Genomic DNA, 143,488 nt, shown 5'->3' with positions numbered 1-143,488 from the left:
GGCCGAATTTTTGAGTTTCGATATCTCAGCTCTGGAAGGGGCTAAAACCTCCATTTTTGCACTCAGGTCTAAGTCTCATGGCCCTCTATCAGAATCCAGAGTTTTGGGAAGATTGGAGAAACTTAATTTTTCGCCCAAAAAAAAAAAAAACGTAAGGGGTACCACTATCGTTTTTTTTTCGGGCCGAATTTTTGAATTTCGATGTCTCAGCTCTGGAAGGGGCTAGAACCTCCATTTTTGCACTCAGGTCTAATTCTCATGGCCCTCTATCAGAATCCAGAGTTTTGGGAAGATTGGAGAAACTTAATTTTTCGCCCAAAAAAAAAAAACCGTAAGGGGTACCACTGTCGTTTTTTTTTTTCGGGCCGAATTTTTGAGTTTCGATATCTCAGCTCTGGAAGGGGCTAGAGTCTCCATTTTTGCACTCAGGTTAAAGTCTCATGGCCCTCTATCAGAATCCAGAGTTTTGGGAAGATTGGAGAAACTTATTTTTTCGCCCAAAAAAAAAAAACGTAAGGGGTACCACTGTCGTTTTTTTTTCGGGTCGAATTTTTGAGTTTCGATATCTCAGCTCTGGAAGGGGCTAGAGTCTCCATTTTTGCACTCAGGTTAAAGTCTCATGGCCCTCTATCAGAATCCAGAGTTTTGGGAAGATTGGAGAAACTTATTTTTTCGCCCCAAAAAAAAAACGTAAGGGGTACCACTGTCGTTTTTTTTTCGGGCCGAATTTTTGAGTTTCGATATCTTAGCTCTGGAAGGGGCTAGAGTCTCCATTTTTGCACTCAGGTTAAAGTCTCATGGCCCTCTATCAGAATCCAGAGTTTTGAGAAGATTGGAGAAACTTAATTTTTCGCCCCAAAAAAAAAAACGTAAGGGGTACCACTGTCGTTTTTTTTTCGGGCCGAATTTTTGAGTTTCGATATCTCAGCTCTGGAAGGGGCTAGAACCTCCATTTTTGCACTCAGGCCTAAGTCTCATGGCCCTCTATCAGAATCCAGAGTTTTGGGAAGATTGGAGAAACGTAATTTTTCGCCCAAAAAAAAAAAACGTAAGGGGTACCACTGTCGTTTTTTTTTTCGGGCCGAATTTTTGAGTTTCTATATCTCAGCTCTGGAAGGGGCTAGAGTCTCCATTTTTGCACTCAGGTTAAAGTCTCATGGCCCTCTATCAGAATCCAGAGTTTTGAGAAGATTGGAGAAACTTAATTTTTCGCCCAAAAAAAAAAATGTAAGGGGTACCACTGTCGTTTTTTTTTCGGGCCGAATTTTTGAGTTTCGATATCTCAACTCTGGAAGGGGCTAGAACCTCCATTTTTGCACTCAGGTCTAAGTCTCATGGCCCTCTATCAGAATCCAGAGTTTTGAGAAGATTGGAGAAACTTAATTTTTCGCCCAAAAAAAAAACGTAAGGGGTACCACTGTCGTTTTTTTTTTCGGGCCGAATTTTTGAGTTTCGATATCTCAACTCTGGAAGGGGCTAGAACCTCCATTTTTGCACTCAGGTCTAAGTCTCATGGCCCTCTATCAGAATCCAGAGTTTTGGGAAGATTGGAGAAACTTAATTTTTCGCCCAAAAAAAAAAAACGTAAGGGGTACCACTGTCGTTTTTTTTTCGGGCCGAATTTTTGAGTTTCTATATCTCAGCTCTGGAAGGGGCTAGAGTCTCCATTTTTGCACTCAGGTTAAAGTCTCATGGCCCTCTATCAGAATCCAGAGTTTTGAGAAGATTGGAGAAACTTAATTTTTCGCCCAAAAAAAAAAACGTAAGGGGTACCACTGTCGTTTTTTTTTCGGGCCGAATTTTTGAGTTTCGATATCTCAACTCTGGAAGGGGCTAGAACCTCCATTTTTGCACTCAGGTCTAAGTCTCATGGCCCTCTATCAGAATCCAGAGTTTTGGGAAGATTGGAGAAACTTAATTTTTCGCCCAAAAAAAAAAAACGTAAGGGGTACCACTGTCGTTTTTTTTTCGGGCCGAATTTTTGAGTTTCGATATCTCAGCTCTGGAAGGGGCTAGAGTCTCCATTTTTGCACTCATGTTAAAGTCTCATTGCCCTCTATCAGAATCCAGAGTTTTGAGAAGATTGGAGAAACTTAATTTTTCGCCCAAAAAAAAAAAACGTAAGGGGTACCACTGTCGTTTTTTTTTCGGGCCGAATTTTTGAGTTTCGATATCTCAGCTCTGGAAGGGGCTAAAACCTCCATTTTTGCACTCAGGTCTAAGTCTCATGGCCCTCTATCAGAATCCAGAGTTTTGGGAAGATTGGAGAAACTTAATTTTTCACCCAAAAAAAAAAAAAAAACGTAAGGGGTACCACTATCGTTTTTTTTTCGGGCCGGATTTTTGAATTTCGATGTCTCAGCTCTGGAAGGGGCTAGAACCTCCATTTTTGCACTCAGGTCTAATTCTCATGGCCCTCTATCAGAATCCAGAGTTTTGGGAAGATTGGAGAAACTTAATTTTTCGCCCCAAAAAAAAAAAAACGTAAGGGGTACCACTGTCGTTTTTTTTTTTCGGGCCGAATTTTTGAGTTTCGATATCTCAGCTCTGGAAGGGGCTAGAGTCTCCATTTTTGCACTCAGGTTAAAGTCTCATGGCCCTCTATCAGAATCCAGAGTTTTGGGAAGATTGGAGAAACTTATTTTTTCGCCCAAAAAAAAAAACGTAAGGGGTACCACTGTCGTTTTTTTTTTCGGGCCGAATTTTTGAGTTTCGATATCTTAGCTCTGGAAGGGGCTAGAACCTCCATTTTTGCACTCAGGTCTAAGTCTCATGGCCCTCTATCAGAATCCAGAGTTTTGGGAAGATTGGAGAAACTTAATTTTTCGCCCAAAAAAAAAAAACGTAAGGGGTACCACTGTCGTTTTTTTTTTCGGGCCGAATTTTTGAGTTTCTATATCTCAGCTCTGGAAGGGGCTAGAGTCTCCATTTTTGCACTCAGGTTAAAGTCTCATGGCCCTCTATCAGAATCCAGAGTTTTGGGAAGATTGGAGAAACTTATTTTTTCGCCCAAAAAAAAAAAACGTAAGGGGTACCACTGTCGTTTTTTTTCGGGCCGAATTTTTGAGTTTCGATATCTCAGCTCTGGAAGGGGCTAGAGTCTCCATTTTTGCACTCAGGTTAAAGTCTCATGGCCCTCTATCAGAATCCAGAGTTTTGGGAAGATTGGAGAAACTTATTTTTTCGCCCAAAAAAAAAAACGTAAGGGGTACCACTGTCGTTTTTTTTTCGGGCCGAATTTTTGAGTTTCGATATCTTAGCTCTGGAAGGGGCTAGAACCTCCATTTTTGCACTCAGGTCTAAGTCTCATGGCCCTCTATCAGAATCCAGAGTTTTGGGAAGATTGGAGAAACTTAATTTTTCGCCCCAAAAAAAAAAAACGTAAGGGGTACCACTGTCGTTTTTTTTTCGGGCCGAATTTTTGAGTTTCTATATCTCAGCTCTGGAAGGGGCTAGAGTCTCCATTTTTGCACTCAGATTAAAGTCTCATGGCCCTCTATCAGAATCCAGAGTTTTGAGAAGATTGGAGAAACTTAATTTTTCGCCCAAAAAAAAAAACGTAAGGGGTACCACTGTCGTTTTTTTTTCGGGCCGAATTTTTGAGTTTCGATATCTCAACTCTGGAAGGGGCTAGAACCTCCATTTTTGCACTCAGGTGTAAGTCTCATGGCCCTCTATCAGAATCGTCTCGGTTACGTATGTAACCCTCGTTCCCTGAGTAGGGAACGGAGACGTTACGTCAGAAGTGACGGAGATTGGGGGTTTCGCATAGAAAGCCAATCCTCTTCGAGTATTAAAACACGAGCCAATGGCATGCAATGCCTTGGGGCTGCGGAAATTTGCATAGCGTACTCCGCCCTACTCCGTGAGTATAAAAGGAGGAAGTGAACGCAACCGCAGTATGTCTTCGCTGAGGAGCCAAGACTGAACTCGGCCTCTACCCAGCGATACAGCAGAAGTGGCAGGGAGACGTAACGTCTCCGTTCCCTACTCAGGGAACGAGGGTTACATACGTAACCGAGACGTTCCCTATCGTAGTCACTTCGAGTTACGTCAGAAGTGACGGAGATTGGGGGTCTGTGCCATCACGCCATCTTCAAGCTGTCTTCCAGTGCCCTGCGAAAGACTGAACCCCGGAGCCTTACCTCTTTTTTTTTTTTTTTTTTTTTGGGGATCCGACTTTGACACAGGATTACCAAGGTACACTGGGAAACATATCCCGAAGGGGACATGCTACCAGCTGCCTACCGAAGGGAGGACTTAAGGATACACATATGGCCACATAGGAACGCATATGGAACACTGGAGTACCAACCGCAGGTGGCTACTGATTTAAACTCCAGGGGTGGCAGATGGCTTGCCAAGGGAAGACACATGCTCAGAGAGGCTTACAGTGGATAATACACATGAGACGGTTACCATGGGGAACCGTGCGCATGGAGGCACCTAGCTAGCATCCAGAGCAACGCAGTGGTGCCCGCATCGTCGGTGCTGGAGGACTCAAGACTTCAATGGAAGAACTGAGGAAATATCGCACTTATCCAGTCCGGGGAGTGGAGTGGCGAGCAAGCGAAGACACCTGAGCGGATCCAGAACTGGCCGAAACGAGTACGTGAGAGGATACCGGCTCAATTCGCAGATTATAGAATCTGGCGAAGGTGTTGGGTGTCGCCCAGCCTGCAGCTCTGCAGATGTCTGTTAGCGAGGCGCCGTGCGCTAAGCCCAAGAGGAGGCTACACTCCGAGTGGAATGGGCCGTCACACCAAGGGGGCACGGAAGGCCTTGCTGCTGGTAAGACAAAGCAATGGCATCCACTATCCAGTGGGACAGCCGTTGCTTTGAGAGAGCCCTTCCCTTCTGGCTCCCCCCATGACAGACAAAGAGCTGGTCTGAGGTCCTGAAACACTGCGTTCTGTCGACATAGGTGCGGAGAGCACGTACCGGACAGAGCAGTGCCAAGGCTGGGTCTGCCTCCTCCAGGGGCAGCGCTTGCAGGTTCACCACCAGGTCCCGGAGGGGAGTGGTAGGAACCTTGGGCATATATCCAGGCCGGGGTCTCAGGAATACGTGAGAGTAAGCCGGCCCGAACTCCAGGCACACTTCGTCAACAGAGAGTGCGTGCAGGTCCCTTACTCTCCTGATGGATACCAATGCAATCAGGAGTGCTGTCACATAGGACAGGGCAAAAACTCTACCGACTGCAAAGGCTCCAGGGGAGGCCTCTGCAGAGCACCCAGGTCTACTGAGAGGTCCCCAGAGGGCAGGAGGGGAGGGAGGCGGATTTAGCCCCCTCACTCCCCTCAGGAACCTGATGACCAGGTCATGCTTCCCATAGACTTACCTTTCACTGCATCATGAGACGCGGCAATGGCCGCGACATAATCCAAAGGGTGGAGGGCGAAGCCTGCGCTCCAACCCCTCTTGCAGGAAGGAAGCATGACTCCGATCGAACATCTCCGGGGGTCTTCTCAGCGAGAAGAACACCAATTGACGAAGAGGTTTCACTTCAACGCATAAAGGTGTCACGTGGACGACGCTCTTGCGGAAGTGATGGTTGCCGCCACCGCAGGTGGCAGCGAACTCAAACCTGCCTCGTCCCGTCCTGGAGCCACACGTGCAGCCTCCAAGATCGGGACGAGGGTGCCACAGAGTGCCCCGTCTCTGAGAGAGTAGGTCCGGTCTCAGAGGAATAGGCCAAGGAGGTGCTGTCGCGAGGAGCAAGAGTTCGGAGAACCACGTCTTGGTGGGCCAGTAGGGGGCTACCAGCAAGACCTGCTCCTCGTCCTCCTTGATCTTGCACAACACCCGTGCAAGGAGGCTCACTGGGGGAACGCACACTTGCGTGGGCCCCGTGGCCAGCTGTGCGCCAGCGCATCCGAGCCGAGAGAGCCGCGGGTCAGAGAATAACTGGGCGCAGTGGGACGAGTCCCGAGAGGCGGACAGGTCTAACTGTGCCTCCCCGAACTGGTCCCAAATCAGCTGGACCGACTGGGGATGGAGTCGCCATTCGCCGGAGATGGGACGGGCCCGGGACAGCTCGCGGCTGCCCGGTTCCGGTCTCCAGGAATGTAACTGCACGAAGGGACCTCAGGTGCTTCTGACTCCATATCAAGAGGTGGCGGGCGAGCTGCGACAACCGGCGCGAGCGTAGACCCCCCCTGGTGGTTGATGTACGCTACTGCCGTAGTGTTGTCTGAGCGGACAAGCACATGCTGGCCCTAGAGCACGCTCGGAAGCGGTGCCGGGCGAGCCGTACTGCCAACAGCTCGAGGCAATTGATGTGCATGAGGCGCTGGGCTCCTGTCCAGGAACCGGCGGCTGCATGCCCCTTGCACATGGCACCCCAACCCGTGGTAGACGCATCCGTGGAGACAACGAGATGCCTGGAAACTCGCTGAATAGGGACCCTGTCCGTAAAAAGCTGAGGTTCGACCACGGGAAGAAGGATCGGCGGCACGTCGGAGTCACTGGAACTCGGAGCGAGCCGCGATGCCATGCCCACCTCGGGACTCGATCGCGAAGCCACAGCTGAAGCGGTCTCATATGAAGCAAACCGAGCGGCGTTGCCGCGGCCGCGGATGCCATATGCCCCAGGAGCCTCTGAAATAGTTTCAGTGGAACCGCACTCTTGCCCTCGAACTGTCGAAGACAAGCCAGCAGTGAGTGCGCGCGCTCGTTCGTGAGCTGCGCGGACATGGCGACCGAGTCTATCTCCATGCCGAGAAAAGAGATCCTCTGCACGGGGCAAAGTTTGCTCTTTTCCCGGTTGACCCGAAGGCCCAGACGGGCTAGGTGCCGTAGCACCAGGTCTCTGTGTTCGCAAACCTGAGCTCGAGAGTGTGCTAGTAACAGCCAGTCGTCGAGATAGTTCAGGATGCGAACCCCGTGTTCGCGAAGGGGAACAAGGGCTGCCTCGACGATCTTCGTGAAGACGCGAGGGGACAGAGCTAACCCGAATGGGAGAACGGCGTACTGGTATGCCTGGCCCTCGAAGGCAAACCGAGAAACGGTCTGTGTCGAGGGAGAATGGAGCCATGGAAGTACGCGTCCTTCAGGTCGATCGCTGCAAACCAATCCTGATACCGAACACATTCGAAAATGCGTTTGGCCGTGAGCATTTTGAACGGTAGTCGATGGAGAGAACGGTTCAAAATGCGCAGGTCCAGGATCGGTCGCAACCCACCGGTCTTTCTTGGGGACAATGAAGTAGGGGCTGTAAAGCCCGGACCTCACCTCGGCTGGAGGGACCGTCTCGATTGCACCCTTCGCCAGCAGGGTCGCAATCTCCGCTCTCAAGACTGGGGCATTGCCACCAACCATCGTGGAGCGAACTCCCCTGAAGCGGGGAAGAGACCGTGCGAACTGAATCGCGTAGCCGAATCCGATCGTTCTGATGACCCAGCGGGAACCCCGGGAAGCGCTAGCCAGGCTTCCAGGAAGTGAGCCAACGGGGTCATGCGAACCACAGACGTCCCCCCGGAGGGGCAGCGAGGCGGGTCGACCGGCATGCGTGCAGGAGTTACCCCGTCCGGATGCACCGTCGAAACCCGCTCCCCGACAGAAGAGACCAGGGAAGGCAGAGCGTTCCACGGGGGTCTGTTCTGCCGGGGGTCTGGCGACAGAGGGGGAAGGGATTGGCGTAGCCCGGGGACGACACACGCACCCTTCCGCGCCCTCCGAGACAGAGAGGAATGAACGGGGCGACGCACTGGACGTCGTGCGCGCTCATTCCAGTCTGTGTGCTCAATGACAGTGTCAGCTTTTCCTCAACCAGCTCAGGGAGCTAGCCAGAACAAAAGATTCTCCACCGGCCCTCCACCGGGGAAGGAGGGGCCCTGCCACCGCCTCCTGAGAAAAACCATGACACTATCACTGAGCGGCCCGCCTCAGGAACATCGCTTCGCCTGGCATCTAGCGGGGCACGCGGCCTGAGGGGGGCTCTTTTCTTGGGACGCTTACCTGTGGCCTCCTCCGCGACGCGAACCGGCTGAAGGCTGCTGCTGGGGCCGCGTGGGAGGGAAGGGAGCCGCAGGGGGGGCGTCCTCGGCGGCGAGCTGGCGGAGGCGTCCGAGCCGACGGCTGGTTGGAGGCAGCAGCTGGCCGTCGGGGCAGAGAACCCGCCTTCGTCTGCTCCTAGGCGGTCGAGAAGTGCTGGGCAAAGTCCTGGACCGCACCGCCGAACATTATGATGCTCCTGGACCACAGCGGTGGGCATCACCTGACCAAGGGAGCGAGCGACCGCCTCCGTGACCCGTTTAAGGACAAGGTAGGCGACAGGCTCGCAGCTCGCTTGGTCCGTCACCTCCTCGTGCACATTCCTGAGCAGCTAGCTTTGTAGGTGCTCATCATATGCAGGGCGGAGGCTGCCTGTCCCGCCGCTCTACAGAATCGCGCCGCCATAGACGACGAGAACCCATAGGCTTTGGAGGGGCATCTGAGAGCAACCGCCGGTTGACCGGGGGAGCCCCAGCGTACCCACAGACAGCCGCATCGCCGAGGGGAGGAAGGGCGGGGAACTAAGCACGCTTTTTTTTTTTTTATTTTATTTATTTATTTTTTTTTTTATAGTGCGTGTCAGTTCCGCATGCAACTCGGGGAAAAAAGGAAATTGGGGTTGGCCGTGGCCGTAAGGCGGCAGCGTTACCCAAAAACCGATTATTCAGCCGCGAGAGATCGGGGAGGGGCGGAGTTCCACCCCCACCCGATGCTCACGGACGCCCGAGATAGCACGGCCATCATCGCGGGATCAGACACGGCGGCGCTGACGCTCCCGAGGGAGGCAACGCGGCCGCATCCTCACTTCCCGAGGAGTCAAGCCCGCCTAGTGATGCTGTGATCGACATCGCATCATCATCTGGAGCGCTGCCCGAAGCAGCCGGTGCCACCGAAGAAGCAACCGACTGAATCGAACTAACGCTCGCTGGCTCTCGCACTGAGGCGGGAGGTGTGGCCCGAGAAATCGTCGGGGCTTATCCACACCATCACCGTAAATCACCAGGTCCCCGGGTCGACGGGCCCCCTATGGAGGAAACCGATCGAGCGGGGGGGACCGGGACTCTCACTCAAGTGAGATCATTGAGTCTCGACCTCAGTGTAGAGATGGTCATGTTCCCACAGAAGGAAAATGAGTCATCCACGAACGCTGCTGCTGCATGCTGAAATGCCCAGGCATACAAAGCAGCGATCGTGACCATCAGATGACGACAGAAATCAATCACACCCAGAAGAGCACGGGCGAACCGTCTTTAAAAAGACGTGCGCGTGCAGCTCTTTCAATGAGAGGAGGAAATTCACTCTTTCAGCGCTGAAGCGACCAGGGAGAAGCGCAAAGTCTGGCAGACCACTGCTCAGATCGCAGGCGATGCAGATTCTCGCTGGGTACCGCCGTCACACCAACACTGAAGAGGACGCTCGTCTCGAAGACTCTTGAACAGTGCTTTCAGGAGTGAAGAGGTTCTCTTGGCTCCGAAGCGAAAACATACTGCGGTTGCGTTCACTTCCTCCTTTTATACTCACGGAGTAGGGCGGAGTACGCTATGCAAATTTCCGCAGCCCCAAGGCATTGCATGCCATTGGCTCGTGTTTTAATACTCGAAGAGGATTGGCTTTCTATGCGAAACCCCCAATCTCCGTCACTTCTGACGTAACTCGAAGTGACTACGATAGGGAACCAGAGTTTTGAGAAGATTGGAGAAACTTAATTTTTCGCCCAAAAAAAAAAAACGTAAGGGGTACCACTGTCGTTTTTTTTTCGGGCCGAATTTTTGAGTTTCGATATCTCAACTCTGGAAGGGGCTAGAACCTCCATTTTTGCACTCAGGTCTAAGTCTCATGGCCCTCTATCAGAATCCAGAGTTTTGGGAAGATTGGAGAAACTTAATTTTTCGCCCAAAAAAAAAAAACGTAAGGGGTACCACTGTCGTTTTATTTTCGGGCCGAATTTTTGAGTTTCTATATCTCAGCTCTGGAAGGGGCTAGAGTCTCCATTTTTGCACTCAGGTTAAAGTCTCATGGCCCTCTATCAGAATCCAGAGATTTGAGAAGATTGGAGAAACTTAATTTTTCGCCCAAAAAAAAAAACGTAAGGGGTACCACTGTCGTTTTTTTTTCGGGCCGAATTTTTGAGTTTCGATATCTCAACTCTGGAAGGGGCTAGAACCTCCATTTTTGCACTCAGGTCTAAGTCTCATGGCCCTCTATCAGAATCCAGAGTTTTGGGAAGATTGGAGAAACTTAATTTTTCGCCCAAAAAAAAAAAACGTAAGGGGTACCACTGTCGTTTTTTTTTTCGGGCCGAATTTTTGAGTTTCGATATCTTAGCTCTGGAAGGGGCTAGAGCCTTCATTTTTGCACTCAGGTCTAAGTCTCATGGCCCTCTATCAGAATCCAGAGTTTTGGGAAGATTGGAGAAACTTAATTTTTCGCCCAAAAAAAAAACGTAAGGGGTACCACTGTCGTTTTTTTTTCGGGCCGAATTTTTGAGTTTCGATATCTCAGCTCTGGAAGGGGCTAGAGCCTCCATTTTTGCACTCAGGTTAAAGTCTCATGGCCCTCTATCAGAATCCAGAGTTTTGGGAAGATTGGAGAAACTTATTTTTTCGCCCAAAAAAAAAAAACGTAAGGGGTACCACTGTCGTTTTTTTTTCGGGCCGAATTTTTGAGTTTCGATATCTTAGCTCTGGAAGGGGCTAGAGCCTCCATTTTTGCACTCAGGTCTAAGTCTCATGGCCCTCTATCAGAATCCAGAGTTTTGGGAAGATTGGAGAAACTTAATTTTTCGCCCAAAAAAAACAAAACGTAAGGGATACCACTGTCGTTTTTTTTTTCGGGCCGAATTTTTGAGTTTCGATGTCTCAGCTCTGGAAGGGGCTAGAACCTCCATTTTTGCACTCAGGTCTAAGTCTCATGGCCCTCTATCAGAATCCAGAGTTTTGGGAAGATTGGAGAAACTTAATTTTTCGCCCAAAAAAAAAAACGTAAGGGGCACCACTGTCGTTTTTTTTTCGGGCCGAATTTTTGAGTTTCGATATCTCAGCTCTGGAAGGGGCTAGAGTCTCCATTTTTGCACTCATGTTAAAGTCTCATTGCCCTCTATCAGAATCCAGAGTTTTGAGAAGATTGGAGAAACTTATTTTTTCGCCCAAAAAAAAAAAACGTAAGGGGTACCACTGTCGTTTTTTTTTCGGGCCGAATTTTTGAGTTTCGATATCTCAGCTCTGGAAGGGGCTAAAACCTCCATTTTTGCACTCAGGTCTAAGTCTCATGGCCCTCTATCAGAATCCAGAGTTTTGGGAAGATTGGAGAAACTTAATTTTTCGCCCAAAAAAAAAAAAACGTAAGGGGTACCACTATCGTTTTTTTTTCGGGCCGAATTTTTGAATTTCGATGTCTCAGCTCTGGAAGGGGCTAGAACCTCCATTTTTGCACTCAGGTCTAATTCTCATGGCCCTCTATCAGAATCCAGAGTTTTGGGAAGATTGGAGAAACTTAATTTTTCGCCCAAAAAAAAAAAACCGTAAGGGGTACCACTGTCGTTTTTTTTTTTCGGGCCGAATTTTTGAGTTTCGATATCTCAGCTCTGGAAGGGGCTAGAGTCTCCATTTTTGCACTCAGGTTAAAGTCTCATGGCCCTCTATCAGAATCCAGAGTTTTGGGAAGATTGGAGAAACTTATTTTTTCGCCCAAAAAAAAAAAACGTAAGGGGTACCACTGTCGTTTTTTTTTCGGGCCGAATTTTTGAGTTTCGATATCTCAGCTCTGGAAGGGGCTAGAGTCTCCATTTTTGCACTCAGGTTAAAGTCTCATGGCCCTCTATCAGAATCCAGAGTTTTGGGAAGATTGGAGAAACTTATTTTTTCGCCCAAAAAAAAAAACGTAAGGGGTACCACTGTCGTTTTTTTTTCGGGCCGAATTTTTGAGTTTCGATATCTTAGCTCTGGAAGGGGCTAGAGTCTCCATTTTTGCACTCAGGTTAAAGTCTCATGGCCCTCTATCAGAATCCAGAGTTTTGAGAAGATTGGAGAAACTTAATTTTTCGCCCCAAAAAAAAAAACGTAAGGGGTACCACTGTCGTTTTTTTTTCGGGCCGAATTTTTGAGTTTCGATATCTCAGCTCTGGAAGGGGCTAGAACCTCCATTTTTGCACTCAGGCCTAAGTCTCATGGCCCTCTATCAGAATCCAGAGTTTTGGGAAGATTGGAGAAACGTAATTTTTCGCCCAAAAAAAAAAAACGTAAGGGGTACCACTGTCGTTTTTTTTTTCGGGCCGAATTTTTGAGTTTCTATATCTCAGCTCTGGAAGGGGCTAGAGTCTCCATTTTTGCACTCAGGTTAAAGTCTCATGGCCCTCTATCAGAATCCAGAGTTTTGAGAAGATTGGAGAAACTTAATTTTTCGCCCAAAAAAAAAAACGTAAGGGGTACCACTGTCGTTTTTTTTTCGGGCCGAATTTTTGAGTTTCGATATCTCAACTCTGGAAGGGGCTAGAACCTCCATTTTTGCACTCAGGTCTAAGTCTCATGGCCCTCTATCAGAATCCAGAGTTTTGAGAAGATTGGAGAAACTTAATTTTTCGCCCAAAAAAAAAACGTAAGGGGTACCACTGTCGTTTTTTTTTTCGGGCCGAATTTTTGAGTTTCGATATCTCAACTCTGGAAGGGGCTAGAACCTCCATTTTTGCACTCAGGTCTAAGTCTCATGGCCCTCTATCAGAATCCAGAGTTTTGGGAAGATTGGAGAAACTTAATTTTTCGCCCAAAAAAAAAAAACGTAAGGGGTACCACTGTCGTTTTTTTTTCGGGCCGAATTTTTGAGTTTCTATATCTCAGCTCTGGAAGGGGCTAGAGTCTCCATTTTTGCACTCAGGTTAAAGTCTCATGGCCCTCTATCAGAATCCAGAGTTTTGAGAAGATTGGAGAAACTTAATTTTTCGCCCAAAAAAAAAAACGTAAGGGGTACCACTGTCGTTTTTTTTTCGGGCCGAATTTTTGAGTTTCGATATCTCAACTCTGGAAGGGGCTAGAACCTCCATTTTTGCACTCAGGTCTAAGTCTCATGGCCCTCTATCAGAATCCAGAGTTTTGGGAAGATTGGAGAAACTTAATTTTTCGCCCAAAAAAAAAAAAACGTAAGGGGTACCACTGTCGTTTTTTTTTCGGGCCGAATTTTTGAGTTTCGATATCTCAGCTCTGGAAGGGGCTAGAGTCTCCATTTTTGCACTCATGTTAAAGTCTCATTGCCCTCTATCAGAATCCAGAGTTTTGAGAAGATTGGAGAAACTTAATTTTTCGCCCAAAAAAAAAAAACGTAAGGGGTACCACTGTCGTTTTTTTTTCGGGCCGAATTTTTGAGTTTCGATATCTCAGCTCTGGAAGGGGCTAAAACCTCCATTTTTGCACTCAGGTCTAAGTCTCATGGCCCTCTATCAGAATCCAGAGTTTTGGGAAGATTGGAGAAACTTAATTTTTCACCCAAAAAAAAAAAAAAAAACGTAAGGGGTACCACTATCGTTTTTTTTTCGGGCCGGATTTTTGAATTTCGATGTCTCAGCTCTGGAAGGGGCTAGAACCTCCATTTTTGCACTCAGGTCTAATTCTCATGGCCCTCTATCAGAATCCAGAGTTTTGGGAAGATTGGAGAAACTTAATTTTTCGCCCCAAAAAAAAAAAACGTAAGGGGTACCACTGTCGTTTTTTTTTTTCGGGCCGAATTTTTGAGTTTCGATATCTCAGCTCTGGAAGGGGCTAGAGTCTCCATTTTTGCACTCAGGTTAAAGTCTCATGGCCCTCTATCAGAATCCAGAGTTTTGGGAAGATTGGAGAAACTTATTTTTTCGCCCAAAAAAAAAAACGTAAGGGGTACCACTGTCGTTTTTTTTTTCGGGCCGAATTTTTGAGTTTCGATATCTTAGCTCTGGAAGGGGCTAGAACCTCCATTTTTGCACTCAGGTCTAAGTCTCATGGCCCTCTATCAGAATCCAGAGTTTTGGGAAGATTGGAGAAACTTAATTTTTCGCCCCAAAAAAAAAAAAACGTAAGGGGTACCACTGTCGTTTTTTTTTTCGGGCCGAATTTTTGAGTTTCTATATCTCAGCTCTGGAAGGGGCTAGAGTCTCCATTTTTGCACTCAGGTTAAAGTCTCATGGCCCTCTATCAGAATCCAGAGTTTTGGGAAGATTGGAGAAACTTATTTTTTCGCCCAAAAAAAAAAAACGTAAGGGGTACCACTGTCGTTTTTTTTCGGGCCGAATTTTTGAGTTTCGATATCTCAGCTCTGGAAGGGGCTAGAGTCTCCATTTTTGCACTCAGGTTAAAGTCTCATGGCCCTCTATCAGAATCCAGAGTTTTGGGAAGATTGGAGAAACTTATTTTTTCGCCCAAAAAAAAAAACGTAAGGGGTACCACTGTCGTTTTTTTTTTCGGGCCGAATTTTTGAGTTTCGATATCTTAGCTCTGGAAGGGGCTAGAACCTCCATTTTTGCACTCAGGTCTAAGTCTCATGGCCCTCTATCAGAATCCAGAGTTTTGGGAAGATTGGAGAAACTTAATTTTTCGCCCCAAAAAAAAAAAACGTAAGGGGTACCACTGTCGTTTTTTTTTTCGGGCCGAATTTTTGAGTTTCTATATCTCAGCTCTGGAAGGGGCTAGAGTCTCCATTTTTGCACTCAGGTTAAAGTCTCATGGCCCTCTATCAGAATCCAGAGTTTTGAGAAGATTGGAGAAACTTAATTTTTCGCCCAAAAAAAAAAAACGTAAGGGGTACCACTGTCGTTTTTTTTTCGGGCCGAATTTTTGAGTTTCGATATCTCAACTCTGGAAGGGGCTAGAACCTCCATTTTTGCACTCAGGTCTAAGTCTCATGGCCCTCTATCAGAATCCAGAGTTTTGGGAAGATTGGAGAAACTTAATTTTTCGCCCAAAAAAAAAAAACGTAAGGGGTACCACTGTCGTTTTTTTTTCGGGCCGAATTTTTGAGTTTCTATATCTCAGCTCTGGAAGGGGCTAGAGTCTCCATTTTTGCACTCAGATTAAAGTCTCATGGCCCTCTATCAGAATCCAGAGATTTGAGAAGATTGGAGAAACTTAATTTTTCGCCCAAAAAAAAAAACGTAAGGGGTACCACTGTCGTTTTTTTTTTCGGGCCGAATTTTTGAGTTTCGATATCTCAACTCTGGAAGGGGCTAGAACCTCCATTTTTGCACTCAGGTCTAAGTCTCATGGCCCTCTATCAGAATCCAGAGTTTTGGGAAGATTGGAGAAACTTAATTTTTCGCCCAAAAAAAAAAAACGTAAGGGGTACCACTGTCGTTTTTTTTTTCGGGCCGAATTTTTGAGTTTCGATATCTTAGCTCTGGAAGGGGCTAGAGCCTTCATTTTTGCACTCAGGTCTAAGTCTCATGGCCCTCTATCAGAATCCAGAGTTTTGGGAAGATTGGAGAAACTTAATTTTTCGCCCAAAAAAAAAAACGTAAGGGGTACCACTGTCGTTTTTTTTTCGGGCCGAATTTTTGAGTTTCGATATCTCAACTCTGGAAGGGGCTAGAACCTCCATTTTTGCACTCAGGTCTAAGTCTCATGGCCCTCTATCAGAATCCAGAGTTTTGGGAAGATTGGAGAAACTTAATTTTTCGCCCAAAAAAAAAAAAACGTAAGGGGTACCACTGTCGTTTTTTTTTCGGGCCGAATTTTTGAGTTTCGATATCTCAGCTCTGGAAGGGGCTAGAGTCTCCATTTTTGCACTCATGTTAAAGTCTCATTGCCCTCTATCAGAATCCAGAGTTTTGAGAAGATTGGAGAAACTTAATTTTTCGCCCAAAAAAAAAAAACGTAAGGGGTACCACTGTCGTTTTTTTTTCGGGCCGAATTTTTGAGTTTCGATATCTCAGCTCTGGAAGGGGCTAAAACCTCCATTTTTGCACTCAGGTCTAAGTCTCATGGCCCTCTATCAGAATCCAGAGTTTTGGGAAGATTGGAGAAACTTAATTTTTCACCCAAAAAAAAAAAAAAAAACGTAAGGGGTACCACTATCGTTTTTTTTTCGGGCCGGATTTTTGAATTTCGATGTCTCAGCTCTGGAAGGGGCTAGAACCTCCATTTTTGCACTCAGGTCTAATTCTCATGGCCCTCTATCAGAATCCAGAGTTTTGGGAAGATTGGAGAAACTTAATTTTTCGCCCCCCAAAAAAAAAAAACGTAAGGGGTACCACTGTCGTTTTTTTTTTTCGGGCCGAATTTTTGAGTTTCGATATCTCAGCTCTGGAAGGGGCTAGAGTCTCCATTTTTGCACTCAGGTTAAAGTCTCATGGCCCTCTATCAGAATCCAGAGTTTTGGGAAGATTGGAGAAACTTATTTTTTCGCCCAAAAAAAAAAACGTAAGGGGTACCACTGTCGTTTTTTTTTTCGGGCCGAATTTTTGAGTTTCGATATCTTAGCTCTGGAAGGGGCTAGAACCTCCATTTTTGCACTCAGGTCTAAGTCTCATGGCCCTCTATCAGAATCCAGAGTTTTGGGAAGATTGGAGAAACTTAATTTTTCGCCCAAAAAAAAAAAAACGTAAGGGGTACCACTGTCGTTTTTTTTTTCGGGCCGAATTTTTGAGTTTCTATATCTCAGCTCTGGAAGGGGCTAGAGTCTCCATTTTTGCACTCAGGTTAAAGTCTCATGGCCCTCTATCAGAATCCAGAGTTTTGGGAAGATTGGAGAAACTTATTTTTTCGCCCAAAAAAAAAAAACGTAAGGGGTACCACTGTCGTTTTTTTTCGGGCCGAATTTTTGAGTTTCGATATCTCAGCTCTGGAAGGGGCTAGAGTCTCCATTTTTGCACTCAGGTTAAAGTCTCATGGCCCTCTATCAGAATCCAGAGTTTTGGGAAGATTGGAGAAACTTATTTTTTCGCCCAAAAAAAAAAACGTAAGGGGTACCACTGTCGTTTTTTTTTCGGGCCGAATTTTTGAGTTTCGATATCTTAGCTCTGGAAGGGGCTAGAACCTCCATTTTTGCACTCAGGTCTAAGTCTCATGGCCCTCTATCAGAATCCAGAGTTTTGGGAAGATTGGAGAAACTTAATTTTTCGCCCCAAAAAAAAAAAACGTAAGGGGTACCACTGTCGTTTTTTTTTTCGGGCCGAATTTTTGAGTTTCTATATCTCAGCTCTGGAAGGGGCTAGAGTCTCCATTTTTGCACTCAGGTTAAAGTCTCATGGCCCTCTATCAGAATCCAGAGTTTTGAGAAGATTGGAGAAACTTAATTTTTCGCCCAAAAAAAAAAAACGTAAGGGGTACCACTGTCGTTTTTTTTTCGGGCCGAATTTTTGAGTTTCGATATCTCAACTCTGGAAGGGGCTAGAACCTCCATTTTTGCACTCAGGTCTAAGTCTCATGGCCCTCTATCAGAATCCAGAGTTTTGGGAAGATTGGAGAAACTTAATTTTTCGCCCCAAAAAAAAAAACGTAAGGGGTACCACTGTCGTTTTTTTTTCGGGCCGAATTTTTGAGTTTCTATATCTCAGCTCTGGAAGGGGCTAGAGTCTCCATTTTTGCACTCAGATTAAAGTCTCATGGCCCTCTATCAGAATCCAGAGTTTTGAGAAGATTGGAGAAACTTAATTTTTCGCCCAAAAAAAAAAACGTAAGGGGTACCACTGTCGTTTTTTTTTCGGGCCGAATTTTTGAGTTTCGATATCTCAACTCTGGAAGGGGCTAGAACCTCCATTTTTGCACTCAGGTGTAAGTCTCATGGCCCTCTATCAGAATCCAGAGTTTTGAGAAGATTGGAGAAACTTAATTTTTCGCCCAAAAAAAAAAAACGTAAGGGGTACCACTGTCGTTTTTTTTTCGGGCCGAATTTTTGAGTTTCGATATCTCAACTCTGGAAGGGGCTAGAACCTCCATTTTTGCACTCAGGTCTAAGTCTCATGGCCCTCTATCAGAATCCAGAGTTTTGGGAAGATTGGAGAAACTTAATTTTTCGCCCAAAAAAAAAAAACGTAAGGGGTACCACTGTCGTTTTATTTTCGGGCCGAATTTTTGAGTTTCTATATCTCAGCTCTGGAAGGGGCTAGAGTCTCCATTTTTGCACTCAGGTTAAAGTCTCATGGCCCTCTATCAGAATCCAGAGATTTGAGAAGATTGGAGAAACTTAATTTTTCGCCCAAAAAAAAAAACGTAAGGGGTACCACTGTCGTTTTTTTTTCGGGCCGAATTTTTGAGTTTCGATATCTCAACTCTGGAAGGGGCTAGAACCTCCATTTTTGCACTCAGGTCTAAGTCTCATGGCCCTCTATCAGAATCCAGAGTTTTGGGAAGATTGGAGAAACTTAATTTTTCGCCCAAAAAAAAAAAACGTAAGGGGTACCACTGTCGTTTTTTTTTTCGGGCCGAATTTTTGAGTTTCGATATCTTAGCTCTGGAAGGGGCTAGAGCCTTCATTTTTGCACTCAGGTCTAAGTCTCATGGCCCTCTATCAGAATCCAGAGTTTTGGGAAGATTGGAGAAACTTAATTTTTCGCCCAAAAAAAAAAACGTAAGGGGTACCACTGTCGTTTTTTTTTCGGGCCGAATTTTTGAGTTTCGATATCTCAACTCTGGAAGGGGCTAGAACCTCCATTTTTGCACTCAGGTCTAAGTCTCATGGCCCTCTATCAGAATCCAGAGTTTTGGGAAGATTGGAGAAACTTAATTTTTCGCCCAAAAAAAAAAAAACGTAAGGGGTACCACTGTCGTTTTTTTTTTCGGGCCGAATTTTTGAGTTTCGATATCTCAGCTCTGGAAGGGGCTAGAGTCTCCATTTTTGCACTCATGTTAAAGTCTCATTGCCCTCTATCAGAATCCAGAGTTTTGAGAAGATTGGAGAAACTTAATTTTTCGCCCAAAAAAAAAAAAACGTAAGGGGTACCACTGTCGTTTTTTTTTCGGGCCGAATTTTTGAGTTTCGATATCTCAGCTCTGGAAGGGGCTAAAACCTCCATTTTTGCACTCAGGTCTAAGTCTCATGGCCCTCTATCAGAATCCAGAGTTTTGGGAAGATTGGAGAAACTTAATTTTTCACCCAAAAAAAAAAAAAACAACGTAAGGGGTACCACTATCGTTTTTTTTTCGGGCCGGATTTTTGAATTTCGATGTCTCAGCTCTGGAAGGGGCTAGAACCTCCATTTTTGCACTCAGGTCTAATTCTCATGGCCCTCTATCAGAATCCAGAGTTTTGGGAAGATTGGAGAAACTTAATTTTTCGCCCCAAAAAAAAAAAAACGTAAGGGGTACCACTGTCGTTTTTTTTTTTCGGGCCGAATTTTTGAGTTTCGATATCTCAGCTCTGGAAGGGGCTAGAGTCTCCATTTTTGCACTCAGGTTAAAGTCTCATGGCCCTCTATCAGAATCCAGAGTTTTGGGAAGATTGGAGAAACTTATTTTTTCGCCCAAAAAAAAAAACGTAAGGGGTACCACTGTCGTTTTTTTTTTCGGGCCGAATTTTTGAGTTTCTATATCTCAGCTCTGGAAGGGGCTAGAGTCTCCATTTTTGCACTCAGGTTAAAGTCTCATGGCCCTCTATCAGAATCCAGAGTTTTGGGAAGATTGGAGAAACTTATTTTTTCGCCCAAAAAAAAAAAACGTAAGGGGTACCACTGTCGTTTTTTTTCAGGCCGAATTTTTGAGTTTCGATATCTCAGCTCTGGAAGGGGCTAGAGTCTCCATTTTTGCACTCAGGTTAAAGTCTCATGGCCCTCTATCAGAATCCAGAGTTTTGGGAAGATTGGAGAAACTTATTTTTTCGCCCAAAAAAAAAAACGTAAGGGGTACCACTGTCGTTTTTTTTTCGGGCCGAATTTTTGAGTTTCGATATCTTAGCTCTGGAAGGGGCTAGAACCTCCATTTTTGCACTCAGGTCTAAGTCTCATGGCCCTCTATCAGAATCCAGAGTTTTGGGAAGATTGGAGAAACTTAATTTTTCGCCCCAAAAAAAAAAAACGTAAGGGGTACCACTGTCGTTTTTTTTCAGGCCGAATTTTTGAGTTTCGATATCTCAGCTCTGGAAGGGGCTAGAGTCTCCATTTTTGCACTCAGGTTAAAGTCTCATGGCCCTCTATCAGAATCCAGAGTTTTGGGAAGATTGGAGAAACTTATTTTTTCGCCCAAAAAAAAAAACGTAAGGGGTACCACTGTCGTTTTTTTTTCGGGCCGAATTTTTGAGTTTCGATATCTTAGCTCTGGAAGGGGCTAGAACCTCCATTTTTGCACTCAGGTCTAAGTCTCATGGCCCTCTATCAGAATCCAGAGTTTTGGGAAGATTGGAGAAACTTAATTTTTCGCCCCAAAAAAAAAAAACGTAAGGGGTACCACTGTCGTTTTTTTTTCGGGCCGAATTTTTGAGTTTCTATATCTCAGCTCTGGAAGGGGCTAGAGTCTCCATTTTTGCACTCAGGTTAAAGTCTCATGGCCCTCTATCAGAATCCAGAGTTTTGAGAAGATTGGAGAAACTTAATTTTTCGCCCAAAAAAAAAAACGTAAGGGGTACCACTGTCGTTTTTTTTTCGGGCCGAATTTTTGAGTTTCGATATCTCAACTCTGGAAGGGGCTAGAACCTCCATTTTTGCACTCAGGTGTAAGTCTCATGGCCCTCTATCAGAATCCAGAGTTTTGAGAAGATTGGAGAAACTTAATTTTTCGCCCAAAAAAAAAAAACGTAAGGGGTACCACTGTCGTTTTTTTTTCGGGCCGAATTTTTGAGTTTCGATATCTCAACTCTGGAAGGGGCTAGAACCTCCATTTTTGCACTCAGGTCTAAGTCTCATGGCCCTCTATCAGAATCCAGAGTTTTGGGAAGATTGGAGAAACTTAATTTTTCGCCCAAAAAAAAAAAACGTAAGGGGTACCACTGTCGTTTTATTTTCGGGCCGAATTTTTGAGTTTCTATATCTCAGCTCTGGAAGGGGCTAGAGTCTCCATTTTTGCACTCAGGTTAAAGTCTCATGGCCCTCTATCAGAATCCAGAGTTTTGAGAAGATTGGAGAAACTTAATTTTTCGCCCAAAAAAAAAAACGTAAGGGGTACCACTGTCGTTTTTTTTTCGGGCCGAATTTTTGAGTTTCGATATCTCAACTCTGGAAGGGGCTAGAACCTCCATTTTTGCACTCAGGTCTAAGTCTCATGGCCCTCTATCAGAATCCAGAGTTTTGGGAAGATTGGAGAAACTTAATTTTTCGCCCAAAAAAAAAAAACGTAAGGGGTACCACTGTCGTTTTTTTTTCGGGCCGAATTTTTGAGTTTCTATATCTCAGCTCTGGAAGGGGCTAGAGTCTCTATTTTTGCACTCAGGTTAAAGTCTCATGGCCCTCTATCAGAATCCAGAGTTTTGGGAAGATTGGAGAAACTTAATTTTTCGCCCAAAAAAAAAAAACGTAAGGGGTACCACTGTCGTTTTTTTTTCGGGCCGAATTTTTGAGTTTCTATATCTCAGCTCTGGAAGGGGCTAGAGTCTCCATTTTTGCACTCAGGTTAAAGTCTCATGGCCCTCTATCAGAATCCAGAGTTTTGAGAAGATTGGAGAAACTTAATTTTTCGCCCAAAAAAAAAAACGTAAGGGGTACCACTGTCGTTTTTTTTTTCGGGCCGAATTTTTGAGTTTCGATATCTCAACTCTGGAAGGGGCTAGAACCTCCATTTTTGCACTCAGGTCTAAGTCTCATGGCCCTCTATCAGAATCCAGAGTTTTGGGAAGATTGGAGAAACTTAATTTTTCGCCCAAAAAAAAAAACGTAAGGGGTACCACTGTCGTTTTTTTTTTCGGGCCGAATTTTTGAGTTTCGATATCTTAGCTCTGGAAGGGGCTAGAGCCTTCATTTTTGCACTCAGGTCTAAGTCTCATGGCCCTCTATCAGAATCCAGAGTTTTGGGAAGATTGGAGAAACTTAATTTTTCGCCCAAAAAAAAAAAACGTAAGGGGTACCACTGTCGTTTTTTTTTCGGGCCGAATTTTTGAGTTTCGATATCTCAGCTCTGGAAGGGGCTAGAGTCTCCATTTTTGCACTCATGTTAAAGTCTCATTGCCCTCTATCAGAATCCAGAGTTTTGAGAAGATTGGAGAAACTTAATTTTTCGCCCAAAAAAAAAAAACGTAAGGGGTACCACTGTCGTTTTTTTTTCGGGCCGAATTTTTGAGTTTCGATATCTCAGCTCTGGAAGGGGCTAAAACCTCCATTTTTGCACTCAGGTCTAAGTCTCATGGCCCTCTATCAGAATCCAGAGTTTTGGGAAGATTGGAGAAACTTAATTTTTCACCCAAAAAAAAAAAAAAAACGTAAGGGGTACCACTATCGTTTTTTTTTCGGGCCGGATTTTTGAATTTCGATGTCTCAGCTCTGGAAGGGGCTAGAACCTCCATTTTTGCACTCAGGTCTAATTCTCATGGCCCTCTATCAGAATCCAGAGTTTTGGGAAGATTGGAGAAACTTAATTTTTCGCCCCAAAAAAAAAAAACGTAAGGGGTACCACTGTCGTTTTTTTTTTTTCGGGCCGAATTTTTGAGTTTCGATATCTCAGCTCTGGAAGGGGCTAGAGTCTCCATTTTTGCACTCAGGTTAAAGTCTCATGGCCCTCTATCAGAATCCAGAGTTTTGGGAAGATTGGAGAAACTTATTTTTTCGCCCAAAAAAAAAAACGTAAGGGGTACCACTGTCGTTTTTTTTTTTCGGGCCGAATTTTTGAGTTTCGATATCTTAGCTCTGGAAGGGGCTAGAACCTCCATTTTTGCACTCAGGTCTAAGTCTCATGGCCCTCTATCAGAATCCAGAGTTTTGGGAAGATTGGAGAAACTTAATTTTTCGCCCAAAAAAAAAAAACGTAAGGGGTACCACTGTCGTTTTTTTTTTCGGGCCGAATTTTTGAGTTTCTATATCTCAGCTCTGGAAGGGGCTAGAGTCTCCATTTTTGCACTCAGGTTAAAGTCTCATGGCCCTCTATCAGAATCCAGAGTTTTGGGAAGATTGGAGAAACTTATTTTTTCGCCCAAAAAAAAAAAACGTAAGGGGTACCACTGTCGTTTTTTTTCGGGCCGAATTTTTGAGTTTCGATATCTCAGCTCTGGAAGGGGCTAGAGTCTCCATTTTTGCACTCAGGTTAAAGTCTCATGGCCCTCTATCAGAATCCAGAGTTTTGGGAAGATTGGAGAAACTTATTTTTTCGCCCAAAAAAAAAAACGTAAGGGGTACCACTGTCGTTTTTTTTTCGGGCCGAATTTTTGAGTTTCGATATCTTAGCTCTGGAAGGGGCTAGAACCTCCATTTTTGCACTCAGGTCTAAGTCTCATGGCCCTCTATCAGAATCCAGAGTTTTGGGAAGATTGGAGAAACTTAATTTTTCGCCCAAAAAAAAAAAACGTAAGGGGTACCACTGTCGTTTTTTTTTCGGGCCGAATTTTTGAGTTTCTATATCTCAGCTCTGGAAGGGGCTAGAGTCTCCATTTTTGCACTCAGGTTAAAGTCTCATGGCCCTCTATCAGAATCCAGAGTTTTGAGAAGATTGGAGAAACTTAATTTTTCGCCCAAAAAAAAAAACGTAAGGGGTACCACTGTCGTTTTTTTTTCGGGCCGAATTTTTGAGTTTCGATATCTCAACTCTGGAAGGGGCTAGAACCTCCATTTTTGCACTCAGGTGTAAGTCTCATGGCCCTCTATCAGAATCCAGAGTTTTGAGAAGATTGGAGAAACTTAATTTTTCGCCCAAAAAAAAAAAACGTAAGGGGTACCACTGTCGTTTTTTTTTCGGGCCGAATTTTTGAGTTTCGATATCTCAACTCTGGAAGGGGCTAGAACCTCCATTTTTGCACTCAGGTCTAAGTCTCATGGCCTAGAGTCTCCATTTTTGCACTCAGGTTAAAGTCTCATGGCCCTCTATCAGAATCCAGAGTTTTGGGAAGATTGGAGAAACTTATTTTTTCGCCCCAAAAAAAAAACGTAAGGGGTACCACTGTCGTTTTTTTTTCGGGCCGAATTTTTGAGTTTCGATATCTTAGCTCTGGAAGGGGCTAGAACCTCCATTTTTGCACTCAGGTCTAAGTCTCATGGCCCTCTATCAGAATCCAGAGTTTTGGGAAGATTGGAGAAACTTAATTTTTCGCCCAAAAAAAAAAAAACGTAAGGGGTACCACTGTCGTTTTTTTTTCGGGCCGAATTTTTGAGTTTCTATATCTCAGCTCTGGAAGGGGCTAGAGTCTCCATTTTTGCACTCAGGTTAAAGTCTCATGGCCCTCTATCAGAATCCAGAGTTTTGAGAAGATTGGAGAAACTTAATTTTTCGCCCAAAAAAAAAAAACGTAAGGGGTACCACTGTCGTTTTTTTTTCGGGCCGAATTTTTGAGTTTCGATATCTCAACTCTGGAAGGGGCTAGAACCTCCATTTTTGCACTCAGGTCTAAGTCTCATGGCCCTCTATCAGAATCCAGAGTTTTGGGAAGATTGGAGAAACTTAATTTTTCGCCCAAAAAAAAAAAACGTAAGGGGTACCACTGTCGTTTTTTTTTCGGGCCGAATTTTTGAGTTTCTATATCTCAGCTCTGGAAGGGGCTAGAGTCTCCATTTTTGCACTCAGGTTAAAGTCTCATGGCCCTCTATCAGAATCCAGAGTTTTGAGAAGATTGGAGAAACTTAATTTTTCGCCCAAAAAAAAAACGTAAGGGGTACCACTGTCGTTTTTTTTTCGGGCCGAATTTTTGAGTTTCGATATCTCAACTCTGGAAGGGGCTAGAACCTCCATTTTTGCACTCAGGTCTAAGTCTCATGGCCCTCTATCAGAATCCAGAGTTTTGAGAAGATTGGAGAAACTTAATTTTTCGCCCAAAAAAAAAAACGTAAGGGGTACCACTGTCGTTTTTTTTTTCGGGCCGAATTTTTGAGTTTCGATATCTCAACTCTGGAAGGGGCTAGAACCTCCATTTTTGCACTCAGGTCTAAGTCTCATGGCCCTCTATCAGAATCCAGAGTTTTGGGAAGATTGGAGAAACTTAATTTTTCGCCCAAAAAAAAAAAACGTAAGGGGTACCACTGTCGTTTTTTTTTCGGGCCGAATTTTTGAGTTTCGATATCTCAGCTCTGGAAGGGGCTAGAGTCTCCATTTTTGCACTCAGGTTAAAGTCTCATGGCCCTCTATCAGAATCCAGAGTTTTGAGAAGATTGGAGAAACTTAATTTTTCGCCCAAAAAAAAAAACGTAAGGGGTACCACTGTCGTTTTTTTTTCGGGCCGAATTTTTGAGTTTCGATATCTCAACTCTGGAAGGGGCTAGAACCTCCATTTTTGCACTCAGGTCTAAGTCTCATGGCCCTCTATCAGAATCCAGAGTTTTGGGAAGATTGGAGAAACTTAATTTTTCGCCCAAAAAAAAAAAACGTAAGGGGTACCACTGTCGTTTTTTTTTCGGGCCGAATTTTTGAGTTTCTATATCTCAGCTCTGGAAGGGGCTAGAGTCTCCATTTTTGCACTCAGGTTAAAGTCTCATGGCCCTCTATCAGAATCCAGAGTTTTGGGAAGATTGGAGAAACTTAATTTTTCGCCGAATTTTTGAGTTTCTATATCTCAGCTCTGGAAGGGGCTAGAGTCTCCATTTTTGCACTCAGGTTAAAGTCTCATGGCCCTCTATCAGAATCCAGAGTTTTGGGAAGATTGGAGAAACTTAATTTTTCGGCCAAAAAAAAAAACGTAAGGGGTACCACTGTCGTTTTTTTTTTTCGGGCCGAATTTTTGAGTTTCGATGTCTCAGCTCTGGAAGGGGCTAGAACCTCAATTTTTGCACTCAGGTCTAAGTCTCATGGCCCTCTATCAGAATCCAGAGTTTTGGGAAGATTGGAGAAACTTAATTTTTCGCCCCAAAAAAAAAAACGTAAGGGGTACCACTGTCGTTTTTTTTTCGGGCCGAATTTTTGAGTTTCGATATCTCAGCTCTGGAAGGGGCTAGAGTCTCCATTTTTGAACTCAGGTTAACGTCTCATGGCCCTCTATCAGAATCCAGAGTTTTGGGAAGATTGGAGAAACTTAATTTTTCGCCCAAAAAAAAAAACGTAAGGGGTACCACTGTCGTTTTTTTTTCGGGCCGAATTTTTGAGTTTCGATATCTCAGCTCTGGAAGGGGCTAGAGTCTCCATTTTTGAACTCAGGTTAAAGTCTCATGGCCCTCTATCAGAATCCAGAGTTTTGGGAAGATTGGAGAAACTTAATTTTTCGCCCAAAAAAAAAAAACGTAAGGGGTACCACTGTCGTTTTTTTTTTCGGGCCGAATTTTTGAGTTTCTATATCTCAGCTCTGGAAGGGGCTAGAGTCTCCATTTTTGCACTTAGGTTAAAGTCTCATGGCCCTCTATCAGAATCCAGAGTTTTGAGAAGATTGGAGAAACTTAATTTTTCGCCCAAAAAAAAAAACGTAAGGGGTACCACTGTCGTTTTTTTTTCGGGCCGAATTTTTGAGTTTCGATATCTCAACTCTGGAAGGGGCTAGAACCTCCATTTTTGCACTCAGGTCTAAGTCTCATGGCCCTCTATCAGAATCCAGAGTTTTGGGAAGATTGGAGAAACTTAATTTTTCGCCCAAAAAAAAAAACGTAAGGGGTACCACTGTCGTTTTTTTTTTCGGGCCGAATTTTTGAGTTTCGATATCTTAGCTCTGGAAGGGGCTAGAGCCTTCATTTTTGCACTCAGGTCTAAGTCTCATGGCCCTCTATCAGAATCCAGAGTTTTGGGAAGATTGGAGAAACTTAATTTTTCGCCCAAAAAAAAAAAAACGTAAGGGGTACCACTGTCGTTTTTTTTTCGGGCCGAATTTTTGAGTTTCGATATCTCAGCTCTGGAAGGGGCTAGAGTCTCCATTTTTGCACTCATGTTAAAGTCTCATTGCCCTCTATCAGAATCCAGAGTTTTGAGAAGATTGGAGAAACTTAATTTTTTGCCCAAAAAAAAAAAACGTAAGGGGTACCACTGTCGTTTTTTTTTCGGGCCGAATTTTTGAGTTTCGATATCTCAGCTCTGGAAGGGGCTAAAACCTCAATTTTTGCACTCAGGTCTAAGTCTCATGGCCCTCTATCAGAATCCAGAGTTTTGGGAAGATTGGAGAAACTTAATTTTTCGCCCAAAAAAAAAAAAAAACGTAAGGGGTACCACTATCGTTTTTTTTTTCGGGCCGGATTTTTGAATTTCGATGTCTCAGCTCTGGAAGGGGCTAGAACCTCCATTTTTGCACTCAGGTCTAATTCTCATGGCCCTCTATCAGAATCCAGAGTTTTGGGAAGATTGGAGAAACTTAATTTTTCGCCCAAAAAAAAAAAAAACGTAAGGGGTACCACTGTCGTTTTTTTTTTTCGGGCCGAATTTTTGAGTTTCGATATCTCAGCTCTGGAAGGGGCTAGAGTCTCCATTTTTGCACTCAGGTTAAAGTCTCATGGCCCTCTATCAGAATCCAGAGTTTTGGGAAGATTGGAGAAACTTATTTTTTCGCCCAAAAAAAAAAAACGTAAGGGGTACCACTGTCGTTTTTTTTTCGGGCCGAATTTTTGAGTTTCGATATCTCAGCTCTGGAAGGGGCTAGAGTCTCCATTTTTGCACTCAGGTTAAAGTCTCATGGCCCTCTATCAGAATCCAGAGTTTTGGGAAGATTGGAGAAACTTATTTTTTCGCCCAAAAAAAAAAAACGTAAGGGGTACCACTGTCGTTTTTTTTTCGGGCCGAATTTTTGAGTTTCGATATCTTAGCTCTGGAAGGGGCTAGAACCTCCATTTTTGCACTCAGGTCTAATTCTCATGGCCCTCTATCAGAATCCAGAGTTTTGGGAAGATTGGAGAAACTTAATTTTTCGCCCAAAAAAAAAAAAACGTAAGGGGTACCACTGTCGTTTTTTTTTCGGGCCGAATTTTTGAGTTTCGATATCTCAGCTCTGGAAGGGGCTAGAGTCTCCATTTTTGCACTCAGGTTAAAGTCTCATGGCCCTCTATCAGAATCCAGAGTTTTGGGAAGATTGGAGAAACTTATTTTTTCGCCCCAAAAAAAAAACGTAAGGGGTACCACTGTCGTTTTTTTTTCGGGCCGAATTTTTGAGTTTCGATATCTTAGCTCTGGAAGGGGCTAGAACCTCCATTTTTGCACTCAGGTCTAAGTCTCATGGCCCTCTATCAGAATCCAGAGTTTTGGGAAGATTGGAGAAACTTAATTTTTCGCCCAAAAAAAAAAAACGTAAGGGGTACCACTGTCGTTTTTTTTTCGGGCCGAATTTTTGAGTTTCTATATCTCAGCTCTGGAAGGGGCTAGAGTCTCCATTTTTGCACTCAGGTTAAAGTCTCATGGCCCTCTATCAGAATCCAGAGTTTTGGGAAGATTGGAGAAACTTAATTTTTCGCCCAAAAAAAAAAAACGTAAGGGGTACCACTGTCGTTTTTTTTTCGGGCCGAATTTTTGAGTTTCGATATCTCAACTCTGGAAGGGGCTAGAACCTCCATTTTTGCACTCAGGTCTAAGTCTCATGGCCCTCTATCAGAATCCAGAGATTTGGGAAGATTGGAGAAACTTAATTTTTCGCCCAAAAAAAAAAAAACGTAAGGGGTACCACTGTCGTTTTTTTTTTTCGGGCCGAATTTTTGAGTTTCGATATCTTAGCTCTGGAAGGGGCTAGAGCCTTCATTTTTGCACTCAGGTCTAAGTCTCATGGCCCTCTATCAGAATCCAGAGTTTTGGGAAGATTGGAGAAACTTAATTTTTCGCCCAAAAAAAAAAACGTAAGGGGTACCACTGTCGTTTTTTTTTCGGGCCGAATTTTTGAGTTTCGATATCTCAACTCTGGAAGGGGCTAGAACCTCCATTTTTGCACTCAGGTCTAAGTCTCATGGCCCTCTATCAGAATCCAGAGTTTTGGGAAGATTGGAGAAACTTATTTTTTCGCCCAAAAAAAAAAAACGTAAGGGGTACCACTGTCGTTTTTTTTTCGGGCCGAATTTTTGAGTTTCGATATCTCAGCTCTGGAAGGGGCTAGAGTCTCCATTTTTGCACTCAGGTTAAAGTCTCATGGCCCTCTATCAGAATCCAGAGTTTTGGGAAGATTGGAGAAACTTATTTTTTCGCCCAAAAAAAAAAAACGTAAGGGGTACCACTGTCGTTTTTTTTTCGGGCCGAATTTTTGAGTTTCGATATCTTAGCTCTGGAAGGGGCTAGAACCTCCATTTTTGCACTCAGGTCTAATTCTCATGGCCCTCTATCAGAATCCAGAGTTTTGGGAAGATTGGAGAAACTTAATTTTTCGCCCAAAAAAAAAAAACGTAAGGGGTACCACTGTCGTTTTTTTTTCGGGCCGAATTTTTGAGTTTCGATATCTCAGCTCTGGAAGGGGCTAGAGTCTCCATTTTTGCACTCAGGTTAAAGTCTCATGGCCCTCTATCAGAATCCAGAGTTTTGGGAAGATTGGAGAAACTTATTTTTTCGCCCCAAAAAAAAAACGTAAGGGGTACCACTGTCGTTTTTTTTTCGGGCCGAATTTTTGAGTTTCGATATCTTAGCTCTGGAAGGGACTAGAACCTCCATTTTTGCACTCAGGTCTAAGTCTCATGGCCCTCTATCAGAATCCAGAGTTTTGGGAAGATTGGAGAAACTTAATTTTTCGCCCAAAAAAAAAAAACGTAAGGGGTACCACTGTCGTTTTTTTTTCGGGCCGAATTTTTGAGTTTCTATATCTCAGCTCTGGAAGGGGCTAGAGTCTCCATTTTTGCACTCAGGTTAAAGTCTCATGGCCCTCTATCAGAATCCAGAGTTTTGGGAAGATTGGAGAAACTTAATTTTTCGCCCAAAAAAAAAAAACGTAAGGGGTACCACTGTCGTTTTTTTTTCGGGCCGAATTTTTGAGTTTCGATATCTCAACTCTGGAAGGGGCTAGAACCTCCATTTTTGCACTCAGGTCTAAGTCTCATGGCCCTCTATCAGAATCCAGAGATTTGGGAAGATTGGAGAAACTTAATTTTTCGCCCAAAAAAAAAAAAACGTAAGGGGTACCACTGTCGTTTTTTTTTTTCGGGCCGAATTTTTGAGTTTCGATATCTTAGCTCTGGAAGGGGCTAGAGCCTTCATTTTTGCACTCAGGTCTAAGTCTCATGGCCCTCTATCAGAATCCAGAGTTTTGGGAAGATTGGAGAAACTTAATTTTTCGCCCAAAAAAAAAAACGTAAGGGGTACCACTGTCGTTTTTTTTTCGGGCCGAATTTTTGAGTTTCGATATCTCAACTCTGGAAGGGGCTAGAACCTCCATTTTTGCACTCAGGTCTAAGTCTCATGGCCCTCTATCAGAATCCAGAGTTTTGGGAAGATTGGAGAAACTTAATTTTTCGCCCAAAAAAAAAAAACGTAAGGGGTACCACTGTCGTTTTTTTTTCGGGCCGAATTTTTGAGTTTCGATATCTCAGCTCTGGAAGGGGCTAGAGTCTCCATTTTTGCACTCATGTTAAAGTCTCATGGCCCTCTATCAGAATCCAGAGTTTTGAGAAGATTGGAGAAACTTATTTTTTCGCCCCAAAAAAAAAACGTAAGGGGTACCACTGTCGTTTTTTTTTCGGGCCGAATTTTTGAGTTTCGATATCTTAGCTCTGGAAGGGGCTAGAACCTCCATTTTTGCACTCAGGTCTAAGTCTCATGGCCCTCTATCAGAATCCAGAGTTTTGGGAAGATTGGAGAAACTTAATTTTTCGCCCAAAAAAAAAAAACGTAAGGGGTACCACTGTCGTTTTTTTTTCGGGCCGAATTTTTGAGTTTCTATATCTCAGCTCTGGAAGGGGCTAGAGTCTCCATTTTTGCACTCAGGTTAAAGTCTCATGGCCCTCTATCAGAATCCAGAGTTTTGGGAAGATTGGAGAAACTTAATTTTTCGCCCAAAAAAAAAAAACGTAAGGGGTACCACTGTCGTTTTATTTTCGGGCCGAATTTTTGAGTTTCTATATCTCAGCTCTGGAAGGGGCTAGAGTCTCCATTTTTGCACTCAGGTTAAAGTCTCATGGCCCTCTATCAGAATCCAGAGTTTTGAGAAGATTGGAGAAACTTAATTTTTCGCCCAAAAAAAAAAACGTAAGGGGTACCACTGTCGTTTTTTTTTCGGGCCGAATTTTTGAGTTTCGATATCTCAACTCTGGAAGGGGCTAGAACCTCCATTTTTGCACTCAGGTCTAAGTCTCATGGCCCTCTATCAGAATCCAGAGATTTGGGAAGATTGGAGAAACTTAATTTTTCGCCCAAAAAAAAAAAAACGTAAGGGGTACCACTGTCGTTTTTTTTTTTCGGGCCGAATTTTTGAGTTTCGATATCTTAGCTCTGGAAGGGGCTAGAGCCTTCATTTTTGCACTCAGGTCTAAGTCTCATGGCCCTCTATCAGAATCCAGAGTTTTGGGAAGATTGGAGAAACTTAATTTTTCGCCCAAAAAAAAAAACGTAAGGGGTACCACTGTCGTTTTTTTTTCGGGCCGAATTTTTGAGTTTCGATATCTCAACTCTGGAAGGGGCTAGAACCTCCATTTTTGCACTCAGGTCTAAGTCTCATGGCCCTCTATCAGAATCCAGAGTTTTGGGAAGATTGGAGAAACTTAATTTTTCGCCCAAAAAAAAAAAACGTAAGGGGTACCACTGTCGTTTTTTTTTCGGGCCGAATTTTTGAGTTTCGATATCTTAGCTCTGGAAGGGGCTAGAGTCTCCATTTTTGCACTCATGTTAAAGTCTCATTGCCCTCTATCAGAATCCAGAGTTTTGAGAAGATTGGAGAAACTTAATTTTTCGCCCAAAAAAAAAACGTAAGGGGTACCACTGTCGTTTTTTTTTCGGGCCGAATTTTTGAGTTTCGATATCTCAACTCTGGAAGGGGCTAGAACCTCCATTTTTGCACTCAGGTCTAAGTCTCATGGCCCTCTATCAGAATCCAGAGTTTTGGGAAGATTGGAGAAACTTAATTTTTCGGCCAAAAAAAAAAACGTAAGGGGTACCACTGTCGTTTTTTTTTTCGGGCCGAATTTTTGAGTTTCGATGTCTCAGCTCTGGAAGGGGCTAGAACCTCAATTTTTGCACTCAGGTCTAAGTCTCATGGCCCTCTATCAGAATCCAGAGTTTTGGGAAGATTGGAGAAACTTAATTTTTCGCCCCAAAAAAAAAAACGTAAGGGGTACCACTGTCGTTTTTTTTTCGGGCCGAATTTTTGAGTTTCGATATCTCAGCTCTGGAAGGGGCTAGAGTCTCCATTTTTGAACTCAGGTTAACGTCTCATGGCCCTCTATCAGAATCCAGAGTTTTGGGAAGATTGGAGAAACTTAATTTTTCGCCCAAAAAAAAAAACGTAAGGGGTACCACTGTCGTTTTTTTTTCGGGCCGAATTTTTGAGTTTCGATATCTCAGCTCTGGAAGGGGCTAGAGTCTCCATTTTTGAACTCAGGTTAAAGTCTCATGGCCCTCTATCAGAATCCAGAGTTTTGGGAAGATTGGAGAAACTTAATTTTTCGCCCAAAAAAAAAAAACGTAAGGGGTACCACTGTCGTTTTTTTTTTTCGGGCCGAATTTTTGAGTTTCTATATCTCAGCTCTGGAAGGGGCTAGAGTCTCCATTTTTGCACTTAGGTTAAAGTCTCATGGCCCTCTATCAGAATCCAGAGTTTTGAGAAGATTGGAGAAACTTAATTTTTCGCCCAAAAAAAAAAACGTAAGGGGTACCACTGTCGTTTTTTTTTCGGGCCGAATTTTTGAGTTTCGATATCTCAACTCTGGAAGGGGCTAGAACCTCCATTTTTGCACTCAGGTCTAAGTCTCATGGCCCTCTATCAGAATCCAGAGTTTTGGGAAGATTGGAGAAACTTAATTTTTCGCCCAAAAAAAAAAACGTAAGGGGTACCACTGTCGTTTTTTTTTTCGGGCCGAATTTTTGAGTTTCGATATCTTAGCTCTGGAAGGGGCTAGAGCCTTCATTTTTGCACTCAGGTCTAAGTCTCATGGCCCTCTATCAGAATCCAGAGTTTTGGGAAGATTGGAGAAACTTAATTTTTCGCCCAAAAAAAAAAAACGTAAGGGGTACCACTGTCGTTTTTTTTTCGGGCCGAATTTTTGAGTTTCGATATCTCAGCTCTGGAAGGGGCTAGAGTCTCCATTTTTGCACTCATGTTAAAGTCTCATTGCCCTCTATCAGAATCCAGAGTTTTGAGAAGATTGGAGAAACTTAATTTTTTGCCCAAAAAAAAAAAACGTAAGGGGTACCACTGTCGTTTTTTTTTCGGGCCGAATTTTTGAGTTTCGATATCTCAGCTCTGGAAGGGGCTAAAACCTCCATTTTTGCACTCAGGTCTAAGTCTCATGGCCCTCTATCAGAATCCAGAGTTTTGGGAAGATTGGAGAAACTTAATTTTTCGCCCAAAAAAAAAAAAAAACGTAAGGGGTACCACTATCGTTTTTTTTTTCGGGCCGGATTTTTGAATTTCGATGTCTCAGCTCTGGAAGGGGCTAGAACCTCCATTTTTGCACTCAGGTCTAATTCTCATGGCCCTCTATCAGAATCCAGAGTTTTGGGAAGATTGGAGAAACTTAATTTTTCGCCCAAAAAAAAAAAAAAACGTAAGGGGTACCACTGTCGTTTTTTTTTTTCGGGCCGAATTTTTGAGTTTCGATATCTCAGCTCTGGAAGGGGCTAGAGTCTCCATTTTTGCACTCAGGTTAAAGTCTCATGGCCCTCTATCAGAATCCAGAGTTTTGGGAAGATTGGAGAAACTTATTTTTTCGCCCAAAAAAAAAAAACGTAAGGGGTACCACTGTCGTTTTTTTTTCGGGCCGAATTTTTGAGTTTCGATATCTCAGCTCTGGAAGGGGCTAGAGTCTCCATTTTTGCACTCAGGTTAAAGTCTCATGGCCCTCTATCAGAATCCAGAGTTTTGGGAAGATTGGAGAAACTTATTTTTTCGCCCAAAAAAAATACGTAAGGGGTACCACTGTCGTTTTTTTTTCGGGCCGAATTTTTGAGTTTCGATATCTTAGCTCTGGAAGGGGCTAGAACCTCCATTTTTGCACTCAGGTCTAAGTCGCATGGCCCTCTATCAGAATCCAGAGTTTTGGGAAGATTGGAGAAACTTAATTTTTCGCCCAAAAAAAAAAAAACGTAAGGGGTACCACTGTCGTTTTTTTTTTCGGGCCGAATTTTTGAGTTTCTATATCTCAGCTCTGGAAGGGGCTAGAGTCTCCATTTTTGCACTCAGGTTAAAGTCTCATGGCCCTCTATCAGAATCCAGAGTTTTGAGAAGATTGGAGAAACTTAATTTTTCGCCCCAAAAAAAAAAACGTAAGGGGTACCACTGTCGTTTTTTTTTCGGGCCGAATTTTTGAGTTTCGATATCTCAACTCTGGAAGGGGCTAGAACCTCCATTTTTGCACTCAGGTCTAAGTGTCATGGCCCTCTATCAGAATCCAGAGTTTTGGGAAGATTGGAGAAACTTAATTTTTCGCCCAAAAAAAAAAAACGTAAGGGGTACCACTGTCGTTTTTTTTTCGGGCCGAATTTTTGAGTTTCTATATCTCAGCTCTGGAAGGGGCTAGAGTCTCCATTTTTGCACTCAGGTTAAAGTCTCATGGCCCTCTATCAGAATCCAGAGTTTTGGGAAGATTGGAGAAACTTATTTTTTCGCCCAAAAAAAAAAACGTAAGGGGTACCACTGTCGTTTTTTTTTCGGGCCGAATTTTTGAGTTTCGATATCTTAGCTCTGGAAGGGGCTAGAACCTCCATTTTTGCACTCAGGTCTAAGTCTCATGGCCCTCTATCAGAATCCAGAGTTTTGGGAAGATTGGAGAAACTTAATTTTTCGCCCAAAAAAAAAAAAACGTAAGGGGTACCACTGTCGTTTTTTTTTCGGGCCGAATTTTTGAGTTTCTATATCTCAGCTCTGGAAGGGGCTAGAGTCTCCATTTTTGCACTCAGGTTAAAGTCTCATGGCCCTCTATCAGAATCCAGAGTTTTGAGAAGATTGGAGAAACTTAATTTTTCGCCCAAAAAAAAAAAACGTAAGGGGTACTACTGTCGTTTTTTTTTCGGGCCGAATTTTTGAGTTTCGATATCTCAACTCTGGAAGGGGCTAGAACCTCCATTTTTGCACTCAGGTCTAAGTCTCATGGCCCTCTATCAGAATCCAGAGTTTTGGGAAGATTGGAGAAACTTAATTTTTCGCCCAAAAAAAAAAAACGTAAGGGGTACCACTGTCGTTTTTTTTTCGGGCCGAATTTTTGAGTTTCTATATCTCAGCTCTGGAAGGGGCTAGAGTCTCCATTTTTGCACTCAGGTTAAAGTCTCATGGCCCTCTATCAGAATCCAGAGTTTTGAGAAGATTGGAGAAACTTAATTTTTCGCCCAAAAAAAAAAACGTAAGGGGTACCACTGTCGTTTTTTTTTCGGGCCGAATTTTTGAGTTTCGATATCTCAACTCTGGAAGGGGCTAGAACCTCCATTTTTGCACTCAGGTCTAAGTCTCATGGCCCTCTATCAGAATCCAGCGTTTTGAGAAGATTGGAGAAACTTAATTTTTCGCCCAAAAAAAAAAACGTAAGGGGTACCACTGTCGTTTTTTTTTCGGGCCGAATTTTTGAGTTTCGATATCTCAACTCTGGAAGGGGCTAGAACCTCCATTTTTGCACTCAGGTCTAAGTCTCATGGCCCTCTATCAGAATCCAGAGTTTTGGGAAGATTGGAGAAACTTAATTTTTCGCCCAAAAAAAAAAAACGTAAGGGGTACCACTGTCGTTTTATTTTCGGGCCGAATTTTTGAGTTTCTATATCTCAGCTCTGGAAGGGGCTAGAGTCTCCATTTTTGCACTCAGGTTAAAGTCTCATGGCCCTCTATCAGAATCTAGAGTTTTGAGAAGATTGGAGAAACTTAATTTTTCGCCCCAAAAAAAAAACGTAAGGGGTACCACTGTCGTTTTTTTTTTTCGGGCCGAATTTTGGAGTTTCGATATCTCAGCTCTGGAAGGGGCTAGAGCCTCCATTTTTGCACTCAGGTCTAAGTCTCATGGCCCTCTATCAGAATCCAGAGTTTTGGGAAGATTGGAGAAACTTAATTTTTCGCCCAAAAAAAAAAAACGTAAGGGGTACCACTGTCGTTTTTTTTTCGGGCCGAATTTTTGAGTTTCGATGTCTCAGCTCTGGAAGGGGCTAGAACCTCCATTTTTGCACTCAGGTCTAAGTCTCATGGCCCTCTATCAGAATCCAGAGTTTTGGGAAGATTGGAGAAACTTAATTTTTCGCCCAAAAAAAAAAAACGTAAGGGGTACCACTGTCGTTTTTTTTTCGGGCCGAATTTTTGAGTTTCTATATCTCAGCTCTGGAAGGGGCTAGAGTCTCCATTTTTGCACTCAGGTTAAAGTCTCATGGCCCTCTATCAGAATCCAGAGTTTTGGGAAGATTGGAGAAACTTAATTTTTCGCCCAAAAAAAAAAAACGTAAGGGGTACCACTGTCGTTTTTTTTTCGGGCCGAATTTTTGAGTTTCTATATCTCAGCTCTGGAAGGGGCTAGAGTCTCCATTTTTGCACTAAGGTTAAAGTCTCATGGCCCTCTATCAGAATCCAGAGTTTTGAGAAGATTGGAGAAACTTAATTTTTCGCCCAAAAAAAAAAACGTAAGGGGTACCACTGTCGTTTTTTTTTTCGGACCGAATTTTTGAGTTTCGATATCTCAACTCTGGAAGGGGCTAGAACCTCCATTTTTGCACTCAGGTCTAAGTCTCATGGCCCTCTATCAGAATCCAGAGTTTTGGGAAGATTGGAGAAACTTAATTTTTCGCCCAAAAAAAAAAACGTAAGGGGTACCACTGTCGTTTTTTTTTTTCGGGCCGAATTTTTGAGTTTCGATATCTTAGCTCTGGAAGGGGCTAGAGCCTTCATTTTTGCACTCAGGTCTAAGTCTCATGGCCCTCTATCAGAATCCAGAGTTTTGGGAAGATTGGAGAAACTTAATTTTTCGCCCAAAAAAAAAAAACGTAAGGGGTACCACTGTCGTTTTTTTTTCGGGCCCAATTTTTGAGTTTCGATGTCTCAGCTCTGGAAGGGGGCTAGAACCTCCATTTTTGCACTCAGGTCTAATTCTCATGGCCCTCTATCAGAATCCAGAGTTTTGGGAAGATTGGAGAAACTTATTTTTTCGCCCAAAAAAAAAAAACGTAAGGGGTACCACTGTCGTTTTTTTTTCGGGCCGAATTTTTGAGTTTCGATATCTCAGCTCTGGAAGGGGCTAGAGTCTCCATTTTTGCACTCAGGTTAAAGTCTCATGGCCCTCTATCAGAATCCAGAGTTTTGGGAAGATTGGAGAAACTTATTTTTTCGCCCCAAAAAAAAAACGTAAGGGGTACCACTGTCGTTTTTTTTTCGGGCCGAATTTTTGAGTTTCGATATCTTAGCTCTGGAAGGGGCTAGAACCTCCATTTTTGCACTCAGGTCTAAGTCTCATGGCCCTCTATCAGAATCCAGAGTTTTGGGAAGATTGGAGAAACTTAATTTTTCGCCCAAAAAAAAAAAAACGTAAGGGGTACCACTGTCGTTTTTTTTTCGGGCCGAATTTTTGAGTTTCTATATCTCAGCTCTGGAAGGGGCTAGAGTCTCCATTTTTGCACTCAGGTTAAAGTCTCATGGCCCTCTATCAGAATCCAGAGTTTTGGGAAGATTGGAGAAACTTAATTTTTCGCCCAAAAAAAAAAAACGTAAGGGGTACCACTGTCGTTTTATTTTCGGGCCGAATTTTTGAGTTTCTATATCTCAGCTCTGGAAGGGGCTAGAGTCTCCATTTTTGCACTCAGGTTAAAGTCTCATGGCCCTCTATCAGAATCCAGAGTTTTGAGAAGATTGGAGAAACTTAATTTTTCGCCCAAAAAAAAAAACGTAAGGGGTACCACTGTCGTTTTTTTTTCGGGCCGAATTTTTGAGTTTCGATATCTCAACTCTGGAAGGGGCTAGAACCTCCATTTTTGCACTCAGGTCTAAGTCTCATGGCCCTCTATCAGAATCCAGAGATTTGGGAAGATTGGAGAAACTTAATTTTTCGCCCAAAAAAAAAAAACGTAAGGGGTACCACTGTCGTTTTTTTTTTTCGGGCCGAATTTTTGAGTTTCGATATCTTAGCTCTGGAAGGGGCTAGAGCCTTCATTTTTGCACTCAGGTCTAAGTCTCATGGCCCTCTATCAGAATCCAGAGTTTTGGGAAGATTGGAGAAACTTAATTTTTCGCCCAAAAAAAAAAACGTAAGGGGTACCACTGTCGTTTTTTTTTCGGGCCGAATTTTTGAGTTTCGATATCTCAACTCTGGAAGGGGCTAGAACCTCCATTTTTGCACTCAGGTCTAAGTCTCATGGCCCTCTATCAGAATCCAGAGTTTTGGGAAGATTGGAGAAACTTAATTTTTCGCCCAAAAAAAAAAAACGTAAGGGGTACCACTGTCGTTTTTTTTTCGGGCCGAATTTTTGAGTTTCGATATCTCAGCTCTGGAAGGGGCTAGAGTCTCCATTTTTGCACTCATGTTAAAGTCTCATTGCCCTCTATCAGAATCCAGAGTTTTGAGAAGATTGGAGAAACTTAATTTTTCGCCCAAAAAAAAAAAAACGTAAGGGGTACCACTGTCGTTTTTTTTTCGGGCCGAATTTTTGAGTTTCGATATCTCAGCTCTGGAAGGGGCTAAAACCTCCATTTTTGCACTCAGGTCTAAGTCTCATGGCCCTCTATCAGAATCCAGAGTTTTGGGAAGATTGGAGAAACTTAATTTTTCACCCAAAAAAAAAAAAAAAACGTAAGGGGTACCACTATCGTTTTTTTTTCGGGCCGGATTTTTGAATTTCGATGTCTCAGCTCTGGAAGGGGCTAGAACCTCCATTTTTGCACTCAGGTCTAATTCTCATGGCCCTCTATCAGAATCCAGAGTTTTGGGAAGATTGGAGAAACTTAATTTTTCGCCCCAAAAAAAAAAAAACGTAAGGGGTACCACTGTCGTTTTTTTTTTTCGGGCCGAATTTTTGAGTTTCGATATCTCAGCTCTGGAAGGGGCTAGAGTCTCCATTTTTGCACTCAGGTTAAAGTCTCATGGCCCTCTATCAGAATCCAGAGTTTTGGGAAGATTGGAGAAACTTATTTTTTCGCCCAAAAAAAAAAACGTAAGGGGTACCACTGTCGTTTTTTTTTTCGGGCCGAATTTTTGAGTTTCGATATCTTAGCTCTGGAAGGGGCTAGAACCTCCATTTTTGCACTCAGGTCTAAGTCTCATGGCCCTCTATCAGAATCCAGAGTTTTGGGAAGATTGGAGAAACTTAATTTTTCGCCCAAAAAAAAAAAACGTAAGGGGTACCACTGTCGTTTTTTTTTTCGGGCCGAATTTTTGAGTTTCTATATCTCAGCTCTGGAAGGGGCTAGAGTCTCCATTTTTGCACTCAGGTTAAAGTCTCATGGCCCTCTATCAGAATCCAGAGTTTTGGGAAGATTGGAGAAACTTATTTTTTCGCCCAAAAAAAAAAAACGTAAGGGGTACCACTGTCGTTTTTTTTCGGGCCGAATTTTTGAGTTTCGATATCTCAGCTCTGGAAGGGGCTAGAGTCTCCATTTTTGCACTCAGGTTAAAGTCTCATGGCCCTCTATCAGAATCCAGAATTTTGGGAAGATTGGAGAAACTTATTTTTTCGCCCAAAAAAAAAAACGTAAGGGGTACCACTGTCGTTTTTTTTTCGGGCCGAATTTTTGAGTTTCTATATCTCAGCTCTGGAAGGGGCTAGAGTCTCCATTTTTGCACTCAGGTTAAAGTCTCATGGCCCTCTATCAGAATCCAGAGTTTTGGGAAGATTGGAGAAACTTAATTTTTCGCCCAAAAAAAAAAAACGTAAGGGGTACCACTGTCGTTTTTTTTTCGGGCCGAATTTTTGAGTTTCTATATCTCAGCTCTGGAAGGGGCTAGAGTCTCCATTTTTGCACTAAGGTTAAAGTCTCATGGCCCTCTATCAGAATCCAGAGTTTTGAGAAGATTGGAGAAACTTAATTTTTCGCCCAAAAAAAAAAACGTAAGGGGTACCACTGTCGTTTTTTTTTTCGGACCGAATTTTTGAGTTTCGATATCTCAACTCTGGAAGGGGCTAGAACCTCCATTTTTGCACTCAGGTCTAAGTCTCATGGCCCTCTATCAGAATCCAGAGTTTTGGGAAGATTGGAGAAACTTAATTTTTCGCCCAAAAAAAAAAACGTAAGGGGTACCACTGTCGTTTTTTTTTTCGGGCCGAATTTTTGAGTTTCGATATCTTAGCTCTGGAAGGGGCTAGAGCCTTCATTTTTGCACTCAGGTCTAAGTCTCATGGCCCTCTATCAGAATCCAGAGTTTTGGGAAGATTGGAGAAACTTAATTTTTCGCCCAAAAAAAAAAAACGTAAGGGGTACCACTGTCGTTTTTTTTTCGGGCCCAATTTTTGAGTTTCGATGTCTCAGCTCTGGAAGGGGGCTAGAACCTCCATTTTTGCACTCAGGTCTAATTCTCATGGCCCTCTATCAGAATCCAGAGTTTTGGGAAGATTGGAGAAACTTATTTTTTCGCCCAAAAAAAAAAAACGTAAGGGGTACCACTGTCGTTTTTTTTTCGGGCCGAATTTTTGAGTTTCGATATCTCAGCTCTGGAAGGGGCTAGAGTCTCCATTTTTGCACTCAGGTTAAAGTCTCATGGCCCTCTATCAGAATCCAGAGTTTTGGGAAGATTGGAGAAACTTATTTTTTCGCCCCAAAAAAAAAACGTAAGGGGTACCACTGTCGTTTTTTTTTCGGGCCGAATTTTTGAGTTTCGATATCTTAGCTCTGGAAGGGGCTAGAACCTCCATTTTTGCACTCAGGTCTAAGTCTCATGGCCCTCTATCAGAATCCAGAGTTTTGGGAAGATTGGAGAAACTTAATTTTTCGCCCAAAAAAAAAAAAACGTAAGGGGTACCACTGTCGTTTTTTTTTCGGGCCGAATTTTTGAGTTTCTATATCTCAGCTCTGGAAGGGGCTAGAGTCTCCATTTTTGCACTCAGGTTAAAGTCTCATGGCCCTCTATCAGAATCCAGAGTTTTGGGAAGATTGGAGAAACTTAATTTTTCGCCCAAAAAAAAAAAACGTAAGGGGTACCACTGTCGTTTTATTTTCGGGCCGAATTTTTGAGTTTCTATATCTCAGCTCTGGAAGGGGCTAGAGTCTCCATTTTTGCACTCAGGTTAAAGTCTCATGGCCCTCTATCAGAATCCAGAGTTTTGAGAAGATTGGAGAAACTTAATTTTTCGCCCAAAAAAAAAAACGTAAGGGGTACCACTGTCGTTTTTTTTTCGGGCCGAATTTTTGAGTTTCGATATCTCAACTCTGGAAGGGGCTAGAACCTCCATTTTTGCACTCAGGTCTAAGTCTCATGGCCCTCTATCAGAATCCAGAGATTTGGGAAGATTGGAGAAACTTAATTTTTCGCCCAAAAAAAAAAAAACGTAAGGGGTACCACTGTCGTTTTTTTTTTTCGGGCCGAATTTTTGAGTTTCGATATCTTAGCTCTGGAAGGGGCTAGAGCCTTCATTTTTGCACTCAGGTCTAAGTCTCATGGCCCTCTATCAGAATCCAGAGTTTTGGGAAGATTGGAGAAACTTAATTTTTCGCCCAAAAAAAAAAACGTAAGGGGTACCACTGTCGTTTTTTTTTCGGGCCGAATTTTTGAGTTTCGATATCTCAACTCTGGAAGGGGCTAGAACCTCCATTTTTGCACTCAGGTCTAAGTCTCATGGCCCTCTATCAGAATCCAGAGTTTTGGGAAGATTGGAGAAACTTAATTTTTCGCCCAAAAAAAAAAAACGTAAGGGGTACCACTGTCGTTTTTTTTTCGGGCCGAATTTTTGAGTTTCGATATCTCAGCTCTGGAAGGGGCTAGAGTCTCCATTTTTGCACTCATGTTAAAGTCTCATTGCCCTCTATCAGAATCCAGAGTTTTGAGAAGATTGGAGAAACTTAATTTTTCGCCCAAAAAAAAAAAACGTAAGGGGTACCACTGTCGTTTTTTTTTCGGGCCGAATTTTTGAGTTTCGATATCTCAGCTCTGGAAGGGGCTAAAACCTCCATTTTTGCACTCAGGTCTAAGTCTCATGGCCCTCTATCAGAATCCAGAGTTTTGGGAAGATTGGAGAAACTTAATTTTTAACCCAAAAAAAAAAAAAAAAACGTAAGGGGTACCACTATCGTTTTTTTTTCGGGCCGGATTTTTGAATTTCGATGTCTCAGCTCTGGAAGGGGCTAGAACCTCCATTTTTGCACTCAGGTCTAATTCTCATGGCCCTCTATCAGAATCCAGAGTTTTGGGAAGATTGGAGAAACTTAATTTTTCGCCCCAAAAAAAAAAAACGTAAGGGGTACCACTGTCGTTTTTTTTTTCGGGCCGAATTTTTGAGTTTCGATATCTCAGCTCTGGAAGGGGCTAGAGTCTCCATTTTTGCACTCAGGTTAAAGTCTCATGGCCCTCTATCAGAATCCAGAGTTTTGGGAAGATTGGAGAAACTTAATTTTTCGCCCAAAAAAAAAAAAAACGTAAGGGGTACCACTGTCGTTTTTTTTTTCGGGCCGAATTTTTGAGTTTCTATATCTCAGCTCTGGAAGGGGCTAGAGTCTCCATTTTTGCACTCAGGTTAAAGTCTCATGGCCCTCTATCAGAATCCAGAGTTTTGGGAAGATTGGAGAAACTTATTTTTTCGCCCAAAAAAAAAAAACGTAAGGGGTACCACTGTCGTTTTTTTTCGGGCCGAATTTTTGAGTTTCGATATCTCAGCTCTGGAAGGGGCTAGAGTCTCCATTTTTGCACTCAGGTTAAAGTCTCATGGCCCTCTATCAGAATCCAGAATTTTGGGAAGATTGGAGAAACTTATTTTTTCGCCCAAAAAAAAAAACGTAAGGGGTACCACTGTCGTTTTTTTTTCGGGCCGAATTTTTGAGTTTCGATATCTTAGCTCTGGAAGGGGCTAGAACCTCCATTTTTGCACTCAGGTCTAAGTCTCATGGCCCTCTATCAGAATCCAGAGTTTTGGGAAGATTGGAGAAACTTAATTTTTCGCCCCAAAAAAAAAAAACGTAAGGGGTACCACTGTCGTTTTTTTTTCGGGCCGAATTTTTGAGTTTCTATATCTCAGCTCTGGAAGGGGCTAGAGTCTCCATTTTTGCACTCAGGTTAAAGTCTCATGGCCCTCTATCAGAATCCAGAGTTTTGAGAAGATTGGAGAAACTTAATTTTTCGCCCAAAAAAAAAAAAACGTAAGGGGTACCACTGTCGTTTTTTTTCGGGCCGAATTTTTGAGTTTCGATATCTCAACTCTGGAAGGGGCTAGAACCTCCATTTTTGCACTCAGGTCTAAGTCTCATGGCCCTCTATCAGAATCCAGAGTTTTGGGAAGATTGGAGAAACTTAATTTTTCGCCCAAAAAAAAAAAACGTAAGGGGTACCACTGTCGTTTTTTTTTCGGGCCGAATTTTTGAGTTTCTATATCTCAGCTCTGGAAGGGGCTAGAGTCTCCATTTTTGCACTCAGGTTAAAGTCTCATGGCCCTCTATCAGAATCCAGAGTTTTGAGAAGATTGGAGAAACTTAATTTTTCGCCCAAAAAAAAAAACGTAAGGGGTACCACTGTCGTTTTTTTTTCGGGCCGAATTTTTGAGTTTCGATATCTCAACTCTGGAAGGGGCTAGAACCTCCATTTTTGCACTCAGGTGTAAGTCTCATGGCCCTCTATCAGAATCCAGAGTTTTGAGAAGATTGGAGAAACTTAATTTTTCGCCCAAAAAAAAAAACGTAAGGGGTACCACTGTCGTTTTTTTTTCGGGCCGAATTTTTGAGTTTCGATATCTCAACTCTGGAAGGGGCTAGAACCTCCATTTTTGCACTCAGGTCTAAGTCTCATGGCCCTCTATCAGAATCCAGAGTTTTGGGAAGATTGGAGAAACTTAATTTTTCGCCCAAAAAAAAAAAACGTAAGGGGTACCACTGTCGTTTTATTTTCGGGCCGAATTTTTGAGTTTCTATATCTCAGCTCTGGAAGGGGCTAGAGTCTCCATTTTTGCACTCAGGTTAAAGTCTCATGGCCCTCTATCAGAATCCAGAGTTTTGAGAAGATTGGAGAAACTTAATTTTTCGCCCAAAAAAAAAAACGTAAGGGGTACCACTGTCGTTTTTTTTTCGGGCCGAATTTTTGAGTTTCGATATCTCAACTCTGGAAGGGGCTAGAACCTCCATTTTTGCACTCAGGTCTAAGTCTCATGGCCCTCTATCAGAATCCAGAGTTTTGGGAAGATTGGAGAAACTTAATTTTTCGCCCAAAAAAAAAAAACGTAAGGGGTACCACTGTCGTTTTTTTTTCGGGCCGAATTTTTGAGTTTCGATATCTCAGCTCTGGAAGGGGCTAGAGTCTCCATTTTTGCACTCATGTTAAAGTCTCATTGCCCTCTATCAGAATCCAGAGTTTTGAGAAGATTGGAGAAACTTAATTTTTCGCCCAAAAAAAAAAAAACGTAAGGGGTACCACTGTCGTTTTTTTTTCGGGCCGAATTTTTGAGTTTCGATATCTCAGCTCTGGAAGGGGCTAAAACCTCCATTTTTGCACTCAGGTCTAAGTCTCATGGCCCTCTATCAGAATCCAGAGTTTTGGGAAGATTGGAGAAACTTAATTTTTCGCCCAAAAAAAAAAAACGTAAGGGGTACCACTGTCGTTTTTTTTTCGGGCCGAATTTTTGAGTTTCTATATCTCAGCTCTGGAAGGGGCTAGAGTCTCCATTTTTGCACTCAGGTTAAAGTCTCATGGCCCTCTATCAGAATCCAGAGTTTTGAGAAGATTGGAGAAACTTAATTTTTCGCCCAAAAAAAAAAACGTAAGGGGTACCACTGTCGTTTTTTTTTCGGGCCGAATTTTTGAGTTTCGATATCTCAACTCTGGAAGGGGCTAGAACCTCCATTTTTGCACTCAGGTGTAAGTCTCATGGCCCTCTATCAGAATCCAGAGTTTTGAGAAGATTGGAGAAACTTAATTTTTCGCCCAAAAAAAAAAACGTAAGGGGTACCACTGTCGTTTTTTTTTCGGGCCAAATTTTTGAGTTTCGATATCTCAGCTCTGGAAGGGGCTAGAGTCTCCATTTTTGCACTCATGTTAAAGTCTCATTGCCCTCTATTAGAATCCAGAGTTTTGAGAAGATTGGAGAAACTTAATTTTTCGCCCAAAAAAAAAAAAACGTAAGGGGTACCACTGTCGTTTTTTTTTCGGGCCGAATTTTTGAGTTTCGATATCTCAGCTCTGGAAGGGGCTAAAACCTCCATTTTTGCACTCAGGTCTAAGTCTCATGGCCCTCTATCAGAATCCAGAGTTTTGGGAAGATTGGAGAAACTTAATTTTTCGCCCAAAAAAAAAAAACGTAAGGGGTACCACTGTCGTTTTTTTTTCGGGCCGAATTTTTGAGTTTCTATATCTCAGCTCTGGAAGGGGCTAGAGTCTCCATTTTTGCACTCAGGTTAAAGTCTCATGGCCCTCTATCAGAATCCAGAGTTTTGAGAAGATTGGAGAAACTTAATTTTTCGCCCAAAAAAAAAAACGTAAGGGGTACCACTGTCGTTTTTTTTTCGGGCCGAATTTTTGAGTTTCGATATCTCAACTCTGGAAGGGGCTAGAACCTCCATTTTTGCACTCAGGTGTAAGTCTCATGGCCCTCTATCAGAATCCAGAGTTTTGAGAAGATTGGAGAAACTTAATTTTTCGCCCAAAAAAAAAAACGTAAGGGGTACCACTGTCGTTTTTTTTTCGGGCCGAATTTTTGAGTTTCGATATCTCAACTCTGGAAGGGGCTAGAACCTCCATTTTTGCACTCAGGTCTAAGTCTCATGGCCCTCTATCAGAATCCAGAGTTTTGGGAAGATTGGAGAAACTTAATTTTTCGCCCAAAAAAAAAAAACGTAAGGGGTACCACTGTCGTTTTATTTTCGGGCCGAATTTTTGAGTTTCTATATCTCAGCTCTGGAAGGGGCTAGAGTCTCCATTTTTGCACTCAGGTTAAAGTCTCATGGCCCTCTATCAGAATCCAGAGTTTTGAGAAGATTGGAGAAACTTAATTTTTCGCCCAAAAAAAAAAACGTAAGGGGTACCACTGTCGTTTTTTTTTCGGGCCGAATTTTTGAGTTTCGATATCTCAACTCTGGAAGGGGCTAGAACCTCCATTTTTGCACTCAGGTCTAAGTCTCATGGCCCTCTATCAGAATCCAGAGTTTTGGGAAGATTGGAGAAACTTAATTTTTCGCCCCAAAAAAAAAAAAACGTAAGGGGTACCACTGTCGTTTTTTTTTTTCGGGCCGAATTTTTGAGTTTCGATATCTCAGCTCTGGAAGGGGCTAGAGTCTCCATTTTTGCACTCAGGTTAAAGTCTCATGGCCCTCTATCAGAATCCAGAGTTTTGGGAAGATTGGAGAAACTTATTTTTTCGCCCAAAAAAAAAAACGTAAGGGGTACCACTGTCGTTTTTTTTTTCGGGCCGAATTTTTGAGTTTCGATATCTTAGCTCTGGAAGGGGCTAGAACCTCCATTTTTGCACTCAGGTCTAAGTCTCATGGCCCTCTATCAGAATCCAGAGTTTTGGGAAGATTGGAGAAACTTAATTTTTCGCCCAAAAAAAAAAAACGTAAGGGGTACCACTGTCGTTTTTTTTTTCGGGCCGAATTTTTGAGTTTCTATATCTCAGCTCTGGAAGGGGCTAGAGTCTCCATTTTTGCACTCAGGTTAAAGTCTCATGGCCCTCTATCAGAATCCAGAGTTTTGGGAAGATTGGAGAAACTTATTTTTTCGCCCAAAAAAAAAAAACGTAAGGGGTACCACTGTCGTTTTTTTTCGGGCCGAATTTTTGAGTTTCGATATCTCAGCTCTGGAAGGGGCTAGAGTCTCCATTTTTGCACTCAGGTTAAAGTCTCATGGCCCTCTATCAGAATCCAGAATTTTGGGAAGATTGGAGAAACTTATTTTTTCGCCCAAAAAAAAAAACGTAAGGGGTACCACTGTCGTTTTTTTTTCGGGCCGAATTTTTGAGTTTCGATATCTTAGCTCTGGAAGGGGCTAGAACCTCCATTTTTGCACTCAGGTCTAAGTCTCATGGCCCTCTATCAGAATCCAGAGTTTTGGGAAGATTGGAGAAACTTAATTTTTCGCCCCAAAAAAAAAAAACGTAAGGGGTACCACTGTCGTTTTTTTTTCGGGCCGAATTTTTGAGTTTCTATATCTCAGCTCTGGAAGGGGCTAGAGTCTCCATTTTTGCACTCAGGTTAAAGTCTCATGGCCCTCTATCAGAATCCAGAGTTTTGAGAAGATTGGAGAAACTTAATTTTTCGCCCAAAAAAAAAAAACGTAAGGGGTACCACTGTCGTTTTTTTTTCGGGCCGAATTTTTGAGTTTCGATATCTCAACTCTGGAAGGGGCTAGAACCTCCATTTTTGCACTCAGGTCTAAGTCTCATGGCCCTCTATCAGAATCCAGAGTTTTGGGAAGATTGGAGAAACTTAATTTTTCGCCCAAAAAAAAAAAACGTAAGGGGTACCACTGTCGTTTTTTTTTCGGGCCGAATTTTTGAGTTTCTATATCTCAGCTCTGGAAGGGGCTAGAGTCTCCATTTTTGCACTCAGGTTAAAGTCTCATGGCCCTCTATCAGAATCCAGAGTTTTGAGAAGATTGGAGAAACTTAATTTTTCGCCCAAAAAAAAAAACGTAAGGGGTACCACTGTCGTTTTTTTTTCGGGCCGAATTTTTGAGTTTCGATATCTCAACTCTGGAAGGGGCTAGAACCTCCATTTTTGCACTCAGGTGTAAGTCTCATGGCCCTCTATCAGAATCCAGAGTTTTGAGAAGATTGGAGAAACTTAATTTTTCGCCCAAAAAAAAAAACGTAAGGGGTACCACTGTCGTTTTTTTTTCGGGCCGAATTTTTGAGTTTCGATATCTCAACTCTGGAAGGGGCTAGAACCTCCATTTTTGCACTCAGGTCTAAGTCTCATGGCCCTCTATCAGAATCCAGAGTTTTGGGAAGATTGGAGAAACTTAATTTTTCGCCCAAAAAAAAAAAACGTAAGGGGTACCACTGTCGTTTTATTTTCGGGCCGAATTTTTGAGTTTCGATATCTCAACTCTGGAAGGGGCTAGAACCTCCATTTTTGCACTCAGGTCTAAGTCTCATGGCCCTCTATCAGAATCCAGAGTTTTGGGAAGATTGGAGAAACTTAATTTTTCGCCCCAAAAAAAAAAACGTAAGGGGTACCACTGTCGTTTTTTTTTCGGGCCGAATTTTTGAGTTTCGATATCTCAACTCTGGAAGGGGCTAGAACCTCCATTTTTGCACTCAGGTCTAAGTCTCATGGCCCTCTATCAGAATCCAGAGTTTTGGGAAGATTGGAGAAACTTAATTTTTCGCCCCAAAAAAAAAAACGTAAGGGGTACCACTGTGGTTTTTTTTTCGGGCCGAATTTTTGAGTTTCGATATCTCAACTCTGGAAGGGGCTAGAACCTCCATTTTTGCACTCAGGTCTAAGTCTCATGGCCCTCTATCAGAATCCAGAGTTTTGGGAAGATTGGAGAAACTTAATTTTTCGCCCAAAAAAAAAAAACGTAAGGGGTACCACTGTCGTTTTTTTTTCGGGCCGAATTTTTGAGTTTCTATATCTCAGCTCTGGAAGGGGCTAGAGTCTCCATTTTTGCACTCAGGTTAAAGTCTCATGGCCCTCTATCAGAATCCAGAGTTTTGAGAAGATTGGAGAAACTTAATTTTTCGCCCAAAAAAAAAAACGTAAGGGGTACCACTGTCGTTTTTTTTTTCGGGCCGAATTTTTGAGTTTCGATATCTCAACTCTGGAAGGGGCTAGAACCTCCATTTTTGCACTCAGGTGTAAGTCTCATGGCCCTCTATCAGAATCCAGAGTTTTGAGAAGATTGGAGAAACTTAATTTTTCGCCCAAAAAAAAAAACGTAAGGGGTACCACTGTCGTTTTTTTTTCGGGCCGAATTTTTGAGTTTCGATATCTCAACTCTGGAAGGGGCTAGAACCTCCATTTTTGCACTCAGGTTTAAGTCTCATGGCCCTCTATCAGAATCCAGAGTTTTGGGAAGATTGGAGAAACTTAATTTTTCGCCCAAAAAAAAAAAACGTAAGGGGTACCACTGTCGTTTTATTTTCGGGCCGAATTTTTGAGTTTCTATATCTCAGCTCTGGAAGGGGCTAGAGTCTCCATTTTTGCACTCAGGTTAAAGTCTCATGGCCCTCTATCAGAATCCAGAGTTTTGAGAAGATTGGAGAAACTTAATTTTTCGCCCAAAAAAAAAAACGTAAGGGGTACCACTGTCGTTTTTTTTTCGGGCCGAATTTTTGAGTTTCGATATCTCAACTCTGGAAGGGGCTAGAACCTCCATTTTTGCACTCAGGTCTAAGTCTCATGGCCCTCTATCAGAATCCAGAGTTTTGGGAAGATTGGAGAAACTTAATTTTTCGCCCAAAAAAAAAAAACGTAAGGGGTACCACTGTCGTTTTTTTTTCGGGCCGAATTTTTGAGTTTCGATATCTCAGCTCTGGAAGGGGCTAGAGTCTCCATTTTTGCACTCATGTTAAAGTCTCATTGCCCTCTATCAGAATCCAGAGTTTTGAGAAGATTGGAGAAACTTAATTTTTCGCCCAAAAAAAAAAAAACGTAAGGGGTACCACTGTCGTTTTTTTTTCGGGCCGAATTTTTGAGTTTCGATATCTCAGCTCTGGAAGGGGCTAAAACCTCCATTTTTGCACTCAGGTCTAAGTCTCATGGCCCTCTATCAGAATCCAGAGTTTTGGGAAGATTGGAGAAACTTAATTTTTCACCCAAAAAAAAAAAAAAAACGTAAGGGGTACCACTATCGTTTTTTTTTCGGGCCGGATTTTTGAATTTCGATGTCTCAGCTCTGGAAGGGGCTAGAACCTCCATTTTTGCACTCAGGTCTAATTCTCATGGCCCTCTATCAGAATCCAGAGTTTTGGGAAGATTGGAGAAACTTAATTTTTCGCCCCAAAAAAAAAAAAAACGTAAGGGGTACCACTGTCGTTTTTTTTTTTCGGGCCGAATTTTTGAGTTTCGATATCTCAGCTCTGGAAGGGGCTAGAGTCTCCATTTTTGCACTCAGGTTAAAGTCTCATGGCCCTCTATCAGAATCCAGAGTTTTGGGAAGATTGGAGAAACTTATTTTTTCGCCCAAAAAAAAAAACGTAAGGGGTACCACTGTCGTTTTTTTTTTCGGGCCGAATTTTTGAGTTTCGATATCTTAGCTCTGGAAGGGGCTAGAACCTCCATTTTTGCACTCAGGTCTAAGTCTCATGGCCCTCTATCAGAATCCAGAGTTTTGGGAAGATTGGAGAAACTTAATTTTTCGCCCAAAAAAAAAAAAACGTAAGGGGTACCACTGTCGTTTTTTTTTTCGGGCCGAATTTTTGAGTTTCTATATCTCAGCTCTGGAAGGGGCTAGAGTCTCCATTTTTGCACTCAGGTTAAAGTCTCATGGCCCTCTATCAGAATCCAGAGTTTTGGGAAGATTGGAGAAACTTATTTTTTCGCCCAAAAAAAAAAAACGTAAGGGGTACCACTGTCGTTTTTTTTCGGGCCGAATTTTTGAGTTTCGATATCTCAGCTCTGGAAGGGGCTAGAGTCTCCATTTTTGCACTCAGGTTAAAGTCTCATGGCCCTCTATCAGAATCCAGAATTTTGGGAAGATTGGAGAAACTTATTTTTTCGCCCAAAAAAAAAAACGTAAGGGGTACCACTGTCGTTTTTTTTTCGGGCCGAATTTTTGAGTTTCGATATCTTAGCTCTGGAAGGGGCTAGAACCTCCATTTTTGCACTCAGGTCTAAGTCTCATGGCCCTCTATCAGAATCCAGAGTTTTGGGAAGATTGGAGAAACTTAATTTTTCGCCCCAAAAAAAAAAAACGTAAGGGGTACCACTGTCGTTTTTTTTTTTCGGGCCGAATTTTTGAGTTTCGATATCTCAGCTCTGGAAGGGGCTAGAGTCTCCATTTTTGCACTCAGGTTAAAGTCTCATGGCCCTCTATCAGAATCCAGAGTTTTGGGAAGATTGGAGAAACTTATTTTTTCGCCCAAAAAAAAAAACGTAAGGGGTACCACTGTCGTTTTTTTTTTCGGGCCGAATTTTTGAGTTTCGATATCTTAGCTCTGGAAGGGGCTAGAACCTCCATTTTTGCACTCAGGTCTAAGTCTCATGGCCCTCTATCAGAATCCAGAGTTTTGGGAAGATTGGAGAAACTTAATTTTTCGCCCCAAAAAAAAAAAAACGTAAGGGGTACCACTGTCGTTTTATTTTCGGGCCGAATTTTTGAGTTTCTATATCTCAGCTCTGGAAGGGGCTAGAGTCTCCATTTTTGCACTCAGGTTAAAGTCTCATGGCCCTCTATCAGAATCCAGAGTTTTGAGAAGATTGGAGAAACTTAATTTTTCGCCCAAAAAAAAAAACGTAAGGGGTACCACTGTCGTTTTTTTTTCGGGCCGAATTTTTGAGTTTCGATATCTCAACTCTGGAAGGGGCTAGAACCTCCATTTTTGCACTCAGGTCTAAGTCTCATGGCCCTCTATCAGAATCCAGAGTTTTGGGAAGATTGGAGAAACTTAATTTTTCGCCCCAAAAAAAAAAACGTAAGGGGTACCACTGTCGTTTTTTTTTCGGGCCGAATTTTTGAGTTTCGATATCTCAACTCTGGAAGGGGCTAGAACCTCCATTTTTGCACTCAGGTCTAAGTCTCATGGCCCTCTATCAGAATCCAGAGTTTTGGGAAGATTGGAGAAACTTAATTTTTCGCCCCAAAAAAAAAAACGTAAGGGGTACCACTGTCGTTTTTTTTTCGGGCCGAATTTTTGAGTTTCGATATCTCAACTCTGGAAGGGGCTAGAACCTCCATTTTTGCACTCAGGTCTAAGTCTCATGGCCCTCTATCAGAATCCAGAGTTTTGGGAAGATTGGAGAAACTTAATTTTTCGCCCCAAAAAAAAAAACGTAAGGGGTACCACTGTGGTTTTTTTTTCGGGCCGAATTTTTGAGTTTCGATATCTCAACTCTGGAAGGGGCTAGAACCTCCATTTTTGCACTCAGGTCTAAGTCTCATGGCCCTCTATCAGAATCCAGAGTTTTGGGAAGATTGGAGAAACTTAATTTTTCGCCCAAAAAAAAAAACCGTAAGGGGTACCACTGTCGTTTTTTTTTCGGGCCGAATTTTTGAGTTTCTATATCTCAGCTCTGGAAGGGGCTAGAGTCTCCATTTTTGCACTCAGGTTAAAGTCTCATGGCCCTCTATCAGAATCCAGAGTTTTGGGAAGATTGGAGAAACTTATTTTTTCGCCCAAAAAAAAAAAAAACGTAAGGGGTACCACTGTCGTTTTTTTTCGGGCCGAATTTTTGAGTTTCGATATCTCAGCTCTGGAAGGGGCTAGAGTCTCCATTTTTGCACTCAGGTTAAAGTCTCATGGCCCTCTATCAGAATCCAGAGTTTTTGGAAGATTGGAGAAACTTATTTTTTCGCCCAAAAAAAAAAACGTAAGGGGTACCACTGTCGTTTTTTTTTCGGGCCGAATTTTTGAGTTTCGATATCTTAGCTCTGGAAGGGGCTAGAACCTCCATTTTTGCACTCAGGTCTAAGTCTCATGGCCCTCTATCAGAATCCAGAGTTTTGGGAAGATTGGAGAAACTTAATTTTTCGCCCAAAAAAAAAAAAACGTAAGGGGTACCACTGTCGTTTTTTTTTCGGGCCGAATTTTTGAGTTTCTATATCTCAGCTCTGGAAGGGGCTAGAGTCTCCATTTTTGCACTCAGGTTAAAGTCTCATGGCCCTCTATCAGAATCCAGAGTTTTGAGAAGATTGGAGAAACTTAATTTTTCGCCCAAAAAAAAAAAACGTAAGGGGTACTACTGTCGTTTTTTTTTCGGGCCGAATTTTTGAGTTTCGATATCTCAACTCTGGAAGGGGCTAGAACCTCCATTTTTGCACTCAGGTCTAAGTCTCATGGCCCTCTATCAGAATCCAGAGTTTTGGGAAGATTGGAGAAACTTAATTTTTCGCCCAAAAAAAAAAAACGTAAGGGGTACCACTGTCGTTTTTTTTTCGGGCCGAATTTTTGAGTTTCTATATCTCAGCTCTGGAAGGGGCTAGAGTCTCCATTTTTGCACTCAGGTTAAAGTCTCATGGCCCTCTATCAGAATCCAGAGTTTTGAGAAGATTGGAGAAACTTAATTTTTCGCCCAAAAAAAAAAACGTAAGGGGTACCACTGTCGGTTTTTTTTCGGGCCGAATTTTTGAGTTTCGATATCTCAACTCTGGAAGGGGCTAGAACCTCCATTTTTGCACTCAGGTCTAAGTCTCATGGCCCTCTATCAGAATCCAGCGTTTTGAGAAGATTGGAGAAACTTAATTTTTCGCCCAAAAAAAAAAACGTAAGGGGTACCACTGTCGTTTTTTTTTCGGGCCGAATTTTTGAGTTTCGATATCTCAACTCTGGAAGGGGCTAGAACCTCCATTTTTGCACTCAGGTCTAAGTCTCATGGCCCTCTATCAGAATCCAGAGTTTTGGGAAGATTGGAGAAACTTAATTTTTCGCCCAAAAAAAAAAACGTAAGGGGTACCACTGTCGTTTTATTTTCGGGCCGAATTTTTGAGTTTCTATATCTCAGCTCTGGAAGGGGCTAGAGTCTCCATTTTTGCACTCAGGTTAAAGTCTCATGGCCCTCTATCAGAATCCAGAGTTTTGAGAAGATTGGAGAAACTTAATTTTTCGCCCAAAAAAAAAAACGTAAGGGGTACCACTGTCGTTTTTTTTTTTCGGGCCGAATTTTGGAGTTTCGATATCTCAGCTCTGGAAGGGGCTAGAGCCTCCATTTTTGCACTCAGGTCTAAGTCTCATGGCCCTCTATCAGAATCCAGAGTTTTGGGAAGATTGGAGAAACTTAAATTTTCGCCCGAAAAAAAAAAACGTAAGGGGTACCACTGTCGTTTTTTTTTTCGGGCCGAATTTTTGAGTTTCGATATCTCAGCTCTGGAAGGGGCTAGAGCCTCCATTTTTGCACTCAGGTCTAAGTCTCATGGCCCTCTATCAGAATCCAGAGTTTTGGGAAGATTGGAGAAACGTAATTTTTCGCCCAAAAGAAAAAAACGTAAGGGGTACCACTGTCGTTTTTTTTTCGGGCCGAATTTTTTAGTTTCGATATCTCAGCTCTGGAAGGGGCTAGAGCCTCCATTTTTGCACTCAGGTCTAAGTCTCATGGCCCTCTATCAGAATCCAGAGTTTTGGGAAGATTGGAGAAACTTAATTTTTCGCCCAAAAAAAAAAAACGTAAGGGGTACCACTGTCGTTTTTTTTTCGGGCCGAATTTTTGAGTTTCGATATCTCAGCTCTGGAAGGGGCTAGAGCCTCCATTTTTGCACTCAGGTCTAAGTCTCATGGCCCTCTATCAGAATCCAGAGTTTTGGGAAGATTGGAGAAACTTAATTTTTCGCCCAAAAAAAAAAAAACGTAAGGGGTACCACTGTCGTTTTTTTTTTCGGGCCGAATTTTTGAGTTTCGATGTCTCAGCTCTGGAAGGGGCTAGAACCTCCATTTTTGCACTCAGGTCTAAGTCTCATGGCCCTCTATCAGAATCCAGAGTTTTGGGAAGATTGGAGAAACTTAATTTTTCGCCCAAAAAAAAAAAACGTAAGGGGTACCACTGTCGTTTTTTTTTTTTCGGGCCAGATTTTTGAGTTTCGATATCTCAGCTCTGGAAGGGGCTAGAGTCTCCATTTTTGCACTCAGGTTAAAGTCTCATGGCCCTCTATCAGAATCCAGAGTTTTGAGAAGATTGGAGAAACTTAATTTTTCGCCCAAAAAAAAAAAAACCGTAAGGGGTACCACTGTCGTTTTTTTTTCGGGCCGAATTTTTGAGTTTCGATATCTCAGCTCTGGAAGGGGCTAGAGCCTCCATTTTTGCACTCAGGTCTAAGTCTCATGGCCCTCTATCAAAATCCAGAGTTTTGGGAAGATTGGAGAAACTTAATTTTTCGCCCAAAAAAAAAAAACGTAAGGGGTACCACTGTCGTTTTTTTTTTCGGGCCGAATTTTTGAGTTTCGATATCTCAGCTCTGGAAGGGGCTAGAGTCTCCATTTTTGAACTCAGGTTAACGTCTCATGGCCCTCTATCAGAATCCAGAGTTTTGGGAAGATTGGAGAAACTTAATTTTTCGCCCAAAAAAAAAACGTAAAGGGTACAACTGTCGTTTTTTTTTTCGGGCCGAATTTTTGAGTTTCGATATCTCAGCTCTGGAAGGGGCTAGAGTCTCCATTTTTGAACTCAGGTTAAAGTCTCATGGCCCTCTATCAGAATCCAGAGTTTTGAGAAGATTGGAGAAACTTAATTTTTCGCCCAAAAAAAAAAAACGTAAGGGGTACCACTGTCGTTTTTTTTTCGGGCCGAATTTTTGAGTTTCGATATCTCAACTCTGGAAGGGGCTAGAACCTCCATTTTTGCACTCAGGTCTAAGTCTCATGGCCCTCTATCAGAATCCAGAGTTTTGGGAAGATTGGAGAAACTTAATTTTTCGCCCAAAAAAAAAAACGTAAGGGGTACCCCTGTCGTTTTTTTTTTCGGGCCGAATTTTTGAGTTTCGATATCTTAGCTCTGGAAGGGGCTAGAGCCTTCATTTTTGCACTCAGGTCTAAGTCTCATGGCCCTCTATCAGAATCCAGAGTTTTGGGAAGATTGGAGAAACTTAATTTTTCGCCCAAAAAAAAAAAACGTAAGGGGTACCACTGTCGTTTTTTTTTCGGGCCCAATTTTTGAGTTTCGATGTCTCAGCTCTGTAAGGGGCTATAACCTCCATTTTTGCACTCAGGTCTAATTCTCATGGCCCTCTATCAGAATCCAGAGTTTTGGGAAGATTGGAGAAACTTAATTTTTCGCCCAAAAAAAAAAACGTAAGGGGTACCACTGTCGTTTTTTTTTCGGGCCGAATTTTTGAGTTTCGATATCTCAGCTCTGGAAGGGGCTAGAACCTCCATTTTTGCACTCAGGTCTAAGTCTCATGGCCCTCTATCAGAATCCAGAGTTTTGGGAAGATTGGAGAAACTTAATTTTTCGCCAAAAAAAAAAAAAAACGTAAGGGGTACCACTGTCGTTTTTTTTTTTCGGGCCGAATTTTTGAGTTTCGATATCTCAGCTCTGGAAGGGGCTAGAGCCTCCATTTTTGCACTCAGGTCTAAGTCTCATGGCCCTCTATCAGAATCCAGAGTTTTGGGAAGATTGGAGAAACTTAATTTTTCGCCCGAAAAAAAAAAACGTAAGGGGTACCACTGTCGTTTTTTTTTCGGGCCGAATTTTTGAGTTTCGATATCTTAGCTCTGGAAGGGGCTAGAGCCTCCATTTTTGCACTCAGGTCTAAGTCTCATGGCCCTCTATCAGAATCCAGAGTTTTGGGAAGATTGGAGAGACTTAATTTTTCACCCGAAAAAAAAAAAACGTAAGGGGTACCACTGTCGTTTTTTTTTCGGGCCGAATTTTTGAGTTTCGATATCTTAGCTCTGGAAGGGGCTAGAGCCTCCATTTTTGCACTCAGGTCTAAGTCTCATGGACCTCTATCAGAATCCAGAGTTTTGGGAAGATTGGAGAAACTTAATTTTTCGCCCAAAAAAAAAAACGTAAGGGGTACCACTGTCGTTTTTTTTTTTTCGGGCCGAATTTTTGAGTTTCGATATCTCAGCTCTGGAAGGGGCTAGAGCCTCCATTTTTGCACTCAGGTCTAAGTCTCATGGCCCTCTATCAGAATCCAGAGTTTTGGGAAGATTGGAGAAACTTAATTTTTCGCCCAAAAAAAAAACAAACGTAAGGGGTACCACTGTCGTTTTTTTTTCGGGCCGAATTTTTGAGTTTCGATATCTCAGCTCTGGAAGGGGCTAGAGTCTCCATTTTTTGCACTCAGGTCTAAGTCTCATGGCCCTCTATCAGAATCCAGAGTTTTGGGAAGATTGGAGAAACTTAATTTTTCGCCCAAAAAAAAAAAAAAACGTAAGGGGTACCACTGTCGGTTTTTTTTCGGGCCGAATTTTTGAGTTTCGATGTCTCAGCTCTGGAAGGGGCTAGAACCTCCATTTTTGCACTCAGGTCTAAGTCTCATGGCCCTCTATCAGAATCCAGAGATTTGGGAAGATTGGAGAAACTTAATTTTTCGCCCAAAAAAAAAAAACGTAAGGGGTACCACTGTCGTTTTTTTTTTCGGGCCGAATTTTTGAGTTTCGGTATCTTAGCTCTGGAAGGGGCTAGAGCCTCCATTTTTGCACTCAGGTCTAAGTCTCATGGCCCTCTATCAGAATCCAGAGTTTTGGGAAGATTGGAGAAACTTAATTTTTCGGCCAAAAAAAAAAAACGTAAGGGGTACCACTGTCGTTTTTTTTTTCGGGCCGAATTTTTGAGTTTCGATATCTCAGCTCTGGAAGGGGCTAGAACCTCCATTTTTGCACTTAGGTCTAAGTCTCATGGCCCTCTATCAGAATCCAGAGTTTTGGGAAGATTGGAGAAACTTAATTTTTCGCCAAAAAAAAAAAAACGTAAGGGGTACCACTGTCGTTTTTTTTTTTCGGGCCGAATTTTTGAGTTTCGATATCTCAGCTCTGGAAGGGGCTAGAGCCTCCATTTTTGCACTCAGGTCTAAGTCTCATGGCCCTCTATCAGAATCCAGAGTTTTGGGAAGATTGGAGAAACTTAATTTTTCGCCCGAAAAAAAAAAACGTAAGGGGTACCACTGTCGTTTTTTTTTCGGGCCGAATTTTTGAGTTTCGATATCTCAGCTCTGGAAGGGGCTAGAGCCTCCATTTTTGCACTCAGGTCTAAGTCTCATGGCCCTCTATCAGAATCCAGAGTTTTGGGAAGATTGGAGAAACTTAATTTTTCGCCCAAAAAAAAAAAACGTAAGGGGTACCACTGTCGTTTTTTTTTCGGGCCGAATTTTTGAGTTTCGATATCTCAGCTCTGGAAGGGGCTAGAGCCTCCATTTTTGCACTCAGGTCTAAGTCTCATGGCCCTCTATCAGAATCCAGAGTTTTGGGAAGATTGGAGAAACTTAATTTTTCGCCCAAAAAAAAAAAACGTAAGGGGTACCACTGTCATTTTTTTTTTTTCGGGCCGAATTTTTGAGTTTCGATATCTCAGCTCTGGAAGGGGCTAGAGTCTCCATTTTTGCACTCAGGTTAAAGTCTCATGGCCCTCTATCAGAATCCAGAGTTTTGAGAAGATTGGAGAAACTTAATTTTTCGCCCAAAAAAAAAAAAACGTAAGGGGTACCACTGTTGTTTTTTTTTCGGGCCGAATTTTTGAGTTTCGATATCTCAGCTCTGGAAGGGGCTAGAGCCTCCATTTTTGCACTCAGGTCTAAGTCTCATGGCCCTCTATCAGAATCCAGAGTTTTGGGAAGATTGGAGAAACTTAATTTTTCGCCCAAAAAAAAAAAACGTAAGGGGTACCACTGTCGTTTTTTTTTCGGGCCGAATTTTTGAGTTTCGATATCTCAGCTCTGGAAGGGGCTAGAGCCTCCATTTTTGCACTCAGGTCTAAGTCTCATGGCCCTCTATCAGAATCCAGAGTTTTGGGAAGATTGGAGAAACTTAATTTTTCGCCCGAAAAAAAAAAAACGTAAGGGGTACCACTGTCGTTTTTTTTTCGGGCCGAATTTTTGAGTTTCGATATCTCAGCTCTGGAAGGGGCTAGAGCCTCCATTTTTGCACTCAGGTCTAAGTCTCATGGCCCTCTATCAGAATCCAGAGTTTTGGGAAGATTGGAAAAACTTAATTTTTCGCCCAAAAAAAAAAACGTAAGGGGTACCACTGTCGTTTTTTTTTCGGGCCGAATTTTTGAGTTTCGATATCTTAGCTCTGGAAGGGGCTAGAGCCTCCATTTTTGCACTCAGGTCTAAGTCTCATGGCCCTCTATCAGAATCCAGAGTTTTGGGAAGATTGGAGAGACTTAATTTTTCACCCGAAAAAAAAAAAACGTAAGGGGTACCACTGTCGTTTTTTTTTCGGGCCGAATTTTTGAGTTTCGATATCTTAGCTCTGGAAGGGGCTAGAGCCTCCATTTTTGCACTCAGGTCTAAGTCTCATGGACCTCTATCAGAATCCAGAGTTTTGGGAAGATTGGAGAAACTTAATTTTTCGCCCAAAAAAAAAAACGTAAGGGGTACCACTGTCGTTTTTTTTTTTTCGGGCCGAATTTTTGAGTTTCGATATCTCAGCTCTGGAAGGGGCTAGAGCCTCCATTTTTGCACTCAGGTCTAAGTCTCATGGCCCTCTATCAGAATCCAGAGTTTTGGGAAGATTGGAGAAACTTAATTTTTCGCCCAAAAAAAAAAAAAACGTAAGGGGTACCACTGTCGTTTTTTTTTCGGGCCGAATTTTTGAGTTTCGATATCTCAGCTCTGGAAGGGGCTAGAGTCTCCATTTTTTGCACTCAGGTCTAAGTCTCATGGCCCTCTATCAGAATCCAGAGTTTTGGGAAGATTGGAGAAACTTAATTTTTCGCCCAAAAAAAAAAAAAAACGTAAGGGGTACCACTGTCGGTTTTTTTTCGGGCCGAATTTTTGAGTTTCGATGTCTCAGCTCTGGAAGGGGCTAGAACCTCCATTTTTGCACTCAGGTCTAAGTCTCATGGCCCTCTATCAGAATCCAGAGATTTGGGAAGATTGGAGAAACTTAATTTTTCGCCCAAAAAAAAAAAACGTAAGGGGTACCACTGTCGTTTTTTTTTTCGGGCCGAATTTTTGAGTTTCGGTATCTTAGCTCTGGAAGGGGCTAGAGCCTCCATTTTTGCACTCAGGTCTAAGTCTCATGGCCCTCTATCAGAATCCAGAGTTTTGGGAAGATTGGAGAAACTTAATTTTTCGCCCAAAAAAAAAAAACGTAAGGGGTACCACTGTCGTTTTTTTTTTCGGGCCGAATTTTTGAGTTTCGGTATCTTAGCTCTGGAAGGGGCTAGAGCCTCCATTTTTGCACTCAGGTCTAAGTCTCATGGCCCTCTATCAGAATCCAGAGTTTTGGGAAGATTGGAGAAACTTAATTTTTCGGCCAAAAAAAAAAAACGTAAGGGGTACCACTGTCGTTTTTTTTTTCGGGCCGAATTTTTGAGTTTCGATATCTCAGCTCTGGAAGGGGCTAGAACCTCCATTTTTGCACTCAGGTCTAAGTCTCATGGCCCTCTATCAGAATCCAGAGTTTTGGGAAGATTGGAGAAACTTAATTTTTCGCCAAAAAAAAAAAAAACGTAAGGGGTACCACTGTCGTTTTTTTTTTTCGGGCCGAATTTTTGAGTTTCGATATCTCAGCTCTGGAAGGGGCTAGAGCCTCCATTTTTGCACTCAGGTCTAAGTCTCATGGCCCTCTATCAGAATCCAGAGTTTTGGGAAGATTGGAGAAACTTAATTTTTCGCCCGAAAAAAAAAAACGTAAGGGGTACCACTGTCGTTTTTTTTTCGGGCCGAATTTTTGAGTTTCGATATCTCAGCTCTGGAAGGGGCTAGAGCCTCCATTTTTGCACTCAGGTCTAAGTCTCATGGCCCTCTATCAGAATCCAGAGTTTTGGGAAGATTGGAGAAACTTAATTTTTCGCCCAAAAAAAAAAAAACGTAAGGGGTACCACTGTCGTTTTTTTTTCGGGCCGAATTTTTGAGTTTCGATATCTCAGCTCTGGAAGGGGCTAGAGCCTCCATTTTTGCACTCAGGTCTAAGTCTCATGGCCCTCTATCAGAATCCAGAGTTTTGGGAAGATTGGAGAAACTTAATTTTTCGCCCAAAAAAAAAAAACGTAAGGGGTACCACTGTCGTTTTTTTTTTTTCGGGCCGAATTTTTGAGTTTCGATATCTCAGCTCTGGAAGGGGCTAGAGTCTCCATTTTTGCACTCAGGTTAAAGTCTCATGGCCCTCTATCAGAATCCAGAGTTTTGAGAAGATTGGAGAAACTTAATTTTTCGCCCAAAAAAAAAAAACCGTAAGGGGTACCACTGTTGTTGTTTTTTCGGGCCGAATTTTTGAGTTTCGATATCTCAGCTCTGGAAGGGGCTAGAGCCTCCATTTTTGCACTCAGGTCTAAGTCTCATGGCCCTCTATCAGAATCCAGAGTTTTGGGAAGATTGGAGAAACTTAATTTTTCGCCCAAAAAAAAAAAACGTAAGGGGTACCACTGTCGTTTTTTTTTCGGGCCGAATTTTTGAGTTTCGATATCTCAGCTCTGGAAGGGGCTAGAGTCTCCATTTTTGAACTCAGGTTAACGTCTCATGGCCCTCTATCAGAATCCAGAGTTTTGGGAAGATTGGAGAAACTTAATTTTTCGCCCAAAAAAAAAAAACGTAAGGGGTACAACTGTCGTTTTTTTTTTCGGGCCGAATTTTTGAGTTTCGATATCTCAGCTCTGGAAGGGGCTAGAGTCTCCATTTTTGAACTCAGGTTAAAGTCTCATGGCCCTCTATCAGAATCCAGAGTTTTGGGAAGATTGGAGAAACTTAATTTTTCGCCCAAAAAAAAAAAAACGTAAGGGGTACCACTGTCGTTTTTTTTTCGGGCCGAATTTTTGAGTTTCTATATCTCAGCTCTGGAAGGGGCTAGAGTCTCCATTTTTGCACTCAGGTTAAAGTCTCATGGCCCTCTATCAGAATCCAGAGTTTTGAGAAGATTGGAGAAACTTAATTTTTCGCCCGAAAAAAAAAAAACGTAAGGGGTACCACTGTCGTTTTTTTTTCGGGCCGAATTTTTGAGTTTCGATATCTCAACTCTGGAAGGGGCTAGAACCTCCATTTTTGCACTCAGGTCTAAGTCTCATGGCCCTCTATCAGAATCCAGAGTTTTGGGAAGATTGGAGAAACTTAATTTTTCGCCCAAAAAAAAAAACGTAAGGGGTACCCCTGTCGTTTTTTTTTTCGGGCCGAATTTTTGAGTTTCGATATCTTAGCTCTGGAAGGGGCTAGAGCCTTCATTTTTGCACTCAGGTCTAAGTCTCATGGCCCTCTATCAGAATCCAGAGTTTTGGGAAGATTGGAGAAACTTAATTTTTCGCCCAAAAAAAAAAAACGTAAGGGGTACCACTGTCGTTTTTTTTTCGGGCCCAATTTTTGAGTTTCGATGTCTCAGCTCTGGAAGGGGCTATAACCTCCATTTTTGCACTCAGGTCTAATTCTCATGGCCCTCTATCAGAATCCAGAGTTTTGGGAAGATTGGAGAAACTTAATTTTTCGCCCAAAAAAAAAAAACGTAAGGGGTACCACTGTCGTTTTTTTTCGGGCCGAATTTTTGAGTTTCTATATCTCAGCTCTGGAAGGGGCTAGAGTCTCCATTTTTGCACTCAGGTTAAAGTCTCATGGCCCTCTATCAGAATCCAGAGTTTTGAGAAGATTGGAGAAACTTAATTTTTCGCCCAAAAAAAAAAAACGTAAGGGGTACCACTGTCGTTTTTTTTTCGGGCCGAATTTTTGAGTTTCGATATCTCAACTCTGGAAGGGGCTAGAACCTCCATTTTTGCACTCAGGTCTAAGTCTCATGGCCCTCTATCAGAATCCAGAGTTTTGGGAAGATTGGAGAAACTTAATTTTTCGCCCAAAAAAAAAAACGTAAGGGGTACCCCTGTCGTTTTTTTTTTCGGGCCGAATTTTTGAGTTTCGATATCTTAGCTCTGGAAGGGGCTAGAGCCTTCATTTTTGCACTCAGGTCTAAGTCTCATGGCCCTCTATCAGAATCCAGAGTTTTGGGAAGATTGGAGAAACTTAATTTTTTGCCCAAAAAAAAAAAACGTAAGGGGTACCACTGTCGTTTTTTTTTCGGGCCCAATTTTTGAGTTTCGATGTCTCAGCTCTGGAAGGGGCTATAACCTCCATTTTTGCACTCAGGTCTAATTCTCATGGCCCTCTATCAGAATCCAGAGTTTTGGGAAGATTGGAGAAACTTAATTTTTCGCCCAAAAAAAAAAAACGTAAGGGGTACCACTGTCGTTTTTTTTTCGGGCCGAATTTTTGAGTTTCGATATCTCAGCTCTGGAAGGGGCTAGAACCTCCATTTTTGCACTCAGGTCTAAGTCTCATGGCCCTCTATCAGAATCCAGAGTTTTGGGAAGATTTGAGAAACTTAATTTTTCGCCCAAAAAAAAAACGTAAGGGGTACCACTGTCGTTTTTTTTTTCGGGCCGAATTTTTGAGTTTCGATGTCTCAGCTCTGGAAGGGGCTAGAACCTCCATTTTTGCACTCAGGTCTAAGTCTCATGGCCCTCTATCAGAATCCAGAGTTTTGGGAAGATTGGAGAAACTTAATTTTTCGCCAAAAAAAAAAAAAACGTAAGGGGTACCACTGTCGTTTTTTTTTTTCGGGCCGAATTTTTGAGTTTCGATATCTCAGCTCTGGAAGGGGCTAGAGCCTCCATTTTTGCACTCAGGTCTAAGTCTCATGGCCCTCTATCAGAATCCAGAGTTTTGGGAAGATTGGAGAAACTTAATTTTTCGCCCGAAAAAAAAAAAAACGTAAGGGGTACCACTGTCGTTTTTTTTTCGGGCCGAATTTTTGAGTTTCGATATCTCAGCTCTGGAAGGGGCTAGAGCCTCCATTTTTGCACTCAGGTCTAAGTCTCATGGCCCTCTATCAGAATCCAGAGTTTTGGGAAGATTGGAAAAACTTAATTTTTCGCCCAAAAAAAAAAAACGTAAGGGGTACCACTGTCGTTTTTTTTTCGGGCCGAATTTTTGAGTTTCGATATCTTAGCTCTGGAAGGGGCTAGAGCCTCCATTTTTGCACTCAGGTCTAAGTCTCATGGCCCTCTATCAGAATCCAGAGTTTTGGGAAGATTGGAGAGACTTAATTTTTCACCCGAAAAAAAAAAACGTAAGGGGTACCACTGTCGTTTTTTTTTCGGGCCGAATTTTTGAGTTTCGATATCTTAGCTCTGGAAGGGGCTAGAGCCTCCATTTTTGCACTCAGGTCTAAGTCTCATGGACCTCTATCAGAATCCAGAGTTTTGGGAAGATTGGAGAAACTTAATTTTTCGCCCAAAAAAAAAAACGTAAGGGGTACCACTGTCGTTTTTTTTTTTTCGGGCCGAATTTTTGAGTTTCGATATCTCAGCTCTGGAAGGGGCTAGAGCCTCCATTTTTGCACTCAGGTCTAAGTCTCATGGCCCTCTATCAGAATCCAGAGTTTTGGGAAGATTGGAGAAACTTAATTTTTCGCCCAAAAAAAAAAAAAACGTAAGGGGTACCACTGTCGTTTTTTTTTCGGGCCGAATTTTTGAGTTTCGATATCTCAGCTCTGGAAGGGGCTAGAGTCTCCATTTTTTGCACTCAGGTCTAAGTCTCATGGCCCTCTATCAGAATCCAGAGTTTTGGGAAGATTGGAGAAACTTAATTTTTCGCCCAAAAAAAAAAAAAAACGTAAGGGGTACCACTGTCGGTTTTTTTTCGGGCCGAATTTTTGAGTTTCGATGTCTCAGCTCTGGAAGGGGCTAGAACCTCCATTTTTGCACTCAGGTCTAAGTCTCATGGCCCTCTATCAGAATCCAGAGATTTGGGAAGATTGGAGAAACTTAATTTTTCGCCCAAAAAAAAAAAACGTAAGGGGTACCACTGTCGTTTTTTTTTTCGGGCCGAATTTTTGAGTTTCGGTATCTTAGCTCTGGAAGGGGCTAGAGCCTCCATTTTTGCACTCAGGTCTAAGTCTCATGGCCCTCTATCAGAATCCAGAGTTTTGGGAAGATTGGAGAAACTTAATTTTTCGCCCAAAAAAAAAAATTGTAAGGGGTACCACTGTCGTTTTTTTTTTCGGGCCGAATTTTTGAGTTTCGGTATCTTAGCTCTGGAAGGGGCTAGAGCCTCCATTTTTGCACTCAGGTCTAAGTCTCATGGCCCTCTATCAGAATCCAGAGTTTTGGGAAGATTGGAGAAACTTAATTTTTCGGCCAAAAAAAAAAAACGTAAGGGGTACCACTGTCGTTTTTTTTTTCGGGCCGAATTTTTGAGTTTCGATATCTCAGCTCTGGAAGGGGCTAGAACCTCCATTTTTGCACTCAGGTCTAAGTCTCATGGCCCTCTATCAGAATCCAGAGTTTTGGGAAGATTGGAGAAACTTAATTTTTCGCCAAAAAAAAAAAAACGTAAGGGGTACCACTGTCGTTTTTTTTTTTCGGGCCGAATTTTTGAGTTTCGATATCTCAGCTCTGGAAGGGGCTAGAGCCTCCATTTTTGCACTCAGGTCTAAGTCTCATGGCCCTCTATCAGAATCCAGAGTTTTGGGAAGATTGGAGAAACTTAATTTTTCGCCCGAAAAAAAAAAAACGTAAGGGGTACCACTGTCGTTTTTTTTTCGGGCCGAATTTTTGAGTTTCGATATCTCAGCTCTGGAAGGGGCTAGAGCCTCCATTTTTGCACTCAGGTCTAAGTCTCATGGCCCTCTATCAGAATCCAGAGTTTTGGGAAGATTGGAGAAACTTAATTTTTCGCCCAAAAAAAAAAAACGTAAGGGGTACCACTGTCGTTTTTTTTTCGGGCCGAATTTTTGAGTTTCGATATCTCAGCTCTGGAAGGGGCTAGAGCCTCCATTTTTGCACTCAGGTCTAAGTCTCATGGCCCTCTATCAGAATCCAGAGTTTTGGGAAGATTGGAGAAACTTAATTTTTCGCCCAAAAAAAAAAAACGTAAGGGGTACCACTGTCGTTTTTTTTTTTTCGGGCCGAATTTTTGAGTTTCGATATCTCAGCTCTGGAAGGGGCTAGAGTCTCCATTTTTGCACTCAGGTTAAAGTCTCATGGCCCTCTATCAGAATCCAGAGTTTTGAGAAGATTGGAGAAACTTAATTTTTCGCCCAAAAAAAAAAAACCGTAAGGGGGTACCACTGTCGTTTTTTTTTCGGGCCGAATTTTTGAGTTTCGATATCTCAGCTCTGGAAGGGGCTAGAGCCTCCATTTTTGCACTCAGGTCTAAGTCTCATGGCCCTCTATCAGAATCCAGAGTTTTGGGAAGATTGGAGAAACTTAATTTTTCGCCCAAAAAAAAAAAACGTAAGGGGTACCACTGTCGTTTTTTTTTCGGGCCGAATTTTTGAGTTTCGATATCTCAGCTCTGGAAGGGGCTAGAGCCTCCATTTTTGCACTCAGGTCTAAGTCTCATGGCCCTCTATCAGAATCCAGAGTTTTGGGAAGATTGGAGAAACTTAATTTTTCGCCCAAAAAAAAAAAACGTAAGGGGTACCACTGTCGTTTTTTTTTCGGGCCGAATTTTTGAGTTTCGATATCTCAGCTCTGGAAGGGGCTAGAGTCTCCATTTTTGAACTCAGGTTAACGTCTCATGGCCCTCTATCAGAATCCAGAGTTTTGGGAAGATTGGAGAAACTTAATTTTTCGCCCAAAAAAAAAAACGTAAGGGGTACAACTGTCGTTTTTTTTTTCGGGCCGAATTTTTGAGTTTCGATATCTCAGCTCTGGAAGGGGCTAGAACCTCCATTTTTGCACTCAGGTCTAAGTCTCATGGCCCTCTATCAGAATCCAGAGTTTTGGGAAGATTGGAGAAACTTAATTTTTCGCCCAAAAAAACCAAAACGTAAGGGGTACCACTGTCGTTTTTTTTTCGGGCCGAATTTTTGAGTTTCTAAATCTCAGCTCTGGAAGGGGCTAGAGTCTCCATTTTTGCACTCAGGTCTAAGTCTCATGGCCCTCTATCAGAATCCAGAGTTTTGGGAAGATTGGAGAAACTTAATTTTTCGCCCAAAAAAAAAAAAACGTAAGGGGTACCACTGTCGTTTTTTTTTCGGGCCGAATTTTTGAGTTTCGATATCTCAGCTCTGGAAGGGGCTAGAGCCTCCATTTTTGCACTCAGGTCTAAGTCTCATGGCCCTCTATCAGAATCCAGAGTTTTGGGAAGATTGGAGAAACTTAATTTTTCGCCCAAAAAAAAAAAAAACGTAAGGGGTACCACTGTCGTTTTTTTTTCGGGCCGAATTTTTGAGTTTCGATATCTCAGCTCTGGAAGGGGCTAGAGCCTCCATTTTTGCACTCAGGTCTAAGTCTCATGGCCCTCTATCAGAATCCAGAGTTTTGGGAAGATTGGAGAAACTTAATTTTTCGCCCAAAAAAAAAAAAACGTAAGGGGTACCACTGTCGTTTTTTTTTTTTCGGGCCGAATTTTTGAGTTTCGATATCTCAGCTCTGGAAGGGGCTAGAGTCTCCATTTTTGCACTCAGGTTAAAGTCTCATGGCCCTCTATCAGAATCCAGAGTTTTGAGAAGATTGGAGAAACTTAATTTTTCGCCCAAAAAAAAAAAAACCGTAAGGGGGTACCACTGTCGTTTTTTTTTCGGGCCGAATTTTTGAGTTTCGATATCTCAGCTCTGGAAGGGGCTAGAGCCTCCATTTTTGCACTCAGGTCTAAGTCTCATGGCCCTCTATCAGAATCCAGAGTTTTGGGAAGATTGGAGAAACTTAATTTTTCGCCCAAAAAAAAAAAACGTAAGGGGTACCACTGTCGTTTTTTTTTCGGGCCGAATTTTTGAGTTTCGATATCTCAGCTCTGGAAGGGGCTAGAGCCTCCATTTTTGCACTCAGGTCTAAGTCTCATGGCCCTCTATCAGAATCCAGAGTTTTGGGAAGATTGGAGAAACTTAATTTTTCGCCCAAAAAAACCAAAACGTAAGGGGTACCACTGTCGTTTTTTTTTCGGGCCGAATTTTTGAGTTTCGATATCTCAGCTCTGGAAGGGGCTAGAGCCTCCATTTTTGCACTCAGGTCTAAGTCTCATGGCCCTCTATCAGAATCCAGAGTTTTGGGAAGATTGGAGAAACTTAATTTTTCGCCCAAAAAAAAAAAACGTAAGGGGTACAACTGTCGTTTTTTTTTCGGGCCGAATTTTTGAGTTTCGATATCTCAGCTCTGGAAGGGGCTAGAGTCTCCATTTTTGAACTCAGGTTAACGTCTCATGGCCCTCTATCAGAATCCAGAGTTTTGGGAAGATTGGAGAAACTTAATTTTTCGCCCAAAAAAAAAAACGTAAGGGGTACAACTGTCGTTTTTTTTTTCGGGCCGAATTTTTGAGTTTCGATATCTCAGCTCTGGAAGGGGCTAGAACCTCCATTTTTGCACTCAGGTCTAAGTCTCATGGCCCTCTATCAGAATCCAGAGTTTTGGGAAGATTGGAGAAACTTAATTTTTCGCCCAAAAAAACCAAAACGTAAGGGGTACCACTGTCGTTTTTTTTTCGGGCCGAATTTTTGAGTTTCTAAATCTCAGCTCTGGAAGGGGCTAGAGTCTCCATTTTTGCACTCAGGTCTAAGTCTCATGGCCCTCTATCAGAATCCAGAGTTTTGGGAAGATTGGAGAAACTTAATTTTTCGCCCAAAAAAAAAAAACGTAAGGGGTACCACTGTCGTTTTTTTTTCGGGCCGAATTTTTGAGTTTCGGTATCTTAGCTCTGGAAGGGGCTAGAGCCTCCATTTTTGCACTCAGGTCTAAGTCTCATGGCCCTCTATCAGAATCCAGAGTTTTGGGAAGATTGGAGAAACTTAATTTTTCGGCCAAAAAAAAAAACGTAAGGGGTACCACTGTCGTTTTTTTTTTCGGGCCGAATTTTTGAGTTTCGATATCTCAGCTCTGGAAGGGGCTAGAACCTCCATTTTTGCACTCAGGTCTAAGTCTCATGGCCCTCTATCAGAATCCAGAGTTTTGTGAAGATTGGAGAAACTTAATTTTTCGCCAAAAAAAAAAAAAAAAACGTAAGGGGTACCACTGTCGTTTTTTTTTTTCGGGCCGAATTTTTGAGTTTCGATATCTCAGCTCTGGAAGGGGCTAGAGCCTCCATTTTTGCACTCAGGTCTAAGTCTCATGGCCCTCTATCAGAATCCAGAGTTTTGGGAAGATTGGAGAAACTTAATTTTTCGCCCGAAAAAAAAAAAACGTAAGGGGTACCACTGTCGTTTTTTTTCGGGCCGAATTTTTGAGTTTCGATATCTCAGCTCTGGAAGGGGCTAGAGCCTCCATTTTTGCACTCAGGTCTAAGTCTCATGGCCCTCTATCAGAATCCAGAGTTTTGGGAAGATTGGAGAAACGTAATTTTTCGCCCAAAAAAAAAAAAAACGTAAGGGGTACCACTGTCGTTTTTTTTTCGGGCCGAATTTTTTAGTTTCGATATCTCAGCTCTGGAAGGGGCTAGAGCCTCCATTTTTGCACTCAGGTCTAAGTCTCATGGCCCTCTATCAGAATCCAGAGTTTTGGGAAGATTGGAGAAACTTAATTTTTCGCCCAAAAAAAAAAAAACGTAAGGGGTACCACTGTCGTTTTTTTTTCGGGCCGAATTTTTGAGTTTCGATATCTCAGCTCTGGAAGGGGCTAGAGCCTCCATTTTTGCACTCAGGTCTAAGTCTCATGGCCCTCTATCAGAATCCAGAGTTTTGGGAAGATTGGAGAAACTTAATTTTTCGCCCAAAAAAAAAAACGTAAGGGGTACCACTGTCGTTTTTTTTTCGGGCCGAATTTTTGAGTTTCGATGTCTCAGCTCTGGAAGGGGCTAGAACCTCCATTTTTGCACTCAGGTCTAAGTCTCATGGCCCTCTATCAGAATCCAGAGTTTTGGGAAGATTGGAGAAACTTAATTTTTCGCCCAAAAAAAAAAAAAATAAGGGGTACCACTGTCGTTTTTTTTTTTTCGGGCCGAATTTTTGAGTTTCGATATCTCAGCTCTGGAAGGGGCTAGAGTCTCCATTTTTGCACTCAGGTTAAAGTCTCATGGCCCTCTATCAGAATCCAGAGTTTTGAGAAGATTGGAGAAACTTAATTTTTCGCCCAAAAAAAAAAAAACCGTAAGGGGTACCACTGTCGTTTTTTTTTTCGGGCCGAATTTTTGAGTTTCGATATCTCAGCTCTGGAAGGGGCTAGAGCCTCCATTTTTGCACTCAGGTCTAAGTCTCATGGCCCTCTATCAGAATCCAGAGTTTTGGGAAGATTGGAGAAACTTAATTTTTCGCCCCAAAAAAAAACGTAAGGGGTACCACTGTCGTTTTTTTTTTCGGGCCGAATTTTTGAGTTCCGATATCTTAGCTCTGGAAGGGGCTAGAGCCTCCATTTTTGCACTCAGGTTAAAGTCTCATGGCCCTCTATCAGAATCCAGAGTTTTGGGAAGATTGGAGAAACTTAATTTTTCGCCCCCCAAAAAAAAAAACGTAAGGGGTACCACTGTCGTTTTTTTTTCGGGCCGAATTTTTGAGTTTCGATATCTTAGCTCTGGAAGGGGCTAGAGCCTCCATTTTTGCACTCAGGTCTAAGTCTCATGGCCCTCTATCAGAATCCAGAGTTTTGGGAAGATTGGAGAAACTTAATTTTTCGCCCAAAAAAAAAAAACCGTAAGGGGTACCACTGTCGTTTTTTTTTCGGGCCGAATTTTTGAGTTTCGATATCTTAGCTCTGGAAGGGGCTAGAGCCTCCATTTTTGCACTCAGGTCTAAGTCTCATGGCCCTCTATCAGAATCCAGAGTTTTGGGAAGATTGGAGAAACTTAATTTTTCACCCAAAAAAAAAAAACGTAAGGGGTACCACTGTCGTTTTTTTTTTCGGGCCGAATTTTTGAGTTTCGATATCTTAGCTCTGGAAGGGGCTAGAGCCTCCATTTTTGCACTCAGGTCTAAGTCTCATGGCCCTCTATCAGAATCCAGAGTTTTGGGAAGATTGGAGAAACTTAATTTTTCACCCGAAAAAAAAAAACGTAAGGGGTACCACTGTCGTTTTTTTTTTCGGGCCGAATTTTTGAGTTTCGATATCTTAGCTCTGGAAGGGGCTAGAGCCTCCATTTTTGCACTCAGGTCTAAGTCTCATGGACCTCTATCAGAATCCAGAGTTTTGGGAAGATTGGAGAAACTTAATTTTTCGCCCAAAAAAAAAAAATGTATGTGTCGTTTTTTTTTTCGGGCCGAATTTTTGAGTTTCGATATCTCAGCTCTGGAAGGGGCTAGAGCCTCCATTTTTGCACTCAGGTCTAAGTCTCATGGCCCTCTATCAGAATCCAGAGTTTTGGGAAGATTGGAGAAACTTAATTTTTCGCCCAAAAAAAAAAAACGTAAGGGGTACCACTGTCGTTTTTTTTTTTCGGGCCGAATTTTTGAGTTTCGATATCTCAGCTCTTGAAGGGACTAGAGCCTCCATTTTTGCACTCAGGTCTAAGTCTCATGGCCCTCTATCAGAATCCAGAGTTTTGGGAAGATTGGAGAAACTTAATTTTTCGCCCAAAAAAAAAAAACGTAAGGGGTACCACTGTCGTTTTTTTTTTCGGGCCGAATTTTTGAGTTCCGATATCTCAGCTCTGGAAGGGGCTAGAGCCTCCATTTTTGCACTCAGGTTAAAGTCATATGGCCCTCTATCAGAATCCAGAGTTTTGGGAAGATTGGAAAAACTTAATTTTTCGCCCAAAAAAAAAAACGTAAGGGGTACCACTGTCGTTTTTTTTTCGGGCCGAATTTTTGAGTTTCGATATCTTAGCTCTGGAAGGGGCTAGAGCCTCCATTTTTGCACTCAGGTCTAAGTCTCATGGCCCTCTATCAGAATCCAGAGTTTTGGGAAGATTGGAGAGACTTAATTTTTCACCCGAAAAAAAAAAAACGTAAGGGGTACCACTGTCGTTTTTTTTTCGGGCCGAATTTTTGAGTTTCGATATCTTAGCTCTGGAAGGGGCTAGAGCCTCCATTTTTGCACTCAGGTCTAAGTCTCATGGACCTCTATCAGAATCCAGAGTTTTGGGAAGATTGGAGAAACTTAATTTTTCGCCCAAAAAAAAAAAACGTAAGGGGTACCACTGTCGTTTTTTTTTTTTCGGGCCGAATTTTTGAGTTTCGATATCTCAGCTCTGGAAGGGGCTAGAGCCTCCATTTTTGCACTCAGGTCTAAGTCTCATGGCCCTCTATCAGAATCCAGAGTTTTGGGAAGATTGGAGAAACTTAATTTTTCGCCCAAAAAAAAAAAAACGTAAGGGGTACCACTGTCGTTTTTTTTTCGGGCCGAATTTTTGAGTTTCGATATCTCAGCTCTGGAAGGGGCTAGAGTCTCCATTTTTTGCACTCAGGTCTAAGTCTCATGGCCCTCTATCAGAATCCAGAGTTTTGGGAAGATTGGAGAAACTTAATTTTTCGCCCAAAAAAAAAAAAAACGTAAGGGGTACCACTGTCGGTTTTTTTTCGGGCCGAATTTTTGAGTTTCGATGTCTCAGCTCTGGAAGGGGCTAGAACCTCCATTTTTGCACTCAGGTCTAAGTCTCATGGCCCTCTATCAGAATCCAGAGTTTTGGGAAGATTGGAGAAACTTAATTTTTCGCCCAAAAAAAAAAAAACGTAAGGGGTACCACTGTCGTTTTTTTTTTTTCGGGCCGAATTTTTGAGTTTCGATATCTCAGCTCTGGAAGGGGCTAGAGCCTCCATTTTTGCACTCAGGTCTAAGTCTCATGGCCCTCTATCAGAATCCAGAGTTTTGGGAAGATTGGAGAAACTTAATTTTCAAGAGGTCCTCGCTGCAGTCTGTAGCACGATGACGTAGCTGGACGGTCCAATACGTGTTGGACCCTGTAACGCGCGCATGCGCACTAGTCAAGTCAAGTCATCTTGATTTATATCGCTTTTAACAATTTAGATTGTTTCAAAGCAGCTTTCATTTAATGTAACAGATTGTCCGCTTTATAGCGGTTCATGAATAATGTTATTTTACAGCTAGTTAGTTTTGATTCTGTTGAAATGATAATTTGTTATTAAATTAGGGGATGACACCGTTCTCTCTAAACAGACTTTAAACGCGATCCTGTGATAAACGCTGATGGCACATGCACATTAAGAATTCATAGGCCTAGTTAGAGAGTTGGTGAACAATCGTTGATCTTCCAAGAATACATTTAAATATGGTCACGAGCGAAGCTCTTATTTTCAGAGCTTTCAGAATAAAACTTTTTTTTTAATAATTGCGACTTTTTCCTTACAATTGCGAGTATAGGCTACTTTTCGCAGACTTTATTTCTCAGAATTGTGAGATATAAAGTCAGAATTGCGTGAAATAAAGCCTCAATCGCATGTTATAAAGACATAATTGCTTGAAATAAAGCCTCAATCGCATGTTATAAAGACATAATTGCTTGAAATAAAGCCTCAATCGCATGTTATAAAGACAGAATTAGGTGAAATAAAGCCTCAATCGCATGTTATAAAGACAGAATTAGGTGAAATAAAGCCTCAATCGCATGTTATAAAGACATAATTGCGTGAAATAAACTAAAGCCTCAATCGCATGTTATAAAAGACATAATTGCTTGAAATAGCCTCAATCGCATGTTATAAAGACATAATTGCGTGAAATAAAGCCTCAATCGCATGTTATAAAGACAGAATTAGGTGAAATAAAGCCTCAATCGCATCTTATAAAGACAGAATTAGGTCAAATAAAGCCTTAATCGCATGTTATAGAGAAAGAATTAGGTGAAATAAAGCCTCAATCGCTTGTTATAAAGACAGAATTGCGTGAAATAAAGTCGCAATTGTGTGCTATAAAGTCAGAATTCTGACCTTTTTTCTCGCAATTCTGAATGTATAACATAAATGCGAGTTTATTATTACAAGATTTATTTTCCCCATGCTGTTATTATTTTAGCATTTTCCTTACTTATTCATCAATAATTACTTATAATTATTTAACAGTATTATACTACACAGTTTGAACATCATCTCAGTACAATAATGAGCTTACATATCACTTAAAACCAATGCATTCGAATTATAATCAGAGATCGGCACTGCGCATGCGTAAATGACGTCACCAAAACACACATCCATCCACTACGTATTGGACCATCCAGCTACGCCATCGTGCTACAGACTGCAGCGAGGGGTGTCTCTTAATTTTTCGCCCCCCAAAAAAAAAACGTAAGGGGTACCACTGTCGTTTTTTTTTTCGGGCCGAATTTTTGAGTTTCGATATCTCAGCTCTGGAAGGGGCTAGAGCCTCCATTTTTGCACTCAGGTCTAAGTCTCATGGCCTTCTATCAGAATCCAGAGTTTTGGGAAGATTGGAGAAACTTAATTTTTCGCCCAAAAAAAAAAAACGTAAGGGGTACCACTGTCGTTTTTTTTTCGGGCCGAATTTTTGAGTTTCGATATCTTAGCTCTGGAAGGGGCTAGAGCCTCCATTTTTGCACTCAGGTCTAAGTCTCATGGTCCTCTATCAGAATCCAGAGTTTTGGGAAGATTGGAGAAACTTAATTTTTCGCCCAAAAAAAAAACAAAAAACGTAAGGGGTACCACTGTCGTTTTTTTTTTCGGGCCGAATTTTTGAGTTTCGATATCTCAGCTCTGGAAGGGGCTAGAGCCTCCATTTTTGCACTCAGGTCTAAGTCTCATGGCCCTCTATCAGAATCCAGAGTTTTGGGAAGATTGGAGAAACTTAATTTTTCGCCCCAAAAAAAAAAAAAAACGAAAGGGGTACCACTGTCGTTTTTTTTTTCGGGACGAATTTTTGAGTTTCGATATCTCAGATCTGGAAGGGTCTAGAGCCCAGGGGCGTCGCAACCATGGGGGATGTGCGTGTTTTAACACCCACACTTTTCCCGGTGAGAGTGTTCAACACCCGCACTTTTTCTGCCGTTTTTCCGCAGTTTTACACAAACGCCTTTCTACAGTCGCTCCTCCGTTTCTCTGGCGCTCAGTGTGTGTGTGTGTGCGCTCGGTGCGGCTGTCTCCTCTCAAACATGACACCGGCTTTGAGTGTGTCCGGCTGATGATTGGCTGTTCTGCCTTAAGTCCCGCCTCTCTTGATGTGTTAGATGTATCGGTCAGCTCGTGCTGAGGAGGCGGGAACTTATGGTTGTTTACATCTCCCTTTTCCAGGTACTTTGAATGAGTGTTTATGCTTTCGAGTTTTTTAAATAAGCTTGATATGTGTTTGGGAAGATGTTATGTTTATGTTTTATTGACATGTCCAGTGTTTTCATTATTATATTTCGTATTTTTGGATAAACAGTAAAAGACTTGCGTTAGGCATTCTGTTTGTAATGCTGCGTGATTTGAAAAAAAAAAAAAAAAAAAAAAAAAAAACGCGCTCTTTGCTCACACGATCAGCATGGTGTTCTGTGTTTTCTCCTAAATAAAAGCTCAAGGGTTTATTTCTTACAAGTGAAGAAATTAGGACAAAAGTATTGTAATTTTGATAGCATAATATAGAATATAATGACAGACTCTATATCTTAACTATAAAGATGTTTGAGCCCTCTTTAGGTAAGCAACAAGTCCATGCTTTTTCGTTGTTCAATGTGCACAGGCCTGGGTCGAATCCAGTTGAAGCTCTTAATTTTGAGCTCTCAATGTGCTCCAGATTGATGCATTTAACCTTAAAATGTACCAAATTTTCTTGCGGGGGAGCATGCCCCCGAACCCCGCTAGAGGGACAGGGGTCTACGTAACATGCCCAAATTTAAATGACACATCCATCCCCCACACTTTTCAAAAGCTTGCTACGCCTCTGCTAGAGCCTCCATTTTTGCACTCAGGTTAAAGTCTCATGGCCCTCTATCAGAATCCAGAGTTTTGAGAAGATTGGAGAAACTTAATTTTTCGCCCGAAAAAAAAAAAAACCGTAAGGGGTACCACTGTCGTTTTTTTTTCGGGCCGAATTTCTGAGTTTCGATATCTCAGCTCTGGAAGGGGCTAGAGCCTCCATTTTTGCACTCAGGTCTAAGTCTCATGGCCCTCTATCAGAATCCAGAGTTTTGGGAAGATTGGAGAAACTTAATTTTTTGCCCAAAAAAAAAAAACGTAAGGTGTACCACTGTCGTTTTTTTTTTTTTCGGGCCGAATTTTTGAGTTTCGATATCTCAGCTCTGGAAGGGGCTAGAACCTCCATTTTTGCACTCATTTCTAAGTCTCATGGCCCTCTATCAGAATCCAGAGTTTTGGGAAGATTGGAGAAACTTAATTTTTCGCCCAAAAAAAAAACGTGAGGGGTACCACTGTCGTTTTTTTTTTCGGGACGAATTTTTGAGTTTCGATATCTCAGCTCTGGAAGGGGCTAGAGCCTCCATTTTTGCACTCAGGTCTAAGTCTCATGGCCCTCTATCAGAATCCAGAGTTTTGGGAAGATTGGAGAAACTCAAAATTTCGCCCCCCGAAAAAAAAACAAAAGGGGTAACACTGTCGTTTTTTTTCGGAGGGCGAAATTTTGAGTTTCTCCAATCTTCTCAAAACTCTGGATTCTGATAAAGGGCCATGAGAATTAGACCTGAGTGCAAAAATGGAGTCTCTAGACCCTTCCTGAGCTGAGATATTGAGATCCCACATAGCATTTATGCCATTATAAAAATAGTGGGTTACTGGACAAATAGTGGGTTTGTGGACACATGGTTTTTAAGCTTAGCTTTCAAAATTTTGGGATGAAAACTATTTTACTGCACTCAGGGAGGCCCCGTGAGTCTGTGGCACCAAGGGCCGTCCCAAAATTCCACCGTCCACGAACCCACTATTTTTATAATGGGATAAATGCTATGTGGGATCGCAATATCTCAGCTCAGGAAGTGTCTAGAGACTCCATTTTTGCACTCAGATCCATGTTTCATGGCCCTCTATCAGAATCCAGAGTTTCAAGAAGATCAGAGAAACTCAAAATTTCGCCCCCCGAAAAAAAAACCAAAAGGGGTAAGTAACACTGTCGTTTTTTTCGGAGGGCGAAATTTTGAGTTTCTCCAATCTTCTCAAAACTCTGGATTCTGATAGAGGGCCATGAGACTCAGACCTGAGTGCAAAAATGGAGTCTCTAGACCCTTCCTGAGCTGAGATATTGAGATCCCACATAGCATTTATGCCATTATAAAAATAGTGGGTTACTGGACAAATAGTGGGTTTGTGGACACGTGGTTTTTAAACTTAGCTTTCAAAATTTTGGGATGAAAACTATTTTACTGCACTCAGGGAGGCCACCTGAGTCTTTGGCACCAAGGGCCGTCCAAAAATTCCACCGTCCACGAACCCACTATTTTTATAATGGGATAAATGCTATGTGGGATCGCAATATCTCAGCCCAGGAAGGGTCTAGAGACTCCATTTTTGCACTCAGGTCTAAGTCTCATGGCCCTCTATCAGAATCCAGAGTTTCAAGAAGATCAGAGAAACTCAAAATTTTGCCCCCCGAAAAAAAAACAAAAGGGGTAACACTGTCGTTTTTTTCGGGGGCGAAATTTTGAGTTTCTCCAATCTTCTCAAAACTCTGGATTCTGATAAAGGGCCATGAGACTTAGACCTGAGTGCAAAAATGGAGTCTCTAGACCCTTCCTGAGCTGAGATATTGAGATCCCACGTAGCATTTATGCCATTATAAAAATAGTGCGTTATTGGACAAATAGTGGGTTTGTGGACACGTGGTTTTTAAGCTTAGCTTTTAAAATTTTGGGATGAAAACTATTTTACTGCACTCAGGGAGGCCCCCTGAGTCTGTGGCACCAAGGGCCGTCCCAAAATTCCACCGTCCACGAACCCACTATTTTTATAATGGGATAAATGCTATGTGGGATCGCAATATCTCAGCCCAGGAAGGGTCTAGAGACTCCATTTTTGCACTCAGGTCTATGTCTCATGGCCCTCTATCAGAATCCAGAGTTTCAAGAAGATCAGAGAAACTCAAAATTTCGCCCCACGAAAAAAAACAAAAGGGGTAACACTGTCGTTTTTTTTCGGGGGGCGAAATTTTGAGTTTCTCCAATCTTCTCAAAACTCTGGATTCTGATAAAGGGCCATGAGACTTAGACCTGAGTGCAAAAATGGAGTCTCTAGACCCTTCCTGAGCTGAGATATTGAGATCCCACGTAGCATTTATGCCATTATAAAAATAGTGGGTTATTGGACAAATAGTGGGTTTGTGGACACATGGTTTTTAAGCTTAGCTTTCAAAATTTTGGGATGAAAACTATTTTACTGCACTCAGGGAGGCCCCCTGAGTCTGTGGCACCAAGGGCCGTCCCAAAATTCCACCGGAATCCAGAATCCAGAGTTTCAAGAAGATCAGAGAAACTCAAAATTTCGCCCCACGAAAAAAAAAAAAAAAGGGGTAACACTGTTGTTTTTTTTCAGGGGGCGAAATTTTGAGTTTCTCTGATCTTCTTGAAACTCTGGATTCTGATAAAGGGCCATGAGACTTAGACCTGAGTGCAAAAATGGAGTCTCTAGACCCTTCCTGAGCTGAGATATTGAGATCCCACGTAGCATTTATGCCATTATAAAAATAACGGGTTATTGGACAAATAGTGGGTTTGTGGACACATGGTTTTTAAGCTTAGCTTTCAAAATTTTGCGATGAAAACTATTTTACCGCACTCAGGGAGGCCCCCTGAGTCTGTGGCAATGCGGCTTTAGTCTGCGCACTTGCGTTTTCGGGACCAGACATGCGCAGTCGTGAGCAGGAAGTAAAGCCGCAAAATCAATTGGCCTCACTTTTGAGGGCTTGTGCGGCACGCTTGGTTTAAATAATATTAAAGTGTTATTTCTTCCAAAAATTAAAATTCTGTAATTTGCTCAGACAAAAAATAGTGAATATTAAAAATGATGTCATTTGTGTTGCAAAGATGAATGGAAATTAGAGGTTTGGAACATGAGAGTAAATGAAAGAATTTACATTTTTATGATATATTTTAAACTTTTAAAAAAAGAGAAAAACTCCATGACAGGAAACAAATTTACTGCAGAAGCGCGGTGTGCTTTATTGGCTACTGATTCGAGGTATACATCTTCCTCTAATCCTACACCCACAGAATCAAAGAAACAAAACACACATGCAAATAGTGGCCAGCCTTCAGCAAGGGAGGGAGGAGGCTCGGTTTAAATCAATACATTTCATGTCAGAGTAATTGATGCCTTGTCCTCAACATTCTCATGTTTTTTTGTTGTTTTTTTCATGTGGCAACTTTAGTGCCTCTGTTCGGTTTTTATAAAACACTGAACTTCTGGTTTTCCTTTTCACATATAAAGTGAACCATGAGCCCATCTCTCTTTGTGCAAAAGTTTCATTGTTAAAACTTTCACAATGGCCTTCTTTGAATGAAGTGTAATTGCAATATACAAAAATAATGGGCTCCAGTTACTTAACTGCTAGAATAGAAGAAAAAGATAAATACAAGTGTCTGTGACTTAAATAGGTATGTATATTTCTCATGCCACAACCACAATAGACTTAGTGACATGGGCACAAACGAAATTGCATAACAGTAATGAGGACAAACAGTAATGTAACTACTTAGGACTAACAGTACACATAAAATGCTTGTTTCTGTCTTAGTGGATATCAAACTCCCCTATCCACAAGGAGTTTGACAGGGCAGTAGTTGTATTTAGATGGCTTCCACATAGTTGGCGGGCAGCATACCGGTTTTTCCAGTACGCTGCACAGTACCATACATCCAACCCTCATCAATAGACTGCACATTCACGATGACATCACCATCCTTGAAGGACACCTCATCACTGTCAGCACCAGCGTAGTCATACATGGCACGGACAGTTTTCTGTTTAGGGCAGAGGGGAGAATATTAAACGAATAGCTTCACTACATGGAATATGCTGTTACTATTTAGACTAAGATATTGTAAAGCATATGCATTGAGTTTATTAAAGTTGCCATTGGTCTCTCAGTACTTACTCCAGTGGTTGAGGGATGTGAGGGGACAGAAGAAACAGTGGTCTGTTGTGTTGCCACAGAGGAGGATCTCTGCTGAACCTCTGTAGTCTTGGTTTGTGTGTATCCTAAATGAGAAAACAGCAGATTTAATAGCATAAATATCTCATCAGATAATTAACATTCAGATTTTGGCCCCTTACAGGCAATCTTCAACCGTTATTAGTACCATTGAGATGGTAGACCAGATTAACACTTTTACATATCATTTTATAGGGGAAATTGGCAACTCTAGTTATTTCTTTGCTGATTTTCACTTTTGTTGTCACATGTTTTCTCAACAAGTTCCCCCTACAGCTTAGCAGCATATATTTTCACAACACTGTCATAAAAAAAAACCTCACTTGCGGGCTGCGGCACATTCTTTCTACCGCTGCTCATGTGCATTTGTTATTATCGGAGCTGGCCAACTTTATCGTGTGGAGGAGCTATGTCTACCGGGGTGGTAATCCATCATACTGTACACAGTATAATAGAATTATTTTGAATTGCTATAAAGCAAAAAAAAAAAATAATAATAATAATAGTAATAATTAAAAAAAAAAAACTCCTGGATTTTGTTTAAATATATTTGTTAATTCATTTTTGTCCGTCCTTAATGTTGCAATGTAACTCTATCCATCTGTTCCTGATTCGATATTGAAATGTGGACATTGCACTCACTCTTTTCAACATCAGAGCAGTCTGTAATTTTCAATGAAAGATCGAGTTATGATATTTTGAATAAACATTACGAGATCAAGTTCAACGTTTTTTTTTTTGTTTTGTTTTTTTTTTTTAAATTAACACAATCAGTAATTCACAAAAAAGATCAATAGCATGCATTGCAGTAGCCCTCAATCGGCTCATTGGGTCTATACGACCCCAATCGACTTTTACTTTATAAAAAAAAGGTTCCCTTCATCTCAATGGAATAAGATTTTGAGACTTTTCATATATTATCTATCTATACACACACAAACACACACAAAAAATTGCTTGATTCGGTTGTTCTGAAGGTATGTAAAAAAAAAAAATGTTTACACTTCTGGTCTTCAGGGTCAATATGACCCCACATTGAAATGAATGGGAAATGTGAAAAAAAAAAAAAAAAAAAAAAAAAAACTATTGTTGGGGTCGTATAGAGACCCCGAGGCCCAGAAGTGTAAACAGGAAACGAAGACCATTTGAAGGTTAAAAAAATAGATGGGTTGAATTTTCATTTCATGCCAACTGTAAAGACAAAAGAAATGGGGCACTTTAAACATGTACCGTGTAAATTCGAGACACCAAAGCCATTGCTGTAGAGCAATGCATGGTGGTCCACGTTCTCAGACACCTCGGACTTCTCATCGCCCACCCCACTCATTGCGCTGGTGGAGCGGGAGTGCTCCTTGCTGCGGCGCTGGGCTTGGACTAAATAATAGGACAAACATGTCAATGCTCCCTCCTCTTTGAAAGACTGTCTTCAATCGTAATAACTGTTTTATGGTGACCCACCTGACATCATATGAAGACTTCTGGACTGGATGTTGTCCTCGGCAGGGTCATAGTCAAAGACAGAGCCAGGGTTTGTGCGCCAGACACGCAGGTCTTAGAGAATGTAAACTCAGTTTTAGTGAATGTCTCTATTCAAAACTCATTTGGTTTCTGTATATCATTTATATATTATTCATTACATAGGTGTCATGCTTTTCTAGCTTTACAGGAAGAGAAATCAGTTTCTAAACTCAAGTGTGTTTAGTGTGTACAAGAAACACAGTGTGTGTCAGCTGACCAGTGATGGTCTCCTGATCATGTTCCTCTGCACGTCTCCTCTCCATCTCCACCACACGTCGCTGGATGCCGCGGTAGCTGATGTCACTGAAGTCCTGCGTGTTCCTCTTCACACGATCAGTTATGGGGTCAGAGATGGTGGGGGTGAAGCTGCCCTTACTCTTCTCAAAGTCCTCGTGGTATCTGACCTGACAGGACCAATAGACAGCAAAACATGAGTCAGGACACTAAGAACCTGCTACAGCAACAATCCATTTGTCGTCCAAAGTCTCAATTGGCAATTCGAATGGCTTTTTTAAATGAGAAAAGAAACTGTAGGGTGGGACTTGATTTTGTCCAATGGAAATTGATAGGGTAGTTGGATGGTTTTGGTTTGCTGCTGTGATCTCATGTGAGGGACAGGATGTCCCACCCTCATGCCAGTAAACATGTCATATTATAGAACAGAAGAGTTGTCGTTCCAAGAGGGAGGGGAAGTTATTTTGATTTGAGATTACGAGAGCACAATAAATAATGATGTCTGTGCCAGATCCAGTCTGCAGAATTTGGGCAGGCGAATTGACAGATTTTGCAGAAAACTGTGTAGTCAACGATGGGTACAGACTGTAACTGACTGTAATACAACCTTGTACATTTACCTCCCATTTTGAACGCAATAGGGTTGACCTTCATATAATATCGAAAAATCAGTACATTGCAAAATAATGATAAAGGTCAAGATGTGAACATCATCTTACTCCAGAGATGATACGCTGGGTTTCTTTAACACGTCTCATCTCAGGGGTGTCCAGCACAAAGGCGGCCTTCCCCTGCACCTGCTTACGGAAGCTGTCAGAGTACAGAACCTAAACAAAAGTCACAGAAAATACTTACATTATAAACCTGAATTATGATTATGTATCAAGACCCTGTGGTAGACACACCAGGAAATCAGGACATTAGACAAAGAACATGAATATGACATCCATCAGCAAAACCCTGGGTGTTATTGTGAATTCAGACAGATGAATTAGAAGGATCTTCAGAGGGCTGGATTAAAAGTCGGTAGGTCCCGAGATGAACCTTTGTAGTGATGATGATCAGTTACTGAATTAAATTCAGCATATGGAAGAATAAAGTTAATATTATTAGCCTCCTAAGTGAAATGAGGGTATTAGAGCAGTTACGTTTACACACGGCAAACACACACACTCGTGTCCTGTGGCTGTGAGTACCGAGCTAATCTGCACTTGGTTCCGTTTGACCCGTTCCATCTCTGGAGTGAACACCACAGGCGTTCCCTTGGCAGAGAGGTCCTTATACAAAACCTAGAGTAGAAAAGAACAGCGCCCCCAGAGGCCAGTCAGACACAAAACACCACACAGACGCTAGAGTCTCAGGAGAGTCGCAGTCACATCAAACGTCACACACAACACACAATGAGTTTATTTCCTAGAATTAAAAAAATAGGAAACTGGTTGGGAAGGGAAAACAACAAATATGGGATATCTGGTGTTGGTTTAATTTTGGATTAGGAACGATGTTTGCAGTTGAATAATTCCCATACATTTGAACTCACAGCAAAGGGTAACTAACTATGGTGGAGTATGATTTTGTGAATTACATTAGATGAAAATGATGGCATTGTAAGAGTGGAAAAAGAAGAAGAATACTGGAAGCGTTAATGGGGTACAGAGCCACTCTCAAGTAAACCCTGTGGAGCTTCCACTACCGAGCTGATGTGCTTCTGATTCTCTCTGACCCGCTTCATCTCGGGGAGGTCCGGTATGGCTGTGCCTTGACCCAGCGAATCCTTGTATTTTATCTACCCAAGGATTAATTACGACATATCAAATAAACAACACGCACATGAACCAAACAGCAACAGAACAAACATCTACAAAGATGACATACACAAAATCATTAGCTCTGTTCCAAACCCAAGCCTCCTCGCTGCCTACGCAGACGTCTGCCTTTTAAAATTGCATTATAAGTGCCCATAAGAGGCATACTTGTAAATTTCTACATAGGCAGCAGTTTTATATACTACAAAAATAGCATTTAGCATCAGAGACTCGACCCACCACGTACTATTTAAGTTTAACAATCCATAAAGTTGTCAACTTTTCATAACAGCCTTTGGGTCAGGAGTGTGCCTATGATGCCTTCAAATGCTCCCTTGGTAGGCAGCTTACTAGGTTTTGGAGCAAATCAATTATGTAGGCAAAAAACTGATAATGTTGCTGATAAACAAAACAAGTTTAAAACTAGATCTTACCCGCAAGATTTTGTAAAAAAAAAAAAAAAAAAAAAAAAAAAAAGGTATGGTACCTAATTATTGCTAATATCAATAATATTAATTAAATCTGCGGCTAAATAGATATTACTGACAAAAGGGAATACAGGATTTTGTCACATGAGCTACACAAGAGTTACAACTATTTTTATGAATGATGGATTTGATGCAGTGACTTCTTCTCAGGATCACTAGAGGGACTAGTATAAACAGATGGAGGCTAAAGGGGTTTCTTAGATGATGGAGAGACGAGGAAAAGGGAATGTTTTATGGGTGGGATAAAGGGATACATCGCAGTGTACCGTGCTAATATTTTGCTGATTGCGTTTAACTCTCTCCATCTCTGGCGTTTCTGAAATTGATGTTCCTCCTCCCAAGTCTTCCTTGTATTGGATCTTAACACATGTAGAGGCAATGAGGCAAAAATTAAACAAAAAACCAAGATAAAAAATGACTTGAAATCTTATGATGTCAATAATTGTCAGATATCACGTGTAAAAAAAAAAAGAAAAGAAATCTATGACATACAAAATGCCTTTGAAGATGTCAGAATACATCTTAAATTGTCTCTAAACAAAGTAGGGAAAATAATTTGGTCATATACTGTGAGGTATAAACACTAACGTTCAAAATCTTGAGGTCCGTAAGATTTTTTTAAAAGGAATTATGAAAAAAATATATCACAGTTTCCACTAAATATTAAGCAGCTTAAAATGTTAAGCAGCAAATGTTGCCGCATTGATAATAATAAGAAATGTTTCTTGAGCACTAAATCATCATATTAGAAATGATTTCTGAAGGATCATGTGAAATTTAAGCTTTGCCTTCACAGGAATAAATTACATTTTAAAATATATTCACAGTTCTGTTAAATGGTATTTCACAACAACTATAGCATATAAATAACATTTATTTTATTTTTGATCAAATAAAAACAGCCTAGGTGAGCATAACATCTTACAAACTCCAAGCGTTTTTTGAATGGTAAACTATGGAGTAAAATACATAAAATAGTGAAGGGGAGCTTTTGGTTTTTTTAGGGACGTTTATCCTTACCAATAAGCTGAAGAAGGGGTAAATGAGACTTAGATAAAGATGAAGAATGAGAGTATACAGTAAAATGTTTAAAGCAATGAGTCTTCCTCAAAGAGAAAATCACTACCGAGCTGATGTTCTTCTGGGTGTCCCGTACACGCTTCACCTCAGGAAGGTCAGGTATAGAAATGCCTTGACTTCGCGAATCCCTGTATTTAATCTAATACACATTTCAGGTCCATTAAGAGCATGAAATAATTGACAGGATCAAATAAGTGATAAAGTCAGAGAATGCAAAAATGGGATGAAAGGGGTAAAAAGAGAGGAGAGGTTGAGTGTTTTTAACAATGCAACACTAGTTAAAGTCTTGGAACCACTTTCGGATGAAGATGGATACATTTATGGATCATGTTATAATATGTTATTAAAACTGATGAGAGGCATGGCTATTTATTTAAAATGATTACTTCATATTAGATGCTCTATTTTAAAATGAATGTTTGAAATTACATTTTTTAGAATGCTGTCATACATAAAGGAGGCATTATGTTGTTTTTTAGGGACTCTCCCATGGGAAGGAGGGTGAATGGTTGGGTCACAACACTGAGTACCGTGCTAATAGCCTCCTGATTGCGTTTAACCCTCTCCATCTCAGGGGTTTCAGCTATGGATGTTCCTTGCCCAAGCTCCTCCTTGTACTGGATCTTTAGAATTGTACAAGAATGATGATGCATTAACATTTGTTTTTTATCTTGTATGATAAGTAGCTTTCATTTGTTTTGTCTGGGGACGCTTCAGAATGTGCCCTAGCACATAAAACAGACCAAACATGTGAGAAGAGATGGACAAACAAAGAAACTACACCATTTCAAACACAACATTTCAAACACACAAGACAGATACAAACCAAACAAGTAAAATATGTACATATATTAAGCTTGTAAAATGGTTAGAGCTACTGTTTAGGAGGAATAAAGGTCAACAGCATCAAATTTGATGATTACTGTTAGTGGCTTTGCTAATTTATGACTAAGTATTAAACTACGGTCTGTTTAGGATATCTATATTTATATTATATAAAAAGAGCTGGATGTCAAGAAATGTTAACTTGAGGTTGTACAGAAAAAACAAGGAAAAGGTGGTGTAAAGCAAGAAAAGAGAACAGAAAAATAACCAAAAAAAAAAAGTGGTTAGAATGTTGAAAAAAAAAAAAAAACATATACTCATTAAGCAGTAAATACCGAGCTGAAATTCTTTGTATTTTCTTTAACACGAAGCATTTCAGGAGTGTCCTTTACTGCTGAAAACTTGCCCTTACTGTTTTTAAGGTCAATCTGGTACTGAAGCTAAAAAGAAAAGAGCACAAAGGCAGTCAAAACTGACACAAAAATGCAACAAGAGAAAACAGTTCTCATTCAAAATCAAGAGAAGTGTGTTACTAAAATGGACAACCAAGTAAGCCACATAACAAATCTGTCTACACTTTAATATCCCTCTCTCTTTTTTTTTCATACAAAAACACATGAAAGACAGAGACCAAAGACAACAAAGGATTCAAACTCCAAATTTAGGCTAAGGGCCCTTTCACACCTACCTTGTTTGGTCCGGACTTTCAGACTTTTCAGTTTGGTTCTAATCAAAATTACAGGTGTGAAACAAACGGATGAAATTTGGTCACACGAAAAGAGGTAATCTCGGTCCGGATCAAACTGAACAAAGGTTTGGTTCGTTTCTAGTGTGAAAGCATTTCTGTATGGTTCGGACTTTCAGACCTTTTACAGGAAGTTCTGGTAGTTCCCGTATAGCCGAAAAAACAGAATGAGGCAGGAAAAATAAGCACATGGGGAGAGAGGAGGAGATGAGGTTTTAATTGAATTATGGTCTGATGACATAATTAGAAGTCTACTTGCAGTCTTCTCCTCATTTCCTGCCGGTGACGATAAAATAAAATTTGGCGAATTTGAACTAGCCTTGTGTATAGTTGGTTCTGCAGGTATTTATGCCATACAAATATAGTTGCTACGATATGCGTCTGTTCATTCATGTTGTTATAGTTACCCGCCGAATTGACAATACGCTGCATCAGACGCACATCCATTTACAAAACCAATCAATGTCAAGATGCAGCCTACATAGATGATGACGACAAGACGCAAGTATGTCACGTAAAGTTCTTTAGTGCACTCGCATAACTGCAGTGTGAAACCAAACCAAAACTTTCTGAAAGTATAAAATGTATCAAAACGTGAACTTTGGTTTTTGGACCTTGGTGCAGACTTTCAGGTGTGAAAACGCCCTAAAACATAAACATAATATTGACTGAACAGACATAATATGCACTGGCTCAAAGCCCGCGGAGAAACACTTACGGTGCTAAAGTTCTTCTGGTTCTCACGCACTCTTTGCATCTCAGGAGTGTCCAACACTGGCACATAGTGTGACATGGTCTTCTCAGCCTCCTCCTTGTACTTTTTCTATAAGGTTAAATACAAAGTTGAATCATAAAAATCATAATAATAAACAGAGCAAATCCTCATACCATCGGTGGTCAGGCCCTGTTATTTTTCTAGTTTGTTTTTTATTCATTGTTATATGGAATTTAGCAACCCTTTTACCAAAATGTGTCTATATACAAATCCAAACGTCTTAATAATAAAAGTTTTAAAATAGGTAAATTCATACCAATACACTAGCAATAAACATTGTTCTTCAAAGAAGCAACCCTCATACCTGGCTCACAAGGTTCCTGATCTGCTGAGCGTGGAGGATGTCAGGGGTGTCAATGACTGTGGTGTATGTGGCTCTGTCATGCTCAGCATTCTGCTTGTACTTGGCCTGGAAAAACAAATTAACCAGCAATCAATGTATTGTTGAAATGTTGATGCTATTACCGTAGTTGAGGGAATACTGAATTGATGGGTTGAAGATCATCTGTGTACCTGACTGAGGATATCTGTGGCGTTCTTTGCCCTCAAGAAGTCTGGAGTGTCAGTGGCCAAAGCCAACATGCCTTTTCCCTTGATATCTTGCTCCAATCCTTTCTTGTACTCTCTCTGCAGGAATTGGGCAGAAATGAGATTATGTCCATATGTTTGTTTATCAGTCATCTTAACATTCACACCAATAAACATTCCTGTGGGCTGCAAACACATATATAAAAAGGAGAATAAGAAGAAAAGTGTGATGATATTAACATCAAAGCTGTGAAGGAAAAATAGGGAAAATAAGGGAGAAGATTTAGAATTGAAAGACAAAATGACATTTAGTGGAAGTCTCGGTCAGATGAGTTGAATTGCTTTGCCAAACCTGATGGCACATCAAACATCCATAAGCTTGGTTAGTTTTCTCATTAGCAAGAGGCAAAGTGACCAGTTTCTGCCTGATTAGTCTGATGAGGAGAAAGTGGCGGTCTGGGAGAGGACTATAGGTAAGATAAGTCAGTTTGAGCTATAGCCATCCTACCTCACAAAGGATATGAGTAGCATTCTTTGCTCTCAGTAACTCAGGAGTTTCCTCCAGCACTGTAAGCCCTTTACCCTTCACCCCTTCCTCTAGATCCTTCCTGTACTCTTTCTACAGGGCGGAGAAGAACAGAAATACTGCAGACACATAGCACACACAGACACAGTACTGCGCCCACTGACATGTCAAAGTCACCAAGCATTTGCACTGAGTTTAAGATAATGTTTCACACACAGATTATAACCAAGGTGTATGTTGTTGTTGACCTTACATAAAAAGTAATTGAACATAATCTACTTGGAGCAAATGCATTGCTGAGTTTGAAAAGCAACCAGATAAAGCCATATACAATATTTATCACAAATGTCACAGGCAAGAATATTGACAAAAACAGTGTCTGAGACGTTTTAACATGTACATTCGTTTTGCAGCATTCCTATAATTTTAAAGCCAAACTAAAATCTAATGAAGTTAAATAAAATAAAATGTTATGTCATGTGCATGCTCAGGGTAACTAAATATTCATGGTAACCAAGATCTTATGAGGTTAAAAACAAACAAACAAACACACACACACACACACACACACACACACACACACACACACACACACATATATATATATATATATATATATATATATATATATATATATATATATATATATATATATATATATATATAACATTTCCAGGAAAACATGAAAAAATTAAAATATCAAATAATTTGAAAGACTGCATAGTGATAGAGATTGGATAATGATAACTTGGCGAAAATAGAAAAAAATGTAGTATTAAAAATATAAGGATTTTCATAATTTTCATTAATTTTGAAAATCCAGGCCTGGAATGGCATTCCCTAATATGTCCAGGTTTTTCATGACTGTTGGAACTTTGTTAAAACCAGCAACAGCAGAAAACACACACACAGACACACACAGATGTTGGAGGGGGAAGGGAATTAGTCTATTACAACGGAAGGATGGTTCATGCATACTAACCATAACCTACTTGGGTGTAACTGGAAACTTCAAATACACTCATGTAAAGGATTATAATGCGTATGTGGTCTTAGTATTATTACCAGGATGGAAGGAAGATAATATAAGGGCTTCATGTTACCTCGCTAATAATTTTCGTGGCGTGTCTGACATGCATCATGGCAGGGGTGACCTCCAACCCAGAGAGGTTCTTTCCTTTCATTGTCATCTCAAAGTCCTTCTTATACTCTTTCTATCCACCACAAATATAGAAGAGTGGGAGATACATGAAGCTTCAGGCATGCGGGTCTAGTACACCATGGTACACACTGGTTCCTCAGTCCAAGATTGTGACAGTTCATATAATGTTTTGAGTATCTTGATGTTGATTTAAAACGAATCGGTTACCTAACGTAACCTCCGTTCTCCCTAGATGAGGGAACGAGTATTACGTAAGCTAGCTTACGCTAAGGGAAAGATTAATCTTTTCTGAGAAGTTGAAGCCAAAAAATTATCCTATAATTTGTATCCATTGTCAACGCAGTTCAACTGCCGCAAAACATGACATGAGCGGGCTAGCTAGCAGCTCATAGGTTCGCTCACAGAGAACTACTACAGCCTATGGGAGAACTCGGCTGAACTCGCGACCAATGAGAGCCTGACATGCTCTCATTGCGTCAAAGCCCGCCAAAATGGACATGGCTCGAGTGTATAAATATTCGCCAGTCTCTCGCTGTACTATGGTTTTAATGAATGAAGCGAGAACTGCATTGCAAGCACGGCCTAAACCTAACGCTGTGCGCGCTAAGCATCCACAATGTGTACCAGGGGAGGGATCCCAGGGGACCCTAAGTGGGAATAAGTATGTACGTGAAATATAAGGCCAGCAAGCGGGCCGGTGATAGTGTAGTACATAAGCCATAGACAGTAAAAGAAAGACATAAGTACATGAGGGAAGAACAAGCGGCATGCCGGTTGTTTGAGTGTGACTTCAGAAGAGCTTAGAGTCGCGAGGAGTTTGTTGACCGTAAGTACTTTGAACGGTCTTCTCATGAGCGCTTTGATCAAAATTCTGAGATCTAAGATCGGTCTGAGGCTGCCGTCTTTCTTGGGGACAAGAAAATAACGGCCGTAAAACCCCGACTCGCTCATAGAAGGCGGTACTCTCTCTATGGCCCTTTTGCACAAAAACTTTGCTATCTAGGAGCGAAGCGTGTTGGCTGCTTCTGAACTCACTGAAGTTTCGAGCCGCGCACGGAAGCGTGGAGGGCGGCGGCGGAACTGTGATAGCTGCTTAACACCCACGGGGAGATTCCCGGAATAGCTTCCCACGCTTTGAAGCGTAACGCTAGAGTGAATGGCCATATCGCCCTGATTTCTGCACGTAGCGGCCTGAACACAGTGTGTGGGCGTGCTTAGTTTTTGTAGCAACGGGAAATACACTCAGAGGAGTTTATGGGTCGTGAAACAGAGCGGGCAGAGGGGGGACGCGCACACAGGCTCGTGGACGCGCTTATGCACTCCGACACTAGAGCGGGCTGTGACCACTTTATGGGGGTGGACTCTGAGGTACACGGGACATGTGGTGCTTTTGTGTACGGGTGAACACAGGATCGTGGGCACATTGTCTACACAAGAGGATTTTATGCTCTTTTGAGGTTTCTCATTTAGGCGCTCGCAAGCGGGCAGAGACCGGCTTGTTTGTGGCGGTGAAAACTGCTGCAGTAGTCACATCAGCGGGGACTGACAGAGGGCGAAGCTTTGATGGCGGTCCAGCCGCAGGGGGGAAACCCCGTCGTTTTCTCAGCTGTGCTAGGCAGACTTCGGTTGATCGGGCTTCGGCGCGATCTTTAGACGAGTCCCATAGAGAGTCGGGTGCCTGCAGTAAGTAAAGATACGTCGTCGAAAGGCGCTAGCTTGCAGGACGGCTGACGGTGGCGAAAACGGCCGGCTTCCTCTGTCTCCAAGACGCTCGCTAGAGCTGCCCTGTACCCTCTCGACGGCGACTGCTTCTTCTCAACTCAACTGTTACGTGCAGCCTCGCTGAAGTGATGTAAATCATACAGCAGCACAGCGGGCGACACTGGCGAATTTATACACTCCAGCCACGCCCATTTTGGCGGGCTTTGACGCAATGAGAGCGTGTCAGCCTCTCATTGGTCGCGAGTTCAGCCGAGTTCTCCCATAGGCTGTAGTAGTTCTCTGTGAGCGAACCTATGAGCTGCTAGCTAGCCCGCTCATGGTCTGCTGCAGATGAACTGCGTTGACAATGGATACAAATTATAGGATAATTTTTTGGCTTCAACTTCTCAGAAAAGATTAATCTTTCCCGTAGCGTAAGCTAGCTTACGCAATACGAGAGAACCTCTCGTAAGAGAACATTTTCTCCAGTCAGTGTATTGTACAGTGACACTATCAAAACATAAGCATCTAACATACATAAATGCCTACCATTAATCCATGGGTCCTGGTTGGAAATTGTGGCCTCCCAATTACTAAATAGCATTCCAATATTTGTATCCAAATAAAAACACACTGTTTGAATCTTACTTAGTATTATAAAGTCATTCACACTGCGTTACAAAGAATACTTGAGCTATATACGCTGAGCTTTGGCATCAATTTTTACCTGACTCTGCATATGTTGAGCCTCCTTAGCAGTCACGTAAGTAGGAGTCTCGAAGTCCAGCATGGCTTTGCCTCTTTCTTTCTCATATTTCTCCTTATACTTCACCTGTAGTCAGACAAATCCCAAAGGTGAAAAACATACAAATAGAAAAAAGCTGAACTGATTAATTTAATGGTTTACTAAATAATGATTGACAAGCAAAGACCACAGATTTGTCTGCAAACTGAATCTTTTTGAAGAGTCAAGATTATACTGGATATCAATTAATCTGCCATTTTATGTTCCTATGCACTGAGACTCCTGAAAGAGAGTTTACCATAGGCTCAACAGTGTGGAAAATTCATTAAAAATACAATGGATGTTTATGATGTTTTCGCAATATAAAATGTCTCAGACTTTAATGATTGAGTGACTCACTTTTACAACTTTTTTCTTACATAACACACAGACAAGTCCTTATAAAGCGGTTTTATAGCACAAATTAACCAAAACAAATAAAATGTAAATGATAAATAAATCTAATTTAGCTGCAAAAGACTGACAAGTTAGCTGAAATGAAATTAACAGGTCCAACATGTGAAGCATCACACACAGAGAAGCAGGTGATGTCAGCTGCAGAAATATTCACAACTGTATGACTTACGTGACTTTGCAGCTCTGAGGCCTCTTTGTGGTGAAGCTGCTCAGGTGTGTCAGCTATCATAAGGTAGTGACCCCTACTTTCCTCAAACTTCTTCTTGTACTGGTACTAAAGAGGAACGCCCAATAAAGCAGCTCAATAAAACAAAATGGAAATCCAGTGTTTCATCTCTCCCATATTGAAAAGGCCGAAACTGGCCAAAAATGAAAAAGAAAGTGGGGACCAAAAAAAAAAAAAAAAAAACATGAAGAAGAAGAAGAAAAAACTGATGGCTGAACACATAACATAATGACATGTTATGTTTGCTAACACTTTACAATAAGGTTTCATTAGTTCACTTTAGTTAACATGATCTAATAATGAACTGTACTTACAAAGAATTTAGTTTCAAGTTTATTACAACATTTACTAATACATTATTAAAATGAAAAGTTGTATTTGTTCATTTTAGTTAATGTAATGTGAACTAACATGAACAAATGATGAATGACTGTATTTTTATTAACTAACATTAACAAATATTAATAAATACTGTAATAAATGTTCTGCTCATTGTTAGTTCATGTTAGTTCATACAATAACTAATGTTAACAAATGAGACCTTATTGTAAAGTGTTACCAAATATTCTAATAATCACACTTTGGAGCCAAAAAAAACACCTTACCCAAAAACCTCTTAGACTTCATTTAAGGTTATATATAACAATACCATTTTAAAATCAGTTTTAGATAGATTAGATAGATTAAAAAAAAAATTAGATGTTAGAGTGCTTTTAGAATAGCACTAGGCATGTTAATAGAAATAATAATAAGAAAAAAATAGAATAGGGTCAAGTGAAAGCAAAAATGGAGCTAGTGGTAGTATGTTTAAAATTGGATGATGAGGGTCACTACCAAATGATAGCCTGGAATGAGTAAATATATTAAATGATAGCTTTCTCTGAGGATGATAGATGGTTCATGTGAAATTACATGAAGATGTGATATTTCACATTGATAGTGTTACAGTGTGTGATGGGAGGGAAATGAAGCCATCAATAAAACTCTTACATCACTGGACAGCTTGCTAGTGCTCAGGTTGTGCTGCATTGACAAAGACTCAGCCATGTCAGTGACAGGTTTGTGAATCTTCTTCAGGTCACCTTTGTACTTCACCTGTAAGAAATATCCAGGCAAAAACACACCATGATAAGAAACACTCTCAATGTGATAAAAGCAGGTTTGAGAGTTTAAAGCACCTCGCTTGCAAGTTCATTGGCATCCTTCAAAGTCTGATAAATCTTGCTGTTCTTCAAGTCATACTGTGGTCTCTTTCCTTTAATCTCCTTGTCAAACTTCTCCTTGTACTTCACCTTTTGAGAGAGAAGAGTAACAATATTAGTTGCAGTTAGTGATGTATTTTCTGTCATATGAGCCAAAACGCTTGCAAAAGCACAGAGACATGAATCGTTTCATGCAATCATCAGTGGAAAGAAAGGGAAACTGAAAAGAATCTCATTACAACAAGGTTTCAGTTGGGTCTAATACAGTACAATTCAGATCAAGTTCACATTGTACTAGCCCCAAATGGGATGACCAACACAAAGTTCAGAGCATACAAAAGCATCACATCCAACATACTGTTTGTGTGCACATAAAGCTGAAGTGTGTGATTTCTGTGCCACTAGCATCACTGAACCAACGGGGTGCAACAGGGCCAAGACCGATTATGTCATTCACAGTGCTTCATGGGAGTGAATGAGCGCTAAAGAGTTCTTTTAGTGAACGTTCTTTGATTCTCTGATTGGTGGAGATTTCTTTCCAGAATCATATTTAACATAAATTAGTTACACATAATTATTTTAAAAATATGATGGCTTCAACAAAATATCATTGGTTAACCTTGTTGCTCACAGTAGGTCTGTCTTTAACGGTTTAAAAGTTATTGTTAACTTGAATGAGATTTTTACTTTCAGAACCCAACTCACACTCTATTGCTAAAGAAGTGACTGTGCTCAAACAGGTTTCCGAACACTTCATCTATTGAAGTGCTATTGGTAAAAAAACGGTCCCACCCCAAACTCAAGCTGTTGGTTAAGGCAATTTTACTGTATCTGTCGATGTTTTGATTGTTCCTAAAAAATTTTGTGGTTGTCTTTAATGGGTTGGTTCTCCAAAAAAATATAACACAAATTAAGATATTTTTATTCAAATCTGAGGGATTTCTGTCCCTTCACTAAAAAATCCATTCACCCAAACCTCTTCAGAAGACTTTAATTAAACCTCTCTTCGATTTATCTGGATTACGTGAACCATGTCTTTATTAACTTTTTAAAGCATCAAATATTTGGGTGAATGGAGGTTCAAAAGAGGGACAGAAATCTTAAAAATATTTTAAAAAATTGCTTTCAAAGATGAACAAAAGTCTTATGGATTTAGAACAAAATGATGGTGAGTAAATTATGAATTAAACATTTTTGGGTGACCTAACCCTAATTACAGAAAAATTACACACTTCAGCTTTAACTGAAGGTGGTATAGAGATTGAATCTTTTAACAAAGAATCTGAAAAAATCACCAGATCTGTGGAGGAATCACATTTGTGACATCAAGCAAAGAGAGGAGTGTGTAGACCAAATAATTGATATCAACAATAAATCATTAAATGTGTTTTTGGTTTCTAAAAAGGTAGCAGTGCCATTAGTATTTATTTAATTCTGAAAATCATATAGCCGGTGAATAATAGTGTTGCTAATTGAATCTGCACACTCCTCGATACAACAGCATGTTAAAGAATGCAACAGCAAACTGGACACCAGTTTTGATGATTTGAACAAGAGATACAGGTCATTCATATGTGCAAAAACATTTTGCATGCTAGACAAATATGAAAAAATGGTCTGAAATGGGGGGGAAATGCTACAGATGACAAAAAAATGTGATGGAGTGCCGGTCTTTAAGCCTAAGCCTGGCAACAAGGCAAAAGCTTGCATGACAAACACAAAAAGAGACAAGATCAGCAAAAAAAAAATAAATAAAAAAAAAAAAAACGAAATGGCTGGGAATGTAGAATTGAGAGAGCAAAAACATTGAAAACCAACAAGAATATTTCAATGTCTGCAGGACCCAAAAATCGTATCAAATTGAGTGCCACTGAGTACAATGACTGGGTCAGTCCGAGGGAAAGAGAACATAGACACTACAGAGACAGAGAAGTGCAAATGTCACTCCCAGGGGCCAGGGGCCCTTCTTACATCACTAGTCAGGGCACTCATTTTCTTAATGTGCCGCATCTGAGGAGTGTCAAAGGAAGCAGCACCATGGAGGGATGTCTTTTCCTCTACCTAAAAAAAGTGCAGTGAAATGGCAGGGTAACATCAATGAAATGGGACAAAACAGAGAAAATGAATGAATGGAAAACAGATGGATGGATTACAGAGTGAGATGGAAAGACATGAATAAATACAGGGCAGATAGGTAAGCCGATGAGGTGAAACAGATTACAAGAGACACTCAGGGCTTGCATAGACAATGACGGTATTAATAATGATAGGCATGAGAAGCACTGCAGAGGCGTTCTACTATTACATTACAATGAATACCACTACAGCAAACTTTGAGTATTACTGCATATGCAGCTGCCATGATGGTGAAGGTGTAAGGAAAACCGTGTCAAATATATATCCAGTGGCTTCAATCTAAACCCCTGTATTCCTTGCGGATGAATACAATGAAAGTCTATGGACCACATCATGTCTATTGTGGAGTTGCTAACAGTATTACCTGACTGGTCAGTTTGGACACCTCAGTGGCCAGGGCGATATCAGGACGGCCGAGCAGCGTTCCACCACGGCTGGCCTCCTGGCGAGCTTTATCACGGTATCCAATCTACAAGAACAGATTTGAAACCTTTACTACTTACAATTATAACAGCAACACAAATACTGTTTTGTCAAGACTTCACTAGTACAGACGTTTGAATACTACACCCAAAAAATAAATAATAATTAATTTACTTACACTCAAGTGGTTCCAAATCCAAAAAGACTCATTCAACTTTGAAACACAATATTTTTTAATAAAAACTGAGAAATTTCTTACCCTGCATTGAACTTTCATTCCATCAAAACTTTCAATGCGAGTAAGAGATTATAAAAGTAATTCATATAAATTGTGTGGTTTCACTCAAGTCTTCTGTTAAGACATGATTGCTTGCTTTATTTGATTTAGTTTCTGCTTTTATTCATAAAGATTTATCAATATACACACATGGAGCACATCAAATATGGACACGGAAGCGTTAATGTGCTGCTTAATGTAAATCAATAAGGTTTACTTTTGGGTGTCAAGCAAGCATGGTTGAGCTGCCGTTGACCATGTTTGAAAGTCTTATGGGTTTGGAATGCAATAAGGGTGTGTAATTGACAATAGAAAACATTTTTTTTGGGTGAACTGTGCTTTTAAGTGACCCTCACCTCACTGACAAGCTTAGCAGCTTGAGTGGCTTTCCTGATGTCTGGGCGGTCAGCAACCGAGGTGTATGTCAACTTGGCTTTAGCTTCCTGTTTATAGGCGATCTACACAAGGAAAGACGAGAGATTTAAAATGATCTCTGTCTGAGGCTATTAGTTAAAGCAGATACATGTTAGTTCCTTACGTTGCTTTGGTTTTTGGCCACTTCCATGGCATGTTGAACATCGGGGGGAGCAATCATTTGATTGTAATTAGACTTGCCTTTCTCCTTCTCAAACTTTTCCTTGTACAATTTCTGTGGAAAGATTATGATTGGTGACCGCAATACAGAATAATTTCCCGCAATTGAGGTTTCTCATAATGGGGTGAAAACTGAGTATTTCAACTTACAGCACTCATTTTGGCAACCTCTTTGCTGTGGGCAGTGTCACGAGTTTCAGCAAGTGTAGTGAAGCCACCCGACTGATGATCCTTTTTGCTGGCCTCCTTGTATTTGGACTGCAGAAAGATTTGTAAACAATTTTATGAATGATAAATGAAAAACTATTTTACAAAGCTTTATATTGGTTATTGTTACATTATATTGGTGCAATACCTCAGACACAAGTTTGGCCACTGATTTAGCATGAAGGATTTGAGGTGTGTCATGGACAGCCATATAATGACCCTTGGCCTTCTCATACTTCTCCTTATATTTCACCTGAAGAACAGTGACATTTTTTGTTAGTTTAACTGACATATATGTTGATTTTCAAATGTCCTGTATGGAAAATGGCACTCACATCACTAGCGATTTCACTGTTCTTCTTTGCCAAAATAGTGTTTTTATCATCAACGATAGACAATACGCAGCCCTTCAGCATTTCCTTATCATACTTGTACTCAATCTGTGGATTACAAAAAAAATCTGTTCATTAATATGTAATGATTCTCTCTAAAACTGAAACCATGGTTAAAAATGGAGTGGTACGAACATCACTCTGCTGGAAACTGTTCTTAGCGGCATGGATGAAATCAGGTCTGTCCACAGTCCAGATCCACTTGTTCTTGGTGGCCTCATACTTCTTCTTGTAGTCGAGCTACAAGTTAGAGAAACTTAAATAATGAGATGCTGACTTGTGATTCAACTTCACAGATGCTTAGTGTAGACCAATGCAGACTCACATTGCTTATGTTCTTGTAGGCCTCCTTGGCGGCACGGATTTCGTGAGCATCAGGTGCCATGTTGATGTGAGCCTTGTTTCTTTCATACACTTCCTTGTATTTCAGCTATAAAAAAGAAGTTTAAAATGAAACTCACTGACATGAATAGTCTTAAATTTGGTTCCTTTTTGCAAATGTGCAGAAGGGTAAACCTACGTTGCTGGTGATCTCCTTGACCTTCTTCATGTGCTGGCTCGCAGGAGTGTCATGTCCAAGTGTGTAACCTCTCGCTTTGGTCTTGTTGTATTCCATCCTATAGATGATCTAAAGAAGTGAACAGAGATACCAAAATATAATGCATTCCCATACAATGACTGGATTATAAACTGAACATTAGGAATGTCAACTGTATGCATGTATAAATGCTTTTCACATGAAGGTGGAAGGCAGATGGTGATGATACTAACATCGCTGATTTGCTTGCTGCGCTTGGCAACTTGGTAATCAGGTGTTTCCAGCACTGAGGTGAATTTCGACTTGGCACGTTCATACTGCTCTTTGTACTTCCACTACAGGAAGTAATGGATAAGAAACGATAATCAGAGACAGCACTTTTCCATTCAAATGAAGAATGAGGGTGACTTCACATAAATTAATTTTTTTTACAGTATTATATTTACTTTTATAAGGATCACTAAGTAAGACACTGTGATATTTAATTTCTATAACAACTGTCAATATCATGCATTCAAAGGGAAGGTTTAATCATGACAGAATTAAGTTAAAGTACATTTAAGTTATATAACAACTCAATTTCGTGCATTAAAAGGGAATCAATCTATTCAAAGGAGCAAATAATTACTTATGTTTAACCGACACACACATACACACATGCAATAGAGAACATGCAATGTGCTGTCAAGCAAAATGGAGGGAGTTGGAAAGCAGCTTCAGACAACAGCATACAGAAAAACATTGACAAGTTACAACTTCTGTCTTTACCATTTATGCTCTTACTCTTCTGCAAACCTTTGAACGTGACATTTTGAACTAATTGTATATTATTATTTAAAGCAAAGCTATTTATTTTATTTTATTTAAACCAAAAATTCATTGATTCTTTGTTCATTGCAAAATAATAAAATAATAAAAGGAAAACACCACCATGACACCCTAAAGTAGGGGAGGTTTTTGATAGTTTATCAATTTTATATATTTTTCCAAATAAAACGTGTGACAACTTGCTGTGAAAAATTGTGACGACCTGACATTTATACAAAACGTCCATATTCTAACATTGTAAACTTTTCAGTTAAAGTCTACTTCCATTACAGAGCTAACTACTGTATGACTGTAGCACACCTTTTTTCTTAAGAAAGTTATGGAAGGTGATCAGTGGGTTTGTTTTAAAAGCAGGGTATGGTGGAAAAAACAAAGTAGTAATAGTTAAAGGCTGGATATTACCACTAAAGGTGACGTTAGTGGTGCATTAATGAAGAGATGAGATTACTAGGTGGGTTTGGAAGACTCTACCAGTGGGCAGATGGTTACCTTACTCCACATGCCAGAATTGTACATGGCAACAAGAATATCAGGACGGAGCAGCTCATTGCAGCCACTCTTGAGTAACTCCTTGGCCTTGCATTTATATTTTCCCTGTCCATTGAGGAAACACACAAACACAGATGCACAAATCATGCCACAATTGAAGACAGAGACAGAGAGTAGCTCCTGAAGTCCAGAAAGAGAAGCTCAGTACCAAACTGTGTACTCCAAATACGCAATTTCACAAGAGTAAACTTAACCCTATCCCCACCTAGCTCAAGACCTATCAAACTGTTTAGATGTAGCCCTATCTGGAGCACACAGATATGGACCTAGCTGTGCTCACTCAAAAATTCCCATTTGGGTTTTTTGAATGGCAAACAAGCAGACACCTAAATCAGGGGAGAGAAAGAGACACAATCAAGTGAAGTTGTAGCCATGCGACAGAGCCATCCATTGGATCGGAGACGACCTCATGCTCGGGCCCCTGTAGCAGGCGATGGACCCGCAGGGGGCGGCTGGAGCTGGTGGCTTTACCTGACTCAGCTTGCTGGCCTCCTTAGCCAAGATGTTTCTAGGGTCATCTACAACTATGGTGTACTTATCCTTAGACTTCTCATAGCTTGCACGGTAGGACCTCTGCTCAGGATTTCAAAAAAGGAGTTAAAGACAACTGCCTTGAGAGCAGTGAGGATGAACATTCATTCAAGAGGAGAAAATATGTCATGACAGGTAAATTCAAAGTGAAATTTTAGTAAAGATATGGAAATATATAAATAATTTTCATGAAATATAAAGGAAACAAACAGTTTGAGGTGGTATTAAGCATGTTGCAACAGTTTACCTTTAAAGATGTAACCATTATAGAGGCAGTGGAAGAAACACAGGTTATGTATGAAATTGTTTTTGTTGTATTTTTACACAACATTTAGCATTTAATATAACACAGTATTATGATATGAAGTCATGCTTCTATTGACTTACATCATTAATCAAAAGGGAAGCGTTCTTGGCAGCCTCAAAGAATGGCGTGTCACATGTGTATTTGAAGTTGGCTCTGTTCTTCTCGAATGACGCTTTGTATAGTCTCTGTCAAAAAAAAAAAAAAAAAAAAAGAGAGAGAGGAGAGAGTATGAGGCAGCTTTTTTGTATCACATAGTACTGAATATTCATTTTACTTTCACTTGTACGTCATGTTTTCTATATCCCCAAAAAACCACAACTTTTGGTTAGGGAAGTATGAAATCTGATGCATTTTTTTTTTATTGATGCTGATGCGAAATGTGTCCATAACTGTATTCATTAACGCATCTGTAGTAAAAATTAGTAAAATTGTGGTTGCTCTTTACTTCGCTGTAGAGGGTCTTGTTGTGTTCAGCCTGCACCATCTCAGGTGTGTCCCACACGTAGCAGCCGATGCCCTTGATCCAGTCCAGATCTTCTTTGTACTTGACCTAAAGTGGAGAAGAACATGTGACAATGGTTAAACAGCACTATGAGCTTCTGTTAATGACACTGTGAGCTGACGAATAAAAGAATAAGAAGAGAAAGTGGGTTTAGTTATACTCACATCACTGATGCAGTCCCTCACAATCCTGCTGTGGAAGAACTCAGGGCGGTCAGGGATGGACTTCCAGGTGCCCAATGTGCTGATGTACTTCTCCCTGTATTTGACCTGAGAAAAGGAGAGGGTGAGTGACAGGATTCCTCACTAAATCACATTTTACATGTTCAAAGCAAACAAAAAGTCTCTTAGTTTACTAACCTCACTGATGTCATCTCTGACCCTCTTGGCACAGAGAATATCCAGTGCGTCTTTGTCAGCGTGGTAGTGTCCCTTAGCAAGCTCAAAGGTCTCCTTGTAGCGCAACTGGAGAGAAATGATATAGATTGTTAGAGCATATCTATAATTGATATTGAACAGGCCAGTAAAGGAAGAAATAAAGCATCTGGTTGACTTACATCGCTGGCATTGAGGTAGGCCTTCTTAGAACGAACCAGGATTGGTGTGTCATGAATGGGAGTATACTTGTGCTTCATCTTCTCATACTGTTCCTTGTACTTTTTCTAAATATGACACAAAAGATGAATTACAGGCTTTTCTGCATACATTACACACATGTTATACATTGCTAAAAAGCAATCTTGGTGTTAAAAAAATTACCTCACTGTACGCCACTTTCATGGAACGGGCATGATCCATGATTGGAGTATGTGATTCGGGGGTGAAGAAGGCCCTCTCCTTAGATGCCAGATCAACGTACTGGTACTGTGAAGAGACACCAGTATTATATAGGCAAATCTGTATAGGCAATTTTTTTTTTTTTGGTAAATTGATTTAAAAACACTAGTCATCATACACTTGTCGACTTTGTAAATGGTTACAAAGAAAAACTTGGGTTTACACTAAATGACTGAGGATCACACACTATCACAAACAACCAGAAGTCCATCTGAAATTAACAAACTCACATCCCAGACAGCAAACTGACATTGAATCAATGTGGAAACGACGTCTCTCATGACATTGAAACAACGTTGATTTTGCTCATCGAATTAACGTTGAACCAACGTTAGACGCGGCATTCTTCAAAGCTAAATGACAATCGAAAATTGGTTTGCTTTCATAACGTTGAAACAACGCGTTGATTTCAAGTTGATTTTCCGTTAGTTTTGAAAGAATGACGCGTCTGACGTTGGTTCAACGTTAATTCGATTAGCAAAACAATGTCAGATCAACGTTGTTTCGATGTCATATTTCCACGTTGATTCAATGTCAGTTTGCTATCTGGGATGTGCTTGTTGCCAGGAGACGCGCATGACAAATTGAAGCTCAAAATATCGAAATCTTCCAACTGAACAGAATCAAAATCTGAAGCTTGTGACAGATGCTTTCTTCAGTAAACTGCATGTCTTTGACTGGAAAACGCTTTTGCCAATTACATCAGCGAGGGTCTGAATATTATTTGTAAAACCTGACCCATTTAATTTTGAACCCTTAGTAAGATCTTTTAATTTTACATATTATAAAAAGTCATTATTTATGTTTAATTAGGGTTTGGGCTAAAAGTGATTTACCTTGTTGGTGAGAGACTGTGCCCACTTGGCTCTCGTAATGTCCAGGCCATCCACAGTGGTTGTGCATTTTGTCTTTTCCTTATTGCCATCAGCTCGATACACCATCTGAGGATAAAAACACACAAAGAGACAGTGAAGAATGTGGATAGGCTTTAAAACAGGAATGATGGAGTCTATAAATGAGAAATAAAGCCTGGGGATGCAACAAAATCACTTACATCACTCATGTGGGTCTTGAGTTCAGACACACGCTTGTACTCTGGTGTGTCCAAGACCACACTGAAGTTGGAAAAGTTCTTCTTAGCATCAACTTCATATGATTTCTAGCAAATAGATTAAAAAAAAAACTGAATAGTATCAAAATCAATAGAATAAACCATTATGAATGAAGAGTGGCATACATGATAATAAGTGAATGAATAATTACTCTAAACTTGGTGATCTCACGGATTCGGGTCATCTCGGGGGAGTCCACCATAAAGCAGCCAATACCTCTCAGCCATTGCAGATCCTCTTTATATTTCAGCTGCAGGAGATATAAGAACAGTTATTAAACCTGAAAATGTCAAGAGGGCAAATGAAATGTTTCCAGTATGCAATGTGTCAGAGTAAATGTATGGGGGGCACCTACATCGCTGTTGAGCTCATTGACATTGAAGCAGTGCAACAGCTGTGGGGTGATGGGCATTGGCAGAAGAGTTCCTCTGCTGTTGTAGTACTTTTCCTTATAGCACACCTGTAGAGGAAAATAAACCATCAATAGAGCATCTGATAATTTTGGCGGTAAAGTATGAATTCATATTTCACAATAAAGACATACTTACATCACTGATTGCTTGCTGAGTGGCCTTAACCTGTCTGATCTCAGGTGTGTCATACTCAGAGTGGATCTTGTCCTTTTCCTTCTCATATTTCTCACGATACAGCCGCTATGGCAAAATGCAACCTTGTTAATATTCTTGTTCATGATAAAGTTAAAAATTCTAAAGTGAAACGCTCTACTTGAACATTGTACTTACTTGGTTGGTGACCTTGTTGGCCTTTCTGATGGTGAGAAAGTTGACACCTTCAGGATCTAGTTTGTAGCTCCTGGCTTTCATCAGATCAAAAGCTTCCCTGTACTTCACCTACAGAGATTGTAACATCAGATGAGATGCAGTCCTAACATTTGACTCTTTTTTTTTTTTTTTTTTTGAGAGAGAGAGAGAGAGATTTGAGGTGTTCTCATACATTACTGGTGACGATGCTGTTGGCTTTGGCCTGTTTGTTGAGTGGAGTGTCATAAGGCAGAGTGTATCCAGTAGGCATTGAGATCTTATTGGCCTCTTTGTAGAAGTTCTAAAAAGAAAGAAATGATGCGATTTAAACATTCATCAATGGAGAGACCAGTACACATTCTTATTAATTGTTAAGAGACGTCATACTTCGCTCTGGATGTAGTTGGCTTGACGGGCCCTTTCAGTATCGACAGTCACAGCAGGAGCAGTGTTTTTACCCATGACATTTGTGACATAGTCATGACGGTAGTTGAGCTGCAGACATGAAGGATATGAGTTAAAAGATTCTGCTTCAATCAAAATGCAATAAAGGCATTCTGATACATGTTTTTGACATGTTACCTCGCTCAAGTTCTTAGCGCTCAGCTTGCATGTTTCATAGACAGGGGTGTCTGTGACCACAGTGTACTGCTTAAAATGCTCGATTCCCTTAGCTCTGTACTGATTCTGAAAGAGAGTATCACACAGGACAAGAAGATCAGATGTGATATGATTATGGTGTAGGAGGAGCATGGAAGAAAATGAAATGAGGCTATACTTACGTCACTCTGCAGGTTCATAGATTGCTTGCAGCGAATGATCTCAGGAGTGTCCCAAGCATAGCAGCCAATACCCCTTAACCAGTTGAGGTCATCTTTGTAGAAGATCTAAATGAGATGCAATAATACAGGGTTACAGCAACAAAAAGACCTCAAAACAATCTCAGGTAGTGGAACCTAACGTGTTTGCCATTTGCATTTGACAATGCACAAAAATATCAAACGTGTTTGAATGTAGGGATAACTCACATCGCTCAGTTGCTCGTTGACCTTGCGAGCATGTACGTACACCTGCATGTCAGGCAGGCAGATCCACTGATGCAGGTATTTACGGTAGTCAACCCCACTAACAGTCTTCTGAGTACTGCGCGCGGATACAATGTCAAGCATGTCGGGAGGTATATTGATTTTAGCCTTGGTCTTCTCATATTTGTCTTTGTACAGGCGCTAATGAAAAAGATGTTACAAAGAGCTTTTAATTGTTTGTACATTTGGTAAGTTACAAAGCTGAACCTCTGAAGCTGATGCTTTACTTACATCCAGAACCAGTTTTCCAGCTTTGATACATCTTGCAGTGGCGGGGTCGTCCTCAAGACACTTAGGCAGACTGTACAGGGTCTTGAACTTCTCATAATCTTCCTTGTATTTAACCTACAGAAACCAAGGAAGGTTTAATGACACTCAGGCAGTTCCCTCGATATGGAGGCATAAGTAAGCACTGGAGAAGGGACTGGAGAAAGGACTCACATTGCTCAGGATGACCTTCTGTTGTTTGGCATGGGCTAAGGCATGGGAATCGTGAGGGATGTTGTAGCTCTTGGCCTTGATCTTGTCCCAAGCAGCAGAATATGCTTTCTGAATTTACACAAAAAACATTTCAAGAACTCGGACAACAAATAAAACCAGGAACTCAGGATTTTAGAGCTTTTCTCGCAGGCTTACGGTGCTGTAAATCTCCTTCAGGTTGAAGCATCTTGCGTATTCCTGGGTGTCCAGAATGGTGGTGTAAATATGCTTCTCCTTATGATATGCCTCTCTGTAGTTCAACTGAAGATGAAACATAAAATATGCAGCGTATTACCATTTAAACTCCAGAGTATAGAGCTCTTGATATACTCAAGGATCTGACTTATCAGTTAATGTGGGTACAAACCTCACTGGCCCAAGTGTGGCCCAGGATGGCAGTCACATATACAGGGGTGTCTGTCACAATGGAGTAGTTGTTCCATTCCTTTTTGCCTTCTGCTTTGTATTTAATCTGTTTGGGGGGGAAAATAACCTTCAAACAGGTGGAAACACAATAATGTGTCTTTATTGTAAACTACAAGATTAGTTGAAAATGTTACTCACATCACTCTGTAGCTCATATGATTTCTTGGCACGTACGATCTCGGGAGTGTCCCAGGCGTAACAGCCAACACCCTTCATCCAGTTCAGATCTTCTTTGTAGAACACCTGCCAGGGAGAAATTAGTCAAATGTAACCATTGAACAGGTCTGACACATTCAAAATATCACTGTAATCATAGCCTACATCACTCAAGATCTCATTGGCCTTGCGTGCACGGATGGCATCGTTCTGATCAGGGTGGCATGTCCACTGGTGCAGGTGTGTACGATATAGTACATCACTTAGGATTTCCTGGCATTTCTTGGCAACCACATGGCTGATCATATCAGCAGGAATGTGGAGCTTCGTTTTGGTTTCATTGTAGCCTTTGTGGTAGTCTCTCTGATGGACAGATTGAAAAAAGTCTGGTTGATGAGGAATTAAACTATAAGATGGGTCAAGTGGATATCAAAGTACAGTGATCTTAGACCTCAGGCATGGAACTAATAAAAATAACTCACCAGATTTTTCATCTTCTCCATATCGCCAGAGCGAATCACCTCAGGATAGTCAACCAGAGTTGAAGCCAGGTAGTGACCTTTGGCTTTCTCATGGGCTTCATTGTACTTATACTGCAGCATTTCAATACAAGAAAGAATCAACAATCATCCCTTCTAAACCAGTATTTAACAGTGTTTTAAGCAAACAATAAATATAGGTATAATATTAAAAAGTAACTTTATTAAATAAAAAAAAATGTCAGTAACTGACCCATGTTATGTGGCAATAAGGAAAGGGTCTATTTTATTTCATATTAATTCATTTTTGATACTCACATTACTGATTATGTCTCTGGCCCTCTTGGCTATTTGTACTGGCATATATTCATGGTTCAGCTGGTAACCAGTAGCTTTGGTCTCATCCCAGTTGACTTTGTACAATTTCTAGAATAACAACAAAGCATCATAAATACAATTCATCACACACAAAACATATACAAACATGTCTAGAATGTCTGAAATGGACTTTGTTACCTCACTGATTATCTTTGCAACATCTCTAGAGTGAGCCAGCTGTGGTGTATCTTCAGATCCAATGTAGTGACCCTTCTCCAGGTTAAATGATTCTTTGTACTTTAGCTGAGTAACAACAAAAATATTGACCCAGTCGACAAGTTAACCTCTTTCACATCAGTATTCCCCAATGAAGATGAAAATGACAACATCTGAGACACACTTACATCGCTGAGGTTGAAGGCATTAACCTTTGCAAGGACAACCTCAGGGCGATCCACAATGTGAGTAAATTTGCTAAAGTTTTCTTTAGCATCCTTCTTATAAAGTCTCTGCGTGGGGAAAAGAAACGTGCATTGTTGTAAGATAATGGAGCTTTTATTATTACAGAGAAGTTAGACAAAAAAGTGTGGTCAAACTTACTTCATTCATAATCTTTTGGGCATTTCGGACTTTGACATGATCTACACAGTCAGCAGCCACCCATCCACAACCACGTAACCATTCCAGATCTGCTTTGTAGACATTCTGGTGGGAGATTATTATTACAGTACATTATACATGTAAATTGATTCCGTATTTCAATAAACGACAAAAATAATTTTGATTTAAAAACCATCTTCATCCAATACTTACGTCACTGGCTAAATCATACGCTTTACGGGCCTGAATAACATCGTTTTGATCGGGCAAGCATGTCCACTGGTGCAAGCGAGTTCTGTAGTTGTCATCATTGACTTGGATCTGGCACTTCTTTGCATGGTCAAAAGCTATCATGTCCACTGGAAGGTTGAACTTGGTCTTGGACTTGTTGAAGTCCTTCTTGTAGAGAGCATCACTAGCAATTCTAGCTGAGTTCAAGGCCAGCATGAGCAGAGGATCATCCTGGATGCTTAAGGCTCCAATGTGATGACCAACTTGCTTACGATAACTAGCCTTGTACTTGTGCTGCAAAAAAGAGGAAGATTTATTTGCATACATAAATAAAATTAAGGTGAAATGGGTTTAGGATTAGGATTATTTATTTACTTACATCACTCTGCACTTTACTGGTATTGATGCATTGTTTAATCGGGACTGCATCTCCGGGCATGAAGTATGATGTAGATTTGGTCTTGTCCCAGTTTTTGGTGTACAAATGCTACAAGTGATGTTTAAAATGTCATTTTTGTTACTATTAAACCTTTTTATTCAACAATTCTTACAGACAATATTTTTACTCAAAAAGAAAAAAAAAATGCTTTACCGGGTGATGCATTTTGGCCACTTCTCTTGCTGTAGCTAGAACTGGGGTGTCTGTCAAGGTGTATTTAGTCTTGTCCTGGTGCCAGGCCTCACGGTACTTAGCCTGAGAAGACAAAACACAGAGGACACTTAGAGAACAGTCATATGTTTGGAGAGAACATGATTTTGCAAACTATATGTACTGTAAAAGTTCTGTTGTTTGAGTACATGGAAAACTAATGCTTATTAGAGGTTCAAGCATGAAGTGTGCCCTAAAAATCCCTTACTCCATTCATTCACTATTAAAAATAATATTAAAAAAATTACAATTTGTTACATTTATATAGCACTTTTCTGGGTACTCAAAGTGCTTTACATAGAAGGGGGGAATCTCCTCAACCACCACCAATGTGCAGCATCCACCTGGATGATGCGACGGCAGCCATATTGCGCTAGAACGCTCACCACACACCAGCTTACTGGAGGAGAGGAGACAGTGATGAAGCCAATTTGTATGTATGGGGATGATTAGGAGGCCATGATGGACAGGGGATGGATTTGGCCAGGATGCCAGGGTTAAAACCCCTACTCTTTTTTTTTTTTTTTTTTTTTTTTTCCAAAGGACATCCTGGGATTTTTAATGACCACAGAGAGTCAGGACCTCGGTTTACTTTAACGTCTTATCCAAAGGACTAACGTGCTATTTGAAAGAATATTGTCCCCATCACTATACTGGGGCGTTTGGACCCACAGAGACCACAGGGATAGCACGCCCTGCTGGCCCCACTAACACCTCTTCCTGCAGCAACCTGTTTTTCCCAGGAGGTTTCCCATCCAAGTATTGACCAGGCTCAACCCTGCTTAGCTTCAGTGGGCAATCAGTCTGGGGCTACAGGATGATATGGCTGCAGGCCAATATCACCCTGTGTCAATATTAGGAAACATCTCAATGATATGGCTTTGAAACTGAAAGTTATTTTTGTTTTACATGTATGGAAACTACTTGCATAAACACAGTACATTGTTTGATGATGGCTATTTAATTTCTCATTTCGTTAAATGAAAATTTAACATTAAAGGAACACTCCGACTTTTTGGGACTTTAGCCTATTCACCTTATCCCCCAGAGTTAGATAAGTCCATACATACCTTTTTCATCTCCGTGCGTGCTATAAAGTCTGTTTGACGCATCCACCGCTAGCCTAGCTTAGCACAAAGAATGGATGTGAATGGTTGCAGCTTTCATACTAATCCAAATGAGTGGCAAAATAACGCAAACATTTTCCTATTTACATGTTGTGATTTGTATAGTCGCAGAGTGTACAAATAACAAAGTCAAATGAGACACAGACATCTTTTAACCGTATAAAACCTGGGAACTATTCTCTGAAGGCGAAGCACTGCTACTTTGGCGGAGTGAGAACCGCATCACCTGAGACACGCAGTGGTGAGGAGAGTTCGCTCAGAGTTTGGGTAACAGAGTCAGAAATTTATAAATAGTAAAAGCGTAGTTTACAGTCATGGGTTTTCGCTCTATTGTAAATAGCTGCGACAGTAAACAGGGGAGGTAATACCATGTTTCACAGAATTCCAACTAAAAACGCTGACTGGATGAAGAAATGGCTAACTTACTCTGGATATTGATCCAAACACACCTAAATAGATTATCAAGGGACATTATGTTTGCTCGGTACATTTCAATGAGGACGACTATTGTGAAAAAATGGAATTTGCCACACGGACCATAATGTGCTGAAGGATACGGCCATCCCATCTATAGCACAGACAGGACAAGTGGATCACCTGCGGCTGAGGTAAGTGTTCCGTTATGTTTTTAGATGACCTACTGTAACAGTGCCATTAGCCAGATCTGATGTAACGTTAGTGACACTATTATATGATTAGGGTATATGAATATGTTTTTATCTTGATGCGGCGCGGACGCGCTTGGAAAAAAACGAGCGCGTTGAACTTGCACCCTGCGCGCGGCGCGCCTAGTAGCCTACATTTGAAATAACCATGGAAATAACGAACTTGAGCGTGCAAAAGGGTACGATAGGCTGTGAGTTCATTGTGCAAAAACAATTTGTGCTATTACTTTCCCCTTATTCTATCCTATAGTAATGCAATTATACTGTAGGCTATATTATATGCTGTTGAATACATTTGGTTCAGCTAATAAATTGCATTTAAAATATATTGATTCCTGTAATAATAATTATTTATTCATGTTCTGTGATATTTATAAATCTGGATGTGTTTTTGGTTGGAATTCAATGAAACATGGTACTATATTACCTGGTCTCCCCTGTTTATTGTCACAGCTCATACAATAAAGCAAACACTCATGATAAACTATGCTTTTCTATCTAACATTAGTAATTGCTGACTCTTTACTCCAACACTGAGCGAACTCTCTGCTCCTCGTCACGGTGCGTCTCATGGTTATCACTCTGCCCAAGTAGCAGTGCTTCGCCTTCAGAAAATAGTATTTATTCGGTTAAAAGATGTCTGTGGCTCATATGGCCTTGATATTTGTACAGTCTGCGACTATACAAACCACAACATGTAAATAGGAAAACGTTTGCGTTATTTTGTCACTCATTTGGATTAGTATGAAAGCTGCAACCATTCACATCCAGTCTTTGTGCTAAGCTAGGCTAGCGGTGGATGCGTCAAACAGACTTATAGCACGCACGGAGATGAAAAAGGTATGTATGGACTTATCTAACTCTGGGGGATAAGGTGAATAGGCTAAAGTCCCAAAAAGTCGGAGTGTTCCTTTAACCGTAATTGACATTTTATCATTGTTTATCATTGTTGTTTTCCTTTGTATGAGGATGATTGCAAATTATGTCATATTGCTTACCTCATTGAGCACTTCAGCTGCGTTTTTGGAGCACACAAAGTCAATTCTTTCAATGGGTGTTGTATATTTCTGATCATCCAGCTTCACACGGTAGCCTCTCTGTGAATCAGAAAAAAAAAAAATAATAATAATAATCAATCACACCTCTGTGTTGCATAAACTCATTTATATAAATAGCTACAGTATATAGTGCCAAAGGACTTACGTCAGCCAGAATCTTTTGGGCATTCCTCACTTTGATAACTTCAACAGACTCATGGGGAATCCATCCACATCCCCTGAGCCACTCCAAGTCAGCCTTGTAAACAGCCTAAACAACAAAAACAATCAAATGAAAGAAAGTATCACACTATTTCCTAGATTTTTTTTCAATGGAACCAATTTAACTGTTTAATCAAAGCTCAACTCACATCACTACGCAGATCATAGACTTTTCTGGCCTGGACGACGTCATTTGAGTCGGGCAGGCAGGTCCAGTTGTGCAGGTAGGTTCTGTAGTTGAAATCATTGACCTGGATCTGACATTTCTTGGCCAGCTCAAGAGACAGCAGATCCGCTGGGAGGTTGAACTTGGTCTTGGATTTGTTAAAGTCCTTCTTGTAGAGAGCATCACTAGCAATCTTCGCTGAGTTCAAGGCAAGCATGATCAAAGGATCATCCTGGACACTGAGGGCTCCAATGTGATGACCAACTTGCTTACGGTAACCAGTCTTGTACTTGTACTGCATTTGAAAGATTTGAAGTATTCTTATTTACATTACTCTTAAATAACAAAGGAGAACATTTCAAAGCCAAAATTAAAGATTAGAAAGGGATCACTTGCGCTTCAGCCTAGCCCTAGTTTGTGCTCACGGAACAGGACACAGGAATGAAATCAAACAACCCAAGGTCTAAGTTAAGACCAAGGAGCAGAACCGGAGCACAGAACGTTTTAATTTATTTTATTAATAAAATGACTAACATTTCGACACTCATGTGTCTTCTGCAGAGTTAAAAGACTCTTGACTCTGAAGTCACTTTTGACTCTGAGGAAGACCATGGGTGTTGAAACGTTAGCCAAAATTAAAGATATCTAATCAAAACCTTTCACAATATAAGAGAGAGAAAATACTACAAAATTTAGAAAACAGACAGAACAAACATGACTTTGCGTTTTCTTACGTCACTGGCTATGTCTCTGGAGGCTTTAGCCTTGAGCACAGAAATGGCATCCTCTTTGATCAGGTACCCCTTTGCCTTTCCAGCATCCCAGGCTTTAGTATACATTTTCTGCAATAGGACAAAAATGTGGAAAGTGTTACCCAATAGTTTAATTGCATAATAAGTTCATAAAATAAAGTTACTTTTAGCAATACTTTTAGGGATTCTGCATGTGAGTTTGCTTACATTGCTGACAGCAATGGCATTGGCTCTGGACAACTCGATGGCGGGTGTATTAGGCATGATGTGGACAGATGTCTTATCTTTTTCCCATGCTTCTCTGTATTTTCTCTGTGAACAAAATAGTAATTCGAGAAAAAAAAAAGGTAAAAAAAGGTGCTTTATTTGGCACACATTGACGCAAAAATAAAAAACGACAATTCAATTCACAAGTCTATTACACTAATTTAGAAAGAATTTACATTTATAACTAACTGTACACATAATAGTAATTACTATCATAACTACTGCAACTATATTCTTCCAATATTTAAATGTTTTGATTAATAATAATTTTACCAAGTGTTTGTGCTATTCATTTTTATGCTTCATTTTCGATTTCTAAGCAGTCTTCAACTGTAAAATCTGAGTGAAGTACTAAAGGAAAGGCAATAATCTTACATCACTGAGGATTTCAGCATTTTGCTTGGCTAGGACGATGACCGGCAAGTCCACCGCACTGGTGAACTTGACAGTACTGGGAGGCTGGCGATACAGTTTCTCGTTAAGGATCGTCTGAGCATTCTTGGCTTTGACGACATCAACGGATCCTTGCGTTATCCAGCCACACCCACGGATCCACTCAAGGTCAGCTTTGTATACAGCCTAGTTTGGAAGTTTACAACAAAGATGTTAATTTAGTAATATAACAAACCAATGTAAAAAGCACAGTGTGTGAAACTAATCATATACATACATCACTGTGCAGATCGTAGACCTTCCTGGCCTGGACGACATCATTGGAGTCGGGCAGGCAGGTCCAGTTGTGCAGGTAGGTTCTGTAGTTGGCATCATTGACCTGGATCTGACATTTCTTGGCCAGCTCAAGAGACAGCAGATCCGCTGGGAGGTTGAACTTGGTCTTGGATTTGTTAAAGTCCTTCTTGTACAGAAGATCACTAGAAATCTTGCCTGAGTTCAAGGCCAGCATGATTAAGGGATCATCATGGATGCTGAGGGCACCAATGTGGTGTCCTTGCTGCTTCCTGTATCCGGTTTTGTACTTGTACTGCAAGGTTTTAATGCATAAAAGAAACTGAGCACTATCATTTAACAGAGTGTGTTTAATGTGTTAGATAAGATCCACAATGATACTTGCATCACTAATGATGTCTCTGGAAGCCTTGGCAGATTTCACTGCGACGGCATCCTTAGGCAGGAAGTAGCCCTTCTTAAGGCTGTTCTCATAGTCTTGACGGTAATATTTCTGCAAGGACATAGGGAATCAACACTTACTGATTTAACGGGATTTGAAACATTAACTATTGTGCATTTATTTATGATTTATAAGTCTCTACGAAACAGTGTTTCAGTACTTACGATGCTTGTGTTGAGTTTGTTCTGTTTTCCAAGCACAATCTCAGGAGTGTCTGGCATGACATGGATATGGATCTTATCCTTATTCCAGGCATCAACATATGCACTCTGCAATGCAATAATAATGAACACATACATTTAGACACATGCACCCTATGCACTACACAACCCCAACCCGCAACTGTGAATTCATTTTTTTAAACTTTACACTTAGAATATGAAATATATATATATACATATGAAAAAAATACCTTGTCCATGATCTTGGCATTGGCTTGCGCAAGAGCAAAAGGTATGGAATCTGTCTTGCTAGTATACTTTAAAGTGCTTGGATGCTGTCGGTACTTCCTTTCACTCAGAATCTCACCAGCCTTTTTAACCTTCTCTACATCAACTGAGCCAATGGGTACCCATCCTGTACCTCTGATCCACTCCATATCAGCCTTATACACAGCCTGATTGCAGAAAATACATTATAAATAGCAAGAAAGCAGACAATTATGGTAGTGTAGATCTATTGTTTACAATTACAAATTTTACAGAAACTCACATCGCTCTGAAGATCATAGACTTTTCTGGCCTGGACGACGTCATTGGAGTCGGGCAGGCAGGTCCAGTTGTGCAGGTAGGTTCTGTAGTTGAAATCATTGACCTGGATCTGACATTTCTTGGCCAACTCAAGAGACAGCAGATCCACTGGGAGGTGGAACTTGGTCTTGGATTTGTTAAAGTCCTTCTTGTAGAGAGCATCACTAGCAATCTTAGCTGAATTTAAGGCAAGCATGATCAATGGATCATCCTGGACACTGAGGGCTCCAATGTGATGACCAACTTGCTTACGGTAACCAGCCTTGTACTTGTACTACAAGAGAAATGATTGCAGCATTAAAAATGTCTCCTATTTATATTTACATGACAGGGTAATAATGTATCAATCAGATTGTAATATCAGTGTGACCTTCTAGACAGTTTATACTCACATCACTAATAATTTCTCTGGATTTTTTAGCAGTTTTGATGGCGACAGCATCGGATTTGATGTCATAGCCTTTCCTGAAAATGTCCTCAACCGCTTGTCTGTATAGTTTCTGTAAGCAGAATTTTATTTAGCATTTTATGTTTTTTCAAGTGAAATGTTAAATTGGAATATTTTGGAAATCAAACAGAATGCATGCATTTGAGAGGCTTAGTTTAACAACTAAAACAAAAAAATATAATGAAGAAAAAACAATCATTAAAAAAAGTGATACCTACCCTACTATTGGTAATTGCATTAGCCTTTGAGAGCACAACCTCTGGGATATCAGGAGGGATATGGATCTTTATCTTGTCAGCCTCCCATGCTGCATGGTACTGACGCTAGAATGAAAAAAAACATGTTGTCCGCAACAATTTCAATACCATGTCAGCTGTTATTAAGGACAATAAGAACATCTTGCAACCGATCAATAATAAAATAAGAGTCATATATGCAAATTGATGTATAGTAAACCTTACATAGTAATTGATACTGACTAAATTGTTCTCCAGAGAATTTTTGACATATTTCAGTCAGATTCCAATCATATGACATTTATTCTACTAACCTGATCCATAGTTTGAGCATTTGCCTTTGCAAGCACCAAAGGCATGGACTGCATGTCTTGTTTAAATTTGAATGTTTGTGGTTTCTGTCTATAAAGTCGCTCGCTGAGGATCTCAGCTGCTTTCTTTGCTTTCAGGACATCAAGCGAGCCAATGGGGACCCATCCTACACCAGTCATAAACTCCATGTCTGCTTTGTACACAGCCTGAGGTGAAGAGGAAATGTTACTTTGCAAAACAAAACAGTTCATATTTGATTAAAAAGTAACTGTAGAAATAATTGAATGCCATTTTAGCTTGACAAACGTACATCGCTACGGAGATCATAGACCTTCCTGGCCTGGACAACGTCATTGGAGTCGGGCAGGCAGGTCCAGTTGTGCAGGTAGGTTCTGTAATTGGCATCATTGACCTGGATCTGACATTTCTTGGCCAACTCAAGAGACAGCAGATCCGCTGGGAGGTGGAACTTGGTCTTGGATTTGTTAAAGTCCTTCTTGTAGAGAGCATCACTAGCAATCTTCGCTGAGTTCAAAGCCAGCATGAGCAAAGGATCATCCTTGATGCTGAGGGCTCCAATGTGATGACCAACTTGCTTACGGTAACCAGCCTTGTACTTGTACTTAAAATAATAAATAAAAAGTTTTTAGAAAGTAATTGTGAATAATAATGTGTACTTTGACACAAACTATTTTTTTAAAAAGTCACTCACGTCACTGATGATATTCCTGGATGCCTTAGCTGCTTTGATAGCAATAGCATCACTGCGCAAATCATAGCCCTTCTTCTTAGATTCTTCATTGGCAAGTTTATACCTTTTCTAAAATTGCAACAAATTTTTTTTTACAGATTTAGAGTTATCAGAAAAAAAAATGAAAATGTGAATATTTCAGACATACACTGCACATACCTCACTGTAATTTATGTTGTTTTGCTTTGCCAATAGAACATCCATAGAGTCAGGCATAATGTGGATTTTTGTTTTATCCTTTTCCCAGGCTTCAGTGTACAGTTTCTATAAGAGTTGAATAAAATTTTATGTCAGACATTTAAAACTTGAAGGTATTTGTAAGAGTTCTTGTGTTCAGAAACCTATTGACAAGATTTACCTTGTTTGCATTAGTAGCATTGTTTTTAGCTAAAACTAGTGGCATGTCTTCAGTAGTAAGGGTGAACTTAAAGTTGCTTGGGTGCTGACGGTACTTCCTTTCATTCAGGATTTCCCCAGCCTTTTTCACTTTCTCAACGTCAACTGAACCAATGGGAACCCATCCTAATCCTTGAAGCCATTTCAGATCAGCCTTGTACACTGCCTAGTTGCACAGACAAAAAATAAATAATAAATAAATATATGAATATAATATATATATATTATGAATAATTTGACATTATTGTAGCAGGAAATAACAAAAGTCAAGAGGACTTTAAATAGACGTACATCACTCTGAAGATCATAGACTTGTCTGGCCTGGACGACGTCATTGGAGTCTGGCAGGCAGGTCCAGTTGTGCAGGTAGGTTCTGTAGTTGGCATCATTGACTTGGATCTGGTTCTTCTTGGCCAACTCAAAAGCTATCATGTCCACTGGGAGGTTGAACTTGGTCTTGGACTTGTTGAAGTCCTTCTTGTAGAGAGCATCACTAGCAATTCTAGCTGAGTTCAAGGCCAGCACAAGCAAAGGATCATCCTGGACACTGAGGGCTCCAATGTGATGACCAACTTGCTTACGATAACCAGTCTTGTACTTGTACTACAGTTGAATGAATAAGGGCAATAGGAGTGAATAAAAGACTAGGAGAACATTTTGGACCATGAACTACGAATGACTATGAATAAAGAAAGGACACAAGCACTCACATCACTGATGATATCACGAGAGGCTTTAGCTGCTTTAATAGAAATGGCATCACCACGGATGTCATAGCCTTTCTTTTTGGCCTCCTCATTTGCAAGCGTATATTGTTTCTGGAAATAAAAACAGTAGTTAAAGAAATTATGTTATATCAATAGAAATATTATATTATATTTAGATATAATAGAATTCAAATGGCCACAATTATTAAGAAAGTAACAAAATTAAATTTGGGAAAAAAACTATATAACTTCTCATCAACAGTTCAATGACTTGAACCGAATGACTCACCACACTGTAGTTAATTTTATTCTGTTTAGCAAGCAATATCTCCATTGTGTCTGGCATGACATGGATCTTGGTCTTATCCTTTTCCCAAGCTTCCACATAGCTTTTCTATATTATAGAGAAAAATAAAAATCATAAATGCAAAGTATCTATACACATAACAACGGAAATGAGAAGAAATGTAATGATTCTGAACAAATCAGGCTACCTTGTTCATGATGGCTGCATTGTTTTTAGCCAAGACTAGTGGCATATCTTCAGTTGTGCAAGTGAACTTGAAGTTGCTTGGGTGCTGACGGTACTTCTTTTCATTTAGGATTTCCCCAGCCTTTTTCACCTTCTCAACATCAATCGAACCAATGGGAACCCATCCGAGTCCTTGGAGCCATTTAAGATCAGCTTTGTACACCGCCTGAGAACAAACATAGCAAAAGCATTGCCATTATGTACAGAAATTATATGCCTGTATAAAATGGATGTTTTTGAAAAAATCTAGATCTCACTTTTTAAAATCCTAAATATAGCATATCTAAGTAGCACCTTACATCACTCTGAAGATCATAGACTTGTCTGGCCTGGACGACGTCATTGGCGTCGGGCAGGCAGGTCCAGTTGTGCAGGTGGGTTCTGTAGTTGAAATCATTGACCTGGATCTGACATTTCTTGGCCAACTCAAGAGACAGCAGGTCCACAGGGAGGTGGAACTTGGTCTTGGATTTGTTGAAGTCCTTCTTGTAGAGAGCATCACTAGCAATTCTAGCTGAGTTCAAGGCCAGCATGAGCAGAGGATCATCCTGGATGCTTAAGGCTCCAATGTGATGGCCAACTTGCTTACGGTAACCAGTCTTGTACTTGTACTGTTGAAAAGAAAGAGTGGTTTAAGACATGATTTAATTTTCTGATTTGAAATGTTTTGTTGACTTTTTAATGCTGTCAATCAAAATCCTTACATCGCTGATAATATCCCTGGAAGCCTTGGCTGCTTTAATGGCGATGGCATCACTTCGCAGGTCATAGCCCTTCTTTTTAGCTTCCTCGTTTGCAAGCTTGTATGAATTCTTAGAAAACATTCAAATAAACAATTATTTTAGAAGAAATTATTAATCAAGGACATTCATTATACACCATTAGGGGCTAATGTTGTGTCATACTTACCAAACTGTAGTTGGTCTTGTTTTGTTTTGCTAGTACAATGTCCATAGCATCTGGCATAAGATGAATCTTTGTTTTGTCTTTGTTCCAGGCGTCAACATATTGTTGCTATCAAATAGGAGCATGAAATGGAAAAAATAAGACAAATACTTCACATCCACACATCAACTGTCTATACACTTTTACACTTAAAAAATTAAATAAATGAGAAAACTGCACATGCATATGCAATATCTGATCAGCAGTTACCTTGTTCATGACATCATTGTTGGCTTTAGCCAAGACAATCGGCATGTCTTGAGTTGTCATGGTGAATTTGAATTTGCTTGGGTGCTGACGATACTTATTTTCACTCAGGATTTCTCCAGCCTTTTTCACTTTCTCAACATCAAGAGAACCAATGGGAACCCATCCGAGACCTTGAAGCCATTTTAGATCAGCCTTGTAAACAGCCTTAGAGCATATGTTGAAAGAATACCTGTTAGTGACTATACAGCTTATTTGTCAGTCTCTTGGTAGCTTTATCTCTTTATGTCTCATCTCTAGGGACTCAAGCAATCCTTTTTTCTATTTTAATAACACTCATGCATACTGGCTACAAGCTAAAAAACAAACAAAATGGAAAGTCAATCCCATGAAGATCCAGAAATGCATAAATGGATCAACAGAAGATGGATATCACATACATCACTCTGGATGTCATAGACTTGTCTGGCCTGGACGACGTCATTGGAGTCGGGCAGGCAGGTCCAGTTGTGCAGGTAGGTTCTGTAGTTGAAATCATTGACCTGGATCTGACATTTCTTGGCCAGCTCAAGAGACAGCAGATCCGCTGGGAGGTTGAACTTGGTCTTGGATTTGTTAAAGTCCTTCTTGTAGAGAGCATCACTAGCAATCTTCGCTGAGTTCAAAGCCAGCATGAGCAGAGGATCATCCTGGATGCTGCGGGCTCCAATGTGATGACCAACTTGCTTACGGTAACCAGTCTTGTACTTGTACTGCAAGGAAAGAAAATACTCTCAGTGTAGCAAATTATATCCTCAATGTGTCATATATTACCTTATCAGTTTCTTGTACTTACGTCACTAGCAATGTCTCTGGAGGCTCTGGCAGCGATGATAGATATGGCATCACTGCGCATATCATAACCCTTCTTCTTGGACAGTTCATGGGCGAGTTTATATTGTTTCTGAAGACCAAATCACACAAAATATTTCAACAAACTTGTGGGAAAAGCAGAATATAATGTATCCTTTGTTGTCTTCAAATAAAAGCAATGATCATTGCTCTTAATCTGTCTATGTCTCATAATCAAAATTTATAATATTTGTTTCTGTTTTACAACTGGAAATACTTTGGTATACAACTAAGCATTCAATTTTAAATATGAAAAACTGACCTCACTATAGATGACTTTGTTTTGCTTGGCAAGAACCACGTCCATTGCATCTGGCATGATGTGAACCTTTGTTTTTTCACTGTTCCAAGCTTCAACATATTTTGACTGCCGGAATGGAGAGAGAATTATACACCAAAATGATCAAAAACAATATTTTAGAATTGTCCCAAATGTGTTTAGATATCAAATGTACAGCTACAGTACCTTGTTCATGATGTCATTATTGGCTTTAGCCAAGACCAGTGGCATATCTTCAGTTGTGCAAGTGAACTTGAAGTTGCTTGGGTGCTGACGGTACTTCTGTTCATTTAGGATTTCTCCAGCTTTTTTCACCTTCTCAACATCAATCGAACCAATGGGGACCCATCCGAGACCTTTTAGCCACTTCAGATCAGCTTTGTACACCGCCTAAGATCAGATATGTGTGAAAAGAGTGCCTACACAAGCCTCATACGGATGACCCTTTAACCTTATTTATACATGTATAAAAGTGCAGTAAATTCTGACATACATCACTCTGGATGTCATAGACTTGTCTGGCCTGGACGACGTCATTGGAGTCTGGCAGGCAGGTCCAGTTGTGCAGGTAGGTTCTGTAGTTGGCATCATTGACTTGGATCTGGTTCTTCTTGGCCAACTCAAAAGCTATCATGTCCACTGGGAGGTTGAACTTGGTCTTGGACTTGTTGAAGTCCTTCTTGTAGAGAGCATCACTAGCAATTCTAGCTGAGTTCAAGGCCAGCATGAGCAGAGGATCATCCTGGACACTGAGGGCTCCAATGTGATGACCAACTTGCTTACGATAACCAGTCTTGTACTTGTACTGTGAAAAGTCCATTAAAACATCTATTACTTTCCGATAAGTACACAGTAATCCTATGATGGGTCCAATAAGGAGGAAAAACTTACATCACTAGCAATGGCAGATGATGCTTTAGCAGCTTGAATTGCAATAGCGTCAGCGCGTAGATCGTAACCTTTTTTCTTTGCCTGTTCATTGGCAAGTCTGTAAAGTTTCTAAAGGAGAATAAGAAAAGATTATTTACTATTATACTTGCAATCAATCAACAATTTTGAATCTGATGGATTCACTAACCTCACTGTAATTAGCTTTATTTTGACGAGCAAGAGTCACTTCCATCGAATCTGGCATAATGTGAATTTTGGTTTTGTCCTGTTCCCAGGCTGAAATATACTTTTGCTGTAGAAAGAATAAATGGGTCAGTCAATTCATACTGGCTATTATTAATTATGTCACTAAAAGAAAGTCAGTCGACGAAACATAATATTCAAGATAATCAAAAGCAATGCGATTTCAAATTCAAATGATTTCAATTTTCACCTTGTTGTTGATGTCATTGTTGGCTGCAGCAAGGACTAGATCCATAGAAGACATATCTTTAGTGAACTTGTGGTTACTGGCAGGTGTGCGGTACTGTTTCTCGCTGCCTATCCGGCCAGCAAGTTTTGCTTTCTCCACATCCAGAGATCCAATGGGAATCCATCCAACTCCTCTGATGTAATTGTTGTACTCAGATTTGTAGATGTTCTGCAGAATGAGAAGGAATGCTGTCATATCTACCATGTAAAAACAAATAAAAAAAAAGACATTAAAACATAAGAAAATGCAAAGATCCCGACTCACATCACTTGCGATCGTCTGCATGTTGCGGGCTAGTACAAGGTTCATGGCATCAGGCAGAACTTTATTATGTGCAACAATATGCCTGTATCCAGCAAAGGTCTGAGCAGCCGTAGCCTGCTTAGCATGAACAACGCTCAACATGTCCACGGGGGAGTGGTACTTCAGCTTGGCCTTGTGGTAATCCTTCTTGTATAGTTTATCACTCTGTAGCTTAGCCACCTCCATGTAGTGCACCAGCAAGGGATCGTCCTTGATGCTACGGAAGCCAATATGATGGCCTCTTGCTTTATTGTACTCCTTTTTGTACTTGTACTGTAATGCAAAGTATATGTAGAAGTCAGAACTGGTAATGCTTGGATAATAATGCTAGAGACAGAAACATTTGATTTTCTATTTGAAAAAACTCACATCACTGGCAATGTTTGTGGAGGTCCTGGCCGCAATCACTGATACAGCATCTGCCTTGAGGTCATAACCTTTCTTTTTCAGGGCTTCCAGTCCTGCTTTGTAGGCTTTCTGTAGTCAAAATGTAATTTCAGTACAGGTTATACACGTTCTCAGGCATAACTTACCTCATTTCTTTTACAAAATGACAACAACGTCATCATGATAGAAGACACCAATGCTCAAAGGTGTCAATAATTATAGGAATAAACAAATCTTCCACCACAAAATATACATCCTTATCCAAACTTTAGGCTGTTGCCAAACATAGGAAAATGACATATTAATATTAATTAGATTATATATTAGTTAGTTCCAGGAAAGCAGACAAAGTCTCTGGAAACAATTTAAAGATTACACCTACCTCACTCATGTTGATAGCATTAGCTTTTGCAAGAATGATTTCTGGACTGTCAGGCATGACATGGATCTTTAACTTGTCCTTGTTCCAAGCATCCGTGTAAGCTTGCTGCAATAAAATAAATTGAAATATTATTTATTAATGGGACCAGCCACATAATCCATTAAAAAATCTCAGAATTTATAATTATTATAAGAGTTAATTACAAAAGTGTAACCTACCTTGTTCATGATTTTATTGTTGGCAGTAGCCAATTCGAGATCCATAGAGTCCATGAGTTTGTGGAACTTGTAGTTGGAGGGGTGAGTGCGGTACTTGTGGTCACTCAGGATCTTTCCTCCAATCTTTGCAGTCTCTACTCCCAATGAACCAATGGGTACCCATCCCATACCCTTCACTGTGCAGTTGTACTCACTCTTGTACTCAACCTGAAAAACACACGTTTCATTTAGACAATTTATATTGACAGAAGTTAAAGCTTTGCTAAAAAAAATGACAAGTAAAGTCAAAGAGTATGACTCACATCACTGGAGCTGATGTTCATGGAGCGAGCTAATGCCAGGTTCATGGCATCAGGAAGCAGGGTGTAATTATGGAAATGCTGCTTGTATCCTGCATATGTCTGAACCTTAGAGGCATTTTTAGCCTGCACGACACTTAACATGTCCACGGGGGTGTGATACTTCAGCTTGGATTTGTGGTAATCCTTTTTGTAGTTCCTCTCACTCTGTATCTTAGCCACCTCCATGTAATGCACCAGCAAGGGGTCGTCCTGGAGGCTACGGAAGCCAACATGGTGGCCTCTGGCCTTCTCATATGCCAATTTATACTTGTACTGTAATGGCAGAAACATGGATTAATCAGAAAAGATTCCAACACATCAAGGATTTTTGCAAACACACAATATAAGAGCAAGTAAAAGGGCAAGAGGACAATGGCTGATGGGATACTTACATTGCTAATAATATTCCTTCCGGCTTTGGCAGCCACAATCGAAATAGCATCTGGTTTGAGATCATAGCCCTTTTTATACATTTCCTCAAGGCCAGCTTTGTAGAGTTTCTGAAAATACATAGAAAATGCAATGAAATATGCACTGGTGTTTTTTTGCTATGATTATTATTGAGACTATTTTGATGAAATGCAAAAGTCAGTGTTGTGAATCATACCTGGCTCATGTTCAATGAATTGGCCTTGGCCAGGACAATTTCAGGACTGTCAGGCATCACATGAATCTTAAGCTTGTCCTTTTCCCAGGCAGCATGGTAGGATTTCTGCAAACAAAAGCATTTAAATGAACATTGATTGACGATTTATTTTTCACCAGTCAAACCAATGAAAAGAAACAGAATCTAGGCTTGCCTTGTTCATGATTTTATTGTTGGCAGTACACAATTCGAGATCCATAGAGTCCATGAGTTTGTGGAACTTGTAGTTGGAGGGGTGAGTGCGGTACTTGTGGTCACTCAAGATCTTTCCTCCAATCTTTGCAGTCTCTACTCCCAATGAACCAATAGGTACCCATCCCATGCCCTTCATTGTGCTGTTGTACTCACTCTTGTACTCAACCTAGGAGATAACAAACAAAATGTTCAATCCTTTTTTTATCCAATTGTACTTCAATCGTAATAAAGATCACATAAGTTATGAGCTACCCCCTCCAGGTGGGATGCATGGGTCTAAAAATGATGGACTTACATCACTGGAGCTGATGTTCATGGAGCGAGCTAATGCCAGGTTCATGGCATCAGGAAGCAGGGTGTAACTGTGTAAATTCTGCTTGTATCCTGCATATGTCTGAACCTTGGAGGCATTTTTGGCCTGCACCACACTTAACATGTCCACGGGGGTGTGGTACTTCAGCTTGGATTTGTGGTAATCTTTTTTGTAGTTCCTCTCACTCTGTATCTTAGCCACCTCCATGTAATGCACCAGCAAGGGGTCGTCCTGGAGGCTACGGAAGCCAACATGGTGGCCTCTGGCCTTCTCATATGCTTTTTTGTATTGATACTATGATCAAAGAACAATAAATTCTAATCAGTCCAGTATATATATATAATATACACTTATATATAATATAATTTATATAATTGATTGGTTTAGATTTTTCGGACCTGCTAAACAGGCCTTTCAAACATTTGAATGCAAGATGCACTTTGCACTTACATTGCTGGCAATGTGCCTTCCTTGTTTAGCAGCAAGAATGGAAATAGCATCAGGTTTCATGTCATAGCCTTTGGCAATGTCTGCAAGCCACTGAGCCTTGTAGTGTGACTATAAAAAATAAGATTTTTGTTAATATCTACATTATATTAGTCTTTCAAAACAAATAAATACATTTTACTTTAATAAATTAAATGTAATGAACTGATCTGGTCATACTATATAAATAAAAAAAACAATTAGAAAAAAAATATGATATGAAAAAAATACATTTACAAGAAAAACACTTTTAAACACTTCAGTGGTAAAGACTGCATATGTTAAGAAAAAGTGTCACTGCAATAATTAATTTAAACTATCAATGACCAAAACTTTTAAAGCATTTCATTTCTACACAATTTAACCATAAAAAAGGTATATGTTATCATTAGGTAATGCATTAAGAACTAAAATAAGCCAAGATTAATAAATGCTGTAAAATGATTTTTTTTTTTTTCATTTTCATTCCATAATATCTAATATTAACACATAGAACCCTACAAATAAGCGTTTCTATTTTATTCAATTTAGACTGTATTTTCCATTACAATTAAACACTATGTACATACACAGAACATACAAACATTTTGTCATTTGCAGTTCACTTCATTTACCTCACTCATAGTCTGGGCATTATATTTGGCCTGGAGGAACTCTGGGGCATCAGCTGGTAGATTGTATGTGTGCATGAATTTCTCTCCAGAGGCTTTATAGGCCGTCTAAAATGCAATAAAAATAAAACAAGAACTTGTGAGTCAGTTCTATAGCATCACTGTGGTTATCATTCAGAATAGATCATTGAAGTACTCTTACTTTATTTTGTAGTTTTGTGTTGCTCATGGCCAAAACCATGTTCATCTGGTCTGTTAGACTGGTGAATTTCAATGCACTGGGGTGAATTCTGTATGACTTCTCATCAAGGGCTTTATTGGCAGCCTTAGCCCTCTCAACATCTATAGAACCTATGGGAACCCAGCCTGCTCCTTTGAAGATCTGGTTGAAATCTGATTTGTACAAATTCTGAAGAGATAAAAAAATTACTGTTAAGCATTTTTTTTTTCAAAACACAAGTAATCATTCCCGGTTTACAATAAAAGGACCACATATTCTTTTTCAGTCGTTCTTACATCACTCTGGATCTCCATCATGTTGCGAGCCAGTCCAATGTGCATGGCATCAGGAAGGAGGACATAGTTGTGATGGTGCTGCTTGTATCCTGCATTTGTTTGAACCTTGGATGCATTTTTGGCCTGCACCACACTTAACATGTCCACAGGGGTGTGATACTTCAGCTTGGATTTGTGGTAATCCTTTTTGTAGTTCCTCTCACTCTGTATCTTAGCCACTTCCATGTAATGCACAAGCAAGGGGTCGTCCTGGAGGCTACGGAAGCCAACATGGTGGCCTCTGGCCTTCTCATATGCCAATTTATACTTGTACTGTAATGGCAGAAACATGGATTAATCAGAAAAGATTCCAACACATCAAGGATTTTTGCAAACACACAATATAAGAGCAAGTTAAAGAGCAAGAGGACAATGGCTGATGGGATACTTACATTGCTAATAATATTCCTTCCGGCTTTGGCAGCCACAATCGAAATAGCATCTGGTTTGAGATCATAGCCCTTTTTATACATTTCCTCAAGGCCAGCTTTGTAGAGTTTCTGAAAATACATAGAAAATGCAATGAAATATACTGCACTGGTGTTTTTTTTTTTTTTGTTTTTTTTTCTATGATTATTATTGAGACTATTTTGATGAAATGCAAAAGTCAGTGTTGTGAATCATACCTGGCTCATGTTCAATGAATTGGCCTTGGCCAGGACAATTTCAGGACTGTCAGGCATCACATGAATCTTAAGCTTGTCCTTTTCCCAGGCAGCAAGGTAGGATTTCTGCAAACAAAAGCATTTAAATGTTCATTGATTGACGATTAATTTTTCAACAGTCAGACCGATGGAAATAAACAGAATCTAGGCTTGCCTTGTCCATGATCTTATTGTTGGCAGTAGCCAATGTGAGATCCATAGAGTCCATAAGTTTGTGGAACTTGTAGTTGGAGGGGTGAGTGCGGTACTTGTTATCACTCAAGATCTTTCCTCCAATCTTTGCAGTCTCTACTCCCAATGAACCAATGGGTACCCATCCCATGCCCTTTACTGTGCAGTTGTACTCACTCTTGTACTCAACCTGAGAGACAAGAAAACAAAATGTTCAATCCTTTGTTTATTCAATTGTACTTCAATTGTAATAAAGATCACACAAGTTATGAGCTACCCCCTCCAGGTGGGATGCATGGGTCTAAAAATGATGAACTTACATCACTGGAGCTGATGTTCATGGAGCGAGCTAATGCCAGGTTCATGGCATCAGGAAGCAGGGTGTAATTGTGTAAATTCTGCTTGTATCCTGCATATGTCTGAACCTTGGAGGCATTTTTGGCCTGCACCACACTTAACATGTCCACGGGGGTGTGGTACTTCAGCTTGGATTTGTGGTAATCCTTTTTGTAGTTCCTCTCACTTTGCATCTTAGCCACCTCCATGTAATGCACCAGCAAGGGGTCGTCCTGGAGGCTCCGGAAGCCAACATGGTGGCCTCTGTCCTTCATATACTGCTTCTTATACTGAACCTGAAAGGCATCATCATAAATAAACAGTGTATTTAATATCATTCGGTCCCACACTGCACTTTTTCATCCATCACTCTCCATGAAAGGGGCACACCACTTACATCACTAGCAGCATGTCTGGCTGCCTTCGCAGCTTTTACGGGTATGGCGTCAGGCTTCAGATCATACCCCTTTGCAATAGTCTTCAGCCATTCAACCTTATAGCATTTCTGAAAAAGCAGATACACAATAGATAAACAGAGTCACTTTTGCATGCCAACATAACATGCCAAATATCATAAAACACATTAAGACATTTCCACTTACATCACTTATGTTGTAGGCATTACACTTGGCCTGAATGAACTGTGGAACATCATGAGGCAGGGAGTACTTCTGATGGACTTTATCTAGACCTTTCTTATAGTGCAGCTATAGTGAGGAAAATATTCACAATTTCACATTAATGTGCTGGTTTGGCATTATTCAGAATAACATTTAACCAAGTTTGGTTGGGTTGTTTTCCCTTACATCACTTCTTATCATCTGGTTGGCCTTAGCCTGCAGCTGAAGAGGGTGGTCATCTATAGCAGTAAAAGGTACAGTGTCTGGTTGCTGCCTGTACTTTTTCTAAGTAAGAGAAAAATATAAATATTACATGATTGATGACAACATAAATCCAATTTAGATTAAGAAAACTTTGCCTCTTTCTGAAGTGCCATACCTCACTTAAGATCTGCCCAGATTTTTTGCACTTCTCAACGTCCATGGAGCCATAAGGGACCCAAGGCGTTCCTTTGACATAGTTATTGTAGTCTGACTTGTATTCATTCTGTGGTTACAAATGTTGAGACAAATAAACATCACAAGTTTCACAAAGTATCATAAGCATCACAAAAAGTATCACTTTTCTAGTTAATGATCAAAAACATAACTAATTTGAAAAACAAAATTATTTAGGTTATAAAATGCTTTTGAAATAGAAACAGTCTGTACTTTAAAGACCTCATCAAGTTAAAATCGTGATTTGTGATTTTAATCCAAGTCTTTTGGAATAGATGCTCCTAAAAAGATTGTTTAGCAGATATATGAATGAAAAATTAAATGTCTTTCTCTTTCAAGATCAAAATAAACAAAAATACATCAAAATCTATAGATAACTCAATGCTCTAAAATTTGGTGTACTTAAATATTTTAGAACAACAACATCCCCTTAGCCTGATACCACCCATTGAGGGGGTCAGTTAGGTTACCAAATGCTAAAATGTATGTTGAAAAATGTAATGTAAGACTTCTGCCAAGAAAAGCTATTGGCTATTTCTTATTTATTCATTTATTTATTTTTTTGGAAAGACAAGCTTTTCGAAGTCCCACCTAAACTTTATCAGGAAATCTTTAAGGTAAAAAAAATAAAAGTGCACTTGTTAAAACTAAACTTTTGTGCTCATTCTATTGTGTAAGAGCTGCAGGGATCCTTACATCACTCTGAATAATATTGGCCTTCTTTGCCGTGTCCAGTGATACGCTGTCATAAGGGAGGAGGTAATGGTTTTGGATCTTCTTATAGCCAGACATGCTGGCAATGGCCTGAGATTTCTTAGCAAGAGTCACAAGCATCATGTCCAGTGGAGCATGGTACTTGGTCTTCATCTTCTCATAGTCTTTCTTGTACTCACGCTGTATTTCAGAGGATCAAAAAAATTGACTTTTAGTACTTAAAACAAGCATTAGGATTGTGAATAGAAGTTATCAGTGATGTGCTTGTTGAACCGTACCTCACTTTGAATCTTAGCAACATGTACTGAGTGCATGATCTTGGGGTCATCATTGATGCTGAGGGCCCCAACCATATGTCCTCTGTTCTTCTCATATTCCTTCTTGTATTTCACCTAACATTAAAGACCACACCAGTGTCACAACGGCCTGAAATCTGCCAAGGAAAAAACCCAAATATCCCTTTTACTTACATCACTAGCAATGTTAGTGTGAGCACGGGCTGCAAGGATTGAAATCGCATCTCCTTTCACCTCAAATTTCTTTGCTTTTGTTTTGTCCCATTCAAACTTGTAACACGTCTGTGAACATGAAATAGAGAACCATTCCAGTGAATACAAAATAGTGTATTATGGTCAGGTTTCAGTTCAATCTAATGTTATGAACTCAGGAACAGCATTTCATCAATTAAAAGGCAGTTTGAATGGACTCACATCACTAAGGTTATACGCATTAACTCTAGATTGAATGAAGAAAGGGTAATCAGGAGGGAGGTTACACTTAAACTTCTCCTTCTCATACTTTTGCTTGTAGTTGAGCTGTAGAAAAGAAAAGAAAAAAGTATTAATGATAAAATTCGACATCTTAATATCTATATATTACACATATATAAATCATATTAATAGGCGAATCGCGGTATATCACAGATATTATTATCTTATATTATTATTTTGGTACATATTTCCCTAGTAAATACAGTGTTTCCATAGTGCTCAATGGTTGTGGTGTTCATCGGTTTCTTGGTTTTAGTTGTTTGTTAGGCATTGACTGCCTGCAACTTTCACTCGAAATAGCACAAACAACAGTTCTAATAATATGTCTAGGGATTGACTCTATTGTCAGCAGCAATTGTGCTCTAATGATGAAGGAGGGGATTGTTCTAGGACAACATTACGATTCAACAGAGTCCATAAATCACCTAGTAAACTTTTCACACATTTTTTGGTTTTATTCAGTCATAATAATGAAATCTTTTTACGTACATCACTCAACTGGTGGGCGTTGATGGCAGCTTGCAATTGAACAGGTGAGTCTGTCACCTGTGTGAACTTCACCTTGTCTGGATGTTGACGATAAACTTTCTAAAAGAAAAACACGCAAACAAACTTCACGTAAAGTCAGGTTCTGTATTCAAGCCATTAAAGGGAGTTTATGTACTTACATCTTTACATTGTTCAAGCTTCTTATTGACTTCGTATTCTGGTGTAATAGTTTGAGGAAAGAAACATCTTGTCTTTATGTCCTCATAATCAGCTTTGTAGTTTTGCTTTTAAAAGAGAAAGAAAGCAAATGAGGATACACAAATACATTTTTTTGTGATCAAGAAGATGAAAATATATGCATATCCACAATATGGAAACTTACATCATTCTTCATTTCTTCCAGTTTCCGGCAGTGAACTGTAAAAATATCTTCATAGCTACCAATGTAATGACCCTTCACCTGATTTTCATACTTCTCTTTATAATGTGACTGAGGAAAGAGAACGATAAAACCTTGAGAGGTGAGGATATATGAAATGTTTGCAGCAAATGGTGAAATTATCACTTACATCACTGAACTTCTTCAATACACTGTCCATCTTGAATTTGGGAGTGTCGCAGTAATTGATGCTGAATCCCCTTGATTTCTCATAACTAGCTTTATATACTTTCTGGAAAAGACAAAAAAAAGGAATGTCAGAAATTAGCCAACAATTTGAGATGGAAATTCGAATTTGCAATTTGGAGAGGAAAATGTTTCAAAATACACATACATCATATCATACAACAGATCAAATCATACCATGTATGTGCCAACAGTGGCAACATGGATAAATCATACCAAAAGTGGCAACACAGATAAATCCATCCAGTTATCAGGTCTAAGGACCTGATCTTTTTTTTTTTTTTTTTTTATCAACTACATGTTTACACTAACTAATACTTACACTAATAAAGCTATAATCCATGCCTTCATTAACTCATTATTAACACTATGACACCAAGCATCAACAAAAAAAGACGGGGGAAAAATCACTTTGGTTTTGTAAATATAGTATTTCCCTAAATAAATTATTTCAGCTGTCGGATGGCAATATTTAGTATGAGAAACCTTAGTGAAGTCCTCTTAATAGACCATACAAATGTCCTGCCAATGCAGACCACTACAGTATAATAATTACGATCTGGATCAACATACATCACTCAAGATGGTGCCTGCGTATCTCAGCTGTCTGAGAAGGGGGTTCTCTGTAGCAGGGAGAACGTTGTAATCGCACACCGCTTTGGTCTTCTCATAGTCCTTCTTATATTTGACCTGTGAAGGTGGAAAAATGCAAATATTAAATGACAAATGATTCTAAAACTAATGTGAGTCATGGGTTCTTCTTAAGGTGTTTAAAGTTTATATGGACTCAGAAAATTATTTATTTTTAAGAACAACACAAAACGTTCACAACAAGTCCAGGAACAACAATTTGTCGCTGTTGTGATTCTCATCCCTGGTTTGTTTTACACAAGGTTCCTACATTTACAAATTCAAAATTCCTTACTTTTCTTGACTCAAATTTTCAGACCAAATAAAATAATGTGCATTATATTTGGTATATAGTGCCATCATCTTTAAATATTTTCTCAGCTTATTTTTTCATTGGTTTTCTCAAAGTGATATGCTCATACATAAAGAGAAGAAACCAGTTTGTTATTGTAAATGTGGATTGATGTTACAGCAAAGTACAGTCTGAATTAAATGATTTGCTCCTTTATTTGTTGCTGGTTTATCTGTCGCACATTCGTTTAGTGAAGTTCGAAATAAACTCACTTGTGGTAAAGAAAGACAAACAGTTTGCATAATGAAAATGTACTCGTTGATTAATTCAGGTTTTAAAGTGACTAAACATTCACTAAGCTTTTGACATGAAATCACTCTACTTGTATGATACATTTATTTTTAGAAGTGATTCATTTTATATTTTAGAAAACTGAATAGAGGAAATTATCTGGAAACACAAATATTTTTTTTTTCATTTTTTTTTTCATACTTATCCAGAGCTGGAAATTACTCAAATCAAATTCCATAAACTGCGTCTATAAAAATACACAGGAAATAATCCTGTTTGTTTTGTCATGTCCTCACTTGTGATGCAGCAATGATAAATTAGAAAGCAGGGATCAAAAGAGATAACCAGATCATCAGTCATGCGAATCTCTGGATTGACTCATGATCTGTTTAAATGGTCATCACAGGAAGGTTGTTTCCATACAATGAGAAGAGATCTAAAAAAGTATGTCCATTGATATGTATTATCTCACTTTTATTGTTAATCAGGAGGCAATGCACGAATGCTGGAATGTTCTAAAGCTAGTCTGAAAATACAGTGATAAAAAGTAAAAAAAAAAAAAAAAACACTTCTAGTCAAAATGCTATATCCTCTCATTTATAGATAGTGCATCATTTTAAATATTGCTTGTGTAATTTTATAAAAAAATAAATAAATACATAAATCTGCATTTAAATAAAAGAAATCACCAGGTTTTCATATGGCATCAGACTCCACTACATGTGTGAAGAAATAAAAAAAAGAAAAAGAAAAAAAGAGTGTAAATAAATTCGCAAAACTTACCGTACTTGCAGCTTCGCGAGCCTTTTTGTTGGAAGCATACGTTGGTGTGTCCGTTTGCATGAAATAAATTTGGTCTTTCATATCTTCAAAGTCAGCCGTATATTTTTTCTGGAAAGAAATCAAAGTGTGACACTCAATTAACATTTTTTTTTAACATTTGATCTGAATATTAAGAATGTTTTATATTAATAATGTGGATGTTTCACTTTGATAAATATATTTATTTGAACTATTCCATCAGAACATCTGTTTTTGAACAACGTTGAGTTTATGGCACTTACGTCACTGATGTTGTCCATAGCCATTCTAGCGATAGCGATATCAAAGTAAGGGGTTTCACACCATTTTCCCTTGACGTTCTTGTTGTAATCCTCATGATATTTAAGCTGTGAAGAATTTAAGGGTTTTATATTATTTCTCACCTTCTGAGAGCCTATGGCTTACATGCAAAATCTATTGTTGCAGGGACAGAAAAATTTACATTAGACACAATTTCTGATGTCCATGTCATAAAAAATACAAATCTAATATAAATCTACAATATAACTACAAATAAAATCTATTTCTTTGGGCTTAACAAAACTTAAATAACTTTGATAGATTGATAGATGGAAACTATGTGGTAGGACTCGTCATTAACACTTCAGGAAAATGGGAATTTATTTAGAAGGCACAAAAATCAGGGAAGTCTTACATTGCTACGATTGGCAAAGTTTTTCTTTGCCAGTTCCATCTCTGGGGGATCAGCCAGAGACGTGTACTTTGCCTTGCGCTCATCGTGGCCCTTCTTGTAGACAATCTGTGAAGGTGGAGCACAACAGATTTGTGAGACAAGGTAACAGTAAGAGCATTTGTAATAATTTTTTAGCTAAAATAAAATATTTATTTTATAGACAAAAAGCTTTATTTTTTTCCATATGATCGTTAAATGACCATGAATGAAATTTCACAATTTGACTTACATCACTGAGGTCTTTCTGGGCCTTGGCCACCCTGCGCAACTCTGGGCTGTCGCTGTATGGATAGTACATGGTCTTATCCTCATCCCACGCCTCTGTGTACAATTTCTGATAGGGACATTAAATCGTTGTGAACATATAATCAGTATAAATTTTACTTTAGTGCTTATCTAATACAAAATAGGAATCAGAGCTCTACCTTGCTGTAATTTGCAGCATTCTTCACAGCAAGAACCAGCTCAGGGGCGTCAGGAGGGAGCAAGTACCTATCCTTGGTCTCATCCCATTTCTGCCTGTACAGAACCTGGAGAAGGCATATATGGAGAATTTATTTTATGACAATAAACAACACAAGGAAAAGACTCGATAGTCTATACATTTTTGTCTTTGTTAATGTCAAGTTGTCATAACAAAGACATTTTAAACAATGTCAACTTTGCATTAAAAGTGTCATAATTTACCGAATGACACTTAATGACAGCAGTCATAAACATTCATAAAGACTCCTTCATGTTCATGACAGGTGTTATGTCATGTTTATGACAGTGTCATGTCAGTCTTATGCACACCCCTTCAAATAAAGTGTTACCCAGTTCTGTTATTATTATTCAGCCCATTCTCACCCCCAAGGCGTCACTTAACTGACGCCTTGGGAAGCATTTGGACATGCTTCAATATCTGACGCTTTAGGCGCCCTTTAGCGTCAGTTAGATGACGCCCTAGGATCGCGTGTACCCTACTCCCACCCCACACCTAAACCTAACCGCGTCCCTTAACTGACGCTTTCCTTTAGCGTCAGTTAGATGACGCCGTAGGATCGCGTCATGTAAGTGACGCTAAAGGGCGCCTAAAACGTCAAATATTGAAGCATGGTCAAAGGTGACGCCTTGGGGTGAGAATGTGTTGTATTATTCAACTCGATTATTAAACATTAACGAGTATTACTCTACTGAATTCACAAATCTATCTTGACAGAGGCACTTACTTTGCTGACGAGCTCAGAGACGTGCTTCACGTGGGCAATCTCACGAGCCTCACCATCATAGAGGCTGGTGGTTTTGGCCTTCAGGCCCTCCATACGGTATTTCACCTGAATTATCAAAAATATGTATTGTTAGCGAAATACACAACATCGGCTAGAAGTAAATTGCATGAAGTCCATTATTAATTAGGAGCTTTAGAATAAAGGGATTTCAAAAAGCATCAGTTAAAAAATAGCTCACATGGACATGAAGATTTTGCAAACTATATTCTGACAGAATATAGTAATATGATCCACAAATGGTACACACCTCACTAAGCTGCTCCTGGGCCTTCTTGATGCGAATCATCTCAGGTGTGTCAGCTGAAATGGCATAGGGCTGCCCCTTTGATTTTTCATATTCCTCCCTGTATTTATTCTACAAAAGCATAAAAAATAATACAGTAATGTGTAAAAGTTTGCTGATATAGTGATTAAGAAACATTTTTTTATTATTATTTAAATTGAAAATGCTTAATAATTTTGAGGAAACCATGATTTTATTTTTTTCAGAATTCTTTGATGAATAGAATAAAACAAAACAGCATTTATTTAAAACAGATTTTCTTCAATGCAAAGCATCCATGCTGAATAAAATGACGACTTTCTTAAAAAAACAAAAACAATACTGTCCCAAACTTTTGAATGGCAATGTACTGTACATAGTAACCTCTACTAACTTCTATCACATATCTGGTTCTATTCTGATGGTTGGGAAACATTCATTTTATGTGAATCTGTTTCTGTTGTCTTCCACAAATAATAAAAACACACAGGTTTGAGGTTCATTTGGGACTGTCGACAGTCTAGTTAATTTCAATGAAATAAGAAAAAAACATCAGTCAAGGAAATGTGGATTAATAGCACAAAATATTTTCCTACATGGCTGTACTGGTCAAGCATCTTCTGGCTGTGTGCCAGGTAAGGAGTCATGAACTTTGAGGTGTCCACCTTCGCCTTCTTCCTGACTGTCCGTCTGGGAAGACCACCTGGTGTGGACTTAAAAATAAAAAGAAAGAGCAATCACCATTCAAGACAAATGGTGCCATAAATGAGAAACATCTCGAACATCTTTCACATTTACAGTATTTCAACGTTGAAGGCCAAACTGTTTTGGAGAACCTTACATCTCTTTTGGGGGCAGTTTTGTGGGACCAAAATAACTAGTTATCATAATAAGCAATCACAAATCCAATTTTGTCTGTATGGATTTATTCCAAAAACCAAAAATGGATAGGGTAAATTTAATTTTAACATTTAATTTTGTTGTGTCTTCAGCAAACAATTTGTTAGTTTAATTTACCATGCAAATTAATACTTGGCTTTTTATAGCAAATGAGTAAAAATGTTAAAGAGCATATTTCAAAGACAGGTCAGTAAATTAGTATTGGTAGTAATTCAGTTAATGTTTATTAAGAAAACAAGCAGAAAACTACAGAAAATACACTTTCGGGACAGTCCAACAAAGTGCTTAAAGCATTATACAAACATAAACTGAAGGAAACACATTCACTCACATAGAGAAAGCTCTATTACCACACCCTCACTGTTCAGTATAACGCTATTGGCATTTGCATGGCTCGGTAACATGGGGGCTATTTTCGTAAATGCTAGGCTACTCAAAGAATTTAATTTGGACATAATATTATATTTTTAATGACACATGAATTGTTAAACAAGGGAGTTTGTTTAATAATCCACTCTTTAAGTCGGTACCATTTGGATAGTTCTAACTAATACAAACTAAACTAGTCTGAAGGAATGGAATAGCCCCCATGGCATGTGGGAGGGACGCAGATCCGTTTCACCAGAGATGATCATTTACCTCAACACCATGAGACATTGAGGTGGACGTGGTGGCGATTGTTGAACTCTCCTCGTAGTACTATAAATATAGGAAAAACTCTGGGCTTTCAAAATGACGATCATACACTTCAGGAAAACTCTACAATCTAGAAAAGTGACTTTTTCCAGCTCTGGTTCTCATAGACATAAAACCCCTAAATTCCCTTTAAGGCAATTCATTTCACTCAGCGGCCATCTTTGAAACACCTCTCGGGCAGCTATTTCAGTCATAGAAGTACAGCTCCCATTTCTCTGAATGGGGAAACATCAAATTCTCCAAAGCGGTTCACCAAGCTTATGATAAATTTTTATAACTGAAACAAACAACTGTCTCCTAAATTTTGTTTTTAAATGCTCATGCTTTTTGTCAGGCTGGGCGCATGTGCAGTCATAAGCATTGGCTTATTTTATTTAGAAGGCTTTATTTACTTTATTTATTTACTTATTCTGCCATCATTGCACTTTTTCCTATTCATAGTAATATGAGTGCACATCTTGTATAACTAAAGTCTTTCTTAAAATCCACATTTTGACCAGAAATACATTTGATGTAGTTGGATCCTCTCAAGGCTTACCGAACTTTATCATTGTACCAAATATATGTCCTGTTATTCATATTTACATTAATTACATTGCAAAGTCATCCATTGATCATTAAGCCGGCTTGCATAATTTCAGCTAAGAGGGTTTCATCTCATTTTTACCATATATAACAAAATAAGAGATAGAAAAATAATTGGTTTGACTGATATTTCTTGCCCATATTCACACTTTTCTTTTTCTTATTTTTTTTATCAAACGTTTAATATCAGGTTTATCGACAAATTACTTAATTTGGTGGGTCTCTGAAGAATTGAAAATATAATTCGACCACTGTGTGTTCAACAAATAGGTGAAACAATTTACCTATTTAGTGTTTTATTATTGCATAACTTTTTAGGCATTCAGAATAAATGATAAACATTAACATTTTAAGCATAACATGCCAAAAAATATGTTTTAAATTATATACTGTAGATTGCAAAGCAAATGCATATTATTCCAATAACCATAATACAATTACAAAAAAAAGCAAAAATGAAAATGGTCCTGATATTGGTTTTGTATGACATGGGAACAAAAATAACAACATGGCCATGAATCAAGAATGAACTCCCACGACTTAACTTATGACCAAGTAGTACTAATTTGTTTTGTCATTCACACACTTTAACTAAATTAAAACGAATCAATTATTTGGATTACTAAGTCATGGAAACTAATTATTGATTCTTGGCCTCCGTATCTTGTTTTCCCACATAATATTCGTGGGACTCTGAAGTTTTAGGACATTAAAATAAAAAACATAACTGCTTAATGTTGCTCCTGTCTTTCTAAACAAAACTAAATTGATATAGTTTCGCATAAAAATCGCACTTTATAATATTTACCCCCCACAGAAAGTTGTTTTACTGAATGTTGCTTAATTTGCTGTCAACTGAATACTTCGGTAATTGTTTAGGGAATACAAATATAGTAATGAGGCTTTTTTTTCTCAGTGGAGCTCCGTCGCTGACTGACAGAGCCGTATGACTGGCCAGTGCTAAGGACATTTTAGCACCCTAATGACCTCAACACTATTATTATTTGCAGCTAACGTGATTGTCATGGTAGTAAATAGAAACAGTGGGTCAGGGAACAAATTCCAATACAAACACTTCCATACATTCCCAAACTGTCCAGAGAATAAACTATCCCCCACTGGTATTTAGTCAGATACCATGACAGAACTCTCTGAAACCGTCACTGACAACAACATCACTAGGTCTAAGATCGTGTAAGAAACCTATGAAACCAGAGCAGGAACAAAACACTCCAAATTTATGAATTTACAGGAGCTAGAGGTTTCTTTTATTTGGACCAGTGGGCAGCAGAAAATTCTTACATTATGAAGATTTTCTTAGATTTTCTCCTGTGCATTTTATATAATTTTTCTTCATCTTTCACTTAACAGACAGAATATGGGAGAATCAATGATTTCAATGAATATACTATATAACAGGTTTTTTTTTTTTTTGGTTTTTTTTCCACTGGTCCTCCCCTCAAGCATTTTAACAGCTTGACGTTAACAGCAAAAGGAGTGTAATTTACAGCACGGCTCGTCTCATTTGCCTCCCTGCGAGTCAGCCGTAGATGTCCACTTCTATATTTGTATCTCTTCAAAGAACAACTCAGCCAAAGCTGAAGGCTGCTTTATCCATTAATGGGGAGATAAGCATATGCAAATAATCCACAAATTTTTGGAAATATAGACTTCTATTAGTGCCACATTTATTTACAAAACACTATACCTGTAAATAATAAGTTCTGAAGAAAAAAATATAATTTTATAGACTGTATCTGAAAAATCAATAAAATATAAAAGAACAAAATGTGATTATCTGCTGTCCCCAGATCCAATAAAAGAAGCCATCTTAATTAACATGGATACCTTTCAGGTTCTATTCTAAGCGTAAATGAAAGCAGTAGTGAAATCAGAGCGTATAACGTACAATCCAAAATATTGTGTTGAGATTTCCATCTGCTCAAAATGCAAGATAATGAATTTCCATTTTTTTGCATATATGTTAAAGGGGAATCCAAAAGCATTTGTTCTTTCAAAGCGTTCTTTTAAAAAAAATAAAGCTATTCAATGAAAAGTTTGGTTAATGCAATTGTTTGGTAAACCCCTATAAGATATCTACAACAGAAATGGACATGGAAGTATACAAGGTCTACTTTAACTCTATTTCTCTTGGAAATACCAAGTTAAAGTATCAACCTTCTGCTTTCACTCTTCCATTTGTCACTCAGACAGACACATTTATATGTACATGTACAGACAGAATTTCAATGACACATTGAGGTAAACGAAAACTGCTGTAAGCTTCAAGAGGAGCTGTGGTTAAATCTTAAAAATAAGGTCTATTAAAGAAATGACTGGCCGAAATCATATTTAAATAACATATTTCAAATCAGAAACAAAATCTGTCATAAACTATCCCATTAAATATTGTTTTAAGTAAATCAGCCAAAATACCTCAAAATGCAAAATGGTGCCAATTGTGCAACCAATCGATTAAGTTTGAAATAACACGTGATTTTCTGCTCATAATGAAGCTTGCAGGCTAATTTGCTGAACAGAACATAATCCCACTGTTAGTATAAAAGTGAGAGTATTATATCTAACAATGGTTATTTCCATTCAGGCTTCATTGGTTTGATCAGGAAAACATAACATTAACATGTTCATAATAATATATTATTATCAGATGATGACAAACTCCTGCAAGGGTCAATAATATCAAGTAAATGATGGTTTGCCATGTATGCAATTGATATCTCATCAAGGTATTAAATATTGAAAATAAAGCAGTGATACATTTATTGTTGGGAATGAAATATGTATTGAATGGAATTTAGTGGACTAGCCTCGAAGGAAGAGGTCATCTGAAATGGGATCCAATGCTAATCATATACGATATGGCAGCTCCTACTGAACTGCTGACGGTGGACATATAATAGACCACTATTCATAGGGTTCGCCTGTACACCTATAGGACTGAGATCTATGAGGCGTTAATGTGAAAAGCCTAAATAAGCTATTCAAGGGGCAACGTGAAATAATATAGAGGAGCATTACTGTCACTCTTTCAATGAATGAGGGTAAATAAATAATCAAGTATATGCATTGCAATGTATTGAATTTGTAGCTTACCTCCTCCTCCTCCACAATCTCTTCTTCATACTCTTCTTCTGATGCCATCTTCAAACAGATTTATTGAGTCTACCCAAGCAAATGAAAGACTATCAGACACCAGCAAGGGCTAATCTGTATAGTTGCAAATATTTACTAACTGCTTTAAACTAATCCCTGACACTGAGAAATAAACAGGAGTTTTGAAGAGTTTAGATGGACAGACTTGGATAGACTTGAAGGACACTCTAAAAAAAGGCATTGACAACAGGCTAGGAATGATTTGCCAATTTCAGTGTAAAAGTTAAAGAACCAAACTAAAAAGTTGACGTACCTTTACTATAGAAAGTTACAGTAGAATTTCAGCAACCCTACAGTAAAGAAGGTGCTCGCTTTCCATCCACTCGTGTCCCAATCTCCTATTCCACTTTATGTAGCCTATTCCTGCAAACCTAAACAAAGACAAAAAATGTGTCAGTTTTCCTCTGACTGAGCTGACACTTTAGCGTGGGTGGATTAACAAAAGCAAAATTTTTATTTTGTGCTGAAATCTTTCTGCAGGCCTTGTTAGTTGAGAGGGTTTGACACCTAAGACCCCCCAAAACGCTGCGCCTCCTGGCTGAAGCCTTGCGACAGCTGCTCTGAATCGCTCCAGCTATTTGTCATGTAAGCCAATGCTGCGGGCTGATTGGCTGGCTTTGTTTAGCTAGTGGAGCTCCAATGCCTTCTGAGGCTACAGGTTAATTTTAGGTATGACCACTAACTACCCTTTTTTAGGACCCAGAAACTCCCAGAAAATGATATGAAATAATGCTTTTTCATCAGAAATATTGAGAGGAATGTGGATGGGACTTTAACAAACTCCTGTCCATGAGGTGAGTTGCTTCAGAAAGTCTTCCAAGAAAAACAAAGTCCAAGAATAAGTTCCAGCTTTGCGTAATTGGTTGTTCCTGCAATGGTGGCCAATACAGTCAGATGACTTTTATCAGGCTGTGGTTAAAGGACCAGCATCGCCCTCAGCATCACTTCCATCTACCAACAGGCTGTAGAAGATGGTCAATCCAACAGAGCAGACCGTGCAAAGAGTGCTGGAGAGTAAAATCTGGTGTGCTGTTTGATTTTGTGGTTTTTCCTTTGCTTACCGGTGACTTTAAAGTTAAAACGTTTCCCAAACTGCAAGAGCCTCCCCAACTCTTCCCTCCTGAGAAACGCCGGGCAAAAGCTCACAGCTGCAACGGCACTCCGGTTATCATGTGCCCCAATCCACCAATCAGTGGGCAGCATTCTCAGGTTTCAAAAGCTAAATATACACTAGCGACCCTTCAGAAAAGTGCACCTGTTCAGCAAATCATCATTAGCTATGAAACTATGAGGAAGAGAAAAGAAAACCTGGGAAAATACCTGATTTGTCTGAATGAGGGAATGTAGGGATGCAACATTCAGCAAGATGTTCTGTGGGTTGGTCTGTGAAGATGGCTAGAGAAACTTCTTGAAGTCACTGGTTTACATCCAAGTGCACATGGGACCCTGAGGCTGAAATCAAGAGTAAAATAAACGACTTGTCCACTCAATTATAAACCCATCTAGAGTAACTCAGGAACAGATAAGAATGATTTGATTCTCAGTCTATTCTATCTATAGGCATTATACTCAATGCATGAGGACTGTCATTATACAGCCAGTATAATGATGATCTCAGGATGAGTCATTATTAAATAGCTTTTTAGAAAGTGCCACTACAACATCTCCCAAGTACTTGTGAGCAGACAGACAGCTGCTGTCTCACCCGAATCTAATCCTGATGAGTACTTTACAGCATTAAACTATTCAGGGTCACTCAAAAATACAGCAGACACTATTTTTAAAGCACCCTGAGTGGCAGTAAGGGGATGTTTAGCACAGAGGTATGTTTCCTAAATCATTGAGTGGAACAGTTTGACCAATACTTTGCTGATACACCTCAAGACACAAGATATAGAACAATTTTATCATGATGTGCACCAGCCAAGTCCACTCACAAGTCCCACAGTTCTCCACATCTCCATGGTGGGGCAGCAGGACCGAGATGAAGGTGAATGACAGAGGCAGCTGTGACTGTGTCAGCTCATGGTTTCCCCACTGTCCTCTATTTCAGAACTCCAAACAGTGATGGAACAGAATAAAGAAAGAAGAATAAAAACAGAACAATAAAATATTTTCTTCAGCTAGTTGCCAAGGCAACAATTCTCATTTTCTTTTACTTTAACTTGATATACTAAAATAACTCAAATTAAAATAAATTATTAAAACAAATAAATAAACAAATACACAACAAACCTTAAAGTTAAAATATAAAAATAAACAGTCATGGACTTCAAAGGGTGGAAATAACATCAATTCATTTTCTTTATATTCCTGGCTTGCAAATGAATATACTGGTAAGATACACTAATTGGGTCAAACAGGGGGGAAATTTGAAGGGAGATGAACTCTAGGTTAATGGTTCAATTCAATTGTCACATATTTCAAGATTTGAAAATTGTATTGATTTTCCATGCAATTTGCCTAACAGGGTGCATGTATGGGTGGCACAAGTTGCCATTAATAATAAAACAAATGTAATATTGATTGGGTTAATATTTTAAAGATTGGAATAATTAGTTTCATCTGAGAACAGAGGAAAACATGGACAACTGTTGACTAAGCTTTATGAACAATACTTAAATCCAGTGACATGACGCTTTGAGTGTCATAAAGCTTAGCCACTGGAAAATGAGTAAGTAATAAGGGGGTCTGAGCAGCTGAAGGTGGGTATTAAAACACTTTCAATGACTCCTAATTTAAATAAAAACAATATCTTTCATCCAGGGAAATGGCATTTCAAATCACAAATCAGGATACAGTTCCAGAGAAAACCTGTTTACCATGACTCATGAAATTAAACTTTAAATATAAGTAGCTAAACCACAACAACATGTTTTTCAGTACAAACAATCCTGCTTCAGATGGATACACAAAAACCCATTACCTGTGCCTAATCTAAAGACAATGCAGTAAATAAGGCAGTCTGCACTGGTCTTTGACCAGTTTTAAGCACTAGATTTAAAATGGAGTTTGCCAACAGTGACAATTCAACTGCAAAAAATCTATAGACATACAAATATAACCCCCCCCCCCCCCCACTTTTTTAACAATGTAAACGTTTAGAAAGTAAACATCTGTACTGTGCAAATAATTACAAATTGAAGTCCAAATTCTGTGATAATATTATGTGTTTGGTCTACTCTGTGATGTTAATTAAAATGCTATAATTTTAGTACACAAAGTTCAATCCAGAT

General features: G+C 40.4%; 1 protein-coding gene across 1 annotated transcript; it reads right to left on the bottom strand.

Moving 5' to 3' along the window:
* Positions 1-78,744: 78,744 nt before the first annotated feature.
* neb (nebulin) lies at positions 78,745-140,240 on the bottom strand. Its single transcript, XM_089133653.1, has 136 exons — positions 140,193-140,240; positions 135,494-135,610; positions 134,883-134,990; positions 134,576-134,680; positions 133,790-133,894; positions 133,594-133,698; positions 133,326-133,430; positions 132,913-133,017; positions 131,209-131,325; positions 130,580-130,681; positions 130,393-130,500; positions 130,190-130,294; positions 130,011-130,109; positions 129,462-129,566; positions 129,222-129,329; positions 129,030-129,143; positions 128,734-128,931; positions 127,979-128,086; positions 127,786-127,884; positions 127,582-127,686; positions 127,377-127,484; positions 126,964-127,275; positions 126,627-126,833; positions 126,434-126,538; positions 126,200-126,307; positions 125,769-126,080; positions 125,455-125,661; positions 125,256-125,360; positions 124,606-124,713; positions 124,138-124,449; positions 123,802-124,008; positions 123,609-123,713; positions 123,394-123,501; positions 122,963-123,274; positions 122,661-122,867; positions 122,443-122,547; positions 122,043-122,150; positions 121,635-121,946; positions 121,332-121,538; positions 121,086-121,190; positions 120,899-121,006; positions 120,501-120,812; positions 120,194-120,397; positions 119,990-120,094; positions 119,672-119,779; positions 119,277-119,588; positions 118,840-119,043; positions 118,594-118,698; positions 118,389-118,496; positions 117,984-118,295; positions 117,647-117,850; positions 117,442-117,546; positions 117,156-117,263; positions 116,737-117,048; positions 116,408-116,611; positions 116,209-116,313; positions 116,011-116,118; positions 115,609-115,920; positions 115,301-115,504; positions 114,969-115,073; positions 114,695-114,802; positions 114,265-114,576; positions 113,966-114,169; positions 113,718-113,822; positions 113,497-113,604; positions 113,095-113,406; positions 112,800-113,003; positions 112,365-112,469; positions 112,140-112,247; positions 111,389-111,700; positions 111,184-111,288; positions 110,979-111,077; positions 108,132-108,233; positions 107,919-108,026; positions 107,522-107,833; positions 107,309-107,413; positions 107,113-107,217; positions 106,907-107,011; positions 106,709-106,816; positions 106,394-106,504; positions 106,077-106,274; positions 105,894-105,998; positions 105,697-105,801; positions 105,486-105,590; positions 105,291-105,398; positions 105,081-105,194; positions 104,793-104,990; positions 104,547-104,651; positions 104,347-104,451; positions 104,152-104,259; positions 103,958-104,065; positions 103,747-103,854; positions 103,552-103,656; positions 103,359-103,463; positions 103,155-103,253; positions 102,946-103,050; positions 102,728-102,832; positions 101,814-101,918; positions 101,612-101,716; positions 101,415-101,519; positions 101,220-101,324; positions 100,999-101,103; positions 100,634-100,738; positions 100,187-100,288; positions 98,572-98,673; positions 98,321-98,428; positions 98,126-98,230; positions 97,936-98,040; positions 97,744-97,848; positions 97,557-97,661; positions 97,352-97,459; positions 97,146-97,256; positions 96,964-97,065; positions 96,272-96,376; positions 95,743-95,832; positions 93,748-93,861; positions 93,560-93,664; positions 92,513-92,617; positions 91,870-91,974; positions 89,383-89,493; positions 88,262-88,372; positions 87,739-87,852; positions 87,530-87,634; positions 87,169-87,273; positions 86,041-86,145; positions 85,411-85,503; positions 84,927-85,019; positions 84,067-84,159; positions 83,201-83,293; positions 82,704-82,796; positions 82,227-82,334; positions 81,491-81,677; positions 81,214-81,306; positions 80,986-81,129; positions 79,699-79,802; positions 78,745-79,564 (listed from the first exon to the last, which is right to left on the bottom strand). Exons 1-136 carry the CDS (start codon positions 140,238-140,240, stop codon positions 79,391-79,393), a joined length of 18,828 nt encoding a protein of 6,275 aa, XP_088989779.1. The 3' UTR covers positions 78,745-79,390.
* Positions 140,241-143,488: the final 3,248 nt, after the last annotated feature.

The sequence above is a fragment of the Pimephales promelas genome, chromosome 7 (assembly GCF_988280905.1).
Source record: "Pimephales promelas chromosome 7, fPimPro1.hap1.1, whole genome shotgun sequence".
In the NCBI taxonomy this organism is placed as follows: Eukaryota; Metazoa; Chordata; class Actinopteri; order Cypriniformes; family Leuciscidae; genus Pimephales; species Pimephales promelas.
Note: the sequence above shows the minus strand (reverse complement) of the source record. Positions and strands in the feature narration are given on the sequence as shown.

Coding starts and splice junctions, on each gene's coding strand:
- neb (XM_089133653.1), bottom strand. CDS start 140,240: ATGGCATCAGAAGAAGAGTATGAAGAAGAGATTGTGGAGGAGGAGGAG. Junction 133,699..133,789: donor ATGCTGCAAATTACAGCAAG/GTAGAGCTCTGA, acceptor TGTCCCTATCAG/AAATTGTACACAGAGGCGTG. Junction 114,803..114,968: donor ATGCAATTACCAATAGTAGG/GTAGGTATCACT, acceptor TTCTGCTTACAG/AAACTATACAGACAAGCGGT.